Genomic DNA, 144,179 nt, shown 5'->3' with positions numbered 1-144,179 from the left:
ATATCCGCGACGTAGTTCAAGCTTCCAAATCTGACCTGGTGGCCAGGGGCGTAGCTATCGATCTGCTCCAGATGGCCAAGCAAGTTGGCCCGCAGTACGAAGCCGCCTAACATGAAAATCTGTCTGGGGAGGAAGGTTTCTCCTTGGACAACGTCACTATAGACGATTGAAGGGGCCATCGAACCTTTCATTGATGGCACAGTGGAACTCTCAATGAAAGCACCAATGTCGGTGTCAAAACCGGCGGATCTCGGGTAGGGGGTCTCGAACTGTGCGTCTAGGATCGATGGTAACAGGAGACAGGGGACACAATGTTTACCCAGCTTCGGGCCCTTTCTATGGAGGTAATACCCTACGTCCTGCTTGATTTATATTGATGAATATTGGTGTTACAAGAGTTGATCTACCACAATATCATAATGGCTAAACCCTAGAAATCTAGCATGTATGACTATTGTAATGAATGTCCCCTTTCCGGATTAACCCCTCCGGTTTATAGAGACACCGGGGGGATCTAGGGTTTACATAGAGTCGGTTACATAAGAAGGAATCTTCATAGTCGATCGCCAGCTTTGCCTTCCACGCCAAGGAGAGTCCAATCCGGACATGGATACAGTCTTCGGCCTTCATGCCTTCACAGCCCATCAGTCCGGCCCATGGATAACAGGCCGGACGCCCGAAGATCCCTTAGTCTAGGACTCCCTCACCCTCCATATACTTCGGAGTGACATTTCTATGGGATTTGTCCCTGTTCATGCTCAGGTACACAATGCCTAATAATACCAACTATTCCTTCTTTATAAAGATGTCGGTCATCCGAAAAGTAGTGTCTTAAATCATAGAAGATTTTTTTTCTTTTGTTGATATGTAAAACTAGGTGGTAAATATTTAGCAACAATGTAATTAGCATAGTAAGCATACCAAGGAGTGTTGTGAGCAACATTTATTGCAGCTAACTGTTCATCAGGAAAACTATCATCAATAGGCAGTGTGTCATTAGGCACATTTTCAAGCCTAGACAAGTTATCAGCTACGGGGTTCTCAGCTCCTTTCCTATCAGTGATATGTAAATCAAATTCTTGTAGCAAGAGAACCCATCGAATAAGTCTAGGTTTAGCATCTTTCTTTTCCATAGGATATTTAATAGGAGCATGATCAGTGTGAACAATCACTTTTGAATCAACAATGTAAGATCTAAACTTATCACAAGCAAACACCACTACTAAGAATTCTTTTTCGGTAGTTACATAATTTGGTTGAGCACTGTCTATAGTTTTACTAGCATAATGAATAACATTCAGTTTCTTATCAACTCTTTGTCCTAGAACACCACCAGTAGCATAATCACTAGCATCACACATAATTTCAAAAGGCAAGTTCCAATCAGGTGGTTGAACAATAGGTGCAGAAATTAAGGCTTTCTTCAGTGTTTCAAAGGCTTCTAAACAATCATCATCAAAAACAAAAGGAATGTCCTTTTGCAAAAGATTCGTAAGAGGCCTAGAAATTTTAGAAAAGTCTTTGATAAATCTCCTACAGAAACCAGCATGACCTAAGAAACTATGAATACCTTTAATATCTTTAGGACATGGCATTTTCTCAATTGCATCAACCTTAGCTTTGTCCACTTCAATACCTCTTTCCGAAATTTTATGACCCAAGACAATGCCTTCATTAACCATAAAGTGGCACTTCTCCTAATTCAAGACAAGATTTGTGTGTTCACATCTCTGCAAAACTTGGTCAAGATTGCTTAAACAATCATCAAAAGACTTCCCATAAATATAGAAATCATCCATGAAAACCTCAACAATCTTTTCATGAAAGTCATAGAATATAGCAGTCATACATGTTTCAAAGGTAGCAGGTGCATTGCATAAACCAAAAGGCATACGTCTATAAGCATAAGTTCCAACCGGACAAGTAAAAGTGGTCTTTTCTTGATCAGGTTGAGAAACAGGTATTCGTGAAAAACTAGAATATCCATCAAGGAAGCAAAAGTGTGTGTGCTTAGACAATCTTTCTAGCATTTGATCAATAAAAAGGCAGAGGGTAGTGATCTTTTCTAGTTGCTTGGTTTAATTTTCTAAAATCAATTACCATTCTATAACATGTAACAATTCTTTGTGGAATAAGTTCATTCTTATCATTAGGAACAACAGTAATACCTCCCTTTTTAGTGATACAATGAACAGGACTTACACATCTACTATCAGCTATATGATAGATTATACGTGCTTCCAGAAGTTTTAATATTTCCGTTCTTACCACTTCCTTCATTTTTGGATTCAACCGACGTTGGTGATCATCAACAAGTTTAGCATCAGGTTCCATATTAATTTTGTGCTGACATAGAGTGGGACTAATGCCCTTTAAATCATCAAGAGTATATCCAATAGCATCTCGGTGCTTCCTTAGAACTTTCAATATCTTTCTTCTTCATGTTCTAAAAGGTTAGCACTAATAATAATAGGATATATCTTTTCATCATGATAAGCATATTTCAAAGTGTCTGGAAATTGTTTTAATTTAAACACAGGATCACCTTTAGGTGGAGGAGGACCTCCTAGAGTTTCAATAGTCAAATTGTGTTTATGAAGAGGACGTTGTTCGAAGAAAATCTTATCTATTTCATTTCTTTCATGCATATGTAAATCATTTTCATGGTCTAGCAAATATTGTTCTAGTGGATCGGTAGGAGGCATAGCAATAGAAGAAAGACCAATTAATTCATCCTTACTAGACAATTCGTTTTCATGAAGTTTTGTATTAAACTTGGAAAAATTAAACTCATGAGACTCATCACCAAAACTAACACTGACAATATTTTTCTCACAATCTATTCTAGCATTAACGATATTCAAGAAAGGTCTGCCAAAGATAATGGGACAGAAGTCATCTTGTAGGGAACCAAGAACAAGAAAATCAGTAGGGTATTTTATTTACCCACACAAAACTTCAACATCTCTAACAATCCCAATTGGTGATATAGTGTCTCTATTAGCAAGTTTGATAGTAACATCTATGTCTTCTATCTCTGCGGGTGCTATGTCATTCATAATTTCTTGATATAAGGAATAAGGAATAGCACTCACGCTAGCACCTATGTCACATAAACCATGATAACAGAGATCTCCTATTTTAACTGAGACAACGGGCATGCCAACAACAGGTCGATGTTTATCCTTTTTATCAGGTTTGGCAATTCTAGCAGCTTCTTCACAGAAGTAAATAACATGCCCATCCACTTCTTCTTCCAACAGATCTTTAACCATAGCAATACTAGGTTGTACTTTAATTTTTTCATGAAGTTTAGGTGTTCTAATGTAACTTTTGTTGTCCATAATTGAAACTTTAGAATGTTCCTTTATCCTAACAGGGAAAGGTGGTTTCTCAATATAAGCAGTAGGAACAACTGGATCAATATTATAAATTATAGTTTCTTCTTTAACTGGTACTGGTTCTTTAATTTCTTCTTTAATATGTGGGTGATATTTAAACCACTTCTCTTTAGGGAGATCAACATGGGTATCAAATGATTCACAAATGGAGGCTACTATCTCAAAGTCAAGTCCATATTTAGTGCTAAACTTTTGAAAAGCATCGGTATTCATAAAAGATTCACTACTGCGGGGTGCTGCTAACGCGACACTATGATCAGAGACCCTTTCATGAAACTGTGTGCGATGCATTAATCACAAACGGGGATGTAAAAACCGTCAAAAAAGGTGCAAAACATTTGCAATGGACGATGCATCAAACACGATTCAGATTTTAGTTGCGTGTGCGATCCAGGGAATATGGTTCAGTCCAATGAACTATCTGCGATATACAGGCAGCCTGATGAAGGCATGTGCGATATAGACCATATGGTTCACTCGTATGAATTTTTTGTGACTAGGGAACACAAAAGAAACGGGCAGCCAGATGAAGGTGTGTGCGATATACAGCATACGGTTCACTCGGATGAACTGTTTGTGATTAGGCAACACCAAAGAAACAGTCAGCCAGATCAAGGTGTGTGTGATTGAGGGCATACACTTCAGAAGGATTAACTGTTTGCAATTAGGCAACAGAACATAAACGGGTAAGCCAGATCAAAGTGTCTATGATTGATGGCATACACTTCACATGGATGAACTGTTTGCGATTAGCCACAACAATCTGAAATAGTTAGATAGATCAACGTGTGTGCACTAGACGGGCACACCCATTCTAATTAAAAGAAGTGTGCACGATGGTAATAACGAGCGTGCAAGGTTGTTGGAACAAGACATGTGCTGACATTGCCTATTGCGGTGCACCCTATGGTGCAACTGCCACGTACGCGGCCGAGAAGGCGTACGTGCCCACGTTACGCCTTCCAGGAATAGTGCCGCACTTATAACCGTCAGTAAATTTTGAGCATGCATCCCGTCACATTCCAAATTGCAAACTCGTTCACACCAATCAAAACCTAAACGGTTTCCCACTTAGGAGCGTATTACTACTCGGTTATAAATACTACTACTCCAAGATGACTGCACATTCCTCCTCAACTCCTCATCCACAAAAGTCAAAAACAAACAAGTTATTCATCATCGTTCCCTTGCGTCCACCATGGCCAGCGTGAGTTCTAGGTTGAGAGATTGCCACCAGGGAGAGGCGAGCCTAGAAGCGGAAGCACGAGAGATGTCCCGCCGCACGGCCGTAGCAGCAGAGAGGTCCCACTGCACCACCGAAGCAGCACGGCGGACCCGCCGTGCCGTCGATACAGCAGACTGGTTAGGCCGTGCCATGGAAGCAGAAGAGATGTCCCCCTGCGCAGCAAACGCAGCAGAGATGTCGTCCCGCACCGCGGAGGCTTGTGAAAATGTCTCACGGGCAAGTGACGACTCTTACAGGCGCATGCGTGCCCTCATCCTTAGGCAGATGGATCAGATCTACAGGTGGGCGAGGTTGTAGGATGACCTGAAAGCCTTGTTTGAACAGTCTACCGACGTCATCTGGAAACTAAATGCAAGCAATGCGAAGCTCCGCGCCGAGCGTGACCTGCTGAGGGTGAAGATCGTCGGAAGTGCGGAACAGCAGGAGTAGACCACTGCCTTGTTGAAGAGGATCGGCGTCATCGTCGAGAAACTTATGGACAAGAATGCCATGCTGTGCATCGAGCGCAGAAAGGCCGATGGAGGAATCCGTGGATGCTCTCAACCAGCATCTTGAGGACAAGAAAGAGCTTGTCGCCGCCCATAGCGGAGACTAGTTCCCGCGGCCTGCAGCAACGCATCAAGTAAGTAGAGATCAGCGAGCCAGATCGTTGTCTTCCTTCTTCTCTTTGCCCTTGTGTATATTGGGCGTTGCCACATGTGATTTTTTAATTATGATTATAAATATGTAAGACAATTTTTATACAATGCCATCATCCTTATATTCATCATGATTGCTATAAGTCACAGTCGATGCTATATAGGTCCGTCGGATCTTACATCAAGATCCATGCAAAGCTTTATTTTTAGATTTTCATTTTTCTCTCTTAAATCTCAGTCCAGTGAGACATATAGCCACGCCGTAGAATAGGTCCTCGAGTGCCATTAATGGAGACATTGGGAGGGAGGTGCGCGGCGGGTAGCGGTCAAAGGGCTCTCCTCCCGATGAGCACGCACAAGGGTCTTATGGTACGCCTCCCATAATCAAATAGCTACCCCGCACGGCACCTCCTAGCCAAAAAAAAAGGTGATGCATGGCCGCACGTAATTGGTAAGTGGAACGCCCATGGTTTCAATAATACTCGTGTTTCCGATTTGTAATCTGACAGCTCTTGTTCCAAAATGACTTTGTTGATTGTTAATGTGTGCGCCTTCGCAAATCAGACGGAAAAATTACCACAGCATATTGGTGCCATGTCATGACACCATGCCAAGTTTCATGATTTTCAGGCGTGTTTTGGAATTCTAGGAATTAAAAAACCAAGTCTCAATCTTTCCGGCTGAGCCACGACGCCAAGATGCTTGAATTCCATTCCCATCTCATGCATGGGACCTAGAAATTCACCCAAGGACACACATGTGATTTTTCAAACAACTTTGGTTCACTGGAGCATGTGCTTGTAGTTCCAATTTGAATTATGCACATTAAATGCCCAGAAACTCAATTAATGTATAAAAAGGCCAAACGAACCCAGAATAATTCCAAAATTTAGCACGGTACTTCTATTTGCTCTAATCTGGCTATGTAAAAAGATTAAGGCGGCAGAAGGTAGTGTACGTATGTCGTTTCGCACACGGAGGTGGCACGTTCCCTCTTGGAACCATGAGCTTTCTTGAGGGAAGCTCCGGTTTGCAAGAAGCTTACACCAAAGCTTGCCCCAATTCGGCCAGATAAATTACCACAGCATGTTGGTGCCATGTCATGAGACCATGAAAAGTTTCATGATTTTCAGTCATGTTTTCGAAATACAAGAATTGAAAAACCAAGTTTCTCAAACTTTTCGGCCGAGCCACGACGCCCAGATGTTTGAATTTCACTCCCATCTCTTGCATGGGACATAGAAATTCACCCAAGGGCACACATGTGATTTTTCAAACAACATTGGTGCACTTGAGCATGTGCTTGAAGTTCAAATTAGAATTATGCACATTAAATGCCCAGAAACTCAATTAATGTATAAAAAAGGCCAAACGAACCCGGAATAATTCCAAAATTTAGCACAGTACTTCTATTTGGTCTAATCTGGCTGTGTAAAAAAATTAACGGGGAGAAGGCAGTGTACGTATGTCGTTTTACACACGGAGGTGACACATTCCCTCTCGGAACCATGAGCCTTCTTGAGGGAAGCTCCTATTTGCAAGAAGCTTACACCAAAGCTTATCCCAACTCGGCCAAAAAAATTACCGCAGCATGTTGGTGCCATGTCATGAAACCATGCCTAGTTTCATGATTTTCAGGCGTGTATTGGATTTACAGGAATTAAAAAACCAAGTTTTTCAAACTTTCTGGCCGAGCCACAATGCCCAGATGTTTGAATTTCACTCCAATCTCTTGCATGGGACCTAGAAATTCACCCAAGGACACACATGTGATTTTTCAAACAACTTTGGTGCATTGGAGCCTATGCTTGTAGTTCAAATTTGACTTGTGCACATTAAATGCCCAGAAACTCAATTAATGTATAAAAAGGCCAAACGAACCGAGAATAATTCAAAATTTAGCACGGTACTTCTATTTGGTCTAATCTGGATATGTAAAAAATTAAGGCGGGAGAAGGCAGTGTACGTATGTCATTTTGCACACGGAGGTGACAAGTTCCCTCTTGGAACCATGAGCCTTCTTGAAGGAAGCTCCGGTTTGCAAGAAGCTTACACCAAAGCTTGCCCCAATTCGGCCAGATAAATTACAGCAGCATGTTGGTGCCATGTCATGAGACCATGCCAAGTTTCATGATTTTCAGGCGTGTTTTGGAAATATAGGAATTAAGAAACCAAGTTTCTCAATCTTTCCGGCCGAGCCACGACGCCCAGATGTTTGAATTTCACTCCCATCTCTTGCATGGGACCTAGAAATTCACCCAAGGACACACATGTGATTTGTCAAACAACTTTGGTGCACTGGAGCATGTGCTTGTAGTTCAGATTAGAATTATGCACATTAAATGCCCAGAAACTCAATTGATGTATAAAAAAGGCCAAACGAACCCGGAATAATTCCAAAATTTAGCATAGTACATCTATTTGGTCTAATCTGGCTGTGTAAAACAATTAAGGCGGGAGAAGGCAGTGTACGCATGTCGTTTCACACACAGAGGTGACACATCCCCTCTCGGAACCACAAGCCTTCTTGAGGGAAGCTCCGATTTGCAAGAAGCTTACACCAAAGCTTGTCCCAGTTCGGCCAAAAAAAATACCGCAACATGTTGGTGCCATGTCATGAAACCATGCCAAGTTTCATGATTTTCAGGCGTGTTTTGGATTTACAGGAATTAAAAAACCAAGTTTCTCAATCTTTCCAGCCGAGCCAACATGCCCAGATGTTTGAATTTCACACCAATCTCTTGCATGGGACCTAGAAATTCAACCAAGGACACACATGTGATTTTTCAAACAACTTTGGTGCACTGGAGCCTGTGCTTGCAGTTCAAATTTGAATTATGCACATTAAATGCCCAGAAACTGAATTAATGTATAAAAAAGGCGAAACGCGTCCGGAATAATTCCTAAATTTAGCACGGTACTTCTATTTGGTCTAATCTGGCTGTGTAAAAAATTAAGGCGAGAGAAGGCAGTGTACGTATGTTGTTTCGCACACGGAGGTGACACGTTCCCTCTCGGAACTAGGAGACTTCTTGAGGGAAGCTCCGGTTTGCAAGAAGCTTACACCAAAGCTTGTCCCAATTCAGCCAAAAAATTTACCGCAACATGTTGGTGCCATGTCATGAGACCATGCCAAGTTCCATGAGTTTCCGGCGTGTTTTGGAATTACAGGAATTAAAAAACCAAGTTTCTCAATCTTTCCGGCCGAGCCACGATGCCCAGATGTTTGAATTTGATTCCCATCTCTTGCATGGGACCTAGAAATTCACCCAAGGACACACATGTGATTTGTCAAACAACTTTGGTGCACAGGAGCACGTGCGTGTAGTTCAAATTTGAATTATACACATTAAATGCGCAGAAACTAAGTTAATGTATAAAAAAGGCCAAACGAACACGGAATAATTCCAAAATTTAGCACGATACTTCTATTTGGTCTAATCTGCCTGTGAAAAAAATTAAGGCGGGAGAAGGCAGTGTACGTATGTCGTTTCGCACGTAGAGGTGACACGTTCCCTCTCGGAACCAGGAGCCTTCTTTAGGGAACCTTCGGTTTGCAATAAGCCTACACCAAAGCTTGTCCCAATTCGGCCAAAGAAATTACCGCTGCATGTTGGTGCCACATCATGACACCATGCCAAGTTTCATGATTTTCTGGCGTGTTTTGGATTTACAGGAATTAAAAAACCAAGTTTCTCAATCTTTCCGGCCGAGCCACAATGCGTAGATGTTTCAATTTCACTCCCATCTCTTGCATGGGACCTAGAAATTCACCCAAGGACACACATGTGATTTTTCAAACAACTTTGATGCACTAGAGCATGTGCTTGTGGTTCAAATTTGAATTATGAACATTAAATGCCCAGAAACTCAATTAATGTATCAAAAAGGCCAAATGAACATGGAATAATTCCAAAATTTAGCACGATACTTCTATTTGGTCTAATCTGCCAGTGTACAAAAATTAAGGAGGGAGAAGGCGGTGTACGTATGTCGTTTCGCACACGGAGGTGACACGTTCCCTCTCGGAACCAGGAGCCTTCTTGAGGGAAGCTCTGGTTCACAAGAAGCTTACACCAAAGCTTGTCCTAGTTCGGCCAAAAAATTTACTGAAGCATGTTGGTGCCATGTCATGACACAATGCCAAATTTCATGATTTTCAGCCGTGTTTTGGATTTACAGGAATTAAAAAATAAAGTTTCTCAATCATTCCGGCCGAGTCACGACACCCAGATGTTTGAATTTTATTCCCATTTCTTGCATGGGACCTATAAATACACCCAAATACACACATGTGAGTTTTTCAGCAAACTTTGGTGCATTGGAGCATGTGTTTGTATTTCAAATTTGAATTATGCATATTAAATGCCCAGAAACTCAATTAATGCATAAAAATGCCAAACGAACCCAGAATAATTCCAAATTTAAAAACGACACTCATGTACTAGTTGCATGTTCACTGTACGTAAATGTTCTAGCAATTCAAACACCATCCTTTCCCTCCGTAACACCATTTGACTTTCAAAACATGATGAAAAAATTAGGTATACCACAAACAATTTATTAGAAATAATCGTGTGGGATGCTGTTTTAGGGTGAAACCCTAGAGGGGATCTTTTCACACTTGGAGGGGGGAAAAGAGGAAGAACACTCAAGAACACAAGGCACAAATCACTCAAACAAACCCAATATCGCATCCACTAGGGTAGCCTACATGAGATCCACAAGATTACATGAACAATTCAAGGAAAATAGCACTAGGATAAGGTTCTTCCCACTAGGTGAGGACTTGCATCCAAGGGGATCTTCTCCAAGAGGCGGGCTTGATCTCCAAGAGGAGGTCTAGATCTCCTAGAGGAGGAAGATGAGCAAAGCCCTCTTTCGTGTTCTGAATACTTTTCTAACCCTCAAAACTGAGAGGAGCATGAAATATATAGTCCAGGGGCGAAAGGGTATGGGCCTCGGAGGTTACCCAGACTTTTTAGCCCAATTCGTAGCGAAACTGGGCCTACTAGACAATCCAGTGCTAAGGACCGGATAGTCCGGTGAGTACAGATGTATTTTTGGGTGCCACCGGACTGTCTGCTGTGGGGACCGGACTTTCCGATAGTGCAATTTCTGTGCGACCAGACTGTCCACTATGGGGACCGGACTGTTCGATAGTGCAATTTCTGCACGATCCATTTTCTTCATCTGGACACTTCTGGTCAGCTCTTGGGTCTTGGGGTCCTTCTCTTAGGCCTTGGGGGTACTCCATAACCTCTTCTCGGAGTTCGTCCCCGTACCTAATGAAACATAGCATATTTTGGTGAGGTAGCAACCAAGTTCCATTCATGTCCATATCTATCTCAAGTAGGAGTGAGTTCACCTTGGTTTCAATGGTGCGTGCTTGAGCTCTTGTCATTTGTCCACTTGGTGCTGGCGGTGGCGATGGAGTGTCCGCGTAGGTGGACGAGTGATGCTCCGCATCATCTCACCCCCCCTTGGGAGAGATCCATCCACGGATCGTGATCTTCATCACCATGGTACTTGGCCAAGTCTTTGACATTGAAGATGTCGCTTATGTTGTACTTTTCACGTGAAATGTCGATCTTGTAGGCATTGTCATTGTAGCGTGCGGGCACCTTGAATGGTCCATCGGCTCTCGGAAGTAGCTTGGACTTGTGCTCTGATATGTCTCCATCGTTTCTATAATTTTTGATTGTTCCATGCCAATATTCTACAACTTTCATATACTTTTGGCAACTTTTTATACTATTTTTGGGGACTAACATATTGATCCAGTGCGTAGTGCCAGTTCCTGTTGTTGCATGTTTTTTGTTTTGCAGAAAATCCATATCAAACGGAGTCCAAACAGGATAAAAATGGATGGAGATTATTTTTGGTATATATGTGAAATATGGGAAGAAAATCAACGTGAGACGGTGCCCGAGGGAGCCACGAGGCAGGGGGCACGCCCCACCCCCCTAGGTGCGCCCCTGACCCTTGTGGGCTCCTTGTAAGGCGGTTAATGATCTTCTTCAGCCACAAGAAAGCTAATTTTTAGGGGAAAAATCTCGGCGAAGGTTTCAATCCAATCGGATTTACGGATCTCCATATATATACGAAATGGTGAAAGGGCGGAATACCAGAACGCAGAAACAGAGAGAGACAGAGAGATAGTGTGACAACCTGATTTTGCTCTCTCTTATTTTCCTGATTTTCATTTGGATTTATTTTGAAAGTTGGGGTTTTTGAATCTTTTCATATGGACTTAGACACTTGGATACCCTTGGCTTTCACCCAAGTACATCATTCCCCTCTCTAATCATCATTCCCCTTCTGATCCATCTCAAAATAATCTTGGGAATATTTTTCTTAAATGAAAAACATTCATTTTTCTTCTCTAAAACCATAGCTAGTTCAATGAGCTACAAAGCAACCCTCATTTTTCTTGCCCACAAAAATCTGAGAAAATTCCCAAATATTCTTGACCCTAGGGCACTTCCTGAGAAAAAATATTTCATCACTTTTTGGAATATTTTTGCTACCGAAAATATTTTCTGTTCTGGACAAAAATGGTGGTTTCTACAACAACTACCATTTTTTTTGCTCCCTTGTGCCTCAATTTCCTTGTGCATCATCACCTTAGTAGATGATGGCTAGCCTCCAAAGCACAGGCCCCAACTCCCAGCCATTTGACCTCAGTAACATCTCAAAGTTACTGACCAGAAACTTACCTGGCATGTAAAATCTTCTCTACTGCATCTGGAGCCAAACCAAAGTGTGGTAACATTCAAAACTACCACGAACAACATGCCATACATGAAGTTTGGGCTTAGGTCAGCATGAGGTCAGAGTTCACGCGGTGACCGCGTTCGCCCAGACGTGCTGGCATGCGGCCGACGCGCTCTGCGACGTGCCCGAGCCTCTGTTGATCGCGTGCTCGCTTCCCCGCCTGCCTAAGCGAGCCAAACATCGCCACCATCCTCGTCAACGCCATTAACTCCCCCCTGGCGCTCGCCGACGCCGGAGCTCGACGTAGCGAGCTCCGGCACGGTCCGGCCAACCCAATAGTGCGGTGCGCACTATGCTCGTCGCCTTCTCCTCGGTCCTGTGATCGTCCCCGTTCGCCAACAGTCGCCGCATGAGCTGCGTCGCCTTCTCTCCCTCTCACTGACGCCGCTCGTCGCCGGGCGCCGTGGACTGGTGTCCACCGGCAGAGCCCGAACCCCCCTCTCCGCTCGCCTATAAATGGAGCCGCCCCCAGCCTCCTCGATCACCATCCACCACTCCCACACACCCCACAAGTGCATAGGAAACCGTAGCCCGGCCGGGTAGGGCGTGGGCCGCCGTCCTCGAGCTCGAGCTCGCCGGCAATCCCCTCTAGTCGCCGCAGTAGTGTAACGCCCTCGATGCGGCTATATCTCCCACGTGTCGAAGCATGACTTAGAGGCATAACCGCATTGAAAGCAATGTCGCAAGTGAGGTAATCTTCGCGAACAACCCGTGTAATACAATAGGGGAAAAGATACATAGTTGGCTTACAATCGCCACTTCACACAATACATCAATAAAGAATTACAACATCCAAATACAATCAAGGTCCGACTACGGAACCAAAATAAAAAGAAGAACCCCAAATGCGACAAGGTCCCTAGTCGACCCCAACTGGGCTCCACTACTGATCAACTAGAACGAAATGACACAAAGGACAAGATCTTCATCGAGCTCCTCCTGAACTTGGTTGCATCACTTGGAATGGCATCATCGGCACCTGCAAGCTGGTTTTGGAAGTATCTATGAGCCACAGGGACTCAGCAATCTCACACCCTCGCGATCAAGACTATTTAAGCTTATGGGTAAGGAAAAGGTATGAGGTGGAGCTGCAGGAAGCGACTAGCATATAAGGTGGCTAACATACGCAAATGAGAGCGAGAAGAGAAGGCAAAGCATGAATGATAAACTATGATCAAGAAGTGATCCTGTAACAACCTACGTCAAGCATAACTCCAACACCGTGTTCACTTCCCGGACTCCACCGGAAAGAGACCATCACGGTTACACATGCGGTTGATGTATTTTCATTAAGGTCAACTTCAGGTTTTCTACAACCGGACGTTAACAAATTCCCATCTGCCCATAACCGCGGGCACGGCTTTCGAAAGTTCAAAACCCTGCAGGGGTGTCCCAACTTAGCTCATCACAAGCTCTCACGGTCAACGAAGGAATAGACCTCCTCCCGAGGCATTCCGATCAGACTCGGTATCCCGGTTCTTTAAGACATCCTCGACAATGGTAAAACAAGTCCAGCAAGACCGCCCGATGCGCCCACATCCTGATAGGAGCTGCACATATCTCTTTCTCAGGGCAACACCGGATGAGCGCTCCGTACAACTAAAACCAGCCCACAAGTTTCCCCGAGGTGGCACTACAAAGGACTCTAGTTCGGACCAACACTTAGACAAGCACTGGTCCAGGGGGGTTAAAATAAGATGACCCTCGGGATGCGCGACTCCCAAGGGAAAAAGGCTAGGTGGCGAATGGTAAAACCAAGGTTGGGCCTTGCTGGAGGAGTTTTATTCAAAGCGAACTGTCAAGGGGTTCCCATTATAACCCAACCGCGTGAGGAACGCAAAATCCGGGAACATAACACCAATATGACGGAAACTAGGGCGGCAAGAGTGGAACAAAACACCAGGCATAGGGCCGAGCCTTCCACCCTTTACCAAGTATATAGATGCATTAATTAAATAAGAGATATTGTGATATCCCAACAAAATATATCCATGTTCCAACACGGAACAAGATCCAATCTTCACCTGCAACTAACAACGCTATAAGAGGGGCTGAGCAAAGCGGTAACATAGCCAAACAACGGTTTGCTAGGACAAGGTGGGTTAGAGGCTTGGCTCAACAATATGGGAGGCATGATAAGCAAGTGGTAGGTATCGCGGCATAGGCATAGCAAAAGAGCGAGCAACTAGCAAGCAAAGATAGAAGTGATTTCGAGGGTATGGTCATCTTGCCTGAGATCCCGCAAGGAAGAAGAACGAGTCCATGAAGAAGACAAACGGACGTAGACGAACGGGTCCTCACAAACACGACGTAACCGGAACCAACCCGAAGAAGCAAACACCGGAAAGAAGCACACAACATAGTAAACAAACCACACATGGACATGGCATGATGCACAACCAAGTATGATGTATGTCCGGTTTAATGATACATGGCATGGCATGGAAAAATGCACAAACAATCCTACAAATTAAGTGGAGCTCATTATGCAACGAAGTTGCATATTGAAGAAAACACCACATGACTTATTTAGTTCTCTCTCGTTTATGTACCCAACAAGATTAAATGTTTATTAACATGGCAAGAGGGTGAAGCACAATAAAACTACCTATCTAGGCAAGTTTAAATGAGGCCGGAACATCGAACAACAAATCCGGAAACTCCTCATGAGCATATTATAGATTTGGTACTGTTCTGCCCTAAACCATATTTTATAGTTGTTAAACATGCAAAGTGATGCCACCATGTTAAACTAGGCATTTTTCTACCCCATTTACATATAAAGTTTGTTTAAATCCGAGCTACGGTTATTTAGTTATGAATTAAAGCATTTTAACATGACATAGGAGCAAATTTAATCAAACAGCATTTTTAACATTTCAAACATAGATGAAAGTTGGATATTATGAATCTAGACAAAATTCTAAGCAAGTTTCATATATAACTTATTTAGATCCGATGCACAGTTCATGAGTTATTATATGCATGATCCACAAGTGTTTTCCTGCAAAAATGCTCTCCTCTGGAAAAATAGACGAATTGCAGATCTAAAAAAAAACAAATGCGGTCCGAATCAGACTGGGCCAACAGTGCACAGCGGGGTTCTCACCCAGTGGGCCTTTGCCCAAGGCGGTGGAAACAGCAGCCGGGCGACTGGGCCGGGAGCTGGGCCTTGGGGTCGCATCGGCCCACGCGGGGCCCACACGAGAGGCGCTCTTCCTCCTCGTGCCCGCACGAACCGAAAGGCAGAGATGGCGGCGACGGCGCACGGTGGTGAGGGCGCAGCAACGGCGGGGAGGTCGCGGGGACATGGAGATGGTCGGATCTAGTCGCGCCGGGTCCATTCCGGCCGGATCCAACGGCGGTTCGTCGTGGGCGTCGGCGTGTGAGCCCTGGTGGCGGCGCTGACCACGTGGAAGCGCAGAGAGGTCAGGGAGAGAAAAAGAGAAGAGAGAGAAAAGGAAGAGGAGAGGGACGGGGTCGACCTGGTGGAGCTCGTTGCTGCTCCGGCGAGGACGCCGACGGGGCCTGGTGTGGGAGCTCCCTCCCTTGGAGCTCGGGGACGAGGGAGCGGGAGGCGATGCGGGGGCTGTCCCGAGCCCCAGATGGGCTCAGGTGGGCCGCGGCAGGGCTCACAGGGCCGGCGGTGGTGGGGAGCGCTGGGGTGAGGTGGCGACGCCACATGACGGCCCAGGGGTGGCTGGAGACGGCCAGGGGCGACGTGGCACGCCCAGATTGGTCCGGGGCGCGGCGGCGAAGGCGCCAAGTGGCGGTGGGAGGCTGGATGTGCACGGAATTTGAGGAGGAGATGGGGATTGCGGCTGGCTAGAGGTAGGGGGTAGGTTTAGGCTAGGTTTGTCCAAAAATGTGCTAGGGAAGGTGTATATATATAGAGAAGGGGCTAGGGTTAGGGGGGTTTTGGAGCCCTCCGATCGTAATCAAACGGTTCCGGTCGGAGAGGGGTTTAGTGGGCTGGACTCGGGCTGTGTAGGAGGGTTGGACTTAGAGGAGAGAAAAGAACTGCAGGCCGACACGGGTTTCCGAAGACCGAAAATGTCCGACGAAAATACCGGCAACGGTGCCGCTATATATATAACGGTTGGGCTATCAAACGAGCTCCGAATGCGACGAAACTTGACAGGCGCTCTGTCTACACTATAATAAGACCGCACGCCAAGTTTCATCCCATTCTGAGAAATGTTTTCGGCCACTCACGAAACGAGGTAAAAGGGGGCGCCGGAGGACATAGGAGTGTCGAATTGAGAAACGGACAACGGGGAAAATGCTCGGATGCATGAGACAAACATGTATGCAAATGCGATGCACATGATGACATCATATGAGATGCATGACACGCAAGCATTGACAAGGTAACAATAGCGAATAACTGGAGGACATCTGGCACATCGGTCTCGGGGCGTTACAACACTCCACCACTACGAGAGGATCTCGTCCCGAGATCTAGAATGGCACCGAAGGGACAAACAGAAGAGAAAGAGAAGAGGTAAAACTAAGTTGCGTCTTTGACAAACGAGTGAAACCAAATAACCTTGAGAGGTTGAACAAATTCAAGAAAAGAATACAACGAAGGTGAACAAATTCGAAAACACTCCGTTATCAAGGAGGGACAAAGAACATTGCGAAAAACTTCGAGGTTGAAGGGCAAGATATAAATTGAAAGCACTCCTGTTAAGAAGTTATGCAAGACTTGATACGGTGAAAAGAACTTGAGCAGAGAACACGACACTCCGGTTAAATGGATAGGCATGAAAAAAAGCATGATCTTTGACAAAAAGAGATGATTGATTGAAAAGAGCAACAACACAATGCCTCCGGAATGAAAGAATAGAATATAGATAATTGAAATAAAAGAATGGAGAAGAAAATGCCAACTTCTGCCACAAAAGAACTTGAAAAGGTATCATTAGGAGTAGGGTCGAACGGAGTTGTTGGAAACACAACAACGAAAAGATAAGCTTGATATAGTCTTATGGAATACAGCTCAAAATATGAGGTGACAACCTGCCACTCATGGGAAAAGAATTGGATTGATAATAACAAGGAGACGAGAAAAATATTTCCACCGGGAGGGTAAAGAAGATCTTGGGTCCTTTATAAGCACCATGGATAGCAACAAACCTCAGGGAAGGCTTTAGGTGAAGTATAACCCCAAGATAACTCCAAAGAAGAGATTGATGGATTTAAAATGCCTCATCCTTGACCACATGTGAATCATGAGACATGAACTCAAATTATCAAGAATGACATAATACCACCTCGAATGATACGGTTGAAAGAATTGCACTCCAGATTGCAAGATGAAGAATGTTTGAGCTCATTAGAAACGAATCTCGATGAAAAACTTCAAGAAGGAATTAAATCCTTGATGAACCATCATGTAGAACCTCCATGAAGAACTCTGGTACAAAAGGATAGCGAAAAGAAAGAGAAGTTGGAAACACAAGGTGAAACCTTGTAACGATTTAGATGGATCTCCATGATGATATAATTGAGAGAACTTGGAACTCCGGGAAAGAAAGATGTGCACTGGAAACCAAGAATAAGTATTATGAACCACTTCGGAAAACAGGAATTAATCACTTGGATGGAACAAGAATAAGAATTATGTTATGCGTATCCTTCAACAATTTAATTGCTGACAAGCAACGGATTTGGCATACTACTTATCCTCGTAAAAAGATTAAGAGAGATATAGCGCAAACTTGAGAAGGTCTTCAAGGAACCACCGGTAGAATTTGAAAAGCACGAATGCATAGATATGATACATGAAGGGATATGATACACGAAGGAAGAAAACTCTTGAACGAACCACCGTAAGAATTGAAAAAGAATGAATAAAACATAAAGAAACACCGGGAAGAAATATAAAATGAACGAAGATGCTTGAGAGGATTTAGATACATGATAACAAAGAGATCACGAGCCGATTAAAGATCACTTGAACGAAGCACCGGTAAAATTTGGAGAATGATAGCTGAAAGCTGAGAATGAATAATCCCAAAATGATGGACTTCGGAGAATCAAACTGAAAAGACTCCTGAATTACTCCGGATGGGTGAAAATCTCACAAACGAAAACAATTATGAGAGGATGGCAGAGAATGGGGCAATATTTAAAAGAAACTCTTCTTCGGTCTCCAACTGCAGAGAATGACGATGAGGAACACCACCATGAATTGTTGAGACACTCCGAATGAAAATTATAAAGGTTGAACCAACGATGAAATAATTTGACAGATCTTGGAGAAAAACATTTGACTGATGTCAATTCATTCTTACGTCAAACTGTGAAATGAATTTGAGACTAACTCCGGGAGAATAAGAAGAGTCAGGTAAGATCCTGGGAAAAGACCTGTGGGTTAGGGCCCACTCAAAAGAAACACCGTTGAACGATTTAAAAGAGAGAATGCACCAGCTGAATTTAAATGGCTTGAATGAGATAACAACCTCGAAAGATCTTGAATGAATGCAGAGTGGAAACACGAATCTTTGAGATATCTTTAGCACTCCGGAACAAATGAGTAACAAAAAGTTAATGATTGAGAGGTGCATCGGCAAGAGAAGACATTTGAAATAAGGAAAAGAATATCATCAAACACCAAAAGCTTGATTTGAATCCACCGGAGAAGAGAATGAGTGAAGAGTGACGAACTTGAAGCTCCATTAGAATCTTCTTGAGAATCACCAGATAAGGATATTGATTGAAAAGAATGGAGAGACTTCACATCAGTAAAATGGATACTTGATTAAGAAATCTGAGTCGTTGAAGAAAAACAAGGGAGGGAGGGCGGGAAAACAAAGGCAACTTGGGAAGGATGAAACAAACACCGTTGAGAGAGCTGATACTTGATCTTGCAGATGTTGAAATGATCGGATCCGCTTAAGGAGAGACACACTGGTGAAAAGAAATTGAAATGACAAACTCGATGATCAAGAAGGATTAGTATTCACATAGGAATATGAGAACACCACTTGGAAAAGGTATGGAATCAACATTTGACTTCGAAGCAACTCGAATACCACAACTCAAAACAAAACAAGGATTGGCTTGCGGAATAAGCCAGAACAAACATATGATAGAGATTTTGTCCGAAGTTTTCGTGGTGGGGCCTACACGGGCTCGATCGTACAGCACCATCATGTACAAGGCAGTGCACATGACATACGAAGCGTCCCCGAGTCGGCATAGCCAAGGACTCTTTAAGACACAATGAGACCACTGTAAAACCGGCCGTGAATAGGCGGACCACTAGACGTCGAACCCCAATTTCAAATCATACATCTGTCGGAAAGATATCCTAACAGCTACTTGAATTCCCACTTATGAAACTCCCGAACCTTTCCGGTTATGCAATCAGGTGTTGGGGATACAGGGGAAGCATAATATCTCACCCAAATCTAGCAAATCCTACATCCAGCTGTATCCATCCTTCAACACATAACCGAGAAAACTTCGGAAATCATCTACCTCAACCTTCGAAAAGCATTTGTTATACAAGTTATGGCGATACTCTCGAACTCCTGCCCCAGTACTGGGTGGCGTCGAGGTTATCTCACCAACGAACTGCATAAAAGAGATTTTCGATGTCGGCGTACTAAACTCAGGTATTCCAGAATTGAAACGATAAAATTATGACGACAACACCTCGAAGCTCAACTCCCCGGGACACTTCCGCAAAACCCCTGATAGGAGGCACCAAGACAATGTTCTCGTCACAAAACCATCAGAACGATTCCAAGATACCCACATGATCCTAAAATTTTTTTAGTGAAATTTGAGAAGAGAAGAGTCAAAACTCTACGTCAGGATGCCTTACCAGAGCGATGAGGAGACTGGGAAGTAAAAAGAATTCCTAACTCTCCGATATATAATTCCTAAATGAATCAAAACATTTTTCTAGACACAACTCGGCCGCTAAAAACGATCGAGCAATGGGGCTCCTATGGTCGGGGAAGGCTCTGATTACCAACTTGTAACGCCCTCGATGCAGCTATATCTCCCACGTGTCGAAGCACGACTTAGAGGCATAACCGCATTGAAAGCAATGTCGCAAGTGAGCTAATCTTCGCAAACAACCCATGTAATACAATAGGGGAAAAGATACATAGTTGGCTTACAATCGCCACTTCACACAATACATGAATAAAGAATTACAACATCCAAATACAATCAAGGTCCGACTACGGAACCAAAATAAAAGAAGAACCCCAAATGCGACAAGGTCCGCGGTCGACCCCAACTGGGCTCCACTACTGATCAACTAGAACGAAACGACACAAAGGACAAGATCTTCATCGAGCTCCTCCTGAGCTTGGTTGCGTCACCTGGAATGGCATCATTGGCACCTGCAAGCTGGTTTTGGAAGTATCTGTGAGCCACGGGGACTCAGCAATCTCACACCCTCGCGATCAAGAATATTTAAGCTTATGGGTAAGGTAAAGGTATGAGGTGGAGCTGCAGCAAGCGACTAGCATATAAGGTGGCTAACATACGCAAATGACAGCGAGAACAGAAGGCAAAGCACGAACGATAAACTATGATCAAGAAGTGATCCTGTAACAACCTACGTCAAGCATAACTCCAACACCGTGTTCACTTCCCGGACTCCGCCGGAAAGAGACCATCATGGTTACACACGCGGTTGATGTATTTTAATTAAGGTCAACTTCAAGTTTTCTACAACCGGACGTTAACAAATTCCCATTTGCCCATAACCGCGGGCACGGCTTTCGAAAGTTTAAAACCCTATAGGGGTGTCCCAACTTAGCCCATCACAAGCTCTCACGGTCAACGAAGGAATAGACCTCCTCCCGAGACATTCCGATCAGACTTGGTATCCCGGTTCTTCAAGACATCCTCGACAATGGTAAAACAAGTCCAGCAAGACCGCCTGATGCGCCGACATCCTGATAGGAGCTGCACATATCTCGTTCTCAGGGCAACACCGGATGAGCGCTCCGTACAACTAAAACCAGCCCTCAAGTTTCCCCGAGGTGGCGCTGCAAAGGACTCTAGTTCGGACCAACACTTAGACAAGCACTGGTCCGGGGGGGTTAAAATAAGATGACCCTCGGGATGCGCGACTCCCAAGGGAAAAAGGCTAGGTGGCGAATGGTAAAACCAAGGTTGGGCCTTGCTGGAGGAGTTTTATTCAAAGCGAACTGTCAAGGGGTTCCCATTATAACCCAACCGCGTGAGGAACGCAAAATCCGGGAACATAACACCGATATGACGGAAACTAGGGCGGCAAGAGTGGAACAAAACACCAGGCATAGGGCCGAGCCTTCCACCCTTTACCAAGTATATCGATGCATTAATTAAATAAGAGATATTGTGATATCCCAACAAAATATATCCATGTTCCAACACGGAACAAGCTCCAATCTTCACCTGCAACTAACAACGCTATAAGAGGGGCTGAGCAAAGCGGTAACATAGCCAAACAACGGTTTGCTAGGACAAGGTGGGTTAGAGGCTTGGCTCAACAATATGGGAGGCATGATAAGCAAGTGGTAGGTATCGCGGCATAGGCACAGCAAAAGAGCGAGCAACTAGCAAGCAAAGATAGAAGTGATTTCGAGGGTATGGTCATCTTGCCCGAGATCCCACAAGGAAGAAGAACGAGTCCATGAAGAAGACAAACGGACGTAGACGAACGGGTACTCACAAACGCGACGTTACCGTAACCAACCCGAAGAAGCAAACACCGGAAAGAAGCACACAACATAGTAAACAAACCACACATGGACATGGCATGATGCACACAAATTTAATCAAACAGCATTTTTAACATTTCAAACATAGATGAAAGTTGGATATTATGAATCTAGACAAAATTCTAAGCAAGTTTCATATATAACTTATTTAGATCCGATGCACGGTTCATGAGTTATTATATGCATTATCCACAAGGGTTTTCCTACAAAAATGCTCTCCTCTGTAAAAAAATAGACAAATTGCAGATCTGAAAAAAAACAGAGGCGGGCCGAATCGGACTGGGCCAACAGTGCACAGCGGGGTTCTCACCCAGTGGGCCTTTGCCCAAGGCGGTGGAAACAGCAGGCCAGGCGACTGGGCCGGGAGCTGGGCCTTGGGGCGCATCGGCCCACGCGGGGCCCACACAAGAGGCGCTCTTCCTCCTCGTGCCCGCATGAACCGAAAGGCAGAGACGGCGGCGACGGCGCACGGCGGTGAGGGCGCAGCAACGGCGGGGAGGTCGCGGGGACATGGAGATGGCCGGATCTGGTCACGCCGGGTCCATTCCGGCCGGATCCAATGGCGGTTCGTCGTGGGCGTCGGCGAGGGAGCCCTGGTGGCGGCGCTGACCACGTGGAAGCGCGGAGAGGTCAGGGAGAGAAAAAGAGAAGAGAGAGAAAAGGGAGAGGAGAGGGACGGGGTCGACCTGGTGGAGCTCGTTGCTGCTCCAGCAGCAGCTCCGGCGAGGACGCCGACGGGGCCTGGTGTGGGAGCTCCCTCCCCTGGAGCTCGGGGACGAGGGAGCGGGAGGCGACGCGGGGGCTGTCCCGAGCCCAGATGGGCTCAGGTGGGCCGCGGCAGGGCTCACAGGGCCGGCGGCGGTGGGGAGCGCTGGGGTGAGGTGGCGACACCACATGGCGGCCCAGGGGTGGCAGGAGACGGCCAGGGGCGACATGGCACGCCCGGATTGGTCCGGGGCGCGGCGGCGGCGGTGCCAAGTGGCGGTGGGAGGCTGGATGTGCATGGAATTCGAGGAGGATGTGGGGATTGCGGTTGGCTAGAGGTAGGGGGTAGGTTTAGGCTAGGTTTGTCCAAAAATGGGCTAGGGAAGGTGTATATATATAGAGAAGGGGCTAGGGTTAGGGGGGTTTCGGAGCCCTCCGATCGTAATCAAACGGTTCCGGTCGGAGAGGGGTTTAGTGGGCTGGACTCGGGCTGTGTAGGAGGGTTGGACTTAGAGGAGAGAAAAGAACTGCAGGCCGACACGGGTTTCCGAAGACCGAAAACGTCCGACGAAAATACCGGCAACGGTGCCGCTATATATATAACGGTTGGGCTATCAAATGAGCTCCGAATGCGACGAAACTTGACAGGCGCTCTGTCTACACTATAATAAGACCGCACGCCAAGTTTCATCCCATTCCGAGAAAAAAATTCGGCCACTCACGAAACGAGGTAAAAGGGGGCGCCGGAGGACATAGGAGTGTCGAATTGAGAAACGGACAACGGGGAAAATGCTCGGATGCATGAGACAAACATGTATGCAAATGCGATGCACATGATGACATCATATGAGATGCATGACACGCAAGCATTGACAAGGTAAAATAGCGAATAACTGGAGGACATCTGGCACATCGGTCTCGGGGCATTACAAGTAGCTCCAGCCCCTCCCAGGCCTGGGCGATCCTTCCAGGGCCTCCGCCTCTCTTCGGTGAAGCCATCCCGTCCCCCGGGAGCCCCTGAAGTTGCCTCTGCTCGCCGTCTTCCTCATCTCCGGCGGCCACCGCCCTCTGCCTCCGCTTGTGAGGTCAATTCCGACGCCGTCCGACCGCCCTTGATACGCTACGGGTACGGGCAGGTGCGCCTACATCCCCTCTCTCGATCCCTCCCTCTCGTTTTGGCCAAGGAGCCCTCATCGCCCTCTGTTTCCTTCTCCCCTCCTTCTCACCTAACTAGCAGGGCCCGCTAGTCAGCCACTCTGTACGCACGTGAAGCGGTAAGAGTGGTGGTGCCTTGAGGCTTACGTCTTCGACGTCACCCCCTAGTCTGTTTATCTAAATTCAAATTCAATTCAATTCCAAAGAGCTTCAAACAACTATAACTCTTTAACCATAAGTCCAAATGAATTGATTCTTTTTGCATTATGTTCTTTGCAAAGAAATCTAGCATCTCACTAAAAATGAGATTTTTCTGAGCTGTCTAGAATTTCTGGTGATTTTCATAAGAGTTCTTGATATTTTCTTCTTGTGTTTAAAATTATTTTCAGAGCGTGAGGCTTGTCTTGAGGATCACCAGAAGGCTTGTGAACCTTATCTGCACTAAGGCAAGCCACAGCAACATTTTCATGGTGCCATTTCAATATTGATGATTTTCTTACTTGGATGAAATGATTAATCCATGCTTTTAAATAACTATTATGTTATTTATATTATGTTAAGTGTGTGTTAGTATTATGCTTGATTTACAGAACCTTGAAACTAGCTTAGTTGGTAAAGAAGCTAAGATCTAATTATGGTAATGATAAAATGATTTGTTATGCATATGAGTAATTGCTTAAAGTGATTTTCTTGCATAAATAAAATAGTGAAATTTGCTAGAAAATATCCTCTTAGGTGCTTGTTTAGCCATTTTACTTAAGTTTCAGAATGTTTGAACCTACCTTGGTTGGCAAAGAGAATAGGATTTGCTTGTGGTGAAAGTAAAATCTTTGCTATGCATATGAGAAATTAATCGAAGTTATTTTCTTGGTTGAGAAAATGATAATGCTTGCTGCAAAATATATTGTTAAAGTGACAGTTACCCTGACTAGGAAAGTAATATAAGTTGTTGATGCTTAGACTTAGTATGAATATGGTTGACATCAGTCATTTTCGTTAATATGTGATGCGTGTAGTATTGCATTTCATGGCATGCTATGACACCGGTCATCTTCATTTTAAGTTGAACCTGAATATAACTCAACTTGAATATATCATTGACTAGGTCATGGTGCCGCTGAATCGAGATTTTCCCAGTGCAACCACATTTTCCTTTGTGGGAAGGCCTTGATTCGTTCCGTTGACATGCCTCTGGTCGGTGCCTCCAACTAGGGAAGGTTATGGGCATGCTTACCCTGGCCCGGTAAGCAGGCATAACCATGTGTGCCCATTGTCGAGATTATGGTACTGGGTCCCCGAGTGGGCATTGTGTCTTTGGTAGACATGGGGCCACCCAGGACTAGCCCATTAGGGATTGGGTCGGAGTGGCCGGGAGAGTGTCATGGCAATGGAAGGGTTTTTTTGGAATGCCGTTGGTCCACCCGAATGGGAGTACGAAGCCATGGGTTCCATGGTGTGGGTACAGTGTGCTACCTCTGCAGAGTGTATAATCTATCGATAGCCGAGTCCACGGTCACGGACACCTCGTAGTAGGTCCCACCATGAGTCAACGTTTAATAAACCTGCACACTAAGTTATGAACTTTGCACTGATGATGATGGCGGAAAGGCCATCGAGATGTTCGAGACCCAATATGGGTCATGGTTGTGATCGTCGTAAGTATCACGAGTTACTCTGGTCAAGACCACGATGGTGGTTTGGTTGCGATCGCCGTAAGGATCCCGAGTTACTCTGGTTAAGACCATGATGGTAGTTTGTTTGTGATCCGAGAACGATCACGGTTGGTAAGTCTGTCCCGAGGGATGTCTATCCCAAGAGCACGAGCACAACATGTTGGAACATTATTGCATTATTAATTGGTTAAATATCATGATATTGTTTGTCATTATGATTATGCCTATTGTGAGCTTGCAAGTACATTCAATGTACTGACCTGGCGTGTCATGCCAGATTTTAGGAAAGTCGCGTTGGAAAGGAGCGCTGCTCGAGTCTAGATCATGTCCACATCGGTGTCCCTCTGCTATGGAGTTTTCGCTACGACGTTGTTCCGCTGCCGCGTAGTTGTATGATCGAGGCCCCTCTATGTCCACTAAATAATGTACATATTGTTCAGCCGCACCGTGCGTGCTGCTCGGCCTCGACATCTGTTGTAATATAAACTCTGATCCTCTAGCATAAATCAAGCGGTTGTTTTTCTGTACGAAGATGTGTGTGTTGCCAGAAGGCATGGTCTCTGGGCTGGCAATGCAGGGTAAACCGGTCGCTCTGAGCCGGGGTGCTACAATGCTTGGTATCAGAGCCGCGCTGACTGTAGGCCATGGTAGACTACAATGTGTTAACTGCATGTTAGATACGAGTTTAAGTTGAGTGCCGGTAGCTATTGTAGCTGGTTGTTGCATTGCATGCACTTGATTTGTATTTTTATGCTAACCTGCTAATGGTTGTGAGTGTAGATGGCTCCGGTGCCGTATCCGTGCCAGTTGCAGCTGATGCCATACACGTCACCGCACCTCCTTCACAACGTGTGGCGTCGGCTGTACCCCCTCGGAGATGATCCAGTCTATCGTGTGTACCAGGAGCGTCTAGCTGATTCCGTGTATGACTATCACACAGTGGTTACTCTGTGCACTAGTTCCGATTCCGGCTCTTACACTCGTACTTCTCAGAGCGGTTACGCCTCTACCGCTTCTCAGGCTGTCCAGTTTGCTGCATTCGAGGTCCTTGTCGAGCTTCGTTACAACGAGGTCCAAATGCAAAACCACCTAGGTTTCTTTTACTACCCTTCTCTGCACGACAATGGTCATGTCCATTTCTAGATCATTGACCCGGAGTCTGATAGTGTTGCTAGCCACCTTGCTCGTTATGTCACTGCTAGCTATCTTATGATCCACGATCTGGCTCGATAACTGACTCGTGCCTGTACTGCTTTAGCCGCTGCTTTGGTCACTACTAGATCTGCCACTACTCCATCTTCTCTGGGATTTACTCCTTATATTCCAGCTAGTTCTAGTGCCCCTGTTTCACCGGTTACTCCCCCGAGTAGCTCAGGCACCTCGACGGTGAACCCTTTCAGTACTCCTGCCGAGTGGGTTTCACTTCTCACTACTCCCGTAGCTCCGATGCTTCATCCTACCCCTGCTCCAAAGGGAGAGCCCTTGAGGCAGCATCGTCGTGTTACCTTTAACCCGGAGGTTTCCGTTAACCTCGTCAGCTCAGGGTCCGAGTCCGCATCAGGGAGGACACTGCAGCACCAGCAGAGCAGTAGTACCTCGGAGTATTCGCAGTCGTACGGATAATGTACGGAGGTAGCCATACGAGTCATGATGTTTCGTTGCATGTATGAGAGTAGTTGAACCTATCATGTTGTTTATCTTTCATGTATGAGTCTATGTATAATTATGTTGGGACTTTATTCGCCATATTTTCTTTGCTCTTTTGTTTTCTTCCCGGATTTGTCGCTGGCTTTTCCCCAAATTTATTCTTGGATGTTTCTTGTCTCAATTGCGTTGTCTTGGGAAAAATCCACAATAGGATGACGCAGGGAGGCAGCAGTAGCAACATTCATGAGGGAACTCATGTTCGTCGTTTCGCACGACAGGCAGGACATTCGCCCGAGCCGTACGTTCCGCCACCGCCTCCACCACCAAATCCGCCCTCCACCGAGCAAATTTTGCATTTGTTTGAGGAAAAAAGGAACAATGATCTGCTTGAAATGTTAAGACGTGTGCAAGCTATGGTTGGACAAAATGGAAATCAGAACGGTCATTACTCAAAGCTGTCAGATTTTCAAAGGACCAAGCCACCCAGTCTCAGTCAGATTGTTGACCCATTGGATGCAAACGATTGGTTGCGTACCATTGAGAAAAAGCTTGAGATTGATCGTACTGAAGAAAATGATAAAGTTCCATTTGCAACTCATTACCTTGAAGGCGCTGCTGCCATATGGTGGGAAAATGCAAAAGCCATGTGGCCTGCTCATGAAGAAATCACCTGGGAAAAATTTAAGGATCAGTTCCGGAAAATATCATATCCCTACTGGAGTTATGAACGTTAAGCAGCGTGAATTTCTCGCACTCATCCAAGGGAATCAGTCTGTGGGGGAATATTTGCAAATTTTCAATCATCTGGCCCATTGCTCCCTTTATGACGTGGCCACCAAAGAAAGAAAGATTGACAGATTTCTTGGAGGCTTAAATCCACAACTCCGGTGCACTCTCAGTATGTTTGATTTCCCAGATTTCCAAACTCTGGTAAACAAGGCTTTCATTGCTGAACGGGAGCACAAGCTTATAACATATAATAGGCCTGCCAACAACAACAACAACAAGCGTAAGTTTGAGCCAAACAAGGATGGGCAACCAGTGCAAAAGGCTCGTACCTGGCAGCAGACTCAGGTGGAAAACAAGCCAAATTGGCAACAAAATGTTAATAAGACCACCACTCAAGTTAGGAATAGCGTGACCAACCCCATGCATGAGGAGCGTCAGTGCAATAATTCTTGCTTCAGTTGTGGGCAGAACGGACAATATGCCAAACAGTGCCCCAAGAACAACAAGGCGAATGCCCCATTCAAGCCACAAGTCAACTTTATAGAGTCATGCCCGACCCAGCAAAACATTACTGGGCACGTGCATCATCTCTCAGCCGATGAAGCACAAGAGAACCCCGAAGTCGTCATTGGTATGTTTTTTGTAAATGACATACCCGCCGTAATTTTATTTGACTCTGGGGCTTCCCATTCTTTTATTTCTCTGAGTTTTGCTGCCCAAAACAAATTTCCTTGTACACTTTTGGGCAAAAATATGCTGGTACAAACCCCGGGATCTCTAATCAAGAGCAACCTGGTCTGCCGTGATCTGGAAATCAATATCAACGGAGTCTACTTTCCAACCTCTCTGATAATTAATGAGTCTGAAAAGTTGGATATTATATTGGGTATGAATTGGTTGACCCAATATCAAGTTTGCATAAACTGTGCAACACGAGAAGTCACTTTGGCCAGTCCAAATGGGCAGACTTCCAAATTCTATGCTCGCAAGAATATACCCAAACAATAATTGGTTTTCGCCGCTGTGGCTAAGTTGGAATTAATTCCTGTGGTCAGCGAGTACCCTGATGTATTTCCAAAAGAACTGCCAGGCATGCCACCAGATCGAGAGCTGGAATTTGCAATAGACCTTGTGCCCAGAACTGCACCGCTATACAAGAAGTATTACCAGATGCCCTCATCAGAATTAGTGGAGCTAAAGAAACAGCTTGATGAATTGCTCTAGAAAGGATATATTCGTCCCAGCTCTTCACCATGGGGATCACCCGCTATTTTCATGGACAAAAAGGATGGCAGCCTCCGCATGTGCGTGGATTACCGCCAGCTGAATGAGGTCACTATAAAATTAAAGATCCGCTGCCAAGGATTGATGATTTGTTTGATCAGCTCAGTGGAGCTAAGGTATTCTCTAAGATCGATTTACGGAGCGGATATCATCAGCTCAAAATTAAGAAGGAAGATATTCCTAAGACCGCATTAACTACTCGGTACGGTCTTTATGAATATACAGTGATGTCCTTTGGTCTCACCAATGCCCCTGCTTTCTTCATGCATATGATGAACAAAGTATTCATGGACTTCCTCGACAAATTTGTGGTAGTCTTCATCGATGACATCCTCATTTACTCCAAGGGTGAAGACGAGCACAAGGATCACCTCCGAGCAGTGCTCCAACGACTCCGCGACCATCAGCTTTACGCCAAATTCAGTAAATGTGAGTTTTGGCTCAAGCAAGTTGGGTTTCTCGGACATGTACTATCCGCCGAAGGTATATCCATGGACCCAAGCAAAGTAAAGGATGTGCTCGATTGGTTGCCGCCCACGACAGTGACACAGATCCGGAGTTTTCTCGGATTAGCTCGATATTACCGTCGTTTCATTGAAGGGTTTTCCAAGATTGCTAAACCCATGACAGAGCTGCTCAAAAAGGATAAGAATTTTGAATGCACGGAGGACTGTGAAAAAAGTTTCAATGAGCTGAAGATACGGCTGACAACCACACCTGTATTGACTCTCCTAGACATTTATCGCAGCTTTGATGTGTATTGTGACGCCTCCAGGAAAGGCCTTGGTTGCGTACTTATGGAAGACAACAAGGTAGTAGCATATGCATCGCGACAGCTACGACCCCACGACGGAAATTATCCTACTCATGATTTGGAATTGGCTATGGTGGTTCATGCGTTAAAAATTTGGAGACACTACATTATTGGAAAAAGGTGCCAAATTTTTACCGATCACAAAAGTTTTAAATACATATTTACTCAGCCAGATTTAAATCTCCGTCAACGAAGATGGCTAGAGTTGGTCAAGGATTATGATCTTCGAATAAATTATCACTCGAGTAAGGCCAACGTGGTTGCCGATGCACTCAGTCGAAAGCCTGTCAGCTTAAATGTCATATCGAAATCCTTGCCTCTCAAACTCCAAGAGGAGATCGCTCATCTCAACCTGGTCATAGTGGATGCTGGCCTCACTTATATTTTGGATGTTACCCCCACACTTGAGGAAGAGATCCGCAAGGCCCAGCCAGCTGACATCAAGCTGCAAAAACATGCCAAGAGCCCAATGGCAGGGCAGACCCCAAATTTCCCCAAGGACAAATTCGGTACCCTCTGATTCCGTGGACGGATTTGTGTACCCAATCATGGCAAAAATTGTATGGGCTCCAAGGGACGGCTACAGTAACTCCGGTCATCCTCGGGCAGCGTGTGATCCGGATTTGGATCTGGAGACTTTGGATCGGTTGACTTTTGACCTAATTTTCAATATTTTTGCATATATTCATCGCATCGTATCTCTGCAACTGTGGCTCCATTTTGGGCGTGTAGCATATCAAAATGTTTGTCTCGATGAGTACTTCATTTCATCTCATTGCATAATGTTCATTTGAGCTCATCTTGATGCCCTGAATGCTGTTGGAAGAGTGCTAGTTTCTGTTAGTTTCAGATTCTTATCAGCAATTGCTCATTTGTTATTTTTGCCATGATTGATGTGTGCCCCCTATGAATTTGAGCCCTACATGAGTTTTGAAGTATGCCATGCCATCTTTACATGGGTGTATGCCATGTATTTTCATGATCTTTGTGGTGACTAGCACAAGCATGCAAAGTAGCCCTCTCAATGTTGCTGATTTCAGGGACTTGAAATATTCTAAGTTTTTGCCCTGTTAATATTTTTATGCCATGTATCCTTGTTGCTACAGAGTGATCCATGCCTCTTTTGAGCATGATCACTAAGGATGTTTTGTAGATATGGTTGTGCTCTATCCATCCATGTCTTTGTTTGCATTTATGGAGCACCCTAGCTTGAGTCAATCGAGCTCTACTTTTGCTATAAAATGTTCCTGGCAGAATGTTTACGTGTTAAGCATTTTTTGTTGAGCTTGTTGTAGTTGATCCATACATGCTATGTTGTTGTTCTTGGCATGTTGAGCTTCTATGCCATGTCTACTTGCTGGGTGTATGCTTAGTTTGTCATGCAATGCCTTGTGGTGAGTGCATCGAGCTCGTAAACATGCCTACTCGATATCTGTTTTGCCATGTTCCAGTTTTCTGCTAAGTCTGAATCTGTTAACGATAATTGCTATGTTCACATGGTTGCCATTGTATTTTCTCATCCCTTTTGGCTCATGGTCAGTAAGGGACTTTTGTTGTATGCTTTGAGTAGCTTCATTCCATGCCTTGCTTTGCCATGATATGTTCCTGTAGCATGTTGTTACCTTGCTCTAAACATTGCTTCCTGATGTTAAATTCCTGACATGCTGTTTATTTCACAAAGTCTGAAACCTGTTATCTTTTGCACTTTTGCCATGCTTGTTTGAACCTGCTATTGAGTGAATTAGCCGTAGCTCGGTGTTCATCTTTTGTCAAGAATCTTGATTGGATCCCTGCCATGTATTTTGTTGCTATGTTAGAGTGTTGTAGCTTTTTGTTCTTGATGCATTTAGATGGCCTCGTGCTGTTAATCACAGACCGGTGCCATATTTGTTTTGCTTGTCATTTCCAAACCGTGCATCCGATTCCGGTGATCTTTATATCGATTTCAACCGAAATCAACTCATCTTTCCAGTGGCACTCTTGGTTTTCCATGTTGAGGCTAGGTTCAATCATTCCTTTCCGAAGCATGCATATGCATCGCATATCACATCCCGCATCTCATGCCATGTTTTGCATCATGTTGTTTGTGCATTGCACGTGGTTGATTGTTCTCCCTTTGCTTGTGCTTCTTGATTTGGGTAGAGCCAGGAGACGAGTACGTGATCGAGGAGCCCATTGAGTACGTTTACGAGGATCAAGCTAACGTCAACTCGGAGAACTTTGCAGGCATGACCGTACCCTCGAAATCTCTTCTATCTTTGCTTGCTAGATGCTCGCTCTATTGCTATGCCTATGCTACGATACCTACCACTTGCTTATCATGCCTCCCATATTGCCATGTTAAACCTCTAACCCACCTTGTCCTAGCAAACCATTGTTTGGCTATGTTACCGCTTTGCTCAGCCCCTCTTATAGCGTTGCTAGTTGCAGGTGAAGATTGGAGTTTGTTCCTTGTTGGAACATGTTTATTGTTGGGATATCATTACTATAGCTTGTCTATTTTAATGCACCTATATACTTGGTAAAGGGTGGAAGGATCGGCCTTATGCCTGGTGTTTTGTTCCACTCTTGCCGCCCTAGTTTCCGTCATACCGGTGTTATGTTCCTTGATTTTGCGTTCCTTACACGGTTGGGTTATAACGGGAACCCCTTGACAGTTCGCCTTGAATAAAACTCCTCCAGCAATGCCCAACATTGGTTTTACCATTTGCCACCTAGCCTCTTTTTTCCCTTGGGTTTCCGGAGCCCGAGGGTCATCTTTATTTAAACCCCCCTGGGCCAGTGCTCCTCTGAGTGTTGGTCCCAACCGAGTAGACTGCGGGGCCACCTCGGGGCAACTTGAGGGTTGGTTTTACTCGTAGGATGTCTCATCTGAGTGTGCCTTGAGAACGAGATATGTGCAGCTCCTATCGGGATTTGTCGGCACATTCGGGCGGCTTTGCTGGTTTAGTTTTACCATTGTGGAGATGTCTTGTAACCGGGATTCCGAGTCTGATCGAATTGTCTTGGGAGAAGGAATATCCTTCGTTGACCGTGAGAGCTTGTGATGGGCTAAGTTGGGACACCCCTGCAGGGATTTGATATTTCGAAAGTCGTGCCCGCGGTTATGGGAAGATGGGAATTTGTTAATGTCCGGTTGTAGAAAACCTAAAACTTAACTTAATTAAAATGAATCAACAGAGTGTGTGCCCGTGATGGTCTCTTTTCGACGGAGTCCGGGAAGAGAACACGGTCTCGTGTTATGCTTGAACGTAGGTTGTCCTAGGATCACTTCTTGATCATAGTTTCTCAACCGTGCCTTTGCCTTCTCTTATCACCCTCTTTTGCGCAAGTTAGCCACCATACATGCTAGTCGCTTGTTGCAGCTCCACCTCATATTTTTACCCTTCCTATAAGCTTAAATAGTCTTGACCGCGAGAGTGTGAGATTGCTGAGTCCCAGTGACTCACAGATTAGTTCAACAACCAGATGCAGGGACCGATGATACTGCTCCAGGATATTTGACTAAGCTCAAGTGGGAGTTCGATGAGGACTCAGGACGATACTACGTTTCCTTTCCAGACGATTAGTAGTGGTGCCCAGTTGGGGCGATCAGGGACTTTGTCGCATTTGGGGTTGTTCTTCATTTTGGTTCCGTAGTCAGACCTTGATTGTACCTGGATGAATGTAATGATATTTATGCTATTGCGTGACGTGGCGACTGTAAGCCAACTATGTACTCCTTTTTCCTTATTCATTACATGGGTTGTTGTGAAGATTACCTCACTTGCGACATTGCTTACAATGCGGTTACGGCTCTAAGTTGTGCTTCGACACGTGGGAGATATAGCCGCATCGTGGGCGTTACACAGGGCAGACCCCAAATTTCTCCAAGGACAAATTCGGTACCCTCCGATTCCATGGACGGATATGTGTACCCAATCAGCCGGACATAAAGAAGAAAATTCTGTCAGAAGCACACGAATCCTCATATTCCATTCACCCGGGAGGTACAAAAATGTATGAGGACCTTAGAAAAATATTCTGGTGGGATGGAATGAAGAAAGACATTGCCTATTTTTGTGGCCTGTTGCAACATATGCAACAAGGTGAAGGTAGAGCATTAGAAACCAGCAGGACTCGTCCAACCGCTGCCGGTTTCGCAATGTAAATGGGATGACGTTTGTATGGATTTCATTATGGGATTGCCTAAGACTCAGCGAGGCAATGATGCAATCGGGGTCATAGTGGACACCTTAACCAAGGTTGCTCACTTCATTCCGATCAGCACCAGATATCGAGCAGATCAACTTGCACAGCTGTATGTATCCAGAATCGTCAGTCTGCATTGGAGTACCCCGAACCATCACTTCCGACCGAGGTTCCCTGTTTACCTCCGCTTTTTGGTCCCGTCTCCATCAAGCCTTGGGGACATCGTTGAAATATAGTACTGCTTATCATCCTCAGACCGATGGACAGACAGAGCGGGTAAATCAAATGCTTGAAGATATGTTGCGAGCCTGTGCTTTAGCCCAAGGACCTAAATGGGAAGATTGCTTGCCATATGCCGAGTTTTCTTACAACAACAGCTTCTAGACCAGTCTAAAGATGTCACTGTATGAAGTTCTGTATGGCCGTAAGTGCCGCACTCCTTTAAATTGGTCTCAAACTGGAGATATCCGTATCTTCAGAACGGATCTCATGATGGAAGCTGAGAAACAAGTTAAGGAAATCAGGGACAGACTGCAATTGGCCAAATCTCGACAGAAAAGTTATTATGATGCAAAGCACCGACAGATCAAGTTTGAACCCGAAGAACATGTATACCTCTGAGTCAAGAGATTCCAGACCCGTGGAAAGTTGGCACCCAGGTTTATTGGTCCATTCCCGGTTATGTCCCGAGTGGGTACTGTTGCATATCAGTTGGAACTACCCGCTGAATTGGCAGACGTGCATAACGTGTTTCATGTTTCACAATTAAGACGCTGCATATCCCTGCCTGAGAAAAGGACTGCTATGGCTGAGGTACAATTGGCAAATGATTTGACCTATGAAGAAAGACCATTTAGAATTTTGGATCACATGGAATGGGTCACTCACAGTAAAGTAAGAAGATTTTACAAAGTTCAGTGGGAGCATCACACAGAGTCAGAATCAACTTGGGAGCGGGAAGAATTCCTAAGGGCTCATTATCCAGAGTGGTTTTCCCAAGCAACCGAATCTCGAGGACGAGATTCATTCTAAGTGGGGGAGGTTTGTGACAGCCTGATTTTTGCCCTCTCTTATTTGCCTGATTTTGATTTGGATTTATCTTGAAAGTTGGTTTTTTGAATCTTTTCATATGGACTTAGACACTTGGGTACCCTTGGCTTTCACCCAAGTGCATCATTCCCCTCTCTAATCATCATTCCCCTTCTGATCCATCTCAAAATAATCTTGGGAATATTTTTCTTAAATGAAAAATATTCATTTTTCTTCTCTAAAACCCTAGCTAGTTCAATGAGCTCCAAAGCAACCTTCATTTTTCTTGCCCACAAAATCTGAGAAAATTCCAAAATATTCTTTGAACCCTAGGGAACCTTCTTGAGAAAAAATATTTCGTCACTTTTTGGAATATTTTTTCTATAGAAAATATTTTCTATTCTGGACAGAAATGATGGTTTCTACAGCAACTACCATTTTACTTGCTCCCTTGTGCCTGAATTTTCTTGTGCATCATCACCTTAGTAGATGATGGCTAGCCTCCAAAGCACAGGCCCCAACTCCCAGCCATTTGACCTCAGTAACATCTCAAAGTTACTGACCAGAAACTTACCTGGCGTGTAAAATCTTCTCTACTGCATCTGGAGCCAAACCAAAGCGTGGTAACATTCAAAACTACCACGAACAACATGCTAGACATGAAGTTTGGGCTTAGGTCGGCATGAGGTCAGAGTTCACGCGGTGACCACGTTCGTCCAGGCGTGCTGGCATGCGGCCGACGCGCTCTGCGACGCGCCTGAGCCTCTGTTGATCGCGTGCTTGCTTCCCCGCCTGCCTAAGCGTGCCAAACTTCGCCACCATCCTCGTCTCAACGCCATTAATTCCCCCCTGGCGCTCGGGCACGGTCCGGCCAACCCAACAGTGTGGTGCGCACTGTGCTCTTTGCCTTCTCCTCGTTCCTGTGCTTGTCCTCGTTTGCCAACAGTCGCCGCGTGAGCTGCGTCGCCTTCTCCCCCTCTCACTAACACCGCTCGTCGCTGTGCGCCGTGGACAGGTGTCCACCGGCGGAGCCCGAACCCCCCTCTCCGGTCGCCTATAAATGGAGCTGCCCCCAGCCTCCTCGAGCACCATGCACCACTCCCACACACCCCACAAGCGCGTAGGAAACCGTAGCCCGGCCGGGCAGGCCACGGGTCGCCACCCTCGAGCTCGAGCTCGTCGGTGATCCCCTCTAGTCGCTGCAGTAGCTCCAGCCCCTCCCAGGCCAGGGCGATCCTTCCAGGGCCTCCGCCTCTCTCCGGTGAAGCCATCCCGTCCCCTGGACCCCCTGAAGTTGCCTCTGCTCACTGTCTTCGTCATCTCCGGCGACCACCGCCCTCTGCCTCCGCTTGCAAGCTCGATTCCGACGCCGTCCGACCGCACCTAGCTTCGCTACGGGTACGGGTAGGTGCGCCTACATCCCCTCTCTCGATCCCTCCCTCTTTTTTTGGCCAAGGAGCCCTCATCGCCGGCGAGAGCTCCGGCGAAGCCACGACCCCCCTCTATTTCCTTCTCCCCTCCTTCTCACCTGACTAGCGGGGCCGCTAGTCAGCCACTCTGTACGCACACGAAGCGGGACGAGTGGTGGCGCCCTGAGGCTTTACGCCTTCGACGTCACCCCCCCTAGTTTATTTATCTAAATTCAAATTCAATTCAATTCAATTCCAGAGAGCTTCAAACAACTATAACTCTTTAACCATAAGTCCAAATGAATTGATTCTTTTTGCATTATGTTTTTGCAAAGAAATCTAGTAGCTCACCAAAAATGAGATTTTTCTGAGCTGTCTAGAATTTCTGGTGATTTTCAGAAGATTTATTGATATTTTCTTCTTGTGTTTAAAATTATTTTCAGAGGGTGAGGCTTGTCTTGAGGATCACCAGAAGGCTTGTGAACCTCATCTGCACTAAGGCAAGCCACAAAAACATTTTCATGGTGCCATTTCAATATGGATGATTTTCTTACTTGAATGAAATGATTAATCCATGCATTTAAATAATTATTGTGTTATTTTATTCTGTTAAGTGTGTGTTAGTATTATGCTTGATTTACAGAACCTTGAAACTAGCTTAGTTGGTAAAGAAGCTAAGATCTAATTATGGTAATGATAAAATGATTTGTTATGCATATGAGTAATTGCTTAAAGTTATTTTCTTGCATAAATAAAATAGTTAAATTTGCTAGAAAATATCCTGTTAAGTGCTTGTTTAGCCATTTTACTTAAGTTACAGAATGTTTGAACCTACCTTGGTTGGCAAAGAGAATAGGATTTGCTTGTGGTGATAGTAAAATCTTTGCTATGCATATGAGAAATTAATTGAAGTTATTTTCTTGCATGAGAAAATGGTAATGCTTGCTGCAAAATATATTGTTAAAGTGAGAGTTACCCTGACCAGGAAAGTAATATAAGTTGTTGATGCTAAGGCTTAGTATGAATATGGTTGACATCAGTCATTTTTGTTAATTTGTGATGCACGTGTAGTATTGCATTTCATGACATGCTATGACACCAGTCATCTTCATTTTAAGTTGAACCTAAATATATCTCAACTTGAATATATCGTTGACTGGGTCATGGTGTCGATGAATCGAGATTTTCCTAGTGCAACCACATTTGCCTTTGTGAGAAGGCCTTGATTCGGTCCATTGACATGCCTCTGGTTGGTGCCTCCAACTAGGGAAGGTTATGGGCATGCTTACCCTGGCTCGGTAAGCAGGCATAACCTTGTGTGCCCGTTGTTGCGATTATGGTACCGGGTCCCCGAGTGGGATCGTTTTGGCCACGAAGGTGGTCGTTGTGTCTTTGGTAGACACGGGGCCACCCAGGACTAGCTCGTTGGGGATTGGGTCAGAGTGGCCGGAGGGTGTCATGGCAATGGAAGGGTTTTGTCGGAATGCCATTGGTCCACTCGAATGGGAGTGCGAGGCCATGGGTTCTGTGGTGTGGATACAGTGTGCTACCTCTGCAGAGTGTATAATCTATCGATAGCTGAGTCCACGGTCACGGACACCTTGTAGTAGGTCCCACCATGAGTCAACGTATAATAAACATGCACACTAAGTTATCAACTTCACACTAATGATGATGGCGGAAAGGCCATCGAGATGTTCGAGACCCAATATGGGTCGTGGTTGTGATCGCCGTAAGGATCACGAGTTACTCTGGTCAAGACCACTATGGTGGTTTGGTTGTGATCACCATAAGGAACACGAGTTACTCTGGTCAAGACCACGATGGTGGTTTGGTTGTGATTGCCGTAAGGATCACGAGTTACTCTGGTTAAGACCACGATGGTGGTTTATTTGTGATCCGAGAACGATCACGGTTGGTAAGTCGGTCCCGAGGGACGTCTATCCCAAGAGCATGAGTACAGCATGTTGGAACATTATTGCATTATTAATTGGTTAAATATCATGATATTGTTTGTCATTATGATTATGCCTGTTGTGAGCTTGCAAGTACATTCAATGTACTGACCTGGTGTGTCATGCTAGATTTTAGGAAAGTCACGTTGGAAAGGAGCGCCGGTCGAGTCTAGATCGTGTCCACATCGGTGCCCCTGTGCTATGGAGTTTTCGCTACGATGTTGTTTCGCTGCCGCGTAGTTGTATGATCGAGGCCCCTCTATGTCCTCTAAATAATGTACAGATTGTTCAGCCACACCGTACGTGCTGCTCGGCCTCGACATCTGTTGTAATGTAAACTCTGATCTTCTAGTATAAATAAAGTAGTTGTTTTTCTGTACCAAGATGTGTGTGTTGATAGGACTATGTATTGGAGGGCAAGAGTGACAGAAGCTTCAACCTAGCATAGAAATTGATGCATACGTGATTGAAGGGGGACCAATATATCTTCATGCTATGGTTGGGTTTTACCTTAATGAACGTTAGTAGTTGCGGATGCTTGCTAATAGTTCCAATCATAAGTGCATAGAATTCCAAGTCAGGGATGACATGCTAGCAGTGGCCTCTACAACATAAAACTTGCTATCGGCCTAGTAAAGTAGTCAATTACTTAGGGACAATTCCACCACTCCTACCACCACTTTTCCACACTCGCTATATTTACTTTATTTTGTCTTTATGTAAACAGCCCCTACTTTTTATTTACACATTCTTTATTATCTTGCAAACCTATCCAAAAACACCTACAATGTACTTGTAGTTTCATACTTGTTCTAGGTAAAACAAACGTTAAGTGTGCATAGAGTTGTATCGGTGGTCGTTAGAACTTGAGGGAATATTTGTTGTACCTTTAGTTCCTCGTTGGGTTCGACACTCTTACTTATCGAAAGAGGCTACAATTGATCCCCTATACTTATGGGTTATCAAGACCTTTTTCTGGCGCAGTTGCCGGGGAGTCATAGCATGGGGTGAATATTCTCGTGTGTGCATGTTTGCTTTATCACTAAGTAATTTTTATTTGCCGTTCTAAGTTGTTTTCTATCTTTAGTTATGGGTAGGAAACGCAAAATACAAAAAAATCAGTTGTACCTGCTACACCAATGGTTGAAGAACCACTCAAATCTATCACTCTCCTAAAGCTTATTACTTGGATCATCTTCGATCCCTATGTGCTCGTGCTGAAACCCCGACTAGCTTAGTTGAGGGCAAATCTTTAGATGAGCATGCTTGTTATGTGCGACACCGCGTATCTGAAAAAGGGAAACATTTACTAGATCAAATTCATCGTTTGCAATGCTATGCTTGGAATTTATGCGAAATATATAATATTACTTGTTGTTCTAAAGACCCTCAGAAACACCTTCCCTACCAATGTTTGTTTAGTGATAATGGAATCATATCTTCTTATGCTAAGGGTGTTTATAATTACTATGATGTTCAACAAATTGAAGAATTTGTTGCTTTTAAGGGTTCTTACGAAATTGCTTCTTTGATTGAAAAGTATGATGCTACTCTTTACAAATCTGAAAATTTTGCCATACTTGAATATTGTTATGAGAATTATGCTTCTAATGCCTATGTTAAACCATATATCGAGGTCTCCTCCTCTATCCAAGAAGAGACTAATATTTTGTAGGAGTCTCTCGAAGAAGAAATTGATGAAACTGTGAGCTCATTAGATGAAAAAGACGATGATGAGAGCAAAGAACAAAAGGAGGAAGAGCGGATTAGCTACCCGTGCCCACCTTCTAATGAGAGTAACTCTTCAACTCATACATTGTTTAATTTCCATTCGTGCTTACCGAAGTATGATTGCTATGATGATTGTTATGATCTTGTTGATTCTCTTCAAATATCCCTTTTTGATGATGCTTGCTATGCTTGTGGCCAAGATGCCAATATAAATTATGCTCATGGAGATGAACTTGTTATAGTTCCTTATGTTAAACATGAAATTGTTGCTATTGCACCCACGAATGATAGTCCTATTATCTTTTTGAATTCTCCCAACTACACTATATCGGAGAAGTTTACCCTTATTAAGGATTATATTGATGGGTTGCGTTTTACTATTACACATGATGATTTTGATAGATATAATATGCATGTGCTTGCTGCTCCTACTTGCAATTATTATGAGAGAGGAACTACATCTCCGCCTCTCTATGTTTCCAATATGGTAAAATTGCAAGAAACTGCTTATACTATGCATTGGCCTTGACTATGTGTGCATGAATTGTTCTTTTATGACATGCCGATGCAAAGGAAGAGAGTTAGACTTCGTTCTTTCACGATATATGTTACTTTGTGCTCACTACTGAATTAGAAATCATTGTTAATTAAAATTGGCTTTGATATACCTTGGGATCCGGGTGGATTCATGACTTGAGCACTATATGCCTAGCTTAATGGCTTTAAAGAAAGCGCTGCCAGGGAGACAACCCCGAAGTTTTAGAGAGTCATTTATTTCTGTTGTGTGATTTTATAAGGTTTAAAATAAAAATGATGTGCCAAGATTTGCCTTTACGATGTTTACTTTGCTTCTTGGTTTGTACGGTGCAGGACAGAAACTTTGGCTGTAGTGCGCGATTTTACATTTTTTACTGGTACGTCAAACGGTTATGAAACTTTTTGCAATGACTTTCTATACAAATTTTTTATTTTTCCTAATTTTTGTAGAATTATTGGAATACCAGAGGTATGGTTAATGTTCAGATTATTACAGACTGTTCTGTTTTAGACAGATTCTGTTTTTGATGCATAGTTTGCTTGTTTTGATGAAACTATCGAATTATATCAGTGGATTAAGCCATGAAAAAGTTATATTACAGTATCTACAATGCCAAAACAAAACATGAATTGGTTTGCAACAGTACTTAGAGTAGTAATTTGCTTTATTATACTAACGGATCTTACCGAGTTTTCTGTTGAAGTTTTGTGTGGATGAAGTGTTCGATGATCGAGAAGGTCTCGATATGAGAAGAAGGAAGACAGGAAAGAGCTCAAGCTTGGGGATTCCCTAGGCACCCCAAGTAAATATTCAATGAGACTCAAGCATCTAAGCTTGGGGATGCTCCGGAAGGCATCCCCTCTTTCTTCAACAAGTATCAATATGTTTTCGGATTCGTTTCATTCACGTGATATGTGAATATCTTGGAGCGTCTTTTGCATTTAGTTTTCATTTTTATTTTATGCACCATGCTGGTATGAGAAAGTCCTTGGTTTATTTATACAATGCTCTATTCACTTCACTTATATCTTTTGAGTATGACTCTATAGAATGCTTCATGTGCTTCACTTATATCATTTAAAGTTTGGATTGCCTGTTTCTCTTTACATAGAAAACCGCCATTTGTAGAATGCTCTTTTGCTTCACTTATATTTGTTAGAGCGTGGTCATATCTTTTGTAGAAAGAATTAATATCTTTTGTAGAAAGAATTAAACTCTCTTACTTCACTTATATCTATTTAGAGAGATGACAGGAACTGGTCATTCACATGGTTAGTAATAAAATCCTACATAAAACTTGTAGATCACTGAATATGATATGTTTCATTCCTTGCAATAGTTTTGCGATATAAACATGTTGATATTAGAGTCATGCTAGTGGGTAGTTGTGGATTAGTATAAATACTTGTGTTGAGGTTTGTGATTCCCGTAGCATGCACGTATGGTGAACCGTTATGTAACGAAGTTGGAGCATGATTTATTTATTGATTGTCTTCCTTATGAGTGGCAGTCAGGGATGAGCGATGGTCTTTTCCTACCAATCTATCCCCCTAGGGGCATGCCTAGTAGTACTTTGCTTTGAGGGCTAATAAACTTTTGCAATAAGTATATGAGTTCTTTATGACTAATGTGAGTCCATGGATTATACGCACTCTCACCCTTCCATCATTGCTAGCCTCTTCGGTACCGTGCATTACCCTTTCTCACCTCAAGAGTTGGTGCAAACTTCTCCGGTGCATCCAAACCCCGTGATATGATACGCTCTATCACACATAAACCTCCTTATATCTTCCTCAAAACAGCCACCATACCTACCTATCATGGCATTTCCATAGCCATTCCGAGATATATTGCCATGCAACTTCCATCATCATCATATACATGACTTGAGCTTCATTGTCATATTTCTTTGCATGATCGTAAGATATCTAGCATGATGTTTTAATGGTTTGTCCGTTTTTTTATGGCATTGCTAAGCTAGATCATTGCACATCCTGGTACACCGCCGGAGGCATTCATATAGAGTCATATCTTTGTTCTAGTATCGAGTTGTAAATCGAGTTGTAAGTAAATAAAAGCGTGATGATCATCATTATTAGAGCATTGTCCCATGTGAGGAAAGGATGATGGAAGCTATGATTCCCTCACAAGTTGGGATGAGTCTCCGGACTTTACTAAAAAATAAAAGAGGCCAAAGAAGCCCACAAAAAATAGAAGAGGCCAAAGAATCCCACCATAAAAGAGAAAAAAATAAAAAAATGAGAGAAAAGAGAGAAGGGACAATGTTACTATCCTTTTACCACACTTGTGCTTCAGAATAGCACCATGTTCTTCATATAGAGAGTCTCTTGAGTTATCACTTTCATATACTAGTGGGAATTTTCATTATAGAACTTGTCTTGTATATTCCGATGATGGGCTTCCTCAAATGCCTGAGGTCTTCATGAGCAAGCAAGTTGGATGCATACCCACTTAGTTTCCAGTTTGAGCTTTCATACACTTATAGCTCTTAGTTCATCTGTTGCATGGCAATCCCTACTACCCACATTGACATCAATTGATGGGCATCTCCATAGCCCGTTGATTAGCCGCGTCGATGTGATACTTTCTCCTTTTTGTATTCTCCACACAACCTCCACCATCATATTCTATTCCACCCATAGTGCTATATCCATGGCTCACGCTCATGTATTGCATGAAAGTTGAAAAGGTTTGAGAACATCAAAAGTATGAAACAATTGCTTGGCTTGTCATCAGGGTTGTGCATGATTTGAATATTTTGTGTGGTGACGATGGAGCATAGCCAGACTCTATGATTTTGTAGGGATAACTTTCTTTGGCCATGTTATTTTGAAAAGACATGATTGCTTTATTAGTAGGCTTGAAGTATTATTGTTTTTATGTCAAATGATAGGCTATTGCTTTGAATCACTCATATCTTAATATTCATGCCATGATTAGATATGTGATCAAGATTATGCTAGGTAGCATTTCGCATCAAAAATTATCTTGTTTATCATTTACCTACTCGAGGACGAGCATGAATTAAGCTTGGGGATGCTGATACGTCTCCGTCGTATCTATCATTTTTGATTGTTCCATGCCAATATTCTACAACTTTCATATACTTTTGGCAAATTTTTATACTATTTTTGTGGACTAACATATTGATCCAGTGCGCAGTGCCAGTTCCTATTTGTTGAATGTTTTTTGTTTCCCAGAAAATCCATATCAAATGGGATAAAAACAGTCGGATATTATTTTTGGAATATTTGTGAAATATGGGAAGAAAATCAACGCGAGACGGTGCCTGAGGGAGCCATGAGGCAGGGGGCGTGCCCCACCCCCCTAGGCGCGCCCCTGACCCTCGTGGGCCCCCCGTAAGGCGGTTAATGATCTTCTTCGGCCGCAAGAAAGCTAATTTTCAGAAGAAAAAAATATCGGCGAAGGTTTCAATCCAATCGGAGTTACAGATCTCCATATATATACTAAACGGTGAAAGGGCAAAATACCAGAATGTAGAAACAGAGAGAGACAGAGAGATAGATCCATTCTCGGAGGGGCTCTCGCCCCTCCCATGCCATGGAGGCCTAGGACTAGAGGGGAAACCCTTCTCCCATCTAGGGAGGAGGTCAAGGAAGAAGAAGAAGAAGGGGCCCCCTCTGCCCTTCTCTTCCGGTGGCGCCGGAACGCTGCCGTGGCCACCATCATCATCACCGCGATCTTCACCAATACCTCCGCCATCTTCACCAATATCTCCATCACCTTCCCCCCTCTATCTATAGAGGTCCACTCTCCCGCAACCCGTTGTACCCTCTACTTGAACATGGTGTTTTATGCTTCATATTATTATCCAATGATGCACTACTAGGAAAAGGCCTACTAGTGGCGCACCAGTTTTGCCTACTAATGGCGCAGTACTGGTGCGCCACTAGTACCACGCCACTAGTATTTTTTTTACTAATGGCGCACCATTGGTGCGCCATTAGTATGCCTAGAGGTGCGCCATTACTATCTGACTTAGTAATGGCGCACCACATGGAACTGCGCCATTAGTAATAATTTTTTTGAAAAAAAAAAATTTTTAATTTTTTTTTAATTTTTTTTATTTTTTTCTTAATCTCGGGTCACTATGGCTTAATCTCGGGTCAATATGCTTAATCTTAGGTCAAATCGCACTCCATGGTCAAACTTCTCGAAAGGTCACCCATCCTCACACTACTCCAGTGCAAGCATGCTTAACTTCAGAGTTCTATCCAACCCCAGCACCAACTCACCTGACAGGCACTTGTTAATATATCTAGCATATCAATGCTATTAAACCTTGTTGATATTTAGGACTTTGTTCATGTTCATGAGTGTGATGAAAATTTGAAAAAATATTTCAAACTTTTGTTCATATTACGTACCATATTTTGAAAAAAAATCCCGAAAAAAATCGAAACTAATTTTTTTCTGTTACTAGTGGCGCACCTAGCATACGGTGCGCCACTAGTAAGTTTGAAGTTTTTTGAATTTTTTTGCCTCCGGATCTTAAAAGCCCCGTAACTTTTTTTCTATTAGGTTTTTGAGGATTTTGAAAATGTTTAACGGGGTACCTATGCAAAAGTTATTTTATGTTAGATCAAAATGTTTGCTAATGGCGCACCGTGGGCGCACTATCCACTGGTGCGCCATTACTAGTTTTGAAAAAAGTAAAAAAAATCTTGTTACTAATGGCGCACCGTGGATGTTGTCGGCGTTCTGGGAACAGGGGTCCCCTGACTTGCCTGCCTGCGGCCTGCGGCGTGGCTCAGGTGGGGGCCCAGCGCGGCCCATCTTCATCAGCCCAAGCTCAAGACCCTCGCGAGGGGCCGAGCCTCGTGGGGCGGATGACAGGAAGCTTCCTCAAGAGCGGCCTCATCAGGGAGGCTCGTGAGGAGGCGGAGAGATCAATGCAAGGGTACCTCGCGAGGATCCCATGACACAAGCCATAACGATCAAGGCCAGGCGGGCGCCAAGCGGGCGCCAGCCTGCGCAGGGTCCTTGTTTCCCCTTTGGTGCAAAGGGGGCAGGCACAGGCCAAGGTATCAGGCAAAGGTTACCATTCCGGTGCAACGAGACCAAGACCAGCCGAACGACCAGACGGAGGTCACCGTGGAGCCCAAGACGATGTCAGCACCAGTCCTTTTGGCAGCCGAAGACCACTTTTGGTCAGGATAACTTCTACTGTATGTTCCCCTTCAAAATGGCCAATTGTTGGCGGCCTTCCCGCTCATTATTCGGGGAGAGGCCAGGGCATCTATAAATAGAGCTAGCCACCACAGAGTAGAGAGATGGCTAGAGATCTGGTAGAACCCTAGCAGAGAGAGAGAAAACCCAGTAGAGACTAAGTAGAACACACTGCATCTTCTCAAGAACACCCCTCGCGAGGCTGTTCTTCCCTTGTACTGTCCATCATCAGCCCCGGAGGCAATCCACCACACCACACACTGGAGTAGGGTATTACACCACAACGGTGGCCCGAACCAGTATAAACCTCGTGTCTCTTGTGTTGTTCATCATCTTCATCTTAGTTCGCACGAGAGGATCGGACGTAGATAGGTAGGGGAGAGATCTCCGCGCGCACCCCAGTGTTCGAACCTCAAGGGTCTGCCGGAACCCAAAATCCGACATTTGGCGCGCCAGGTAGGGGGAGCGCCGGAATCTTTCTTCCGCTGTTCGCGTGTGATCTTCCGTCCTGCCCATGGCTGACGCTCGTCGGGCTCGCGCCGAGCGCCGGGCTGCTCGCGCCACTCGCGTCGCCCAGACGGAACCCGTCGGCGGAACCCCTTGCCGTTCCCCATCGCCCGCCGCCAACGCGCCACCGGCCCGGTGGGGAACGAGCAGCAGGCCTTGTCCCAGCATCCTTAGGTGCGACAGGATGGCCGCACCGCCACCCCGTCGCTGACTCCCGCTGGCTCGTTGTCCCACGCCTGTCGCGCACCCATGGATGCGCATGCCTCACTACTCTTGGCGCGGGAGCTCCTGCACTATCGCCCTGTCGACGACCTTTACGAGGACTGGCTCGCCCGCATCACCGAGCTCGTTAGTGCCGCAGGGGGTTCCCCCTTACGGTCCCTCTCACTGCCTCGCCCTCCGTCCCTTGCAGGGGGCGAGGATCAGGAGGCGCCTCCGCCGCCTCCTCCCCAAGAAGGTGCCTTGGCTCCAAGGCGCGCAGCCCCAGGGCGGGACCCTCCACGTCCGGCGCCTGCGCAGCAAGAAGGGAGCTGCCAAGAGATCCCACGTCCACGGGAAGGTGCTCACGCGCTCCCAGCGCCAGCGCGTCAAGATCGCGCCCTAGCGCCTCCACGACGAGACCCCGCGCTGCTCCCAGTGGCGGCGCATGGTGACCCGCAAGAACAAGTCCAGCACCAGCAAAGGGCACCGGTGGCCACGGCGGGCTGCCTCACCTTCACCCCTGAGCTGCACGGCGTCACATGGCCAGGCAAGTTCAAGCCTGACCTCCCTCCCCGCTACGATGGCACAGCGGACCCCGTGGAGTTCCTGCAGCTCTACGAGTTGGGCATCGTAGCCGCCAACGGAGACGAAAAGGTCATGGCGAATTGGTTCCCCATGGCGCTCAAGGACGGCGCCCGCACCTGGCTCCTGAACCTGGCTCCCGGCATTTATCTCCTCTTAGAGCGAGATGCGCACCCGCTTCATCGCCAACTTCCAGGGCACTCGCGACCGGCCCCCGGCGGTGAGCGACCTGTGCCGCATCAAGCAACAGCCAGGAGAAACCCTGCAGAAGTACATCCAGCGCTTCAACTATGCTCGCCTCAAGATCCGCAAGGTGACTGAAGAAGATAACATCTCAGCCTTCTCCGATGGTGTGCGCGACGTCAAGATGAAGGAAGAGCTAGCAATCCATGAAGACTTGTGCACATCCCTGGAGCTGTTCAACTTGGCGACCAAGTGCGCCAGGGCTGAGGAAGGGCGTTTTTCCCTCCTCGAGCTCCCGGCAGTCGACCTGGAAGAAAAGAAGCTCAAGGCCAAAGACGTGAAGCGCAAGGGGGATGTGGTGCTAGCAGCAGAACCGGACACCAAGCGAGGCAGGGATCATCCTGAGTCATCTAAGGGCGGACGGTACTGCATGTACCACGACCTCCATACCCACAACACCAAGAATGTCAAGAGCTTAGAGCCGTGCGAGATGGGCGAATCGGCCGACGCCCAGAGCGCAATGACAGGGGTTATGGCCAAGGAGGAGGAAGAGGTGGCGGATGATGGGAAGACCGTGGCCTTCGCCAGGGATGGCGTGACCGCCCTCGCGAGGACCACTGGCAGGACCAGCCTCACGAGGAAGGCTGGAGGGACCAGCCTCGTGAGGGCCACCCGCACGGCAACGCAGGCCTCCCTCCTCTGCCGCCTCCACCAAGAAGGAACGAATACCAACACCAAGACGATGGGGCTGGGGGCTTCCAAGAGCCGCGTGCAATTGCTTGCATCTTGGGTGGCGCCCAGGCACCAGCCTCACAGCGCATCTTCAAGCAGTTTGCTCACGACGCGAATGTAGTCCTTCCCAAGCTTGAGGCCACGCGCCCTCTCAGGTGGTCTACGTGCGCGATCACGTTCAGTTCTGCAGACCAGCTCAAGTGTGCGGCAATGGCCGGAGTCCTCCCGATGCTTTGCTCCCCAGTCATCAGTAACGTGCAGGTCACCAGGACCCTCATCGATGGCGGGGCAGGACTCAACGTCCTGTCCGTCGAGACATTCGACAATCTCCAAGTGCCGTACGACCAGCTTCAGCCGACCAAGCCTTTCTCAGGAGTCACCGATGGTTCCACTATTCCAATTGGGCAGGTTCACCTTCCGGGCACCTTCGGGCAACGCAACAACTACTGCACCGAGCTCATCGATTTCGACGTCGCTCACATCCACCTACCGTACAACGCCATCCTCGGGTACCCAGCCCTAGCCAAGTTTATGGCAGTGACTCACCGTGGTTACAACGTCCTCAAGATGCCAGGAAGCGGTGGAGTCATCACCGTACCCTCTCTTGAGCGTGCGTTCCAAGCCGCGGCAATCGAAGACCCAGATCGCAGGAGCGGGAGGCCTCCCGAGGCGACCCTCAAGAAGAAGAAGACCTCACCTGGCCTGATCCACAAGGAGGCACGCACCTCCGGAGGTATTGCGTCAGGATTCGCGCCCGATCAGGGAGCGCCACCCTCTCATGCATAGGAAGGCGCGCCCGGTGCCCTCCTCAGGCAGGGCTCGGGGGCTCTCTCTTTGGGAGCCGCTGACCTTGCCAAGGTCACGGGGGAGGCGCTCGGGCACCACTTGGAGGGGTGCTTTCAAGCACACTTCCCTCAGGAAGGTACAAGTCAAAGGAGACCAAACCCTCGGGAGGTCATCGCAAGGAACACCCATGAGCTACAAGAGTCCAGAGTCATGCGCGGTAGCCGCCGCTTACCTACCGTGGCCCCACATCCAGGCGAGGATGGAGGACTGCACGTCTGTGTCGATGTACCAGGGCTCAACCGAGCTGCGTCCCAGGAGCGCCTATGGCCTTCGGCCGTAGAGCGCTGCGAGGGACCACCTCACAGCTACGTTCGCATGCCCTTCGGCCTGCCGAGCGCGGTCGCCGTACGTCAGCACCTGTTGAGGAGCATTCTGGAGGCTCAGGAGGTCAGGCATCACGCGGTCATGGCGGAGGTGGCGATGGTCCCCGAAGACCTGCACGTGCCACCGGAGCCTCCCGAGGCCCCTGGGCCTGGGGGCTCATGAGGGACGACGTCTTCACCGCACATCGCTCACTTCCTCAGCATCACTTCATCTTCAACAGCACCAGGTGACATCTTTCAGAGTTCTACTTTCAGCTGGGAGCGCCCACAAGGCTCCACCGTTCCCAGGCCGCGTGGGTCCGTTCCCGCGGCATGTATCCATTTTGGTTATGCTCTTTATTTACCTTGTTGGGGGCGCCCCTCGGGCTGCATCATCCCCACGCCTCTCGGGCCCGACCCGTCGGCGGTTGCTTTTACCTACGCTTGCTTGAAATTGGATTTCCTCCTATCTGCTTAATATACCTGACCTAATCACCTGCTCGATCGACGCCTATTTGAAGAGCCGCTCGCTCTGGCACGACGCGTGCGCATGGGTCCGTCCCTGTAGCGTTGATAAACCTGAGTGGTCGAGCTCTGGCCACGGCAGCCCCGCACGGCGCCACCTCACCAGGCCCTCAGTGCCCTGACCGCTCCCTCAAAGTGACTATAGGTTGGCCGGCGACCGTAACAACAGGTCTTGTTTCTCTTCATGATTCGTGTGTAGGACCTACTCCAGGAGCAACGCTGGGGACGTCACGAGCTGCCTCTCCCTATCTCCAGCACGTACCGCTTGCACGTTAAAAGGGGGTACCTGAGCATCGCGACTCATGGGCTCCTACTAGCTCTCCAGCCCTCACCCCCTGGCCTTGACCCACGGCATCACGACCTATCATACCAGCGGCGGCTGAGCTCGCTCGAGGGACGGGACCTGAGGACGTAGAGCGTTAAGGAAAGTGCGGGGGAGTGGGAAGAAGCTCGCAAAGGCCTAACCCAGCAGTACCTCGGCCACCGCCTCTCGGGCCGGGTGCCTCTCAGAGGAACTACGTCAGACGCACAAGATAAGTCGCGCCCCCTCAAGAGCTAGACCAACGCAGCGCTAAATCCCCGCCCAGTGCAACTCTGTCACGGTGACGCTACCTTCCTTTCTCGCCCAGCAAGGATTGCTTGAGCACTAAAGGGGACGTCCCGAGCATCGCGACTCGGGGGCTCTTACCGGACCTCGCGCCACTCACCTCCTGGCCTTGACCACGGCATCGCGACCTGGCATACCAGCGATGGCTAAAGCATGCCTGGGGACTGGGACCTGTCAGCATAGAGCACCAAGTCCTCGTGAGGATAGAAAGGGGGAGCTTAGCCAGAACAGAACCGACACCTCACGCCAATTCATATTAAGGATATAGTATTTACAAAAGGCACGGCAGATGCCTTACATACCCCCGCGGGGTGTTGCTTTAATTCCTCGCAGGGAACAAAAGGTGCTAACCCTAAGGGACGCTACTTGCTAGCACCTCCCCAAGCGACGCCATCATCAATAGTGGGCTGCCCAGTGACGGCGCCAATCCCATCCAGATCAGTGGCGTCGGCGGCCCGATGCAGCTGCCCCACTCCGAGCACGGCGCGAGCTCAGAGGCTCGTAGCTGTCATCGCTCATCTCCGGGGTCGCGAGGAGTTCGGGGGAGCCGCTGGAGCCCTCAGTCCCTCCACTGCTGCCCGGGGAGCTGCAGGAGGACCAACGGGCGGGGCTGGTCCTCGCCAGTTCGTCATCCCTGCCGCTTCCCTTAGGGGAGCATTCCAGCCGGCGTCCTTCTACATCAAAGACCTTGAAGAACATCAAGGAGGCGCCGTCGTATTCCAGATGGATCACCAAGGCACCGTCCGCGCGACAAACCCGGGCAATCTCACAAGACCTTGCCCGGAGCGACGACCGCGACCTCCGCTCCGGTTACAGGGGTGCCACAATCGGCGTGCTGCAGCCAGAGCTCCAGGGCCCCGCTCGGCGGCATCTCGAAGGCGAAGGAGGGAGGAAGGCGGATCCACGAAATTGGAGGCATGGCGGTGTGGAGCACAAGCTCGCGAGAGGAGCACTCCGCATGGAATCTAGGGGGGATGACGCGCACCACTGTGACACGCCGGTGTCGGCGGCGACGCTGTCGGCGTTGCTCGGCGCCCTCGCCCTGGGGCCTACGACGCCGGCGTACAAGGGCAGCGGAAACCCATGTGGCGGCCACTCGTACCACGGCCTCGACACCTCCTGCCAGGCGCCTTCATCCCGATGACAGAGGATGGACCGCTTGTTCGGCAGGAGGGGGTCAAGACCCTCTCTGGGGGCCTTTCCCTTCTCCTCAGCTGAAAACCGGCGGATCGGTGCCATTGGTGCAAGAGGAAGCAAGGATGAGGAAGAAGAAGAGGAGGAGTAATGGAAAGGGGTGAACTGGCGGAGCTCACGTAGCTCCGTACTTATAGCCAGGTTAGGCCAACCACCGGGCACCATGACCTCAGGTAATTATGACCCGTATCTCTGCATACAGGGACTTGTCACCTCGTGCGGTTGCCGAGGCATCATGGGAAGTGCAGATGCCCACGTCCCATCAATCTCCATGCGACGCCCAAGGCCGCAGGCTATTAGGGCCCGCGGTGCTTCGCGCTTGCCCCTTCGCTTTCCTGCTAGGCCAAGCCCGGGCGCGCCTTGGCCCCGGGGACTACTGTCGGTGTTCTAGGAACGGGGGTCCCCAGACTTGCCTGCCTGCGGCCTCCGGCGTGGCTCAGGTGCGGGCTCAGCGCGGCCCATCTTCATCAGCCCAAGCTCAAGACCCTCGCGAGGGGCCGAGCCTCGCGGGGTGAACGACAGGAAGCTTCCTCAAGAGCGGCCTCATTAGGCAGGCTCGCGAGGAGGCAGAGAGATCAATGCAAGGGTACCTCGCGAGGATCCCATGACACAAGCCATGACGATCAAGGCCAGGCGGGCGCCAGCCTACGCAGGGTCCTTGTTTCCCCTTTGGTGCAAAGGGGGCAAGCACAGGCCAAGGTATCAGGCAAAGGTTACCATTCCGGTGCAACGAGACCAAGACCAGCCGGACGACCAGACGGAGGTCACCGTGGAGCCCAAGACGGCGTCATCACCAGTGCTTTTGGCAGCCAAAGACCACCTTTGGTCAGGATAACTTGTACTATATGTTCCCTTCAAAATGGCCAATTGTTGGCGCCCTTCCCGCTCATTATTCGGGGAGAGGCCCAGGGCCTCTATAAATAGAGCTAGCCACCACAGAGTAGAGAGATGGCTAGAGATCTGGTAGAACCCTAGCAGAGAGAGAGAAAACCTAGTAGAGACTAAGTAGAACACACCACATCAGCTCAAGAACACCCCTCGCGAGGCTGTTCTTCCCTTGTACTGTCCATCATCAGCCCGAGAGGCAATCCACCACACCACACACTGGAGTAGGGTATTACACCACAACGGTGGCCCGAACCAGTATAAACCTCGTGTCTCTTGTGTTGTTCATCATTTTCATCTTAGTTCGCACGAGAGGATCGGACGTAGATCGGTAGGGGAGAGATCTCCGCGCGCACCCCAGTGTTCGAACCTCAAGGGTCTGCCGGAACCCAAAATCCGACAGATGTGGTGCGCCATTAATATTTGGACACTAATGGCGCACCAACACATGGTGCGCCATTAGTATATAGTAGTGGTGCACCACATGTCTGGTGCGCCATTAGTGTCAATTTCATCTATAGCCCTTTTCCTAGTAGTGCGACACCTTCCTCAACCCTACCGGAGTAGCTTCGCCTATATCATTCTCAACCCTACAGGGGCCGCTTTGCCAACTCACAAGTCCATGGCCTCTGATCCGCTTCCTCGCACCCTCATCCAACCTACCGGAGCAGCTTCTGACGCCCCATCCACGGCCGCAGATCCGCATCGTCGACACCACCCTTAACCCAACCACCGGAGCAACTTCTGATACCCCGTCTACGGCCGCAGATCTGCATCGTCGACACCATCCTTAACCCAACCACCAGAGCATCTTTACCTACGCCCTCGTCCACGGCCATAGATCCGCTTCGCCCACACCATAGTCCACCCTACCGGAGCCGCTCTGCAAACACCTACTCGACAGTTCTAGATCTCCTTACCGGACCCCGACAGCCAGCGCAGCGTCATCACCCTCGACGTTTCTAACATGATTCCCACAGTCTGGAGAGATGCCAATCACCCGCCACGGCCTAGGTACTTGTCACCTTTAAACCCATCCAACATTACCTGCCCGATGTACTTCAAATATACTAACCGGTCGCTGTTACCTGTTATGCAGCTGGCAAAAACTACAAGGACGATGTTTCTTCTGGACCTAACAGCTTGGCCAACCAAGATCCTGGACTGAGGCATTGCTATGATCTTGTAAGCGCATCTCTCTCTTGTATTGTTCTGTGCCTGCCAGCGTGCTTTGCTAGGATTTTCGACCAGTAATCCCTTTGTGCAGACAATGATTTCTACTACTGGCTGCTAAATTAGATATGTAGATGTCATACATGATACTACCTCATACCTCTGTTCCTAAATATAAGTCTTTCAAGAGATTCCACTATAGGCTACATACGGAGCAAAATGAGTGAATCTACACTCGAAAATGCATCTATATACATCTGTATGTGGTCCGTACTGGAATTTCTACAAAGACATATATTTAGGAACAGGGGCAATACATTACACAAAATCGTAGGTGGCATGTAGGAATTCCAGTGCACTACATTAGGCTCCCTTAGAGTGCCTGCTAGTCCAGCATACAGAGTCATGGCTAGTTTATGGTACGCACACAATCGTTAATTGGTGTTTAAATATGCGCAAGGGATATGCAATGTAGTATCATGTAGAGATGTCTGAAATTAGCCGTGTCAACTTGCATATAGGGTTACACAATGAAAAAGTACAAGATGTATGTGGCAATTTCATGGAACATCGCAAAAAAAGGAGAGGCAGCGGTGAGCCTATACAGTGTGCCATGGTACGTCACTCGTCCATTGCAATCATCATGACATGTTATTTGTATGCCAGTTCTATTAGCCAAGTTTCTTAGGCACAGTTATTACGAGTTATCCTAAGAAAATAAGCACCTGTGAATATAAGCTCCATGTAATAAGCCAACTAGTTATTTTCATTGCGTTTTCACCTTATCTTTGGTATGATCGGTGGAAAGTCTAGATTGCATTATATTTTTTCATTTTGCTGCCCATATGGAAATTAATTTGACTTGCAAACATCACAAATTGAACCCAGTGCAGTAATTAATATGATAGGAAAACAGACCATCACTATTTTCTCAAAATGCAAATACAAAGATACCATCTACTTGGCACAATCTACTTTGGTCAATAATTTCCATAGAGATCCCATTGCCTAATTTAAACGAAGAACGCATGACCCACATTTAAATGAAGAACAATTATTTATTGAAATTTGATGGTCCAAGTGGCTAGTTATTATAGTATAGCAACACCACTTGAAAGCATCATATAGCAGCAGCAGCTCATAGCAACTCATCATACAGTAGCAGCAGTCTGCAATTCATCATATACCAGCAGCAACTCATAGCAATTCATCATATAGCAGCAGCAGGAGCAGCTCATAGCAATTCATCATATAGCAGCAGCAGGAGCAGCTTGTAGCAACTCATCATATAGAAGCAACAGCTCATAGAAATTCATCATATAGCAGCAGCAGCAGCAGCTCATAGCAACTCATCATACAGCAACATCAGCTCATAGCAATTCATCATATACCAGCAGCAGGAGCAACTCATAGCAATGCATCATATAGCAGCAGTAGAAGCAGCTCATAGCAATTCACCGTATAGTGGAAAGGGGAGAGGTGATGCAAGCGGGCAGGGCAATGAATGCTTGCGTGTTTGTTTTTACTTGAGGGTCAGGTGTGACACAGGCGTCAGCAGTTGCATTTTGAGTGTAATATACGCAGACAACAGAGTCATTTCACTATTCCCCTTCCCTTCAATTTTTAGTGAGGTTCTACCCGAAACACCCCCTCCAAAGCGAAATTAGTTAAGCCCAAGCCCATAACTCAAAAATGACTTTTTTACATCTTTTATGGCTTATTTTGACAATATGCCCTGAAAAGGCGGAATCGAACTGGCCCTTAACCTGCAATTCAATTGTGCGTGCAATGATGAATCAATCCTGCCTGCTATCTGTACATTTAGGCATCATCATACATGGCATAACCTAATACATGTGCATTCCATTGTAGAATCTGGAATATGCAATGTTTATGTTAGTTCATACGTTGCACATGATGTTTAAATGCCCCTTAAATCTGGTCAGTCAAATGATGGTCTTTAAGCCTCCTTCTTTGCTTCTTTTCTTGATATGTAAGATTTCCTCACACATCTGTTCAGTTGCTTGTTTGCATCAGCCAGCCATACTAGGACTGTTTGCTTTGATTACTTGCTATTCTTGACATAACACTCTAACAGAGCTTGTCAACTATTTAAACACTAAGGGCTACTGTAGTGGGGCCTTGTCTAACTCATAGGTGACATAAAGGTTTGGTTGTACACTACAGTAGGCTCTCCAAGAGTACCTGGAGATCCAGTTCGAAGGTATGCCTAGTTTTTACATAGTGCAGACATAGTAAATGCTCATTTCATTGTGTGTAAGTGCAAGAGATGCGGCATGTTTCATTATGTGTTGTTGTTTTGTTATAATCTCATTCTTTTGTGTTCACAGACTGGAAAGTATGCATATTTATCTTCCAAGGAGGCGAGTAACTAGTTTGTGTCACCTTGCAGAGGGGGTGCAATGAAGATAAGATTGAGGATTTCCAAGTACAAGATGTTACGAAGGAGCCTTGCAAGAGAAGTAGGAGCTGCGCTAAGCCTCTTCAACTTGCTAAGGTAAGTCAGTGTATGCAACTCAACAGTTCAATTCCTTGTTTGTTTCAGGCAAAGTAATTTTTCTCTTTTCAATTGCTTTATTTGTCCTCAGTTAATGAGATGCCCAAATAATCATGCCTGATGTTCGGTACTTGTATCACTATTAGTTGACATAATTAAAGGCCTTACCATTTAATTACTCTGTCGAAGTGTGCCTGAAGCTTTGAAGTCTATTAACCAACTATTATTGCATGAGGCTCACAATCTAGTTTATACTACGCTAATGATTGCATAGTTTTGCCTGATGTAGTATGTTTGTATGAAACCCTCTGCTGTTCATTATGCTCCCTAAGACATTAATTGAGGCATAGAGTGGCCAACTGCTTGCTTACTTATACGCAACGTGATGTCTAAATTTGTAACTTGTCTGTGTTTTTGATTGGGCCCCAACATCATGCTCCTCTGGTGAGCTAAGAGGGATTTCTGTATGCAGGCTGCACAGACTATCTTTTTTTATAATTTTTAAAATATCACCTGCTTATGCTTCATGACGTGTAACCTTTTTTTTTGAAAGTGACGTGTAACATTATTGTTAGTCCTGTTTTGCCATGTAGTACAAAATAGTGTCTTGTTCGCTTCACTGTTGTAACTATATTTTTGCCCTAGTCATGTGTACTTAAAGAAACATTTCAGGATGAAGTGACATCAACACAAAGATCTACGAGCAGTGCGGCATGGCCATTACTGAATGATTATGGATTGGAATTGGAATGTGCTGATGTAACGACGGGCTAAATTTGGCCCACAAACAGAAAATGACAGTAACGGGCCGTAAGTAACCGAATGCTGCAAATGAGCCCAAGAATAAATGGGCCCTTAGAAGGCCGAAAGTTAACTTGGGCTGGAAACGGCCCAACGGAATAACGGGCCGTTAATGGGTATAAAGTGATACACTGTTCATTACGGGCCAGTTTCACCACGGGCCATTAATGGGTGTAAAGTAATACACTATTCATTACGGGCCAGTTTCAGCACGGGCCGCTAATGGGCCAAGAGTTACAAAGGGCCTCATATGGGCCGAAAGACTTCATGGGCTATACATGGGCCAGAAGTGAAAATGGGCTGGAATCATATTGGACGGCCCAGATGACGCTACTGGGCCTAATTCGGATAGGGCGTAACGGGCCTTGGGTTAGCGGGCTGTAAATGGGCTATATGCGAACAGGTCGTCAACAGGCTTTCCATGGGCCGGCCCGCCAGCTTTTCACCAAGTCAAATGGGCTGGCCTTGTCATAGGAATGGGCCACTGTTGGGCCGTGCCACATGTCGACGTATCATAGGCACCTTCTGTCCAATGAGTGGATGACATCTGTCCCAACGATGAGCCGACACGTGTTTCCTCTAGCCAATGATGATTTTACACGTGGAAAATCCCCATTGGTTGGGGCTGTTAACGGGTTATTGGATCCAAAACCCGACCCGATAGCTTAACGGCGTTCCGTTACGGTGGATGCCACGTGTCGGTCACCCTTGACGAAAGCACTTCCGTGACGCGCGATTTATTGTCATGGAAGTGGACACTTCCGTGATGATAATTTTGGTAATGTCATGGAACACTTCTACGACAGCACATGTATGACTATCTTGATTCTGTCATAAATTTGTCATGGATGTACATGCATGACAAAAAAAGTGACCTACTGTGACAAACACGTATCATCACGGAAGTGTATTTTTTGTAGTGTATAGTGGACTCATGTGGAATAACTTTGGGGTTTAAGGAGTTTGGATGCACAGGCAGTATTCCTGCTTAGTACAGGTGAAGGCTAGCAAAATTCGAATGTAACTTTTCAAGTAGATGATTTTTCATATAGAAAACTTTTTAATCCGAGTTCATATGCAAAAGTTATGCCCATTTTACAAATTCCAGAGAGATTTTGCAAATAAAGTCGAAATTCATATTTGTAAATTTTCCCAACAACTAGACCACATATCACATGGGAAACTTATTTTCTTATATTTTTTTGACATTTTCATCATTTTCTTTTTTTTAAACCGAAAAGGCGGTCCATAGGGGGGGGGTGCATGCGAGGGAATTTTTGGGCCAAGTTAGTAATGGCGCACCGTGGGAGTGGTGCGCCATTACTAGTTGAACTAGTAATGGCGCACTATCCCCTGGTGCGCCATTACTAGTTTTGAAAAAAAATTTGAAAAAAAAAATTGAAAAAAAAATTTGAAAAAAATTTACTAATGTCGCACCGTGGATGTGGTGTGCCATTACTAGTTTAACTAGTAATGGCGCACTATCCCCTGGTGCGCCATTACTAGTTTTGAAAAAAAATAAAAAAATTCTTGTTACTAATGGCGCACCGTGGATGTGGTGCGCCATTAGTATTTGGACACTATTGGCGCACCAACACATGGTGCGCCATTAGTATATAGTAGTGGCGCACCACATGTTTGGTGTGCCATTAGTGTAAATTTCATCTATAGCCCTTTTCCTAGTAGTGATGTGTTGCCATCCTATGATGTCTGAGTAGAGTTTCGGTGTCCTATCAGTGGTTGATGAATTGCTATGATTCATTTACTTTTCTTGTGGTTATGTTGCTGTCCTTTGGTGCCCATCATATGAGCGCGCGCGTGGATCACACCATAGGCTTAGTTGTATGTTGATAGGACTATGTATTGGAGGGCAAGAGTGACAGAAGCTTCAACCTAGCATAGAAATTGATGCATACGGGATTGAAGGGGGACCAATATATCTTAATGCCATGGTTGGGTTTTACCTTAATGATCGTTAGTAGTTGCGGATGCTTGCTAATAGTTCCAATCATAAGTGCATAGAATTCCAAGTCAGGGATGACATGCTAGAAGTGGCCTCTCCCACATAAAACTTGCTATCAGTCTAGTAAAGTAGAAAATTACTTAGGGACAATTCCACCACTCCTACCACCACTTTTCCACACTCGCTATATTTACTTTATTGTGTCTTTATCTAAACAGCCCCTACTTTTTATTTACGCATTCTTTCTTATCTTGCAAACCTATCCAAAAACACCTACAAAGTACTTCTAGTTTCATACTTGTTCTAGGTAAAGCAAACGTTAAGCGTGCGTAGAGTTGTATCGGTGGTCGATAGAACTTGAGGGAATATTTGTTCTACCTTTAGCTCCTCGTTGGGTTCGACATTCTTATCGAAAGAGGCTGCAATTGATCCCCTATACTTGTGGGTTATTATGCTCCTTGGGGAAGCGGTCCTTGTGGAGATGTAACCATACTAGATAACCCGGTTGGAACACCATCGGTGACTTGTTGATGTTGAGCTTGGAGGCGAGGCGGTGTACTTGATGCTTGATCGTGGCCCTTGTTTCTTCATGCATCTTCTTGAGGTAGGTGGCTCTTCCTCTCGCGTCCATGTTTGCTTGTTCTTGAAGCGATGGAGGAAGGATGTCTAACGGCGACAATGGGTTGAAGCCGTAGACAACCTCGAAGGGGGACTTGCCGGTGCTAAAGTGTCTTGCTCGGTTGTAGGTGTACTCGGCGATGGGTAAGCACTCCTCCCACTCCTTTATGTTCTTCTTTATCAACATGCGTAGGAGAGTGGCAAACGTCCAGTTGGTGACTTCCGTTTGCCCATCAGTTTAGGATGATATGCCATGGAGAAAAGTAGCTTGATTCCTTTCTTGGAGCATAGCGACTTCCAAAAGTAGCTTAAGAACTTGACGTCTCGGTCCGACACAATTGTCTTTGGCACGCCGTGCAACCTCTAGATTTCCCTACAAAAGAGTTTTGCAACATGTGAAGCATCGTCTATCTTATTGCATGGTATAAAATGAGCCATTTTAGAGAATTGGTCCACGACAACAAATATAGAGTCCTTGTCATTTTGAGTCCTAGGCAATCCAAGCACAAAATCCATGCTAATATGTTCCCAAGGTTGATGTGGAATAGGTAGTGGCATATGTAAACCATGGTATTGATATTGTGACTTAGCTTTGAAACATGTAGAGCACCGAGTGGTGAAGCGTGAGACATCATGGAACATCTTGGGCCAAAAATAGTTCTTGGAGAGCGTGGCAAATGTCTTCTCGCGTCCAAAGTGTCCCATGAGTCCACCTCCATGAGCCTCTTGCAAAAGTAACAAACGAAGAGAAGACTCGGGAATGCATAGTTTGTTAGCTCTCATAAGATAACCATCTTTGATATAGTACCATTCCAAAGAAGTATGCGTCACACACTTAGCATAAGGAGTAGCAAAAGTCACATCATGCTCATACAAATCTTTGATATGATCAAATCCAAAAACATTCAATTCAAGTTGAGTAATTAACATGCATTTGCGGGAAAGGGCATCCACCACAACATTCTCTTTGCCCTTAATGTACTTGATCACATATGTGAAAGATTCTATTAATTCACTCTATTTAGCATGCCGTTTAGTCAACTTGGTTTGGCCTTTAAGGTACTTAAGTGTTTCATGATCGGTATGTATGACAAACTCATGTGGTCTAAGATAATGCTCCCAAACATGCAACACACGCACTAAAGCATACGATTCTTTGTCATAGATGGGATAGTTGAGTTGAGCACTGGAGAGTTTTTCACTAAAATATACAATAGCTCACTTTTCTTGCATCAAAACTCCACCAATTCCATTACCACTAGCATCGCAATGAACCTCAAAAGTTTTGGCAAAGTAGGACAAAGCAAGAATCGGAGCATGAGTAAGCAAAGATTTGAGATCAACAAAAGTGGTAGATTGCAAAGGTCCCCAAACAAAAGGAGCATTTTTCTTACTCAAGGCACGCAACGGTGCGGCAATAGTGCTAAAGTCTTTCACAAAGCAACGATAGAAACCCGCAAGGCCAAGAAAACTACGCACTTGTTGCAAATTAGTGGGTGGTGGCCAAGTTTTAATTGCTTCAATTTTAGACTCATCAACATGGACACCGTTGGAAGAAACAACAAAATCCAAGAAAAAAAGCTTGTCAACATCAAACGTGCACTTTTTCATGTTGGCCTAAAGACGTTCCTTGCAAAGAGTTTGCAAAACGGCCTGAACATGATTTACATGATCTTTGATGGATTTGCTAAAAACAAGTATGTCATCGAAGTAGACCACAACAAACACTCCAATGTAAGGATGAAGCAAAAAATGCATAAGTCGCATGAAAGTACCGGGAGCCTCCAATAAACCCATAGGCAAATCCAAGCACTCATACAAGCCAAATTTAATTTTGAAAGCGATTTCCCATTCATCACCTTCTTGTATGCGGATTTGATAGTAACCGCTTTTGAGATCAATTTTTTAGAAAATAGTGGCACCGCTAAGCTCATCTAGCATATCATCAAGGCGAGGTATGGGATGCCTATATCTAACGGTGATAGCATTGATGGGTCTACAATCGGAGCACATGTGAAAACTACCATCTTGCTTGGGCACAAGTATAACCAGAACGACACAAGGGCTTAAGCTTTCACGTACATGGCCGTTGTCGATGAGTTATTGCACTTTCCATTGGATCTCCTTAGTTTCTTCGGGGTTGACATGGTAGGGAGCCTTGTTCGGAAGAGGTGCTCCGGGGATGACGTCGATCCTATGTTCAATGCCACGTAGAGGAGGGAGACCGGGAGGTAGCTCATCGGGAAAGACATCCTCGAATTCTTGCAACAAGTTAGAAAACACTAGAGGAAGTGGATTAGGAGTGTTAGTTTTTCCCACCTCATCTTTGCATAGGAGGACAAAGTGGATGACACTCGATGGGTTCTCACACACTTCTCTCATCTCTCTTTTTGTGGCTAGAAGGACTAAGTTTCTCTCTCTTGGCGAAGAGTCGCTCAATTTTGGCTTGTGGCGCACACTTTGTTTTTGGTGGTTCACTCTCTCACTAGTATCTCCATGATGGGTGGATGCTTGCTTGTTGGCGAGCACTTGACTTGGTGACATTGGTCGAAGCACATATTCCTTGCCCTTCGGCTTGATGCTATAGTGGTTGGTTCTTCCGTTGTGGATGACTCCATGGTCATATTGCCATGGTCGTCCCAAAAGAAAATGGCACACGGTCATAGGAACTACATCACACTCCAAGGTGTCCCCGTAGGCGCCGATCTTGAAAGAAACTTGCACCATATACTCCACTTGAATAGTGTCGGAGTCGCTTAGCCAATGCACCTTGTAGGGACGAGGGTGCTTCTTCTTTACCAATTGCAGCTCGGAACATAGCTCTTCACTTGCCATGTTGTGACAACTTCCTCCGTCGATGATGACCTTCACAGACCGCCCGTTGATGTCGTCCTTGGTGTGGAAGATGTGGGATCGTTGGTCTTCATATTGATGTTGTTGGAGGGTCAAGACCATGAAAACCATGAGAGAGGGACTTGAATCGTTGTCACAAAATACTTGATCATCTTCATCTTCATTCACGCGCCGGTGCATGGCTACGTGCTCAAGGGCTTCCATTTCTTCTTCACTCATCGAGTCATATGTGCCATCATCATTGAAGATCATTGTCCGCTTGTTGGTGCATTTGAAGGACTTGTGTCCTTGGCCACCACATGTGAAGCACTTGAAAGAACTTTTCTTGACGGGGTCGTTCGGTGGCGCCGAAGATGAGGGAGTCTTGGATTTGTAGGTGCTTGCCGGAGGACGAGTCAAGGAAGGCGTGGCTTGCTTGGAACATGACTTGTCGCCGGTACTTGGTGATGCTCTAGTTGTGGTAGGAGTTGCCAAAATCACGTGAGCTTGAGAGTAGGAGCCGTAAGTCTTGGACGAGTACTTGGCGTATTTGAAATCATCTTGCACTTGTCGCTCGGCCTTGGTTGCTTGATGAACTAGCTCAAGAAGGTTGGAGTATGGTTGGAAGTCGGCAATCCGCTAGATTGGGTGGTTGATGCCGCGCAAGAAGCATGCCTGAGGGAGTCCTGGATTAGGGGGTCTCCGGACCGCCGGACTATATCCTTTGGCCGGACTGTTGGACTATGAAGATACAAGACTGAAGACTTCGTCTCATGTCCGGATGGGACTTTACTTGGCATAGAAGGAAAGCTAGGCAATACGTATATGTATATCTCCTCCTTTGTAACCGACCTTGTGTAACCCTAGCCTCCTCCAGTGTCTATATAAACTGGAGGGTTTTAGTCCGTAGGACAACATACAATCATACCATAGGCTAGCTTCTAGGGTTTTGCCTCTTTGATCTCGTCGTAGATCAACTCGTGTAATACTCATATCATCAAGAACAATCAAGCAGGACGTAGGGTATTACCTCCATCAGGAGGGCCTGAACCTGGGTAAACATCGTGTCCCCTGCCTCCTGTTACCATCCGCCTTAGACGCATAGTTCGGGACCCCCTACCCGAGATCCGCCGGTTTTGACACCGACATTGGTGCTTTCATTGAGAGTTCCACTGTGCCGTCACCGTAAGGAAGGATGCCTCGTCTCGTTGTTATAAACAACATTACCGCCGGGGGAGCCCTGGCTGTCGGCCAAACTCTCCGGCTAGGAAGTTTCATCATGACCGCCGTTCGGCTGCTGTACAGACGATGACTTCTCGGGTCATCGAAAACAGCCTCCACGTCGGCTCGGAATTTGCCGAGCAGATGGATCCAATGGAGCTCTCATCCCTAAACGAGCTCTTGGATCGCATCGCCGCCTTGGGAGTCACTACTGACTATGATCGGATTGGGCTTAAACCCGATCAAAGGGAGATTAACTCTCCACCGGTCACCCATCATATTGCGGTGGTGGAGGAACAATGCAGCGATTCTTCCTCTATCTTGAGGACTAACTGTGTCTGGATTCGTGAGCTCTCCGAGCCGGATACCCGTTTATGGGAGGACAACACCCAAGCCCTGAATCTAGAGTCAGGCGGCGGGCCATACTTATCGGGCAACATCCCGAAACCCGAACTTCCAAGATTGGAAACTCCTCGGCCCCTGGGTCTCAGATCGGGTAAGGGTTCAGACTCAAAGCCACCCACCCACCCAAGCATAAACGATCTTTCCCACATTAGGCAAGCGCCCCAGGAAACAGTACATCATTATTGGGCCAGATTCCTCCTTGTGATGAACAAGGTTAAGAAATGTCGCGAGGAAGACGCGGTCTCATTTTTCTGCAATAATTGCACAGACAAGGGAATCCTTAACGCCATAAGTCGCCGTGACATATCATGCTTCGCTGACTTGGCGTCCATAGTACGAAAGTACTGTGCGATGGAAAGCGCCTGGAAAACCGAAACAAAATTTTGGGATAATCCGGCTCCAAATATACACCCAGTCCGAAGTGAAAGGGTGCACTATCGTAAGACACCCGAGTTAAGTACAAAGGATCAAAGACCCTCTACAGGGCGTGGAACCGTATTGGAGGGATGGCTCAACGGACCCTGCAAAATTCATAGTACAGCGGATACCATACCAACACACAGCCTTAGAGCATGTTGGGTACTCCGGCAGGTGGCCAAAAGTGGTGAGGATCTTCTCATCCCAGATGCCACAGAGCACCATCCCGGGGATAACAATATGGTATTAACAGTCTTTGAAACCTTCGCATCAAATAATAGGCGCAAGCGAACACTCCGCAGCCTTGCCGAAATCTGCCACGTGGAAGCAATAAATCCATGGAGTGACATAGCTATTACCTTCAATGCCAGTGACGAACCTAAATTCCGAACAGCCCAAGCACCAGCTGCACTGGTCCTCAGTCCAATTGTGGACGGCTTTCGACTCACCAAAGTACTCATGGACGGCGGCAGTGGATTAAACCTCATCTATGAGGAAACTCTTCAAAAAATGGAAATAGACTGGAATCGCACTGTGCAAAGCAGCACAACCTTCAGAGGAATCATCCCCAGTCGGGAAGCAAGCTATGCTCGAAAAATCACACTAGATGTGGTATTCGGCACGCCGGAGAACTATAGGTCCAAAGAAATTACATTCCAAGTGGCTCCGTTCAGTAGTGGATACCACGCCCTTTTAGGGCGGGTGGCGTTCATGATCTTCCAAGCTATACCCCATTATGGGTACATGAAGCTCAAAATGCCCGGGCCCAACGGAATCAGCACTCTTTCTAGTGATGCGGACACAGCACTCCGCGTCGAGAACAAAACAGCCAAATTGGCCCTCGAGGCATTATCCGAAGCCCTTGCGGCCGAGGAATTAACTGCGCTGCGCTCCAAAGTGGACAGGGACGACGTGATACAAGAGATCCAAGTCCACCTCTTTTAAACCAGCAGATGAAATAGTGAAATTCCAAGTCCACCCAATGGACCCTACAAAAACAGCCTCCATCGGGGCACAGTTAAACCCCGCTGTGGAGGCCGCACTACGAGAGTTCCTGCACGAGAATTGGGACATATTCGCCTGGCACCCCTCAGACATGCCAGGAATCCCATGCAGGCTGGCCGAACCCAGCCTTAATATTCAAAAGGGATTCAAGCCAGTCAAGCAGACTCTTCGGTGTTTCTCTGAACCTAAGAGACAAGCTATGGGAGAGGAACTAGCCAAGTTATTGGAGGCCGGATTCATTAGAGAAATAAAACACCCGGACTGGCTAGCAAACCTGGTGATGGTACCAAAGAAGGACAAATCCTGGCGCCTATGTGTCGACTTCTAGGACCTCAACAAGGCTTACCCAAAGGATCCCTTCCCCCTCCCCCGCATCGATCAAATTATCGATGCTACCGCAGGACACGGTTCATTGTGTTTCCTCGACGCATACTCCGGCTACCACCAAATCAAGATGGCGGAGTCCAACCAAGCCGCAACGGCATTTATCACACCATATGGCCCCTTCTATTTCAACACAATGTCTTTTGGGCTCAAAAACGCCGGCGCAACATATTAGCGCATGATTCAGACATGTCTGGAGAAACAGATCAGCAAAATAGTAGAGGCATACATAGATGATGTGGTCGTCAAAACCAAACACGTTGACTCTCTAATAGACGACTTGTGGCTCACATTCGACAACCTCCGAACATACGACATCAAGCTCAATCCAGAAAATGCGTTTTCGGTGTACCAGCCAGAAAGCCCCTGGGTTTCATTGTCTCCAGTAGAGGAATTGAAGCAAATCCGGCCAAAATCCGAGCTCTGTCACAGTTGGCTATACGAACGGACCTAAAACAAATCCAAAAATTAACCGGATGTGTGGCGGCTCGAAGCCGCTTTATCTTCTGCTTAGGAGAAAAGGCATTACCCCTTTATCGCCTCCTTCGGCGCACAGAACGGACGCTACCACAGCCGGATTGGAAGAAATAAAAGCCATACTGGCAACCAACCCAATCCTGGCCGCGCCAAACATCGGCGAACTAATGCTGTTGTACACGGAAACTCATCAGGTTGTAAGCACAGTGCCCGTCGTCGAACGAGAAATGGACAGACATAAATTCCCCCTTCAAAAGTTGGTATATTATGTATCCACTGTCCTCACTCCATGCAAATCACGGTACCCACATTATCAAAAGATAGCCTATGCGGCATTCATGGCATCCCGAAAGCTGCGACACTACTTTCAAGAGTGTTCAATTACAGTAGCCTCGGAAGTACCACTTAATGATATTATAAACAACCGCGACGCCACGGGCCGGATTGCCAAATGGGCCATTGAGCTCCTCCCGTTCGAAATAACATACAAACCCCGGCGAGCCATTAAATCGCAAGTATTGGCCGACTTTGTCGCCGAATGGACGGAAGCCGAACTCCCTAAAGAGTATGGCGCATACTCCAATTGGATCATGCACTTCAACGGCTCCAAAATGCTGGCTGGTCTGGGGGCTGGCGTCCCCAACCAGAGATACAGTTCAATACATACTACAGATATTGTATACAGACTCCAACAACGCAGCCGAATACGAAGCCCTATTACATGGTCTTCGGATGGCAGTCTCCATGAGCATTCAATGCCTAGAGGTGCGTGGGGATTCGAACCTCGCAATATCCCAAATAAATGGAGACTTCGATGCCAAGGATCCGAAGATGGCGGCCTATCGCAACGCCGTCCTAAAGATGTCAGCTCGGTTCGAGGGGCTCGAATTCCACCATGTGGCTCGGGAAAACAATCAGGCGGCGGATATCCTCCCCCGCATCGGCGCAAAACGCGATGCGGTCCCCCCAACATCTTTTTGGAGAGGTTGTTTAAGCTATCCGTGGTATGGGAAGGGGACAATGGTAACAAAAGTCCGTACCCGGCCAAAATGCCCGATACCGAACACTCTGATATAATCGGAGGCTCTGCCACCGAAATAACACCTTCAGCCCATGTAATAATGGCCATCATCACCCCATGGACAGAACCATTCCTGGCCTACCTAACTAGGCAGGAACTTCCCGAGGACCAAAATGAGGCACGCTGCATAGTGCGGCGATCTAAATCCTACAGGGTCCACGAGGGAGAGCTGTATAAAAAAAGCACTACCAGAGTCCTTCAAAGGTGCATCTCCGAAGAGGAAGGGCGGAAGCTTTTGGCAGAAATTCACGCCGGACTCGGCGGCCACCACTCCGTAGCCCGGGCCCTTGTAAGCAAGGCCTTCCGTACAGGTTTTTATTGGCCGACGGCCCGGGCAGATGCACAGGACTTGGTCCAACGATGCGTCGGTTGCCAGATTTTTGCAAACCAAAGCCACATACCACCCACTGCCCTCCAAACAATCCCCATTACCTGGCCTTTCGCGCTCTGGGGGCTTCACATGGTTGGACCCCCTAAAGGGGGAACCCATAAGAAAAAAATACTTACTGGTCATGGTGGATAAATTCACGAAATGGATAGAAGCCAAACCTGTTAAAACGGCTGAATCCGGACCGGTGATAGACTTCATAACCGGGGTTGTACACCATTATGGTGTCCCCCACAGCATCATCACTGACAATGGCACGAACTTCACGGCCGACGAGGTAAAACTTTGGTGCAGCAACATCGGCATTAAGCTCGATTATGCCTCTGTCTATCACCCACAAACTAACGGCCAAGTTGAGCGAGCAAATGGTCTTATCATGAGTGGCATCAAACCCAGATTAGTGCGGTCCTTAAAGGAGTCTAACACGCACTTGGTAGAGGAGCTCGACTCCGTACTCTGGGGGCTGCGGACCACGCCGAATCGTACTACCGGATACACACCTTTCTTTATGGTGTACGGCGCAGAGGCGGTTCTGCCCTGCGACATAATTCATGACTCACCTCGAGTGCGCATGTACGAAGAAAGAGAAGCCGAGCTCGATTGGCAGGACAGTCTGGACACCCTGGAGGAGGAGCGCGACGTGGCAAAAGCCCGTTCCGCATTCTATCAGCAACAGGCTCGCAGATACCAAAGCAGAGAAGTACGGGCCAAAACATATAACGTTGGCGAGCTAGTTCTATGCCTGCCGGAGAAGAAAAATACCAAGCTCAAGCCCAAATGGGAAGGTCCCTTCATTATTGACCAAGTTCGGACCAGTGGAGCGTACCGTCTGCGGGATGCATCGAATAATCGACTTGAGCCGAACCCATGGAACGCAGCTAGACTCCGAAGATTCTACGCCTAGTGCCAGACTCTATGTGCGTCTCCTTCCTCTATCCATTTTCTGCATATACATTATCTCTCTTTTTTCTCTTCCTTTCTTTTATTCTTTCTCAAGGCCTTCAAGGGCCAACCTGTGCCTTACTTGCACACTATTGACGCGCTAGCCGCGCTCATTATACCTGGGGGCTTCTTACACAGAAGCTTAATTATTCACCTGGGCTTAATGCCCAACACATGTGTTATTCTTCCGCATGTACCTTTTCTTTGCCATTATATGCATCGATATGACTTAAGTTTTGGCCAAGCTGGGTTGCCTGGCTCTTGTATTTATTCCCTACGTTCCCGTTAATTCGGCTAGGGCATAAGGGGAGCACCTCTGTGATTGTTACTGCCGGGTCAATCGGATGTGTACCTCAGACTGGGTGAAGTCGAAATCTAGCGTTCTTAAGGGAATATTCAATCGGTGAACAAAAGATGATTTTTATTTATTTTCCATATGTGCCCCCAGATGTTTTTTCCTGCGTCTCCTCTCGCAGTCCAGGCATGCACTTTAGGGCATGCGTACCCAGGGAAAGGAACCCTTAACGGAACTATTCTCCCTGGAAGATGTTTCTTACTACCCATGTAATATAACATAACTAGTTGGATACTTGTCTTTTCAAGCACTAATGACCCCTACGCCTAGTTTGGACGCATACCCCGGTTCTTATATAACTGAGCGGGTATTCGGATACACTCCGGACTATTGGGTCCCGAGGTTGAACAGAAAAGGTACGCCATGACAAATGATTTACAATCTGGCTAGAAGGCATTATACATGTCAATTTAATTATATAGTCATGTAGACTGACTAAATTCCTCTTCTATACCATCCAACAGGCTGTCTAGCCTACAATCCTGTTGGGAATACTTTGCGGCTAATTCTACTTGCCCATACACTAAGCTAACGGGGATCTCTTTCCCATCAGGCCCCACAGGTCCGACCACGACCATGTGGTTTGGGTCAGCCTTGGTATACTGCGTCTTTACCATGGCCCAGGCTTCCCTGGCACCTTGACGGCAAGCCGATATCTTCCATAATCGGAAGCGCCGCCGTGCTCCCTTGAGCTTCTCCACAAGCTCTACAATGCCTTCTGGCAGGGAGACTGATGGCCACAAGGCCTGGGCAATACCTTGCATCACCTGCCGAACTTATTTGTGTAGTTGTGAGAGCTCGGGTAGAAGATCACCCGCAGACATGGGCATCTCCTCCGCGGGACGACCCGTCAGCATACCTGCACACATAACTCTGTTAGCGGCTTCTCCGCCGCACCCTTTTAATGGTTCGTTCAAGCGCTTACTTAAAATGTCGCGTCGAAGCCGCTTATTCTCCTTCTCAGAGTCTGCAAGCTGGGCTCAAATATCTTTCAGTTCCACGCTCAGCTTGGTATTGGCGTCTTGGAGATTGTTTTTCTCCCGCCTTACCTTAGTCAGCACGCGTTCGCCAGCCTTTAGCTTTCGTACGACATGCTGGTCCTCCGGATTCTCTCCGAAGTCATCTGCAATATCTACTATTAGATTTGCAACCATGCCGCACACTCTATGGTACCTATCATTCTTTGAAACAAATGTTACCAACTTGGGACTTTTCAGGTTCCTTCAATGCGGCAATGGCGGCCCGAAGTTGGGTCTTGCATTCCTCCAGCTCCTGTGACAGTCGAGTATTCTTCTCTGTAAGAACCTGCATAATAAATGATCCTTAAATCAGTTGTGCCAACTGTTTCAAGTCTCAGGGGATACTGATACATATAATCGTCAGATTTGCTTAGTCGTACATCCCTTACATACTGGTCTGTGGCTCTGGCTAGGTATGCGTCTCCAGAATTGAAGGCATCAAATGCCTCTGGTGAGAAGCAAGCGTCACGGAGTACGTCCCGGCGACGCCTATGATTCATGGCGCTCTCCACTTCTGAATTTGTAGCGGTCAGTCTATCCGCATCCTCTGTAGGAGGAGTATCCGGTGTCCGCCCCATGTCAGCTTCCGCCTCTATGTCCAGCCCTGGAGCCCGACTGGTGGAAGCATGATCGGCAACCTCTCTGGACATATTCCGGCGAGCGTTTTTTCTATTAAAGAAACATGGACGTCATTACATTTTGAGAAGGACGACAACCACGGAGCAGGGTTTTTGTCATACCTCTGCGCCAGCGTCTCCGTCCTGACCGCCTTCCTTTTTGGCCTACCCGGCCTCGGTGCCTCTTGTTGGCGAGTTGCTGCAGGTTCGGCACGGCGTCCCGAATGCCTTCCCTGTAAAACACCATATGTATATGGTAGGTGAAGTGTCTAAAAGGGGATCCTAGTTTTTGGAGTTGGGATTTTGGTTTTTCTTACGTGCGACGCAGGGAGCAGTCCGGGATAGTCGGCCGTAATGGCCACCATGGCGTCATCACAGCTCAATTCATAGAACTGCCTATCTATCAGCTCCATGAATATGTCCGGATCTTCTTCGAGTCCAGGACCAAGGGCCCGGTCAGGGTCCTCTGGTTGTGGAGATGGGATGTTGACCTCCCTTACGACTTTTCGTAGTTCCTGCCGTAAAATGGCAAGGTGAGTACCTACAACAAAGAATGTGGGAAGGATGGGAGTAAGGAGATATAACTCACCCAGCTTGGAGGGTTGTACATGGAGAATCCATCCCAATGGCTTGATGCGGATGAACTCCTCTTCCTCTCCCTTGAATAACTCGGACAGATTTTTTGCTAAAGAAGCAACGGTGTCCGGTCCCTTACGCCCGCAACGGGTGGCATCATCTTCCCCGTTAAAACACCACAAGGGGTGCCCTCGATATTGAAGTGGTTGCACTCCCCGCATTATGCATATTGACATAACCTCGACTACTGTCAATCCTGATTGAGCCAGCGCTTTAATCCGGTTCATCAGGTAAAGGACTTCTCCGTTGTCTTCCTCCTGGGGGCTCCGTGGGCGCCAGCTTCGGTGTTTCTTCACAGGAGCATTGTTGAACTCAGGAAGACCCCGCCGAACAGGGTCCGGAAGGGGGACATCCTCCATATAAAACCATTCTGAAGGCCAGTCTTCGGACGTCTTCTTCGGAGTACCGGACGGGTATCCGGTTTTGGCGATGCGCCATATTTCGGCTCTGCCCACTTGATAAAGTGACCCCTTCTGTGTGCGGGGGACGAGGCAAAATAACCTTTTCCACAGCTCAAAATGAGCCTCGCAGCCCAGGAATAACTCGCAAAGGGCAACATAGCCGGTGATGTGTAATATGGAAGCAGGGGTGAAATTATGCAGTTGGAGGCCGTAAAACTCCAGGAGCCCGCGGAGGAACGGATGAATTGGAAATCCGAGTCCCCTTAATAAGTAAGGAACAAGGCATACCCGCTCCCCGTAGAGGGGCTGGGGAAGCTCTCCGCTTGCTCCCCGCCATTGTAGGTGGCGAGCCCGGCTCGGACGGGAACCATATACGCTGGAGGGACAAATCCCTGAGTCTGCAGTTCGACTAATCGACTGTGTGAGACAGAACACCTCTCCCAATCACCGGGCTTAGGGCTATGGGGGTGAGAGGAGGAGCTGCGGTGGTCGGCCATGTTGGGGTGGATTTTTCCCAAGTGCGCTCCGATGGATTCTCGTTGTGGGAGGATGGTGTGGATTGGATCTAAGAATCCCCATCCCTTTAATAGACAATTTATTTATCTGGCTAGGGGGGCGAATATAAAAACGCCCTGGCTCCTCGTATTCATTCGACGCATGGAAGATTGCCCTTATTGGGCGTGGAAGCCAAGAGGTCCAACACTTATGGGGCCGGACACTACTTAACAAACATTCAAAATTTGCAGAAGAACCCGCCTTGCAATGCCGAAGAAAATATTGTGTGTCGGACTTGACGTCATTGAAGCCTGGTTCGAGGGCTACTGAGGGAGTCCTGGATTAGGGGGTCTCCGGACCGCTAGACTATATCCTTTGGCCGGACTGTTGGACTATGAAGATACAAGATTGAAGACTTCGTCTCATGTCCGGATGGGACTTTACTTGGCGTAGAAGGCAAGCTAGGCAATACGGATATGTATATCTCCTCCTTTGTAACCGACCTTGTGTAAACCTAGCCTCCTCCGGTGTCTATATAAACCGGAGGGTTTTAGTCCGTAGGACAACATACAATCATACCATAGGCTAGCTTCTAGGGTTTAGCCTCTCTGATCTCGTGGTACATCAACTCTGGTAATACTCATATCATCAAGAACAATCAAGAAGGACGTAGGGTATTGCCTCCATCAAGAGGGCCCGAACCTGGGTAAACATCGTGTCCCTGCCTCCTGTTACCATCCGCCTTAGATGCACAGTTCGGGACCCCCTACCTGAGATCCGCCAGTTTTGACACCGACAGTGCCATTGTTTGCTCATCGTCTTCCTTGACATTGGCTCGTACCATGGCAATCTCCATTTCTTGGTAGTATTCTTCCACCGTCTTCGTGCCCTACTTGAGGAATTGCAACTTATTTAAGAGATCACGGGTGTAGTGTGTAGGCACGAATCAAGCTCTCATGACATCCTTCATTTCTGTCCAAGTTCTGATTGGTGGTTCGCCTCTTGTTTGTCGTCGCTCGATCACTTGTTCCCACCAAATGAGTACGTAGTCTTGAAACTCGAGGGAGGCCATGGCAATCTTCTTTTCCGTGTCATAGTTGTGAAGATGGAATATCTTGTCCACCTTCAAGGCCCATGAGAGATACTCTTCGGGATCATTGCTTCCTGAGAACTTGGGCATGGTGAACTTGAGCTTGTCGTAGCGTAGTTCTTCATCATAGTGGCGGTTTTGATGTTGCTCTTGACGAGGGGGAAGGTCCTCGAATGCTTGTTCCTCGTGATGTCGCTCTTGTCGTGGAGGAGGACAAGGCATGTGCGCTTGGTTTCTTCTTTCTTGGTGCTCTTCTTGTCAAGCGGCTTCTTCTTGTCATGCTTGGCGAAGTGCATCTTCTTGTTCATGGACTTGACAGTTGCACTATTTGGTGGCTCTAGTGGCCTTGTTGAGTGAGTGTTGAGCTTCGAGTGCTTGAGCTTCACGTTCGCGGGCTTGTGCTTGGCGTCGCTCTTGTGCTTGTCAAATTGCATCACCGTCTTGAGATGGTTGACGTTGCACTTGTGGAGGTATTTGCCCTTGCTCCATTTCTTCTTGTGCTTGTTGTCGCGCTCTTTCACGTGCTCGGACTCGGTCTTGTAAAGCATTGCTCGGTCTTGTAATGGATTTTCTTGATCTTGGCGATCTTGAGGAGCTTGACATTGATGGACGTGACCTCGAGGAGGACTTGTATCATAGGAGGAGTAGTCCAAAGATTGCCGACTTGAGCGGCGGCTTGAGTGGCGTTGTCTTGTTGATGAGGATGAGGAAGACGGGCGCCGCATGATCATGTTGCGGAGTTCCACCATTTGTTTAGTGAACTTTTCATCGATGTAGTTGCGATTCCTTGTTTCCGATTGACGAAGGTCGGAGGCGAGTTGCTCCAAGTGTTCACCGAATGCTTCGCTTTCTTGATGTAGAGCTCATTGCGCGATGAAGAAGTGATTCTTGGTGACGTAGCCGGGATCAACACCTTGCTCCTCGAAAAGCGGGTTCGACGACGAACTTGGCCTATCCATCATAACCAAGTGGGGTGAGTAGGAAAATGAGAGAACAATACCGAAGTTACCTTTTCCGAGGATTGAGGATGTAACAAGTGTCACTCAATGTAATGCCATAATAGTAGAATTGGAACCGGGTTTGTTGCTCACACCTACAAGTAAAAGGCTTATGGAGTAGCTTAGTTAGGATGGTGTCAAAATTTCAAGAAAATGTTAGTCAAGATATCGATAAGGTTGAGAAGGTTCACAAAAATGTAAGTAAAGCAAATATATCAAACCCAAGGATATCACTAGGAACACACACACGGAAGATAGATGGGATCCGCACAACCAAGGGGTGAGCTCAAAATGTGCAACTACGGAAAATGCTCTTGTTTTGCGAATGCTAGAGAGACGCTAGCTCGATTGCTCAAATAGGCAAGATACGCATGTGCACCAACCTATAAGAGAAACGTGCCGTCTTCAAACCCAACTAAGCTATGTATGTGGTGACCAAGATGATATGAGTATGCAAAATGGATCAATGCTATTGCTTACAAGCTCTTTGTTTCTCCTCTTTTGCTTAAAAGCTTTTATTTATTTTTCTATGCTTGATGCTCGAGCCAAGTATGATATGAGACAAGTGTTTAAGATACGCATGGGAGAGACTTATGCCACTAAGATGATAACAAGATCACTATGGTGCACAATAACGTGGCCCGGCAATTCTCAACTTGCTAGTCTCGATGGGTAAGCAACGCAAAATGGCTCGGGCTATCAATGCAAAAGCAAGGGTAAGAAGTAAGTGTCGTCGAGGTTACCGTCCTTTCTTACGGTTAGCAGTGAAGATGACTTCGAGGTGATGATGAAAGGCGGCGATGCCGATGTCACACACTCCTAAGTAGCCGGAACACCTTAGGAAACGGAAACCGCAACTCAAAATTGGTCAAATGTGAAAGGTGGGCGCTTTTATGATGAATTTGGATGGAGGCTAATGGTGGTGGTAATGATATATGTGGATGGGGGATGTCAAGAGCTACTCAACGAGCTAAAGAACGTCAAAATCGGACTCCGGATGTGGAAGATATGACCGAAACAAGAAATCAGCCGAAGCAGTTTTTGAACCAGCGGACAGTCCGGTCTTGGGTAGCGGACAGTCCGGTCTTCATCCGAAAACCTTCTGATTCGAGCGGAAAGTCTGGTATTGGGGAGCGGACAGTCTGGTCTGTGAGCGATTTGCTCCTGATGCGAGCGGACAGTCCAGTATGGGGGTCCGGACAGTCCGATGCGGGTTGGGAAGGCACGAAATTGATTTTTTTGGGTGGAAATGGATGATTTTGGGGTCAAAATTGAGGAGATTTCATGGATGGAAGGGTGGGGGTTGTTGGGTAGGGCTAGATCCACTTGCCAAATAAAAAATCCATGGACCAAAACAACCAAATCTCACAAGATCCAACAAATTGCAAGAAAATTTTTTTGGGCTATTTTTGTGGGGATTTTCGAATTTGGACGAAAAACAAAAAAATCAAGCTAGCAAATGGGGGGATGGGACTCCAAGATGTGAACCAGTCATGCTTATGATACCAAGATGTTGTAGGGTGAAACCCTAGAGGGGATCTTTCACACTTGGAGCGAGGAAAAGAGGAAGAACACTCAAGAACACAAGGCACAAATCACTCAAACGAACCCAAAATCACATCCACTAGGGTAGCATACATAAGATCCACTAGGATAAGGTTCTTCCCACTAGGTGAGGTCTTGCATCCAAGAGGATCTTCTCCAAGAGGAGGGCTTGATCTCCAAGAGGAGCTTCTCCAAGAGGAGGTTTAGATCTCCTAGAGGAGGAAGATGAGAAAAGCCCTTGTGTTCTGAGTACTTTGCTAACCCTAAACACTGAGAGGAGCATGAAATATATAGTCTAGGGGTGAAAGGGTATGGGCCTCGGAGGTTACACGGGCTTTTTAGCCCAATTCGTAGCGAAACTGGGCCTACTGGACAGTCTGGTGCTATGGACCGGATAGTCCGGTGCTAAGGACGGGACAGTCCGGTGAGTACAGATGTATTTTCGGGTGCCACTGGACTGTCCGCCGTGGGGACCGGATAGTCCGGTGAGTACATATGTATTTTCGGGTGCCACTGGACTGTCCACTATGGGGACCGGACTTTCTGGTAGTGCAATTTATGTGTGACCGGACTGTCCGCTGTGGGGACCGGACTGTCCGGTAGTGCAATTTCTGCATGCCCCGTTTTCCTCATCTGGACACTTCTGGTCAGCTCTTGGGTCTTGGGGTTCTTCCCTTAGGCCTTGGGGTACTCCATAACCTCTTGTCGGAGTTCGTCCTCGTACCTAATGAAACATACCATATTTTGGTGAGGTAGCAACCAAGTTCCAGTCATGTCCATATCTATCTCATGTAGGAGTGAGTTCACCTTGGTTTCAATGGTGCGTGCTCAAGCTCTTCTCATAGGTCCACTTGGTGCTTGCGGTGGTGATGGAGTGTTCATGTGGGTGTACGAGCGATGCTCCGCATCAGATGCGATATAAAATATTTTGGCGCACTATCTTGTCTGGCTTACGTAGGAAGCTTCGTTGTCTACACTCCACTGCCCCCGCTTGAACCACACTTGCGCGCCAGTTTCTCGCGGCACCTAACGAAATTTTTTTTCCACCGCGGAAATATCTATCTCCCTGCCCCCTCCCTCCTACCAAAAGCCACATTTCCACTATTCCTCCTTGCTTTCCAAGTTCAGACCTTCACTGTTGCTTACTGGCAGCTCAGCCTCCTCGCCGGCGACCCTTCATATTGCAGCGCCGCCTCCTCACCGGCTACCCTTCTTCTTGCAGTGCCGCCTCGTCGCCGGCGACCCTACTTCTTGCAGCGCCACCTCCTCGTCGGTGACCCTTCTTCTTGCTGCGTAGCCTCCTCACCGCCGACCCTTCTTCTTGTTGTGCGGCCTCATCGATATGGTCAGGTAATCCACACCCCACCCACACCATCCTCATCCTTTCCCGTCCCACATGCCTCGACTGCCCGAGTGACACCTTCCACCGAAATCACTACCCCCTCCTCCAATTAAGCGCCACCCACAACCATTTTACATGCAGTATAACATGGAGACGAGTAGCACGCGGCCGCACGCGTGAACGAGGTCGCTATGGCTACCATGCGTGTCGACCGCCAGATCTTGGAGGAGCACCTCGTCTTTGAGGCCATCGTCGACACCGCCGCACGGTTGTCTACTTTAAATCGTGATGTTTTCTCGAGGCCACCGCCGGTGCCTTCTAGTGATTTGTCCTTTGTAATGTTAATATGCAATCTGATGTCCAGTTAACAGTTTGATCCTCTGAAATGTAATGTTCAGTTAACACTTTGGTCCAACAATTGCTACATTTCGTAGTACTGTTCTCAACCATTCTTTGTTTTGTTAACTGTCTTATCTTCTAGTACATGTTTGTATTATGCAATGTCATGCTTGTTAACCATTTTGGTTCATTTGTTCTGTTGTCCATTTAACTGTTTGGTTCAGTCCTGCAATTGGATTTTCATTTGTTGTGGGTACAATTTTGTATTGTTATGCATGTGACACCAATCAAATTTGGCTGTACTTAATACATATTGTACTGATAGTATGGCAACTCTCAGTTAACCTGATCAAGATCTTCCTTATGTGTGTTGCAGGGAAACAACGGGAGACACTGCGGTTTACCATCGAGGTTTGTTCAAGCAGGGTCCTTTGGCTAATAGCACATTATTGTGCACTTGCTGGAATCATTCTAATATTTAGGTTTCTTACAATTTGGTCTTGCACATGTAGGTCCTGCAATCAGAGGCTTAGACCCACTGTTCGACCCATTTTGCGTATGGGGAAATGAGATGTCCATGAATATCAGTCAAGTCAAGAAACTCAGAAAGATTGTTAGGATGAAGAAACTTGTGACGAATAACAGCAAGATCTTTGTTTGCACAATGAAGAAGACATCAGTCAACTATAGGATGGTACCAACTCTTTTACCTTGTTTTTACCCCTTGCGCCATTGCAAAATTTACAACAGCGATTTATGCATAGCTTTGTTTTCAGTACTTTTAAAAGCAGTTCACCGATGATTACCTCTCAAACCACCTACATGGTCAAGAGGCGAGGAATGTATTCATTCAACACCCACGGTACAATATTGAAGTCTTGCTGAAGAGGACGAAGGTTGGGCGGGCAATTATCCATAGCCACTGGCCTAAAGTTGCAAGGACATTCAACATCACTAAAGGCTCAATATTTGCCTTTCACTTTTGCAGTTCCCAGATGAGATTCATCTGTCTATTTACCGTGTATGTTGCTACTTTCCAAAGGTTTTTGATGCTGCCTATGAAACTTGGTGCTGTTGTGTAATGGCGTAACTGAGTGCTGAAGCTATCTGATGTAATTCGATTATGAAATCCTGGTTACTTTTATACAGATATGAAATATCTAGCATGTTTGATAAGAAATATCAGTTTGATTAGTACATGGATTATCAATAATAGGCTAATTACCCTGCTTATTGGGGTTTTCTATTGCAAACGGTTACTCAGACAACACCATGGGCGATGAACTCAAACAACCCGCACGGTTTCTAGAAAGTAGGCATGTTCGATCAACTAACAATCACACATGGCTTCCGGTAGCAAACTGTTTGTGTTAGGCCACCTTGCAGAAACTTTTCCACACAATGATCTTTGTGGGATGTACATACCTATGGAAATGATTTTCTTGGATTCATCGTGTGGGATGTACATACCTACGGAAACGATTTCTAGGATTCACCGTCTGGGATGTACATACCTACGGAAATGATTTCTGGGATTCACCGTGTGGGATGTACATACCTACGGAAACTATTTCTGGGATTCACCATGTGGGATGTACATACATACGAAAATTATTGGGTTTCCATGCCTCGCACGATCGCACACGGCCCCAGCCTGGGTCCCAGGAGGGCCTATCTCCGACAATTTCTGGGTCGTGCGGGAAGGACACCCCCTATCGGCCACTGAGGGAGTCCTAGATTAGGGGGTCTCCGGACAGCCGGACTATATCCTTTGGCCGGACTGTTGCACTATGAAGATACAAGATTGAAAACTTCGTCACGTGCCCGGATGGGACTCTACAATCATACCATAGGCTAGCTTCTAGGGTTTAGCCTCTCCGATCTCGTGGTAGATCAACTCTTGTACTACTCATATTATCAAGAATAAATCAAGCAGGACGTAGGGTTTTACCTCCATCAAGAGGGCCCAAACCTGAGTGAAACATCGTGTCCCCTGCCTCCTGTTACCATCCGCCTTAGACGCACAGTTCGGGACCCCCTACCCGAGATCCGCCGGTTTTGACACCTACATTGGTGCTTTCATTGACAGTTCCTCTGTGTCGTCATCATTAGGCTTGATGGCTCCTTCAATCATCGATAGCGATGTAGTCCAGGGTGAGACTTTTCTCCACGGATAGATCTTTGTATTCAGCGGCTTCGGACTGTGGGCCAACTCGCTTGGCCATCTGGAGCAGATCGAGAGTTACGCCCCTGGCCACCAGGTCAGGTTTGGAAGCTTAAACTACACGGCCGATATCCGCGGAGACTTGATCTTCGATGGATTCGAGCCCCTGCCTTGTGTGCCACACGGTCACGATGAGCATGATTTAGCTCTACCATCGGACAGTGTTCAGGAGATCACGCCAGCAACCGCTCCGAGTGAGGGAGTCCTGGATTAGGGGGTATCCGGACAGCCGGATTATATCCTTTGGCCGAACTGTTGGACTATGAAGATACGAGATTGAATACTTCGTCTCGTGGTCGGATGGGACTCTACTTGGCATGGAAGGCAAGCTAGGCTATACGAATATGTATATCTCCTCCTTTGTAACCGACCTTGTGTAACCCTCGCCCCCTCCGGTGTCTATATAAACCGGAGGGTTTTTGTAACACCCCGGATGTAATTTACCTTATATGTACTCCAACTCTTGTCGTTTCCGGCACTAAGTTATTTTATTCCCTCGGGTTCGGGTTTTTGTCTCCGTGTGTTGTTCTCGTTGTCATGCATCTCATATCATGTCATCATGTGCTTTGCATTCGCATATGTGTTCGTCTCATGCATCCGAGCATTTTCCCCGTTGTCCGTTTTGCATTCCGGCGCTCTTATCTCCTCCGGTGGTCCTTTCTACCTCTTTTCATATGTGGGGGTTAAACATTTCCGGATTGGACCGAGACATGCCTTGCGGCCTTGGTTTACTACCGGTAGACCGCCTGTCAAGTTTCGTGTCATTTGGACTTCGTTTGATACTCCAACGGTTAACCGAGGGACCGAGAAGGCCTCGTGTGTGTTGCAGCCCAACACCCTTCCAATTTGGCCCAAAACCCACATAAGATCTCTCCATAGTCTCGGTCGTTCGATCACGACCGCGTGGCCGAAAACCGCACCTCATTTGAACTCTCCTAGCTCCCTCTATGCCTATATAAAGATCTCTCCCCCAAAAATCCTGGATCCATTCCTACCCTAACCTAGATCCCCATCTCTCCGCGCGCCGGACATCGCCGCCGCCCCAACCGGAGATCGACACGTGGCATGCGGGAGCCCCACATCGCCGCCGCCGCGCGCGGCCTGCCCAGCCCGCGGCCCAGATCGGCGCGCCGCCGCCCGTTCTCCTTCCTCCTCCCGTCCGGCGCCTGAGCCGCCCAGTGCCGCCACCTCTCCATCTTCGGTAGCTGCGCCGCCGCACGCTACTCGCCGGCCAGAGCCGAACATCGCCGGCGCCGCCCGCGACAACCTCGGCCTTCGCCCCGCCGCCTCGCCGCTCCACCGCGGCCACCTCGCCGTCCGGCGAGCTCCTCTCCTCCCCTCGGTTTTCTTCCTCCGGCGAGCTCCGCGCCAAGTCCGGCGACACTCCAACGAACCTCGACGACCGTGCAGCTACAGTGATCCGGATCTGGATCTGGATCCCGAAGGGTTGACTTTCCCCGAAACCCTAATTTATTTGCGTTTTTCATCAGGCCGTAACTTTGCACCCGTAACTCCGTTTTGGGCGTGTAGCATATCAAAATGTTCTTCTCAGAGAATACATCATTTCATCTCATTGCATCATTTTCATTTAAGCTCATCTCGATGCCCGAAATGCTATTGGAAGAGAGCTATTTGAGATAATTGTCAGATCTGCTGCATCAAATAGCTATTTGTCATTTTTGCCATGATTAATGTGTGCATGATATGCTCATGAGTTCTACATGAGTTTTGTTATATGCCATGCCATATTTACAGAGGTGCTTTCCATGTATTTTTGTGATGTGTGTGGTGACTAGCACAAGCTTGCAAAGTAGTGCATTTGTTAATGCTGATTTCAGGGACTTGGAATTTCTCTAAGTACTTGATCTGATTTTATCAATATGCCATATGCTCATGTTTTTTCCTAGTGATCCGTGCCTATTTTGAGGATGATCAGTAAGGATTATTTGTTAATATTGTAGTGATCTATCCATCTGTGTCCTTGTGTGTAATTATGGAGCAACCTAGCTTGAGTCAATCAAGCTCTACTTTTGCTATTTCGTGAATCCTGGCAGAATGTTGTCTCGTTAGCGGTTTTGCCGAGGATGTTGCTAGTGATCCATGCATGCTATATTGTTGTTCTTGCCATGTCTTGCTTCTATGATATGCATTCTTGGTGGGTGTATGCTTAGTTTTTCATGCCTTGCTCTGTAGTGAGTGCATCGAGCTCGTAAACATGCCTACTCGTTAACAGATTTGCATGCTCCAGTTTTTCACCAAGTCTGTAATCTGATTATGTTTTTGCCATGTTCGCATGCTTGCAATTGTATTTTCTGATTCCTTTTGGCTCAAGGTCACTAAGGGACTTTTGTTAAGTGCTTTGAGTATCTTCACTTCATGCCTTGCTTTGCCATGTTAAGTTCCTGTCGCATATAGTTTTCATGCTCCAAAGTGTGCTACCTGATGTTAAATTCTAGACTTGTGTTAATTTCACTAAGTCTAAAACCTGTTACCGTTTGCATTTTTTCCATGCTTGTTGGTACCTGTTAATGGATGAATTGGCCGTAGCTCATTGTTCATCTTTTGTCAAGCATCATGAGTGGATCCCTGCCATATATTTAGTTGCCATATTTGAGTGCCGTGGCATAATTATCTTAATGCATTTAGATGGCTACTTGCTGTTTATCCCAGACCATTGCCATATTTGTTTTGCTAGCCATTTCCAAACCGTGCATCCGATTCCGGTGATCTTTATATCGATTTCAACCGAAATCATATCACCTTTCCAGTGGCACTCTTGGATTTCCAAGTTGAGGCCAGGTTCAATCATTCCTTGTAAAATCTTGCATATGCATCACATATCGCATCCTGCATAGCATACCATGTTTGCATCATATTTGATTGAGCTTTGCACGTGGTTGATTGTGTTCCTTTTGCTTGTTTGTCTTGTTTGGGTAGAGCCGGTAGACGAGTTCGCTAACGAGGAGCCCGTTGAGTTTGCTTACGAGGATCAAGTCAATTCTGACAACTTTGCAGGCAAGATGATCATACCCTCGAAATCACTTATATCTTTGCTTGCTAGATTCTCGCTCTTTTGCTATGCCTATGCTATGATGCCTACCACTTTCTTATCATGCCTCCCAAATTGCCATGTCAAACCTCTAACCCACCATGTCCTAGCAAACCGTTGATTGGCTATGTTACCGCTTTGCTCAGCCCCTCTTATAGCATTGCTAGTTGCAGGTGAAGAATTGGAGATCGTTCCTTGTTGGAACATTGTTTATTTTTGAGATATCACCATATTATCTTGTTATCTTAATGCACCTATATACTTGGTAAAGGGTGGAAGGCTCGGCCTTTTGCCTAGTGTTTTATTCCACTCTTGCCGCCCTAGTTTCTGTCATATCGGTGTTATCTTGCCGGATTTTGCGTTCCTTACGCGGTTGGGTGATAATGGGAACCCCTTGACAGTTCGCCTTGAATAAAACTCCTCCAACAATGCCCAACCTTCGTTTTACCATTTACCACCTAGCCTCTTTTTCCCTTGGGTTTCCGGAGCCCGAGGGTCATCTTTATTTAAACCCCCCTGGGCCAGTGCTCCTCTGAGTGTTGGTCCAATCGAGCAGACTGCGGGGCCACCTCGGGGAAACTTGAGGGTTGGTTTTACTCGTAGGATGTCTCATCTGAGTGTGCCCTGAGAACGAGATATGTGCAGCTCCTATCGGGATTTGTCGGCACATTCGGGCGGTGTTGCTGGATTTATTTACCATTGTCAAAGTTGCCTTGTAGAACCGGGATGCCGAGTCTAATCGGAATGTCTCGGGAGAAGTTTATCCTTCGTTGACCATGAGAGCTTGTGATGGGCTAAGTTAGGACTCCCCTGCAGGGATTTGAACTTTCAAAAGCCGTGCCCACGGTTATGGGCAGATGGGAATTTGTTAATGTCCGATTGTAGATAACATGAACCTTAACTTAATTAAAATGAATCAACTGCGTGTGTTACCGTGATGGTCTCTTCTCGGCGGAGTTCGGGAAGTGAACACGGTGTTGGAGTAATGTTTGCCGTAGGTTGTTCTATAGTTCTTCGTTCGTGCTTTGCCTTCTCTTCTCGCTCTCTTTTGCGAACAGGTTAGCCACCAGATATGCTAGTCGCTTGCTGCAGCTCCACATAAGCTTAAATAGTCTTGATCGCGAGGGTGCGAGATTGTTGAGTCCCCGTGACTCACAGATTACTTCCAAACCAGATGCAGGGCCCGATGATTCCGTTCCAGATGATGCTCTTGAGCTCAAGTGGGAGTTCGATGAAGACTCACGCCGTTACTATGTGTCTTTCCCTGATGATCAGTAGTGGTGCCCAGTTGGGGCGATCGGGACCGTGTCGCATGTTGGGGTTGATCTTTTATTTTGGTACCATAGTCAGACCATGAGTGTATTGGATGATTGTAATGTTATTTATGTATTTGTGTGACGTGGCGAGTGTAAGCCAACTATGTATGTTTTTCCCCTATTATCTATTTACATGGGTTGTTGTGAAGATTACCTTACTTGCGACATTGCTTTCAATGCGGTTATCCCTCTAAGTCGTGCTTCGACACGTAGGAGATATAGCCGCATCGAGGGCATTACAAGTTGGTAATCAGAGCCTTCCCCGACCTTAGGAGCCCCGCTGCTTGATCGAATTAGCTGATGTTGTTGAGTCTAGAAAAAATGTTTTGAGTCATTTAGGAATTATATATCAGAGAGTTTAGGAATTCTTTTTACTCCCCAGTCCCTTCATCGCTCTGGTAAGGCATCCTGATGTAGAGTTTTGTCTCTTCTCTTCTCAAATTTCACTAAAAAAAATTTAGGATCACGCGGGTATCTTGGAATCGCTCCGATCGATTTGTGACAAGAACATTGTTCTTGGTGCCTCCTGTCATTTAGGGCTTGTGGCAGTGTCCCGGGGAGTTGAGCTCCAAGGTGTTGTCGTCACAATTTTATCGTTGTAGTTCTGGAATACCTGAGTTTAGTTTCGCTGACATCGAAAATCTCTTTTATGCAGTTGTTGGTGAGATAACCTCGACGCCACCCAGTACTGGGGCGGGAGTTCGGGAGTATTTCCATAACTTGTATAACGGATGCTTTTCGAAGGTTGAGGTAGACGATTTCCGAAGTTTTCTCGGTTATGTGTTGAATGATGGATACAGCTGGATGTAGGATTTGCTAGATTTGGGTGAGATATTATGCTTCCCCTGTATCCCCAACACCTGATTGCATAACCGGAAAGGTTCGGCAGTTTCATAGGTGGGAATTCTTGTAGCTCTAGTTCTTCTTCCACGGATATTTGGTTTGAGATTGGGTGATCCTTACCGAGTATTCGTTCTTGTTCCGTACCTTGTTGTTGTTTTTCTTAAACCTAAATTCTAAGTAGCTTCTCAATTTATGGATATGTGACCATTTCAATTGGAATGCATTCGTTCATTTTGTTCGGATGTGAAGACTATATGTTGCAATTTCAACCCGCTTGATTCAGCTTCAATATTTGTCTATCAATGTGCTAATGGATGTCAACCTCTTCAGGATGGCTCCTCCAACGCGCACGACTCCAAATCCTGATCCGCCACCACCACCTCCTCCTCCGGAGGCATGGCAAGCTGTGATGGCCGCTACCAATGCAAACACACAGCTGATCATGCAACTTCTTCAAGAGCGCAACCAAGGGAACCAGGGCAACAATCAGAATCACTTTGCTACACTCAACCAGTTCCTTGCTAACCAGCCAAAGACCTTCAGCAATTGCGTTGAGGCAACTGACGCTGATGATTGGCTCGTGGACTTGTGCAAGCATTTCGAGTGCAGTAACGTCAGGCCTGAGGACTTTGTCAAGTTCGCTTCCTTCCAACTCAAAGACCAAGTTGCAGAATGGTTTCTGCAGTACAAAGATTCCACAGGAGGCCGTGTGATTACCTGGGATGAATTCCGTCAAGACTTCAAAGCTCATCATATTCCTCAGAGCGTGGTTGAAAGCAAGCGTGAGGAATTCCGCAACCTGAAGCAAGGCTCTATGTCTGTCTATGAGTACAACAAGATGTTTCACAAGCTCACCCGCTTTGCTAAGCAGGACGTCCCTGATGAGAAGAGCATGATATACCAGTTCAGGGGCGGTCTCAGAGAAGAAATCCAGCTAGCTCTTGTTCTCTTTGAGCCCATGAGGTACGATGAGTTTTACAACATGGCATTGAAGCAAGAGTCTGCTCAACTGAAGTGTGATGCTTCTAAGAAGCGAGCCAGAGATGCTACTCCTTCTTCCTCAACTCAAGTGGCTAAGCAGCATAAGTATTGGCTTCCTCCTCCTCCGTTCCGTCAGCCTTATCAGCAGAAGAGCAAAGGGGGTAGTGGATCTTCCCACCCACCCAACCCTGGCTTTCAGAACAAGACTTCGTCTCAAGCTCCAAGATCGAGTGCTCCGTATCACTGTCCGGTTTCAGAAGTCACGTGCAACAAGTGCCAACAGAAGGGTCACTATGCCAACAAATGCTTCAATCAGAGGCGTCTCCCTCCTCCTCCTCCTGTGAGATCGGCAAGTACAGCTGTGGTCAAGCATAACCCCAAGCACGCCAAGGTCAACTTGATGAATGCAGCTCAGGCAGAGGACTCGTCAGATGTCATCATGGGTAACCTTCCTGTTAACGATGTTCCTGCAAAAGTACTTTTTGATACTGGTGCATCGCATTCTTTCTTGCCATGCCCTTTTGCATCGAAGCACAATGTTGATACTGAGGTTATGCCCAAAGCCATGCAAGTTGTTTCTCCCGGCAAGCTTTTGACTTCTAGTTTGGTTGCTCCCGATGTCTCTATCACGTTGGGCGACTACAAATTTCTGTCCTCTACGGTGGTTCTTGGTAACTCGGATATTGATCTTATTCAGAATGGATTGGCTTTCTAAGCACAAGGCGCATCTTGATTGTGCAGCCACGCAGATTCAATTGACTCATTCGTCTGAGGATGTAATTGTCTTTGCCGCTCGTGATGATACAATCCGTTTGTTTTGTCTCAATGAGAAGGGTGAACTGGATGCCATCTCTCAAATTCCAGTCGTTTGCGAATATCAAGACGTCTTTCCATAAGAGCTTCCAGGAATGCCTCCGCACCGGCCAGTTGAATTCGTCATCGATCTTGAGCCTGGCATGGAACCTGTTTGCAAACGTCCTTACAAGCTCAGACCTGAAGAGTTGAAGGAGCTGAAGAAGCAACTCGATATTCAAGAGCGAATGGGTCTCATCCGACCTAGTTCTTCTCTGTGGGGTTGTGGAGTTCTTTTTGTGAAGAAGAAGGATGGAACAGACTGACTTTGTGTTGACTACCGTCCATTGAACAAGAAGACTATCAAGAACAAGAACCCACTTACCAGCATCAATGAGCTGTTCGAACAACTCAAAGGTGCCCAAGTATTCTCCAGGCTTGATCTCCGTATGGGCTATCACCAGATTCGAATCCGTGAGCAAGATATTCCCAAGACGGCTTTCAGAACAAGCTATGGTTCATATGAATACACTATCATGTCTTTTGGCCTCGTCAACGCTCCTTCGACTTTCTCTCGCATGATGAACTTCATCTTCAACGCCTACACAAATGACTTTGTCTTGGTCTATCTCGATGACATTCTGGTCTTTTCTAAGAACAAGGAAGATCATGCCAAGCACTTGCGTTTGGTGCTCGATAAGCTCAGAGAACATCAGTTCTACGCCAAGTTCTCAAAGTGCGAGTTTTGGCTCGATGAGGTTCTCTATCTTGGGCATATCATCTCTGCCAAGGGCATAGCGGTGAATCCTGAGAAGGTGTCTGCAATTGTGAATTGGGAACCACCTCAGAACGTGAAGCAACTCCGCAGCTTCCTTGGTCTCGCAAGCTACTGTTGAAGGTTCGTTGAGAAATTTTCAAAGATCGCGAAGCCCCTTTCAAACCTTCTCCAGAAGCACGTCAAGTACGTCTGGTCTCCGTAATGTGACATCGCTTTCAACACTTTGAAAGAGAAATTGGTCACTGCTCCAGTTTTGACTCGTCCTGATGAATCCAAACCATTCGAGGTCTTCTGCGATGCCTCTCTTCAAGGTCTTGGTGCAGTGTTGATGCAAGAGAAGAAAGTTGTGGCTTATACCTCATGCCAGTTGAAGCCCAACGAGAAGAACTACCCCACTCATGACCTCGAGTTGGCGGCAGTTGTGCATGCTCTTTTGACTTGGAGACATCTCTTATTGGGAAGAAAAGTGGACATCTTCACTGACCACAAGAGTCTCAAGTACATTTTCACTCAGCCTAATCTCAACCTCACGCAGACTCGTTGGGTCGAAATGATTCAAGAGTATAATCCGAGTATCGAGTATACTCCAGGCAAGGCCAATGTGATTGCTGACGCATTGAGCAGGAAGGCTTACTGCAACAGTCTGATTCTCAAGCCATACCAACCCGAGCTTTGTGAAGCTTTCCGCAAACTCAATCTGCAAGTTGTTCCTCAAGGGTTCCTCGCCAACCTTCAAGTCTCTCCTACTTTGGAAGATCAGATTCGCGAGGCTCAACTTCTTGATGCTATGGTGAAGAAGGTGAAGATTGGGATTGCCAAGAGTCAACCCAAGTACAAGTGCTATCGCCTTGATGACAAGGATACTCTCTTCTTCGAGGATCATATTGTTGTGCCTAAAGGTGACCTTCGTAAAGTCATCATGAATGAGGCTCACAATTCACTCCTCTCCATCCACCCTGGGAGTACGAAGATGTATCAGGACCTCAAGCAGGCTTATTGGTGGACTCAAATGAAGCGCGAGATTGCTCAGTTCGTAAATGAATGTGATGTCTGCAGAAGAGTGAAGGAAGAACACCAAAGACCAGCTGGTCTCCTCCAACCTCTTGCCATTCCAGAATGGAAGTTTGACCACATTGAGATGGACTTCGTGACTGGGTTTCCAAAGTCCAAGCGTGGCAATGATGCTATATTCGTTGTCATCGACAAACTCACTAAAGTGGCTCACTTCCTGCCTATCAAAGAGTCTATCACTGCAGCTCAATTGGCGGAGCTTTATACCTCTCGGATTGTCTCTCTACACGGCATTCCATAGTTGATCTCTTCAGACTGTGGCAGCATCTTTACCTCCAAGTTTTGGGATTCTTTTCAGAAGGCCATGGGCACCAACATCTGCTTCAGCACAGCTTTCCATCCTCAAACTAGCGGTCAAGTCGAGCGTGTCAATCAGATTCTTGAAGATATGCTCAGGGCTTGCGTTATCTCCTTCGGTATGAAGTGGGAGGATTGTCTTCCATATGCCGAATTCTCCTACAACAACAGTTTTCAAGCAAGTTCGGGCAAGGCCCCATTCGAAATTCTCTATGGCAGGAGGTGACGTACTCCTCTTAACTGGTCAGAAACCGGTGAACGTCAACTTCCTGGAAATGACTTGACCACAGAGGCAGAGGAGATGTGCAAAGTCATTCGTGATAACCTCAAAGCAGCGCAATTGCGCCAGAAGAGCTACTATGATAGTAAGCATCGTGATTTGGCTTTCGAGGTCGGAGACCATGTTTACCTCCGCGTCTCTCCAATGAAAGGTACTCGTCGCTTCGGTATCAAGGGGAAGCTTGCCCCTAGATACGTGGGTCCTTTCAAGATCATCAGCAAGAGAGGCGATGCCGCCTATCAACTCGAGCTTCCTTCAAACTTTGCAAATGTGCATGACGTGTTCCATGTCTCTCAGCTCCGCAAGTGCTTCAAGACCCCTGACTGCACCGTCAACTTCAAAGACATTGATCTCCAAGAAGATCTCTCTTATCGTGAGCACCCCGTGGCTATTCTTGAAGAGACTGAATGCAAGACTCGTAATAAGTCAATCAAATTCCTCAAAGTCAAGTGGTCACACCATTACGACCGTGAAGCCACCTGGGAACGCGAGGATCACCTCCGTTCTGAGTACCCGACGTTTTTCCAGTCCTAGATCTCGGGACGAGATCCTTTCGTAGTGGTGGAGTGTTGTAACACCCCGGATGTAATTTACCTTATATGTACTCCAACTCTTGCCGTTTCCGGCACTAAGTTATTTTATTCCCTCGGGTTCGGGTAGTTGTCTCCGTGTGTTGTTGCCGTTGTCATGCATCTCATATCATGTCATCATGTGCTTTGCATTCGCATACGTGTTCGTCTCATGCATCCGAGCATTTTCCCCGTTGTCCGTTTTGCATTCCGGCGCTCCTATCTCCTCCGGTGGTCCTTTCTACCTCTTTTCGTGTGTGGGGGTTAAACATTTCCGGATTGGACCGAGACTTGCCTTGCGGCCTTGGTTTACTACCGGTAGACCGCCTGTCAAGTTTCGTGTCATTTGGACTTCGTTTGATACTCCAACGGTTAACCGAGGGACCGAGAAGGCCTCGTGTGTGTTGCAGCCCAACACCCTTCCAATTTGGCCCAAAACCCACCTAAGATCTCTCCATCGTCTCGGTCGTTCGATCACGATCGCGTGGCCGAAAACCGCACCTCATTTGGACTCTCCTAGCTCCCTCTATGCCTATATAAAGATCTCTCCCCCAAAAATCCCGGATCCATTCCTACCCTAACCTAGATCCCCATCTCTCTACACGCCGGACAACATCTGGACGCGCCGGACATCGCCGCTGCCCCAATCGGAGACCGACACGTGGCGCGCGGGAGCCCCACATCGCCGCCGCCACGCGCGGCCCGCCCGGCCCGCGTAGGGCCCCCCCGGCCCAGATCGGCGCGCCGCCGCCCGTTCTCCTTCCTCCTCCCGTCCGGCGCCCGAGCCGCCCAGCGCCGCCACCTCGCCATCTCCGGTAGCCACGCCGCCGCGCGCTCCTCGCCGGCCGGAGCCGAACATCGCTGGCGCCGCCCGCGTCCACCTCGGCCTCCGCCCCACCGCCTCGTCGCTCCACCGCGGCCACCTCGCCGTCCGGCGAGCTCCTCTCCTCCCCTTGGTTTTCTTCCTCCAGCGAGCTCCGCGTCAAGTCCAGCGACACTCCGGCGAACCTCGGCGACCGTGCATCTACAGTGATCCGGATCTGGATCTGGATCCCGAGGGGTTGACTTTCCCCAAAACCCTAATTTATTTGCGTTTTTCATCGTGTCGTAACTTTGCACCCGTAACTCCGTTTTGCGCGTGTAGCATATCAAAATGTTCGTCTTAGAGAGTACATCATTTCATCTCATTGCATTATTTTCATTTGAGCTCATCTTGATGCCCTAAATGCTATTGGAAGAGAGCTATTTGAGATAATTGTCAGATCTGCTGCATCAAATAGCTATTTGTCATTTATGCCATGATTAATGTGTGCATGATATGCTCCTGAGTTCCACATGAGTTTTGTTATATGCCATGCCATATTTACAGAGGTGCTTTCCATGTATTTTTGTGATGTGTGTGGTGACTAGCACAAGCTTGCAAAGTAGTGTATTCGTTAATGTTGATTTCAGGGACTTAGAATTTCTCTAAGTCCTTGATCTGATTTTGCCATATGTTCATGTTTTTTCCTAGTGATCCGTGCCTCTTTTGAGGATGATCAGTAAGGATGATTTGTTAATATTGTAGTTCTCTATCTATCCATGTCCTTGTTTGCAATTATGCAGCACCCTAGCTTGAGTCAATCGAGCTCTACTTTTGCTATTTCGTGAATCCTCGCAGAATGTTGTCTCAATACCGATTTTGCCGAGGATGTTGCTAGTGATCCGTGCATGCTATGTTGTCGTTCTTGCCATGTCTAGCTTCTATGATATGTATTCTTGGTGGGTGTATGCTTAGTTTGTCATGCCTTGCTATGTAGTGAGTGCATCGAGCTCATAAACATTCCTACTCGTTAACAGATTTGCATGCTCCAGTTTTTCACCAAGTCTGTAATCTGATTATGTTTTTGCCATGTTCTCATGCTTGCAATTGTATGTTCTGATCCCTTTTGGCTCAAGGTCACTAAGGGACTTTTGTTAAATGCTTTGAGTAGCTTCATGTCATGCCTTGCTTTGCCATGTTAAGTTCCTGTAGCATATAGTTTTCATGCTCCAAAGTGTGCTACCTGATGTTAAATTCCAGACTTGTGTTAATTTCACTAAGTCTGAAACCTGTTATCATTTGCATTTTTGCCATGCTTATTTGAACCTGTTAATGGATGAATTGGCCATAGCTCAGTGTTCATCTTTTGTCAAGCATCATGAGTGGATCCCTGCCATATATTTTGTTGCCATGTTTGAGTGCTGTAGCATAATTATATTGATGCATTTAGATGGCTACTTGCTGTTTATCACAGACCATTGCCATATTTGTTTTGCTTGCCATTTCCAAACCGTGCATCCGATTACGGTGATCTTTATATCAATTTCAACCGAAATCGTCTCACCTTTCCAGTGGCCTCTTGGATTTCCAAGTTGAGGCCAGGTTCAATCATTGCTTGTCAAATCTTGCATATGCATCACATATCGCATCCCGCATAGCATACCATGTTTGCATCATATTTGTTTGAGCTTTGCACGTGGTTGATTGTGTTCCTTTTGATTGTTTGTCTTGTTTGGGTATGAAAGTGCGTTATATCGACTAGAGGGGGGGTGAATAGGCGATTTTTATGAAAGTCTTCAAAACGTGAGAGTTATGAAGACAAAGAGTGAAGATTATGCCTATTACTATGCAGTGGAAGTTAGATTACACTAGGCCAGCCATGGTCATGTATTCAATAGAGTGAAAGCGCAATGACAAACAACTTCAGTGTAACAAGGATCAGGTAGGAAGAAGTTGTGAAGCCAAACAGATCATACATTCATGTTGTGAAGACAAAAGATAAAGCAAGCATGCAATGGCTTCACAATGAATAACTGTAAGTAAAAGGAAGTGAAGATGAAACCAGTGACACGTTGAAGACAATGATTTGTTGGACCAGTTCCAGTTGCTGTGACAACTGTACGTCTGGTTGGAGCGGGTAGGTATTTAAACCAAAGGACACACAGTCCCGGACACCCAGTCAAGGACACTTAGTCCAAGACACCCAGTCCTCACCGTTTTCTCCTTGAGCTAAGGTCACACAGACCTCGCACAATCACTCAGGTAAGTCTTCAAGGTAGACTCCCAAACCTTCACAGACTTCGTTCACTGGCAATCCACAATTTCTCTTGGATGCTCAGAACGCGACGGCTAACCGTCTGGAGGATGCACAGTCCTCAAGTGTAATAAGTCTTTAAATCACACAGACGCGAAGACTTAAGTGATGCCCAATTTACTCTGGCTCTGGGTGGTTAGGGCTTTTCTCCTCACTAGGAATTTTTCTCTCAAAGGCTTCGAGGTGGGTTGCTCTCAAACGACAAAAGCCGTGCACTGAAATCTGAGCAGCCAACCATTTATGGTTGTGGGGGGTGGACTATTTATAGCCACTTGGCAACCCGACCTGATCTGTCCGAAATGACCCTGGGTCACTAAGGAACTGACACGTGTACCAATGGTCGAATTTTGAACTCACACGGCAACTTTACTTGGGCTACAAGTAAAGCTGACTTGTCTGACTCTGGACAAGATTTTCTCTCAAAGTCTTCGCTCGAAGACATAGGATTTGAATTAGGCATCACTTCAGTCATTCTGACTGGTTCTCTTGGACCCCACTTAACAGTACGGTGATTCCTATGACACAACATAAATGAAATAAAACTACGAAGGTTCTAAGTCTTCGAGTTCCATAAGCTTCATAGGGAGTCTTCTCATGTCATTGTCTTCAATATGAATATCTTCATAAACCACCATTGTCTTCAATGTCTTCGTACATTTTTAGGGGTCATCTCTGGTAATAAAACCGAATCAATGAGGGACTTCTACCTGTGTTTTCCTGCAATTCTCACAAACACGTTAGTCCCTCAACTAGGTTTGTCGTCAATACTCCAAAACCAACTAGGGGTGGCACTAGATGCACTTACAATCTCCCCCTTTTTGGTGATTGATGACAAACTAGTTGAAGTTTTCAACGGGGAACATAATTTGTGAAATAGTAAAGGAATTTGTCTTCATAAGTTGCAAGGGGTCCCCCTGAAGATGTGCATATAAGTAATTTGCCTTTTGAATGCAAATGCACATGGCAGGTTGTACTTGTGGAGATCCACTTCAACTTATGATGACAATCCACTATGCATGTGAAAGTATATGAAGATAATGACATGCATAATGGAAAATGGACGTCTGCAGTAAGAGATGAGTGCGGAATTTATCGTCGCACATGCGGAATTTATCTTCGCATAACGGAGTGACAAGCAGGTAGCAGACGGCCATCAAGGCTAAGTGTTACAACTTAAAGAAGCAAATGTAGCAAAAACGGGAGTTGTAAGCACGAAGCAAAATGTAGCAAAATATAGAGGCACCCGCCCAAAGTGACCCGCTTGAAGACTATAAACATCATGATTCTCCCCCTTTTGTCAGTGATGACCAAAAAGGTTTGAAGACATAGAGTTTTCTACGCGTTCCCAGGCGCAGCAGGGTCGGTGGAGTTGTTTGGTGGCGGTGCAGATGAGCTTGGTGCAGATTCGACATGTGTTGAAGCAGGTGGAGATGATGTCGCGTCGTCGTCTTCTTCAATAATCCGGGCAGACACGGTGGCAGCAGAAGAAGAGAATTCTGACTCTTCAAGTGATGGTGTGCTTCGCATCACAGCTCTTCTTGGAGGCGTGGAGTCAAATTGGAATCTCTCTCTGAAGCCATCCTCTTGCAGTTCAGCTTCATTGCTCATCATGGTGAGGCCTTTCCAAGTGCGGCGACAGGTCTCGTGTGCGACAAACGCATTCTTGGTTGCCAGATTTCTGATGCGATTGACGTCTTGCATGATGCTTCTCATCTGCCGTTTGAGCCAGTCGTGATGCCTGTCTTGCTTTTGGTGAAGAGCCACAAGAAGCTCTCGGTCATTGAGTGCTCGAGCGCGCTTCTTGGGTCTCTTGGCAGCTGTGCTGTCAGTGGCTTCAGTTGATGCAAGGGCACGTGTGGTGCCAGCCATTGGATACACTCGGGAGAGAGCTTCAACACCTTCAATATTTTGAGTGAAGCTCTGGTGTTCTGCATTTTGAAGACTTAATGGTTGCTTGCCAGGCTCTGGATATATTGCTTCAGCAGATGTGTCCACATCTAGCAAAAATATCCTATGGTTGCGGGCTGAGGGTTGATAGGAGATTGTAGAGTGAAGCTTGATCAGCCTCATAACCCAAGGAGCATAGAACTTTAATCCAAACAGTTCTGAGGGAGATGCTGCAAAGTGACGGATGAAGAGATCCTATGCGTTGAAGCATTTGCCATGAAGAATGCAGAAGATGAGAGTCTTCATTGCACCATCAATTGTTGCATATCGAGAGTGTCCCTTTACAGGCCATAGAGTCCGCCTTATGATGTGATATATTGTTCTGGGCAGGTACTCTAAGTCTTCAACGAAGAACCTGGTTGGATAGGGTGCATTAGGAGGCAGTGGCTTCATTATGGAGAGCATCTGACTCATATCTGGCTCAGGACGCTGAAATATGCTCTCAATTGCTTCAGCATGGAGTTGGCACCCTTCTTCAAAGAATTCGCCAGGAGTGGGAAGGCCGGTAAGCTCAATTAGGTCGAAAGCATTGGCTTCATGATGGATATTGCCCGTCATCCACTCCAGAATCCATGTCTTCGGATCTCTGTTATAGCCTTTGATATGCAAAGTGGCATAGAACTGGAGCAGAAGCTCTTCGTTCTAGTGCTCTTCATCAGTGATAAATGGCAGCAAACCCACTTGCTTGAAGCAATCCAGTGCTTCTTCCAGACCAGGCAGACCAGCAACAGGTTCAACCTCAAGGCACTTGTGAGGAAAGATGCGGCCTTGGTTGTATAGGATGCATGAATAATAGCTGCGCTGTTGATGGCTCCAGAACCTATCTGATACAATCTGTTCCCTTGAATAAGGGTTCTTGGAGCGGTCGAAAAACGTGTTATCTGCCCTGAAGCCGTTGATGTTGAAGGAACCAGGAGCTGATGCAGGACCTGGGAACCTTGGCAGTCGTGGGATCGGCTTCTGGACCTGGGGTCTATACGCAATATGATAGTTGAATTGTGGTCCGGCAGCAGACTCAGGCACAGAATGTTCAGGAGCAGTAGCTTCATTGTCTTCTGAAGCTATTGTTGGGTTGGGCTCCACATTTGCTTCGGCGTTGTTTGTGGCAGCCTCAACATTTGCAGACTCAGGCATGTTCTCCTGGAGAACTGCTTCTTGTTGGTGTGGGGGAGTTGGAGCTTGTGGTATCTCTGCATGCTCTTCGGCTGATGCAGCCGGAATGTCGTCAGCAGCCTGAGCCCTTGGCCCTTTGCGAAGCCTACGGAATGTAGGCGCCGGTGGAGTTGTAGTGGGTTGGGGCTCATCTTCCTCCTGTGGGCGATCTGCCCACGATGCATCTTGTGTGATTGGCGTCAATGGACGACCAATACTGATCAGTTCGCTTGTCTCAAGCTGAGGAAGGGCTGCATCACCTTGCACTTTGTCTTGGAGACCAATGTCTTCAGCAGTGTTGGGTTCGTCTGCTGGAATGTCTTCAGCGTTGGGTTCATGCACAGTCAACTGACGATCTGCGTCAGGATAGCGGACGGAGAGGGGTTCAACTGTCAAGGGCTCTGTGGGCGCAGCCCGAGATTTCTTGGTCTTGCGCTTCTTGATGATGGGTTCAGAAGGAGAGGCTTCAAAATGTTTTCTCTTCTTAGCTTCAGCCTCTGCAGTCCGTGTCTTCTTGTGCTGTGAGGCGGTTGATCAACTCTTTGGCTTCGAGCCAGTCGTTGCAGCGGGGAAGACAATCGGAGCAGTTTCTGACCTTGGCGCTTCAGGTTCAGGCACAGCAGCCTTCTTTTTCTTCTTCGCGGCCATCCTGGGGTCAATGCCGGGACGCCCAAGTGCCTTGCGTTTCTCTGTCTCATTGTAGGCCTGCATGCAGCGATCAGCCAAAGTCTTCATGCGTTCTCGCGAGCCTTGAGCTTCGGCACGCGTCTTCAGGAAGTTCTCTTTCAGCTCGTGCAACATGATCTTGAAGTTTCTCACTTCTTGCACACTGAGCTTGGCCACGTGCTTCTTGAACTGATCCTTTTCATAATCAATTTTCTGCTTCAGTTCTACAATGCGCTGGGCTATTGCAAGTTCTGAAGCAATTGCGCCTTGAAAAGCAACGCTGAGGCCTATGGGCAGCTGCAGATCATTGAAGCTGATGTCCGGTGAGGCAAACCATTCATCGATGAAGTTGTGGATGATGGCGACATCAAACAGAGGCAGATTGTTGAAGATTTCAGCCTCCTCCTTGCTCTTGATGAGCTGCTCAAGAGCATCATCTCCAAGATCTTCATCGCTTGAGAGATCAATGGCTTCACAGCGCAGAATGTCAGCAGCTGTGAGCTCTTTGCCTGTGTGTGGCTGAGGCTTCTTGGCTTCTTGGGGCTTGGACACTCATGATAATCCTTCTGACTGCACACTGGCTTCAGGAGGTGCAGTTGCTAAAGGCTTCACTCTTGCGATCTTGGGAGAAGCGGCTGGCTTTGAAGCTTTTGGCTTCTTCTGCTTTGGCTTCGGCGCAGCAGGGGCGTCATCTGACTCAGTATCTGCTGGAGGGTCATTCACAGCAGTCCCTTGGACTACGATGCGAGTGATGAGGCCTGCAAGATTGGCATACGGCCCGATGATATTGGGATCGGCGTCGCGTGTGCCATCTGCCCTTGGTGAGGAGGGACCAGGGTTGAAGTCAAGCCCAAATTTCTTCTTATTTATCTTCGCTGATTGTTGTGCAAACTGAAGGTTGCGCTTGAAGAGATTATCATCGCGGCACCAGAGAAGTGATGACGGATGTGCTTCAGCTGGCTGTGGTCCTCTCACCATGCATGGATAGAAGCCTTGAGCAATGGCTTCGACTCTGGACCTGGGGACGAGATTTTTGTATAGTACGTCTCCCCACGGTCTCTTGATGGCGCACTTCTCCGCATATTCCTGAGTGACGAAGCGGTAGTGGAACCATTGCTCTGCCCAATATCTTCGAATCCATTGGATTCGTGTCTTGCGCTGACCATAGCTTTCTTCAGGATCAGTTTTGTACATCTCTGCCAATTCATCAGGCAGATCTTTGGACGTTTCACCACGTCGCTGTCTGCCTCCCTTCCTTGCTGCTGTTTCTGAAGCCATGAATAACTTGGAAGGCTTCAAGATGTTCAAAGGCTTCAAAGGCTTCCTTTTGCAAGAACTGGCTTCAGGAGAGTTGATGTGATGCTGCAAGTACTCTGCAAATGAATGCAGACTATGAGAACCAAAGGATTCTCCCACGGACATGTACCTGTGACAGTATTAAGGTGCGAGGGAAGGGGAAGAGGTCATATGCATTCTCAGAAGATTTTGAAGATAAATCGGTTTTGAAGACATAGACCTCATTGTGCGAAGACATTCACTCACAGATAAGAAGTTAGTTCCAGATTTGTACGAACCCACAGATCAGTACAAGTGAGGAATCTAACTACCTTATGAGGCACAAGTGAATATACTAGGCATGACATGAGATGTAGCGAGATAACTAACTGATGTGAAGAGAAACTCCTTATGGCAGAAAGTGACTGGACTATGGGATCAAAAGAGGCTGTAAAAAGAGGTTTTATTTACCACACTTGGAACTGCTAGACGAAGTGAGAGTTGAGGTCGAGCAGTTCGATCCTCCGTGCCCTAACTTGGCGACGGAAGACACCTACGGCGACGGCGGAGAGAGCGATGTCCGCTCTCGGCGTGAAAACGGCGTCGGAGAGGTTGCGGCAGTGAAGCGCTTCGTCGCCGGCGTCGTCGAGTGCTAGCGGTGGCGCTAGGGTTCGTGCGAGGGTGGAAGAAGGAGATAATGACCGCAGTGAATCGTGTATTTATAGGGATAGAGGCGGCACTGCGCTATTACGCAGGTACCCCTGGCGGTTCGCATTTGAGGCACGCGTGGCCAGTTAGAGGAAGATTGGGATTTGTTCCACGTCCCACGCACGCCTAAATTGTCGGGCGGTCGTTCCTGCTTCTCCGGATCTTATGTGGAGGAATGAGCATTAAAAACGGACTTTTATGGTTGTCACTATGTCTTCAGCTGACAAGGACACAGTGAAGACATTTGACAGTTTCAACAGAATGCATATGACTTGGAGAGATAGAGTTTGAGATAGAAAGCATAGAGAGGTTAGGGTCCGATCACATTCACTTAGTTCAAAAGATTCAACCAAGAAGACATAGCTATAAGTGAATGCTGTAGAGGACAGAACATCAGTACATATATATCCATATAATCAACGCAGTGAAGATAATCATGAAGACATACTGAGAATGAAGCCAAACCAAATGTGAAGACATTGAGAGGTAACGCCATGAGAGAAACACTTCAAAATGGAACGTTTGGTGGTGGCGTTACCCACCGTATAGGAAGTATTAGACCCAGACACGGCGCACAATTATCATGGCGCTCCGAAGTCAAATTCCACATAAATGTATTCACACTTAGAATGTATGTCTTCATTGTTTGAAGATATACGCTACTTCGTGTGTTGCACATCTAAGTCATCAATATGCTTAAGTGTTAGGATGTGTGCCTGATCACAGGACATTTGAGGATTCCAAGATATTTAGCTCACACCGTAACTTGCAAAATCTCTTCTCATCCAAGGGCTTTGTGAAGATATCTGCCAATTGCTCTTCAGTGTTGACGTGTATGATATCAATGTCTTCCTTCACAACATGATCTCTGAGAAAGTGATGACGAATTTCAATGTGCTTTGTCTTCGAGTGCTGAACTGGGTTGTTGGCAATCTTGATGGCGCTTTCGTTGTCGCAGTAAAGTGGGACTTGCTTCAGATGAATGCCATAATCCTTGAGTGTTTGCTTCATCCATAGAAGCTGAGCGCAGCAAGATCCAGCAGCGATGTATTCAGATTCAGCAGTGGAGAGTGATACACAGTTCTGCTTCTTTGAAGACCAACATACAAGTGATCGTCCCAGAAAGTGACATGTGCCTGATGTAGACTTGCGATCAACCTTGTCACCAGCATAATCAGCATCCGAATATCCAACCAAATCAAACTCTGAGCCCTTTGGATACCATAATCCTAGAGTTGGGGTGTGAGCCAAATATCGAAGAATTCGCTTCACAGCTAAGTGATGCGACTCCTTTGGTGTCGCTTGAAGTCGAGCACACATGCAAACACTAAGCATGATATCTGGCCTAGATGCACATAAATAAAGCAAAGACACAATCATGGAGTGGTATACCTTTTGATCGAACTCTTTACCATTGTCATCGGGACCCAGATGATGCTTGGCTGGCATTGGTGTTGTGAAGCCTTTGCAGTCTTGCATACCGAACTTCTTCAGGCACTCTTTAAGATATTTCTCTTGAGATATGAAGATGCCGTTGCGTTGTTGCCGTATTTGAAGACCGAGGAAGAACTTCAGCTCCCCCATCATGGACATCTGATACTGCTCTTGCATCATATATCCAAACTCTTCACTATACTTCTGATTGGTGCGGCCGAAGATAATGTCATCCACATATATTTGGCACACAAACAATTCACCATCATATGTCTTCCTGAAAAGAGTGGGATCCAGGGAACCAGGTATGAAGCCTTTGCTTTTCAGAAAGTACTTGATTGTATCATACCAAGCCCTAGGGGCTTGTTTGAGGCCATACAGTGCCTTGTTGAGCTTGTATACCATATCAAGATGTTTTGGATTTTCAAAGCCAGGTGGTTGTGCAACATACACTTCTTCTTCAATCTTGCCATTGAGAAAGGCACTTTTCACATCCATCTGATAGAGAAGTATGTTATGATGATTTGCATAGGCCAGCAGTATGCGTATGGCTTCAAGCCTAGCCACAGGAGCAAATGTTTCATCGAAGTCAATGCCCTCCACTTGAGTATATCCTTGAGCAACGAGACGAGCTTTGTTTATGACAACTTGACCATGCTCAGCTTGCTTGTTGCGGTATATCCATTTGGTGCCTATTATGTTGTGCTTCCGTGGATCAGGACGCTTAACCAGTTCCCATACATCATTCAGCTCAAACTGTTGAAGCTCTTCTTGCATAGCTTGAATCCATTCAGGTTCCATGAAGGCTTCTTCAACTTTCTTGGGTTCTGATATTGAGACGAATGCGAAATGCCCACAGAAGTTTGTTAGCTGAGTTGCCCTTGAACGAGTGAGTGGACTAGGTGCATTGATGCTGTCAAGTATTTTGTCAATTTGTACTTCATTTGCAACACGAGGGTGTGTGGGGCGAAGAGTTTGCTCTTGCTGATCTATGTGGTCATTTGAAGGTATATCTTCAAGCTGAGCATTGTCTTCATGTGGATCAGGTGCTGAGATGATAAGTTCTTCTTCAGGATGAGCTTCAGAAGGTACAATTTCTCCAGTTCCCATAAGCTTGATTGATTCATTTGCTAGAACTTCATCTAGCACATTTGGCAATTGCTCTCTTTGTGATCCATTGGTTTCATCAAATTGCACATCCACTGTTTCAACCACTTTGTAGTGGAAGAGATTGAAGACTCTATAGGAGTGCGAATCCTTTCCATATCCAAGCATGAAGCCTTCATGTGCTTTTGGTGCAAACTTTGAGGTGTGGTGTGGGTCCTTGATCCAGCATTTTGCGCCAAATACTCTGAAGTAACTGACATTTGGCTTCTTGCCAGTTAGGAGCTCATAAGATGTCTTGTTCAGAAGCTTGTGAAGATAAACACGATTGATTGTATGGCATGCAGTATCAATGGCTTCAGTCCAGAATTTTCTTGGAGTCTTGTATTCATCTAGCATTGTTCTTGCCATCTCAATGAGTGTTCTGTTCTTGTGTTCGATGACGCCATTCTGCTGTGGCGTGTATGGAGCTGAGAATTCATGTATGATCCCCAAGGTGTCCAGATATGTATCAAGGCCAGTGTTCTTGAATTCAGTGCCATTGTCACTTCTGATGTGCATTATCTTGGCGCCAAAATTGTTCATAGCTCGATTTGCGAAGCGTCTGAAGACATCCTGCACTTCAGTCTTGTAAAGGATTATGTGCACCCAAGTATATCTAGAATAATCATCAACAATTATGAAGCCATAGAGGCAAGCAGAAGTAGTAAAAGTTGAGTAGTGAGTGGGACCGAAAAGATCCATGTGAAGCAGTTCGAAGGGTTGAGTAGTGGTCATGATTGTCTTCGAAGGATGTTTTGCCCTTGTCATCTTCCCTGCTTCACAGGCACCGCATAAGTGATCTTTCTTGAACTTGAAGCCCTCGATGCCTATGACGTGCTTTTTCTTCGCAAGAGTGTGGAGGTTCCTCATGCCAGCATGCCCAAGCCTTCGATGCCAAAGCCAGCATTCTGAAGCTTTTGCAAGAAGACATACTGCAAGTTGTGGTCCTGCTAAGAAATCTACCACATACAAATCACCTTTCCTATACCCTTCAAACACTAGAGATTTGTCAGATTCCATTAGCACCAGGCAGCGATATTTGCCAAACATTACAATCATATTCAAATCGCAAAGCATTGAGACAGACATTAAGTTGAAGCCAAGGGATTCAACAAGCATGACTTTATCCATGTGTTGATCCCTTGAGATTGCAACTCTACCTAGACCCAATACCTTACTTTTACCAGTGTCAGCAAATGTAATGTGGCTCTTGTCGGATGGACGTAAAGTTGAGTCCATGAGAAGGCTTCTTTTGCCAGTCATGTGATTTGTACACCCACTGTCAATAATCCATTCTGAAGACTTTGAAGTCACTGGTGTCGTACCCTACAGTGCAGTTAGGGGGATAGGCTTCACGAAGGGTATTGTGAAGCATAAACATTTGACGAACCAGTGGATTATGAAAACTTAGATCCAGATTAGGACTAATAGGGAGAGTAGCATGCGATTCAGGAACGAAGTACATAATGATGCCATTTGGGTAGTTTATCTTGCACCCCACACGATTTTTATGGTCCCCAGCAATATCATCAGAAGATTTTGTTTTTGTGCTGGAGACCTTTCCCTGCAAAAGAGAGTTAAGCTTTCTTAACCACCCACTTCTTCAAGGGTGGCTTAGAAGCTATAAGTCTAAGTGCAGCATCTGAGAATTTTGGCTTTGAAGCCTTAGCAAACAGTCTAGCAGGGGGACAATAATACTCATAGGCATAGGCAGAATAATTTTTGGTCATATGAACATGACGGTTCGATGAACCGCTCTCATATTCATATGCCTAAGTATGGTTTCCCTGCAAAACATTTGCGTTAGTGTGACTCAGGTGAGTCCTCTGTCTGTATGAAGCCTTTGGACCGAGGTTTGTCTTCTTCAAGTGAGGTGTCATGAACACATTCACAGGAAGATTTTCCAGACATGTTTTCGGAACCCAGATCTTCTTCATAGGCGGTCCATTCCTGCAGTTAGTACCAATGTACCTGGCAAACACTTCACCATTCTGATTCTTAAATAGTTTATAGTTTGCATCAAAGGATTCATCAATGATAATAGGGTTAGCACAAGTGAAGACAGATAAATTGGATGGATCTGCTGAAAGTTCCTTTGCAGCAACCCATGTGGTTTTGGGGTACTTGTCAGGTTTCCAGTAAGAGCCATATGCATTAATTTTCCTCACGAACCCAACACCCTCTTTCCTAGGGTTTCGGTTCAGAATCTGCTTCTTAAGGACATCACATAGTGTCTGATGCCCTTTCAGACTTTTGTACATTCCTGTTTCAAGCAATGTCTTCAACCTAGCATTCTCATCAGCAATAGCAGTGGTATCCTCAGAAGAGGGGTTAGTTACCACGTTAACAGTTGAAGATATTGCAACAGTAGTAGCAGTGGAACATTCAGCAACAGAATTAGCATTATCACGCTCAATGCATTTAAGACATGGTGGTTCAAATCCTTCCTGAGCGGGACTGATCTGTTCGGAGCAAAGTGACTCATTTTCCTTTTGAAGATCTTCATGATCCGCTCTCAACTTCTCAAGATCTTGCTTCTTCTGAAGATAATCATAGGAGAGCTTTTCATGAGTAGTTAAGAGAGTCTCAAGACGATCTTCAAGTTCCTGATACTTAACGTGAAGATTTTTTATGTCTTCAATTAAGGATTCAGAACGAGTCATTTCGGCACCCAACAGATCATCGCTTCTGTCTAACAGTTTTTGAATATGTTCCATGGCTTTCTGTTGTTCAGTTGCAATTTTAGCAAGTGTTCTGTAGCTAGGTTTTGAATCACATTCAGAGTCATCGTCACTAGATGTTTCATAGTGAGTAGTACGTGTGTTTACCTTGGCACCGCGTGCCATGAAGCAGTAGGTAGGAGTGGAGTCGTTCTTGTCATTTGCGTCGGTGTCCGTGTTGCAGTCATTGTCTTCAGTGTTGAAGATGGACTTGGCGACGTATGCTTTAGCCAGACTCGCAATGCCAGAATCAGACTCCTCCTCAGACTCCACCTCTGCCTCCTCAGATGCGGACTCCTCCTCTGAATCCATCTCCTTGCCAACAAACGCACGTGCCTTGCCAGATGAGCTCTTCTTGTGTGATGAAGACTTTGATGAAGACTTGGAAGAAGACTTTGAATATTTCTTCTTTTTCTTGTCGTCAGAATCATATTCTTTGCTCTTCTTCTTCCTTCTGTTCTCATTGTCCCACTGTGGACACTCAGAAATGAACTGTCCAGTTTTCTTGCACTTGTGACATGTTTTCTTCTTGTAGTCATGAGCAGAAACTTCATCATTCCTTGAGCTTGATCGTGAAGATTTTCTGAAGCCTTTCTTCTTGGTGAATTTTTGGAACTTCTTCACTAGCATTGCAAGTTCTCTTCCAATGTCTTCAGGATCATCAGAACTGCAGTCAGATTCTTCTTCAGATGAGGAGACAGCTTTTGCCTTCAAAGCACGAGTTCGCCCATAGTTTGGACCGTAGATATCTCTTTTCTCAGAAAGCTGAAACTCATGTGTGTTGAGCCTCTCAAGTATGTCAGACGGATCGAGTGTCTTGAAATCAGGACGTTCTTGAATCATCAGGGCCAGAATGTCAAACGAACTATCAAGTGATCTTAGCAGCGTCTTGACGATTTCATGTTTGGTGATCTCAGTAGCGACGAGGGCTTGAAGCTCATTTGTGATGTCAGTGAGCCGATCAAAGGTGTGCTGAACATTCTCATTTTCATTTCGCTTGAAGCGGTTGAAGAGATTGCGAAGGACACTGATTCTTTGATCTCTCTGGGTTGATATGCCTTCATTAACTTTGGAGAGCCAGTCCCAGACCAGTTTGGATGTCTTCAAGGCACTCACACGGCCATACTGTCCTTTGGTCAGATGACCACAGATGATATTCTTGGAAGTAGAGTCTTGTTGAACGAACTTCTTGACATCAGCAGCAGTGACACCTTCTCCAGCCTTGGGAACGCCGTTTTCGACGACATACCATAGGTCGACGTCAATGGCTTCAAGATGCATGCGCATCTTATTCTTCCAGTAGGGATATTCAGTTCCATCGAAGACGGGGCAGGCAGCGGAGACTTTGATTATCCCTGCAGTCGACATAACTAAAACTCCAGGTGGTTAAACCGAATCACACAGAACAAGGGAGCACCTCGCTCTGATACCAATTGAAAGTGCGTTATATCGACTAGAGGGGGGGTGAATAGGCGATTTTTATGAAAGTCTTCAAAACGTGAGAGTTATGAAGACAAACAGTGAAGATTATGCCTATTACTATGCAGCAGAAGTTAGATTACACTAGGCCAGCCATGGTCATGTATTCAATAGAGTGAAAGCGCAATGACAAACAGCTTCAGTGTAATAAGGATCAGGTAGGAAGAAGTTGTGAAGCCAAACAGATCATACATTCATGTTGTGAAGACAAAAGATAAAGCAAGCATGCAATGGCTTCACAATGAATAACTGTAAGTAAAAGGAAGTGAAGATGAAACCAGTGACACGTTGAAGACAATGATTTGTTGGACCAGTTCCAGTTGCTGTGACAACTGTACGTCTGGTTGGAGCGGCTAGGTATTTAAACCAAAGGACACACAGTCCCGGACACCCAGTCAAGGACACTTAGTCCAAGACACCCAGTCCTCACCGTTTTCTCCTTGAGCTAAGGTCACACAGACCTCGCACAATCACTCAGGTAAGTCTTCAAGTTAGACTCCCAAACCTTCACAGACTTCGTTCACTGGCAATCCACAATTTCTCTTCGATGCTCAGAACGCGACGCCTAACCGTCTGGAGGATACACAGTCCTCAAGTGTAATAAGTCTTCAAATCACACAGACGCGAAGACTTAAGTGATGCCCAATTTACTCTGGCTCTGGGTGGTTAGGGATTTTCTCCTCACTAGGAATTTTTCTCTCAAAGGCTTCGAGGTGGGTTGCTCTCAAACGACAAAAGCCGTGCACTGAAATCTGAGCAGCCAACCATTTATGGTTGTGGGGGGTGGACTATTTATAGCCACTTGGCAACCCGACCTAATCTGTCCGAAATGACCCTGGGTCACTAAGGAACTGACACGTGTACCAACGGTCGAATTTTGAACTCACACGGCAACTTTACTTGGGCTACAAGTAAAGCTGACTTGTCTGACTCTGGACAAGATTTTCTCTCAAAGTCTTCGCTCGAAGACATAGGATTTGAATTAGGCATCACTTCAGTCATTCTGACTGGTTCTCTTGGACCCCACTTAACAGTACGGTGATTCCTATGACACAACATAAATGAAATAAAACTACGAAGGTTCTAAGTCTTCGAGTTCCATAAGCTTCATAGGGAGTCTTCTCATGTCATTGTCTTCAATATGAATATCTTCATAAACCACCATTGTCTTCAATGTCTTCGGACATTTTTAGGGGTCATCTCTGGTAATAAAACCGAATCAATGAGGGACTTCTACCTGTGTTTTCCTGCAATTCTCACAAACACGTTAGTCCCTCAACTAGGTTTGTCGTCAATACTCCAAAACCAACTAGGGGTGGCACTAGATGCACTTACAGGGTAGAGCCGGGAGACGAGTTCGCTAACGAGGAGCCCGTTGAGTTTGCTTATGGGGATCAAGTCAACTCTGACAACTTTGCAGGCAAGATGATCATACCCTCGAAATCACTTCTGTCTTTGCTTGCTAGATGCTCGCTCTTTTGCTATGCCTATGCTACGATGCCTACCACTTGCTTATCATGCCTCCCAAATTGCCATGTCAAACCTCTAACCCACCATGTCCTAACAAACCATTGATTGGCTATGTTACCGCTTTGCTCAGTCCCTCTTATAGCGTTGCTAGTTGCAGGTGATGATTTGGAGATCGTTCCTTGTTGGAACATTGTTTATTGTTGGGATATCACCATATTATCTTGTTATCTTAATGCACCTATATACTTGGTAAAGGGTGGAAGGCTCGGCCTTTTTCCTAGTGTTTTGTTCCACTCTTGCCGCCCTAGTTTCCGTCATATCGGTGTTATGTTCCTGGATTTTGCGTTCCTTACGCGGTTGGGTGATAATGGGAACCCCTTGACAGTTCGCTTTGAATAAAACTCCTCCAGCAATGCCCAACCTTGCTTTTACCATTTGCCACCTAGCCTCTTTTTCCCTTGGGTTTCCGGAGCCCGAGGGTCATCTTTATTTAAACCCCCCTGGGCCAGTGCTCCTCTGAGTGTTGGTCCGACCGAGCAGACTACGGGGCCACCTCGGGGCAACTTGAGGGTTGGTTTTACTCGTAGTATGTCTCATCTGAGTGTGCCCTGGGAACGAGATATGTGCAGCTCCTATCGGGATTTGTCGGCACATTCGGGCGGTGTTGCTGGATTTGTTTTACCATTGTCGAAGTTGTCTTGTAGAACCGGGATGCCGTGTCTGATCGGAATGTCTCGGGAGAAGGTTTATCCTTCGTTGACTGTGAGAGCTTGTGATGGGCTAAGTTGGGACTCCCCTGCAGGGATTTGAACTTTCGAAAGCCGTGCGCGCGGTTATGGGCAGATGGGAATTTGTTAATGTCCGATTGTAGATAACATGAACCTTAACTTAATTAAAATGAATCAACTGCGTGTGTTACCGTGATGGTATCTTCTCGGCGGAGTCCGGGAAGTGAACACGGTGTTGGAGTAATGTTTGCTGTAGGTTGTTATATAGTTCTTCGTTCGTGCTTTGCCTTCTCTTCTCGCTCTCTTTTGCGAACAGGTTAGCCACCAGATATGCTAGTCGCTTGCTGCAGCTCCACATATTACCTTGCCTTACCTATAAGCTTAAATAGTCTTGATCGCGAGGGTGCGAGATTGCTGAGTCCCCATGACTCACAGATTACTTCCAAACCAGATGCAGGGCCCGATGATTCTGTTCTAGATGATGCGCTTGAGCTCAAGTGGGAGTTCGACGAAGACTCGCACCCTTACTATGTGTCTTTCCCTGATGATCAGTACTGGTGCCCAGTTGGGGTGATCGGGACCGTGTCGCATGTTGGGGTTGATCTTTTATTTTGGTACCGTAGTCGGACCATGAGTGTATTGGATGATTGTAATGTTATTTATGCATTTGTGTGACGTGGCGAGTGTAAGCCAACTATGTACCTTTTTCCCCTATTATCTATTTACATGGGTTGGTGTGAAGATTACCTTACTTGCGACATTGCTTTCAATGCGGTTATGCCTCTAAGTCGTGCTTCGACATGTAGGAGATATAGCCGCATTGAGGACGTTACAGTTTTAGTCCGTAGGACAACATACAATCATACCATAGGCTAGCTTCTAGGTTTTAGCCTCTCCGATCTCGTGGTAGATCAACTCTTGTAATACTCATATCATCAAGAATAAATCAAGCAGGACGTAGGGTTTTACCTCCATCAAGAGGGCCCGAACCTGGGTAAAACATCGTGTCCCCTGCTTCCTGTTACCATCCGCCTTAGACGCACAGTTCGGGACCCCCTACCCGAGATCTGCCGGTTTTGACACCAACATTGGTGCTTTCATTGAGAGTTCCTCTGTTACGTCGCCGTAAGGAAGGATGCCTCATCTCGTTGTTAAAAGCAACATTACCGCCGGGGGAGCTCTGGCTGTCGGCCAAACTCTCCGGCTAGGCAGTTTCATCATGACTGCCTGTTCGGCCACTGCACCAACGATGACTTCTCGGGTCATTAAAAACAGCCTCCACGTCGGCTCGGAAGTTTCCGAGCAGATGGATCCAATGGAGCTCTCTTCCCTAAACGAACTCTTGGATCGCATCGCCGCCTTGGGAGTTGCTACGGACTATGATCGGATTGGGCTTAGAACCGATCAAAGGGAGATTAGCTCTCCATCGGTCACCCATCACGTTGCGGTGGTGGAGGAACAATGGGGCAACTCTTCCTCTATTTTGAGGACTAACTATGTCCGGATTCCTGAGCTCTCCGAGCCGGATACCCGCTTATGGGAGGACATCACCCAAGCCCTGAATCTAGAATCAGGCAGCAGGCCAGACTTATCGGGTAACACTCCGGAACCCGAACTTCCAAGATTGGAAACTCCTCGGCCCCTGGGACTCAGATCGGGTAGGGGTTCGGACTCAAAGCCACCCACCCACCCAGACATAAATGATCTTTCCCACATCAGGCAAGAGCCCCATGAAACAGTACATTATTATTGGGCCAGATTCCTCCTTGTGATGAACAAGGTTAAGGACTGTCGCCAGGAAGATGCAGTCTCACTTTTCTGCAATAATTGCACGGACAAGGGAATCCTTAATGCCTTAAGTCGCCGTGACATATCATGCTTCGCTGACTTGGCGTCCATAGTACGAAAGTACTATGCGATGGAAAACGCCTGGAAAACCGAAACAAAATTTTGGGATAATCTGACTCCTAATACACACCCAGTCCGAAGTAAAAGGGTGAACTATCATAAGACACCCGAGCTAGTTGCAAAGATACAAAAACCCTCTACAGGGCATGGAACCGTACTGGAGGGATGGCTTAACGGACCCTGCAAAATTCATAGTACAGCGGATACAATACCAATGCACAGCCTTAGAGCATGTTGGATACTCCGGCAGGGTGCCAAAAGTGGTGAGGATCTTCTTATCCCAAATGCCACAGAGCACCATCCCGTGGATAACAATACGGTGTTAACAGTCTTTGAGACCTTTGCGTCAAATAATAGGCGCAAGCGAACACTCCTCAGCATAGCCGAAATCTGCCATGTAGCAGCAATAAATCCATGGAGTGACACAACTATTACCTTCAATGCCAGTGATGAACCTAAATTCCAAATAGCCCGAGCACCAGCCGCACTGGTCCTCAGTCCAATTGTGGACGGCTTTCGACTCACCAAAGTACTCATGGACGGCGGCAGCGGATTAAACCTCATCTATGAGGAAACTCTTCAAAAAATGGAAATAGACTGGAACCACATTGAGCAAAGTAGCACAACCTTCAGGGGAATCATAACCAGTTGGGAGGCACGATGCGCGGGGAAAATCACACTAGATGTGGTATTCGGTACGCCAGAGAATTATAGGTCTGAAGAAATTACATTTCAAGTGGCCCCATTCAGCAGTGGATACCACGCCCTTTTAGGACGTGAGGCGTTCACGATCTTCCAAGGCGTACCCATTATGGGTACATGAAGCTCAAAATGCCCGGGCCCAATGGAATCATCACCCTCGCCAGTGATCCGGACAGAGCACTCCACGCCGAAAACAAAACAGCCGCACTGGCCCTCGAGGCATTATCTGAAGCCCTCTCGGCCGAGGAATTAACCACGCTACACTCCACAGTAGACAGGGACGACGTGATACTCGATAAGAGATCCAAGTCCACCTCTTTTAAACCAGCGGATGAAATAGTCAAATTCCAAGTCCACCCAACGGACCCTACAAAAAACAGCCTCCATCGGGGCACAGTTAAACCCCGCTGTGGACGCCAGACTATGAGAGTTCCTGCATGAGAATTGGGACATATTCGCCTGGCACCCCTCAGACATGCCAGGAATCCCACGCAGGCTGGCCTAGCATAGCCTCAATATCCTAAAGGGATTCAAGCCGGTCAAGCAAGCTCTTCGGTGTTTCTCCAAACCTAAGAGATAGGCCATGGGAGAGGAACTAGCCAAGTTATTGGAGGCCGGATTCATCAGAGAAATAAAACACCCGGACTCGCTAGCAAACCTGGTGATGGTACCAAAGAAGGATAAATCCTGGCACCTTTGTGTTGATTTCAAGGACCTCAATAAAGCTTGCCCAAAGGATCCCTTCCCCCTCCCCCACATCGAACAAATTATTGATGCTACCGCAGGACACGAGTCATTGTGTTTCCTTGATGCATACTCCGGTTACCACCAAATCAAGATGGCGGAGTCCGACCAAGCCGCAACGGCATTCATCACCCCATACGGTCCCTTCTGTTTCAACACAATGCCTTTTGGGCTAAAAAACGCCGACGCAACATATCAGCGCATGATTCAGACATGTCTGGAGAAACAAATCGGAAAAACAGTAGAGGCATACGTAGACGATGTGGTCGTCAAAACCAAACACGTCTACTCTTTGATAGACGACTTGAGGCTCACATTCGACAACCTTCGAACATACGACATCAAGCTCAATCTGGAAAAATGCGTTTTCGGCGTACCAGCCGGAAAGCTCCTGGGTTTCATTGTCTCTAGTAGAGGTATTGAAGCTAATCCGGCCAAAATCCGAGCTTTGTCACAGTTGGCTACCCCAACAGACCTCAAACAAATCCAGAAGTTAACTGGATGTGTGGCGGCTCTAAGCCGCTTTATCTCCCGCTTAGGAGAAAAGGCTTTACCCCTTTATCGCCTCCTCGGCGCACCGAACACTTTGAGTGGACGGACGCTGCCATAGCCGGATTGGAAGAAATCAAGGCCATTTTGGCAACCAACCCAATCTTGGCCGCGCCAAACATCAGTGAACCAATGTTTTTGTACATTGCGGCAACTCATCAAGTTGTAAGCGCAGTGCTTGTCATCGAACGAGAAGCTGACGGACATAAATTCCCTCTTCAAAAGCCGGTATACTATGTATCCATTGTCATCACTCCATGCAAATCACGGTACCCACATTATCAAAAGATAGCCTATGCAGTATTCATGGCATCCCGGAAGCTGTGACACTACTTTCAAGAGTGTTCGATTACAGTAGCCTCGGAAGTGCCACTTAATGATATTATAAACAACCGCGACGCTACAGGCCGGATTGCTAAATGGGCCATTGAGCTCCTCCCATTCGACATAATATACAAACCTCGACGAGCCATTAAGTCGCAAGTATTGGCCGACTTTGTCGCCGAATGGACAGAGGACAAACTGCCTACAGAGTACGGCGCATACTCCAATTGGATCATGCACTTCGGCGGTTCTAAAATGCCGGCTGGTTTAGGGGCTGGCGTCATCCTGACGTCCCCAACCGGAGATACCGTTCAGTACATACTGCAAATATTGTATACAGACTCCAACAACGCAGCCGAATACGAAGCTCTGTTGCATGGTCTTCGGATGGCAGTCTCCATGGGCATTCAACGCCTGGAGGTGCATGGGGATTCAAACCTCGCAATATCCCAAATAAATGGAGACTTTGATGCCAAGGATCCGAAAATGGCGGCCTACCGAAACGCTGTCCTAAAAATGTCAGCTCGGTTCGAGGGGAAAACAATCAAGCGGCGGATATCATCGCCCGCATCGGCACACAATGCGATGCGGTCCCCCCACCATATTTCTGGAAAGGCTGTTCAAGCCATCCGTAGTATGGGAAGGGGACACCGGTAACAATAGTCCGGACCCGGCCAAAATGCCCGATACCGAACACTCTGACACAATTGGAGGCTCCGCCACCGAAATAACACCTTCGGCCCACGTAATAATGGCCGTCATAGCCCCGTTGACAGAACCATTCCTGGCCTACCTAACTAGGCAGGAACTTCCGGAGGACCAAAATGAGGCACGCTGCATAGTGCGGCGATCTAAGGCCTACAGGGTCCACGAGGGAGAATTGTATAAAAAAGCACTACCGGAGTCCTTCAAAGGTGCATCTCCGAAGAGGAAGGGCGGAACCTTTTGGCAGAAATCCACGCCGGACTCGTCGGTCACCACGCCGCAGCCCGGGCCCTTGTAAGCAAGGCCTTCCGTACAGGATTCTATTGTCCAACGGCCCGGGCAGATGCACAGGAATTGGTCCAACGTTGCGCCGGTTGCCAGCTCTTTGCAAATCAAAGCCACATGCCACCCACTGCCCTGCAAACAATCCCCATTACGTGGCCCTTCACGGTCTGGGGGCTTGACATGGTTGGACCCCTTAAAGGGGGAACCCACAAGAAAAAATACTTACTGTTCATGGTGGATAAATTCACCAAATGGATAGAGGCGAAACCTGTTAAAATAGCCGAATCCGGACCAGTGATAGACTTCATATCTGGTGTCGTACACCGTTATGGCGTCCCCCACAGCATCATCACTAACAACGGCAGAAACTTCACAGCCGATGAGGTAAAACTTTGGTGCAGCAAAATGGGCATCAAGCTCGATTATGCTTCAGTCTATCACCCACAAACCAACGGCCAAGTCGAGTGAGCAAACGGTCTTATAATGAGCGGCATTAAACCCAGATTAGTGCGTTCCTTAACGGAGTCTAACACGCACTGGGTAGAGGAACTCGACTCCGTACTCTGGGGCCTGCGGACCACGCCGAATCGTAGTACCGGATATACACCCTTCCTTATGGTGTACGGTGCAGAGGCAGTCTTGCCCTGTGACATAATTCATGACTCACCTCGAGTGCGCATGTACGAAGAAAGAGAAGTCGAGCTTGATCGGCAGGACAGCCTGGACACCCTAGAGGAGGAGCACGACGTAGCCAATGCCCGTTTCACATTTTATCAGCAACAGGCTCGCAGATACCAAAGCAGAGAAGTACGGGCCAAAACTTGTAACGTTGGCGAACTAGTTGTACGCCTGCCGGATAAGAAAAAGAACAAGCTCGAGCCCAAATGGGAAGGTCCCTTCATTATTGACCAAGTTCTGACCGGTGGAGCGTACCGACTGCGAGATGCATCGACTAGTCGACTCGAGCCGAACCCATGGAACGCGGCCAGGCTCCAAAGATTCTACGCCTAGCGCCGGACTCTATGTTCGACCCCTCCCTTTGTCCATTTTTTGCATATACATTATCTGTCTTGTTTTTCTTTCTTCCTTTCTATTATTCTTTCTCTAGGCCTTCAAGGGCTAACTTGTGCCTCGCTTGCACATTATAGATGTGCTAGCCACGCTCATCATACCTGGGGGCTTCTTTCACAGAAGCTTAATTATTTATCTGGGCCTCAGGCCCCGCACATGTGTCATGCTTCCGCATGTACCTTTTTCGCCATTATATGCATCGATATGACTTAAGTTTTGGCCAAGATGGGTTGCCTGGCTCTTGTATTTATGCCCTACGTTCCCGTTAATTCGGCTAGGGCATAAGGGGAGCACCTCTGCGATTGTTACTGCCGGGTGAGCCGGATGTGTACCTCAGACTGGGTGAAGCCGAAAGCTAGTGTTCTTAAGGGAATATTCGGTTGGTGAACAAAAGATGATTTTTATTCATTGTCATTATCTGCCCCCAGATATTTTTCCTGCGTTTCCTATCGTAGTCGGGACATGCACTTTAGGGCATGCTTACCCAGGGAAAGGAACCCTTAACGGAACTATTCTCCCTGGAAGATGTTTCTTACTACCCATGTAATATAACATAACTAGTTGGGCACTTGTCTGTTCAAGCACTAATGACCCCTACGCCTTGTCTCCACGCATACCCCGGTTCTTATATAACTGAGCAGGTATTCGGATACACTCCGGACTATCGGGTCCCGAGGTTGAAGAGAAAAGGTCCGCCAAGACAAATGATCTACAATCCGGCTAGAAGGCATTATACATGTCACTTTAATTACATAGTCATGCATACTGACTAAATTCCTCTTCTATACCATCCAACAGGCGGTCTAGCTTACAATCCTGTTGGGAATACTTTGCAGCTAATTCTACTTGCCCATAAACTAAGCTAACGGGGATCTCTTTTCCGTCGGGCCCCACAGGTCCGACCTCGGCCATGTGATTTGGGTCTGCCTTGGTATATCGCGTCTTCACCATGGCCTAGGCATCTCTGGCACCCTGTCGGCAGGCCGATATCTTCCATAATTGGAAGTGCCGCCTTGCTCCCTTGAGCTTCTCTATAAGCTCTGCAATGCCCTCTGGCAGGGAGACAGATGGCCACAAGGCCTGGGCAACACCTTGCATCACCTGCTAAACTTGTTTGTGCACATGTGAGAGCTCAGATAGAAGATCACCCGCAGACCCGGGCATTTCCTCCGCGGGACGACCCGTCAGCATACCTACAGACAAAACGTTGTTAGTCGGCTTCTTCGCCGAACTCCTTTAAAAGGATTCGTTCAAGCACTTACTGAAAATGCCACGCCGAAGCCGCTTATTCTCCTTCTTTGAGTCTGCAAGCTCAGCTCGAACGTCTTTTAGTTCCACGCTCAGCTTGATATTGGCATCTTGGAGATTGTTTTTCTCCCTCCTATCCTCAGTCAGCACGCGTTTGCCAGCCTCTAGTTGTCGCATAACATGCTGGTCCTCCGGATTTTCTCCGGATTTGCCACGCCGCACACTATATGGTAACCATCATTCTTTAAAGTAAATGTTACCAGTGGGTGACTTTTTCGGTTCCTGCAATGCGGCAACAGCAGCCCGCAGTTGGGTCTTGCGTTCCTCTAGCTCCTGTGACAGCCTAGTATTCTTCTTTGTAAGAACCTGCACAATAAAGATGATCCTTAAATCAGTTCTGCTAACTGTTTCAAGTCTCAGGGGCTACTGATACATATAAATCATCAGATTTACTTACCCGTACTTCCATTACATACTGATCCGTGGCTCTGGCTAGACCATCTTGAGCAGCTCGGAGGTACGCCTCTCTAGAATTGAAGGCATCAAATGCCTCTGGTGAGAAACAAGCGTCATGGAGTACGGCCCGGCGGCGCCTATGATTCATGGCGCTTTCCACTTCTGAGTTTGTAGCGGATAATCTATCCGCATCCTCTGTAGGGGGGTTATCCAGCGCCCGCCCCATATCGGCTTCCGCCTCTATGTCCGGTCCTGGCGCCCGGCTGGTGGAAGCGTGATTAGTAACATCACCGGACATATTCCGGCGAGCGTTTTTTCTGTTAAAGAAACACGGGCGTCATTATATTTCGAGAAAGACGACAACCACGGAGCGGGGTTTTTGTCATACCTTTGCGCCGGCGTCTCCGTCCTGACCGCCTTCCTTTTTGGCCTACCCGGCCTCGGTGCCTCTTGTTGGCGAGTTGCTGCGGGTTCGGCAGGGCGTCTCGAATGCCTTCCCTGTAAAAATGCCATGTGTATATGGTGGGTGAAGTGTCTAAAAGAGGGTCCTAGTTTTTGGAGTTGGGATTTTTGGTTTTTCTTACATGCGATGCAGGAAGCAGTCCGGGATAGTCGGCCGTAATGGCCACCATGCCATCATCGCAGCTTAACTGATAGAACTGCCGGTCTATCATCTCCACGAATATAACTGGATCTTCTTCAAGTCCAGAGTCGAGGGCCCGGTTAGGGTCCTCTGGTTGTGGAGAAGGGCTGCTGACCTCCTTTATGGCTTTTCGCAGTTCCTGTCGCAAAGTGGCAAGGTGAATACTTACGACAAAGAATGCGGGACAGATGGGAGTAGGGAGATATAACTTACCCAGCTTGGAGGATTGTACATGGAGAATCCATCCCGTGGCTTGATGCGGGTGAACTCCTCTTCCTCACCCTTGAACAATTCAGACAGAATTTTCGCTAAAGCGGCAGCATTGTCCGGATCCTTACGCCCGCAGCGGGTGGCATCATCTGCCCCATTAAAAGACCACAAGGGGTGCCCACGATATTGAAGTGGTTGCACTCCCCGCATTATGCAAATCGACATAACTTCGATTACTGTCAATCCTGATCAAGCCAGTGCTTTAATCTGGTTCATCAGATAGAGGACTTCTCCATTGTCTTCCACCTGGGGGCTCCGTGGGCGCCAACTTCGGCGTTTCTTCAGAGGAGCATTGTTGAACTCAGGAAGACCCGCTGTCGGGGATATACCCCGCGGTATGACCCGGCGGGAGTTGTAAACCGGCTGGGACTTGGTAAACCGGTGGATGGTAAACCGGCAGAGAGTTAAGACAGAGAGTCAAGACGGATGACTAAGACAGACGGTAAACCGGCTGGTGTTAAACCGGGGGACAATGTTAAACCGGCAGACAATGTTAAACCGGCAGACGTTAAGAAGCCCAGGAAGGGAAGTTAGAATAGTTAAGTCTTAAGTCCGAGTTGGACTCTACATGTAACCCGTCCCTTAAACATATATAAGGAGGGGTAGGGCTCCCTAAAGAGGGACAAGCTACAAGCAAGAAGAAACAATCTTAGGGCTAGACACAAAGAGGAGAGCCGGTTTATGACGCCTCCCTTGTGATGATAATGAGACCTAGCCTCAAACAGCATGTAGGGTTGTTATCGGATGATGTTTCCTGGGGCTCGAAGCTGTCTAAATCCCTGTCTTGTGTTGCGTCTCTCGATTCCGCTCAACCCCTCTCAAGCTACCACATAGATGCGTTGGCCTCAAGACTAAGTCCTCACCCTAGGACATCTGCCATGACAATTCCACGACAGTTGACGCCCACCGTAGGGCTTGCGCATGGTGGTGTTGAGTTCTTGGAGGGATCTCTCCGAGGGATCGAGAAGTTCGTAATTTTTCGAATGAAGAAACACTCGAGGAGGATCCGCGTCAGCTTTTTGTTCATTGATCTAGCTTTACGCTCTGTGAATTTAAGTTCAAAAAAAGTTAAGGCAGGGTCGATGCGCTACTACAAGTCGCCGAGATTAACAGAGTCACAAGTCGCTGCAATTAATAGGAAAGCCCATCGGGCACTACCTTGGTCAGCTAAAAGCTATGTGTGAGATCTGTTTGTACAAGGATTGTCCTGAGGTGGATCCCTAAAGGGCTTGCCAAAAAGTTACAAGTCGCCGGTTTTTGTATGAAGAAGAGCCGGTTTGAGAAGTTGGCAATTTTTTGTATGAAGAAGAGCCGGTTTGAAAGATCTCCATCAACTTCAAATTCGTCAGTCCAGATTTATAATCGACGAAGTTTTTTGATATGTGATGCTCGAGAAGGGCCAAGACTACGAACGGAGACAGTTATGATTGGAAAATTAACGACCACAATACGGATTCGCCGACGCCGAGCTGTAGTTTGTTAGTCTGAGTTCATGGTTTGGAAGATTAAAAGATCAAAAAAAGTATGGTTGTGCCGATTGCACTGTCGCCGCTGCAAGTTTAGGACGTATCCGCAATCTATCAATGCAATGATCAAGTCGCCGAAACCATGGTTTCCTGTTGCAGCATGTTTTGACTAGCACGCCGAATCCCAAAGTGTTTGGTCGCTACTGCTAGTGCTACTTCTGAGTCATATCCATCAACCGTACTGATTACTAATAATACTACAAAAGACCAACAGGGTCTATACGATTCACGGAAAACAAAATCTAGTCACTCATGCTAGTGATTGTAGAAACTGCAGCAGGTGGCCCAAGGTATACATCGTTCGGAGTTGGACCGATTTAAAAACAACTTGCAGCCAAATCTTGGTTCGAGACCTACGAGACTCTCAGCAGTATCTTAAACCGATGGAGCCCCTCGCACGTCCTGAGCCACCATGGCTCCCCTTGCCGCGGCCTCTGCTTGAACCGCCGCCGTCTATGGTCATTACCTCTGCGGCTGTCGCTGTCTCGTCGCGTCACACTGATTGAATTAAAGCCAACATGATCACACAGGATACCACAAGGTTGGACAATTTTGGGCAGACCAGCCGGGTTAATTTTTCTGGTCGGCTTTGAGGCTTGCAGTGTGAGGTCTGAGTTCAACAGAAGTCAAACCGCCATTCATCCAAAACGTCCTGATTTCTAAATCAGCAAAATCAGTATGGCTGGAGTCCTTGTTTTGTTAAAAGTGCAGGTTCGCCGAGTCAGATGAGAGTACTGATGCTTGCTCACCTTCACCGCGCCTCGCGCCGTGGTCAAGTTGCCTTTGCCGAGTGGCCCTGCCTCCGAGTCAGGCCTGCTGACCCCGCACTGCCTCAATCAGCCGCGACTGCATCCACGGCCTCGCTTCTACTAAGCCTTGCCGTACGCCGAGCCACCTCTATCGTGGCCGGCGTCCTCTCCCTCAAACCGGCTGTCGCATTGAACCGGCTGTGACTGGGCTGCTCTAACCTGCCGCCGGCGCGGATGAACCCTGTTGACTCGCCCTTTCCGCCGCGTAAAGAGCCGCCGCCTGTTTCCTGTTGTCTTACATCGAGCTGCCGCGCTTCGTTTCCGCAGAAATCCGACGCTCCTCGTCGGCCTGGTCCGCCGAGCAGGTCACCTCCGTCACCGTGGCTCCGCGCCTGCCACTTCAAGCCACCGCCGAACCGGTGTCGGGCCGTCCCGGACTTGCCTCGGTTGCCCCGGACTTCTGCGGCCTCCACCTCCGTCGCCTCACCACGGCAGGTCACTGCCGTCACACCCGCGGTTGCATCCGAACCGCGGCAGTGCTCGTCTATCACACGTCACCGGCCGACTTCGTCGACGCAGCCGCAGGCCCCGCCTTGTTGACCCCGCGCCTCAAGCCGACTCCGCTTTGACTCGCCGGGTGCGTGTGTCTGCTGGCACCACTTCGCCTCACCTCGCGGGGCTCCTTATCTCCGAGCAGGGCCGGTTTGTACGCACTGTGCCTTGCGCCGCCGACAAGCCGCCTCCGTCGTCGAGCGTCGAGTTGATCCTGTCGTCTCTGCTATCACGCATTGAGCTGCCCCAACATTAGCGGCGGCGAGCCACCGCTCAGTGGTCCGCCCGGCGTCTTCAAGCCACCATCGTCAAGTCGCCACCTGCCGCTGTCGGCGAGCAGTCCACATATGCGCCGTAAACCGGTCATCTGACCCACCGTGGCCACGAGGTATTACGCCGGTTCGTCTCCACCGTTGCCCCGCTTACGGGTCATCTGCTAAATCGCCGCTCCGCTTCCGACGCGGATGAGTTGCTGCCCGCGCTTCAGGGCTCCTCGCCTTCGGGCACTTCGCCGCCGAGAGCCGCCGTGGTCCCGGCCCGGTTTGTGAACCGCCTTGAGCCACCGCTGAGCCCGTCTCTGCCTCCGTTGACCCGCCATAGCGGAGCTAAGCTGGCCCAGCCTCATGATTAAACCGCCGGGCTAAGTTGCCCATCTCGGCCACTGCTATACTTCGAGTCTCCAAGATGCCCCGCTGGTGCGGATAATCGCCGTGAGCCGCCCCGCCTTGGTCTCATGTCGTCGTTTTACTCCTGCGGCCACAAATCGCTGCCCGTTTCGTTGGTGCAAAGCAAAAGGGGTGCTTAAAACCGGAAAGCAAAATCAGTCAGTACTGCTACGACCCACATGAAGATCAAATAATAAAGAAGATCGGCAGCATAATCACAAATGTGCTTTGGATAAATATATGAATCAAAGGGAATTCAGTAACAGTACTGAAAAATTATCTACGGACAGATAATCCGTCGTGAAAAAAAAATCAGGTGATATCCGTCTATTTTATTAGCACAATATTGTTTTTGTCAAAGAAACAATCACTTCGATCTGTATCTTTTTTGTGTGCAGGGCAATTATTTATTTCCAAATGACGATATATCGTGGAAATTTGTCCTTGCTGTGCCACTCAATAGAAGCACCCAAGTTGCTGCCCTTGCAGACCAATCCATACCCGCATATCAGGATCACACCCATTCATACAAAGCTGCTCAATGGACGTGCGCAAGATGCCACCCCTCCGGCCCAAACTACTCTGACTCACCCGAGATTGATCTCAGCTTCGCTGAAGTAATTATTAAGTTCCATGACGGATAAATTCTGGCTTAACATATCAGGTGAAATCTATCCAATATTTTTTTTATATTATATATTGCTTTCTTTAAAAGAGCAATTACTCCGGCTTGCAAAGATATTTCATGCAGGACCTTAAACCGCCATATTGGTGTAAATTTAAAGGCCGACAAATTCCGGTTTAAAAAGAAGGATTCCGGTTTAATATCCGGTTTAAGGGAAAGTTATCTCCCACAAAGCTTTGAAGCTTTCGATAGCCGGTTCAAAATACTAGTTCAAGAAGAATTTATCTCTTGCAAAAAGTTAAAGGTTGCCGAAAAGGACCTGCTGCCCTGATGCGCGGTTCAAACATGGGTATCCTGCCTTATGGGCTCATCTTCATATGATCATTTGGGGGCTTCCTGTTCAAACATAGGTGTGTTCACCAAAGAGAATATAGCGTTACTACCCTCTTGATGTAGATATAAAGCCAATATTATTATAAGGGGCCAAAGAGAGTTTGTTGCAGAGCACAACTCAAACATAGGCACCCGGCGAGCATAGCTCAAAAATATAGCAGACAAGGGCTTCAGCTGACAAAGCGGAGTCCTGTCCATTAATCCGGCTATCACGCCACAACAAAGCTTGGGAGCTTCACACCCAAGGGGCCAAAGAGAGTCTTGTTTCTACGCACAGCTCAAACATAGGCACCCATAGAGCACAGCTCACAAAATTACTTGGGGGCTCTTTTTTGCAAAGCAACAAAGAGTTTGAAAGGACCCTTGTAATATGCTATCAAGCCCGGCTTGGAAGCCTGGTGTATTCACTTAAAACCCCGGATTAACCTGTCTTCATCAAGTAAGCCACTCCTTTCCAGGTAATCCTGGCATGACCCGCCGAACGTTTGACAAGTCAATCTTATACAGACCCTGAACTTGTCAAAGTTAAAACGATGATTGGTTAGTTGGAGGCCCATCTTGAAAGGCTTTGCAAAAATGGTTTAACTCAGCGGCCTGGCGGCCCATGAAAAGCCTCAAATTTGGGCCTGGCGGCCCTTGAAAAGCCTTGACTACAAGTTTCATTTTCTTTTATTTGTCAAAGTCTTTTCTCCTTTGATAAGGTTTTATGATAAACCGGTGTCTATTGACCCGGCCTGACTATAAGTCATCAATACAATTCGGTGTTTGTTAACCCGGCCTGGCTTTGACTATAAGTCGCCAGGATGATCATCCGGTGTTTATTATAACCCGACATGGCTTCATTATAAACCAGCAAAGCATGGTGAGAGTTATCAGTACTCCAGATTTGGGTTATCACCCTTACTACAAGAAAGTTGGTAAACCAACGACGTGATTCACCCTTACTGGTATGATATATTTCATATTTGATTATTTTTAAGTGCGGCCTTGGTTATAAACCCGGGTTATATGTTGGGCATTATGACCCGTTCGGCGGTAAACCGCCAGGACACTTTAAACTTGTTTTATGCAGAAACAAGTTGAATAAAGCATGATTATAAATCACCAGCGTTTATTAACCCGGCCTGACTTTCAACTACAAGTCGCCAGTATGATGATAAATTATCCAGTGTTTATTAACCCGGACTGGCTTGGGATTATAAGTTGCCAGTATATATTTGTATTGCGCCATTGGAATCATGCGCTCATAAATCATTGGATTATATTATTCAAATCTTCAAATAGCCAACATGGCTGGATTTTTATTATGGTTATCAATAACCAGTATTATGATTAAGGTTTTCAAAGTCGCTTTAGCGCAATGGGTATAATTTATTCTACAATGGAAGGAATAGTCCCGAGTTGTTGCAGGCTTACAACCCGGCACTTGGGGGCTACATTATTCAAGTTGGGGTTACATTAAATACATAAGTCTCATGTCACTGCAAGCATGCACCATGACACTTGGGGCCTAATGCAAAGACATTTTTACTGGCCTTATTGAAGACCCGACTCATCACATCATAATGAGCCGGCCCTTGGGGGCTACCAATTGTTCCTGTCAACAATTCAAGGTACACAAGTTTTATTCCATTATATTAAAGGATCCACTTCTCAGTTGATAAAGCACAAGGCTTTTAACCTTGTGGACGTGGGTTCAAGCCCCATGATGGGGGTTACATCATATCATATTATTTTCAATGAAGTATACATAAAATCCTAGCTCAGTATTATCTTACTAAGCCGGCCCTTGGGGGCTACACTGGTTGAAGTTTTTATGAGCATAAGGCAATTTCAAGTCCCAGGTTGCTGCAAGCATGACAACCCGACACTTGGGGGATACATATGTGGAATACTCAGTTCTGACTTGTGATTGAGATGAACAACCTGGATTTCTTCAAGCTTGTGACTTTCATATGGAAGCAAGTCTTAAGCTGTTGCAATGCTACCTTCTTAAGACTTGGGGGCTACAAGTGATATGCATATATGAGGTATAGTTTCAAGCTTGATGTTAACTACAATTATGACCCAGTGCCATCAATATTTGTAAACCGACAAATGATAAACCGGGAAGTTCAAGTCTTAAACCGGCAAGGTTCTACATTCTTAAACCGGCTGAAGATCAAATGAGTATTTCAAAGACCAATATTTTTGTTAAGCATTGGGAGCTGAGTCAAAGAAGTTATTCTTCACAATATTTCTTTATGACAAACCGATGTCAACAAATTGATTATAAAGCTGGTCTATTGACTCGGATTTTATAGAAGAAGGAAGTCACAAGGGCTTAAGGATAATCAAGATCAGTTTAACATGGATAAATCCAAATTAAACTGGGGGCTAATGTCGGGGATATACCCCGCGGTATGACCCAACGGGAGTTGTAAACCGGCTAGGACTTGGTAAACCGGTGGATGGTAAACCAACGGAGAGTTAAGACAGAGTCAAGACAGATGACTAAGACAGACGGTAAACCGGCTGGTGTTAAACCGGCAGACAATGTTAAACTGGCAGACAATGTTAAACCGGCAGACGTTAAGAAGCCCAGGAAGGGAAGTTAGAATAGTTAAGTCTTAAGTCCGAGTTGGACTCTAGATGTAACCCGCCCCTTCAACATATATAAGGAGGGGTAGGGCTCCCCAAAGAGGGACAAGCTACAAGCAAGAAGAAACAATCTTAGGGCTAGAAACAAAGAGGAGAGCCGGTTTACGGCGCCTCCCTCGTGATGATAATGAGACCTAGCCTCAAACAGCATGTAGGGTTGTTATCGGATGATGTTTCCTGTGGCCCGAAGCTGTCTAAATCCCTGTCTTGTGTTGCGTCTCTCGATTCCGCTCAACCCCTCTCAAGCTACCACATAGATGCGTTGGCCTCACGACTAAGTCCTCACCCTAGGACATCTGTCGTGACAATTCCAACTTCGGCGTTTCTTCAGAGGAGCATTGTTGAACTCAGGAAGACCCCGCCGAACAGGGTCCGGAAGGGGAACGTCCTCCATATAAAACCATTCTGAAGGCCAGTCTTTGGACGACTTCTTCTGAGTACCGGACAGGTATCCGGTGTCGGCGATGCGCCATATTTCGGCTCCGCCCACTTGATAAAGTAACCCCCTCTGTGTGCGAGGGACGAGGCAAAATAACCTTTTCCACAGCTCGAAGTGAGCCTCGCAGCCCAGGAACAACTCGCAGAGACCAACATAGCCGGCGATATGTAGGATGGAGGCAGGGGTGAAATTGTGTAATTGGACGCCGTAGAACTCCAGGAGCCCGCAGAGGAACGGATGAATTGGAAATCCGAGTCCCCTTAAAAAATAGGGAACAAGGCAGACCCGTTCCCCCATAGAGGGACAGGGAAAGCTCTCCGCTTGCTTCCCGCCATTGTAGGTGGCAAACCCGGCTCGAACGGGCACCATATACGCCGGAGGGAGAAATCCCTTAGTCTGCAGTTCGACTAATCGACTGTGCGGGACTGAACACCTCTCCCAATAACCGGGCTTAGGGCTACAGGGGCGGGAGGACGAGCTGCGGAGGTTGTCCATGCTGGAATGTATCTTTCCGAAACGTTCTCTAATGGATTCTCGCTAGGGGAGTATGGTATGGATTGGATCTGAGGATCCCCATCCCTTTAATAGACAATTTATTTATCTGGCTAGGGGGTTGAATGTAAAAATGCCCTGGCGCCTCGTATTCATTCGACGCATGGGAGATAGCCCTTATTGGGCACAGAAGCCAAGAGGTCCAAACAATTATTGGACCGGACACTGCTTTACAAACATTCGGAAGATGGAGAAGAACCCGCCTTGCAATACCGAAGACAACACTATGCGCCAGACTCATCGTCATTGAAGCCTGGTTCGGGGGCTACTGAGGGAGTCCTGGATTAGGGGGTATCCGGACAGCCGGATTATATCCTTTGGCCGGACTGTTGGACTATGAAGATACGAGATTGAAGACTTCATCTCGTGTCCGGATGGGACTCTACTTGGCGTGGAAGGCAAGCTAGGCAATACAGATATGTATATCTCCTCCTTTGTAACCAACCTTGTGTAACCCTTGCCCCCTCCGGTGTCTATATAAACCGGAGGGTTTTAGTCCGTAGGACAACATACAATCATACCATAGGCTAGCTTCTAGGGTTTAGCCTCTACGATCTCGTGGTAGATCAACTCTTGTAATACTCATATCATCAAGAATAAATCAAGCAGGACATAGAGTTTTACCTCCATCAAGAGGGCCCGAACCTGGGTAAAACATCGTGTCCCCTGCCTCCTGTTACCATCCACCTAAGACGCACAGTTCGGGACCCCCTACCCGAGATCCACCGGTTTTGACACCGACACCGACACCGACCCTCAATTCGGAACCAGTTGCGCCATCCATGGACGGGTGGATAGACCCCGCCATGGAGGCCGTATCCTCAGCGGAGATCAAGCCGAATATCGACCTTACCCTTCACGAGAGCCGGGATGCCAAACTGCCGGATTCCTCCCCGGCCACGGACTCCGAACCGCCTGCGCCCGTGCCTATCGAATCCGATTGGGCGCCGATCATGGAGTTTACCTCTGCGGATATTCTTCAGCACTCGCCCTTTGGCGACATACTGAACTCATTAAGGTCTCTCTCCTTGTCAGGAGAGTCCTGGCCAAACTATGTCCAGCGGGATTGGGATGCGGATGACGAAGAAATTCGCCGCCCACCCACCACCCACTTAGTAGCCACTGTTGACGACTTAACTGACATGCTCAACTTCGACTCCGAAGACATCGACCGTATGGACGACAATGCAGAGAGGAACCACTGCCTACAGGGCACTGGACAGCCACCTCATCATATGATATATACATGGTGGACACACCCAAAGAAGGCAATGGCGACGAGACAGCAGAGGATGACCCCTCCAAGAAGCAACCCAAGCGCCGACGTCAGCGGCGCCGCTCTAAGTCTCGCCAAAGAAAAAGCGGTGACACCGGCACAGGAGATAATAGCACTCCGGACAATGCCGAAGACGACGACAATCCCCTCCAACGAGATTTAGAGCAGGAGGATGGAGAAGCTAGCCCTCCCGAGAGAGCGGCAGATGCAGAGGCGGAGGATGATAATTACATGCCTCCCTCCGAAGACGAGGCAAGCCTCGACGATGACGAATTCATCATGCCTAAGGATCCCATCGAACAAGAGCGCTTCAAGCGCCGGCTTATAGCCACAACAAATAGCCTTAAGAAAAAGCAACAACAGCTTCAAGCTGATCAAGATTTGCTAGCTGACAGATGGACTGAAGTCCTTGCGGCCGAGGAATATAAACTCGAACGCCCCTCCAAGAGTTACCCAAAGCGCAGGTTGCTACCCCGACTGGAGGAGGAAGCGCCAAAACCTACATCCCCAGCGTATGACGCGGCTGATCGGCCACCTCGTGGCCGCGACAAAGAGGCATTCCAGCCAAAAGTTCAGCCCGCACCCCGACGCCACTCAAATAAAAATGTCAAGACATGGGGAAATACGCAAGATCGATCTACGGATCGCGAGGGCGCGCCACTATGCGAGACGATAACCGTCACGCCGGATACAGTAAAAGTAAGTCCGGCCGGGCCGAACACAGCAGACAAGACTCATTTGATCTGCGTCGCGATATAGCCCAGTACAAAGGCGCCGCACACCCCCTATGCTTCACAGACGAAGTAATGGATCATCAAATCCCAGAGGGTTTCAAACCCGTAAATATAGAATCATACGACGGCACAACAGATCCTGCGGTATGGATCGAGGACTTCCTCCTGCACATCCACATGGCCCGCGGTGACGATCTACACGCCATCAAATACCTCCCACTTAAACTCAAAGGACCAGCTCGGCATTGGCTTAGCCTGCCAGCAGAATCCATTGGCTGTTGGGAAGATCTGGAAGCCGCATTCCTTGACAACTTCCAGGGCACTTATGTGCGACCACCAGATGTCGATGACTTGAGCCACATGATTCAGCAGCCAGAGGAATCGGCCAGGCAATTCTGGACACGGTTCCTAACAATGAAAAATCAAATCGTCGACTGTTCGGATGCAGAGGCCCTAGCAGCTTTTAAGCACAACATCCGCGACGAGTGGCTCGCCCGGCACCTTGGCTAGGAAAAGCCGAAATCTATGGCAGCCCTCACGACACTTATGACCCGCTTTTGCACGGGAGAAGACAGCTGGCTGGCTCGCAGCAATAATATATCAAAGAACCATGGTACTTCGGATAGTGAGGTTGGCAATGGCAGGTCATGTCGCAACAAACACAAGCGCCGCATTAACAGCGACAATACCGAGGATACGGCAGTCAATGCCGGATTCAGAGGCTCTAAACCCGGTCAGCGGAAAAATCCATTCAAAAGAAGCACTCCGGGCCCGTCCAGTTTGGACCGTATACTCGATCGCTCGTGTCAAATACATGGCACCCTCGACAAGCCAGCCAACCACACCAACAGGGATTGTTGGGTGTTCAAGCAGGCCGGCAAGTTAAATGCCGAAAACAAAGATAAGGGGTCACACAGCGATGACGAGGAGGAGCCCCGGCCGCCGAACACCGGAGGACAGAAGAGGTTCCCCCCACAAGTGTGGACGGTGAACATGATATATGCAACCCACATCCCCAAGAGGGAGCGAAAGCGTGCGTTAAGGGACGTATATGCGTTGGAGCCACTCGCCCCAAAGTTCAACCCATGGTCCTCCTGTCCGATCACATTCGATCGCCGGGACCACCCCACTAGTATCCGTCATGGTGGATTTGCCGCACTGGTTCTAGACCCAATCATCGACGGATTTCACCTCACTCGAGTCCTTATGTACGGTGGTAGCAGCCTGAACCTGCTTTATCAGGACACATTGCGCAAAATGGGTATAGACCCCTCAAGGATCAAACCCACAAAAACGACCTTCAAAGGCATCATACCAGGTGTAGAGGCCCATTGCACAGGCTCAGTCACACTGGAAGTGGTCTTCGGATCCCCGGACAACTTCTGAAGCGAGGAGTTAATCTTCGATATAGTCCCGTTCTGCAGCAGCTATCATGCACTGCTCGGGCGAACCGCATTCGCAAGATTCAACGCAGTACCGCACTATGCATATCTCAAGCTCAAGATGCCAGGACCTCGGGGGGTCATCACAGTCAATGGAAACACAGAGCGCTCTCTCTACACGGAGGAGCACACTGCGGCCCTCGCAGCAGAAGCGCAAAGCAGCCCCTTAAGGCAATCCACCAGTTTGGCGATTCAAGACCCAGACACCTTCAAGCGCGCCCGGAGTAATCGGCAACAAGACCACCTGGCACGTTCTGAGCTCGCATAGCAATGCGGCCCCCACCCCAGTACCAGCCAAACGGCAAAATCCGTGCCCCACGTACATAATTATGCATTGAAAATTCCATGGGCACAGGTGGGGAGGGGGCACGACTACCGCACGCCCCAAGACGCGGCTCAACCGCACTAGGGGCTTCCTGCCTTATTATTTTTTCTCTCTTTCAGGACTTTACTCTCTGGAAACCCCGTCCGACAGTATGTTTGCCGGACACACGATACAACAACCAATGAGGCAGAAAGCTACGTCGCATCATGGAATTCCCAGGTGGTCTCTGACAACGAGTGAAATACTTGATTTAAATACCATTCCTCAGCTTGCCCTTGGAGGGGACATGTCAAATAGTCCTACTTTTTGCTTATCGCACTACTTGTATCATTCTGCTTTAACGCACCTTTTTGAATAAACAATGCATAGCACTAGACTATTATCGCATTCTCTATTCCTCTTATATATATATATATATATGTGTTCATTCATGACATTCAGCACCCGTACACTCTGGTACGGCCAATACGCCAGGGGCTTAAGCGTACCCCATGATACGGCGTGAGAAGTCCGAACACTTTGATAGTGCGGTACCCCGAACTTATAGCATTATATGCATCAGCTCCGAATCATGTCTTGGGTCAATAGTTGGGTTTGCCCGGCTCCCATGTTTTGGTACCTTACGTTCCGCTATATCGGCTAAGGTAGCACTGGGAGAACTACTACGATTGTGCCCCGGTTCAGCTGGGCTAAGCACCTCAGTAGAGAAAGCTAAAACTGACTGTCATGATAAGGCGAGAGACTGGTCGCTGTTCGAGAGGTTTCGAGTCCCTAAAGACTTATGCCGCTTAGAGCGAGGAGTCGGCTTTGTCCGGCTTATGGCGTGTATAGTGCCCCAAATTCGGCCTTCCGAATACTAGGGGCTTCGCCAAACTTTAAAATTATAGAATTCTATGGCTAAGTGAGAGTGATAAAGCATTATAGTCCGATTGCCCTGTTCGTTGTGCTGAGCACCTCCCTCGAAGGACCCAAAAATGGGAACAAGAGTGCTCAGTTTTATCCCGAACACCCCAGCACTCGTGGCATGGGGGCAGAAGCCAACGACTAGCCATCTCTCAGATTTGATAAACAGCCGAACAGAAGGTAATATTTTAAATTCAAACAAGCGTTGCATAGCGCATATGAACAAGTTTTCATAATACAGGATCACACGAGCAAGTTCATTCAAATATTACATCTTTCGCACACTCGTCCGCTACAAGACGGGCACCCTTCAGGACACCCTCATAATACATCTCGGGGTGGCGATGCTCCTTGCCCTGCGGAGGCCCCTCCTTCACCAGCTTCTCGGCGTCCATCTTGGCCCAGTGCACCTTTGCACGGGCAAAAGCCCGGCTTGCACCTTCGATGCAGACGGACTGCTTGATGACTTCCAGCCGTGGGAAGGCATCCACAAGCCGCCTCACCAGGCCGAAGTAGCTGTTGGGAAGGGAGTCGTCTAGCCACATCCGGACTATAAAGCCCTTCATGGCATGTTCGGCCGCCTTGTGCAGCTCGACCAGTTGCTTCCGCTGGTCGCTCACAGGCATCGGGTGTTCGGTCCCAGTATACTGAGACCAGAACAACTTCTCCGTCGAGCTTCCCTCCTCGGCCTGGTAATATTCCACGGCATCCGACACGCTGCGGGGCAAATCTGTGAATGCTCCTGGAGAGCTCTGGACTCGGGTAAGTAACAAGTAATTTACTTGCAGATGCTTGCTTTGCATATTGAATGCCTTACCCGCCGCTCTTCCTCATCGCTTCAATCTCCTGGAGGGCTTTTTGGGCTTCGGCCTTGGCATTCTTTGCGCTCTCGCGGGCCGTGGCAAGCTCAGACTCTCGCGTCTTTGAGTCAAGCTCCAAAGCCTCGTGCTTCGTCATGAGAGCCTGGAGCTCTTGCTGCACCCCGCCCACCCGTGCCTCTTGCTTTTCCCGCTCGGTGCTCTCCTGGGCCGCTTTGTTTTCGGCCTCGAACATCGCTTGCTTCAGGGTCGCCACTTCGATCGTGGCCCCTGGCAAATTAATGACGATCCTGTCATTTCGCAATCGCATCTTTTTTGTATATATATATAGACAAGGTATTACTTACCTTTGTTCTCCTCGAGCTGCCTCTTGGCAAGGCCGAGCTCTTTCTCGGACCCCTCGAGGTCCTGCTTCAGTGCGGCGACCTCCGCAGTCAGTGCAGCAGAGGTCAGCAGCGAAGCCTGCATACGCATATCGACATACTTATATTAGACTCCTGCAGATATTATTTGATCCTCTATTCGGCTTTTCTTTCTGAACACCAAACAGAGAATCAGGGGCTACTGTCTATACGGTAATATTTTTCCTATATTTTAAATACTTACCTCAAAGCCTGTTAGAAGGCTGGCACAGGCTTCAGTCAGTCCGCTCTTGGCGGACTGAACCTTTTTGATCACCACACTCATAATAGTGCGGTGCTCTTCGTCGATGGAAGCACCACGAAGCCCTCCCAGCAGGTTGTCTGGTGCCCCTGGATGGACAGAGGTCACCGGCACAGGCATCTTACCCCTTTTGGAAGGGGGCCGCCTACCCGAGCCTGGAACCACTGGAGGTTCTGGTGCGGTGTTCGGCTGAGAGCCAAACTTGGGGCCCCTGGGAGCCTTGCTCCCTTTGCTCCTGGAGTCCGGAAGGTCGCCTTGAGGCGCCTTCAGGACTGTCTCCCCCCGGCTTGGTGCCCCTTGAGACAATACCTCGACATTGTCCGTAGGGCAAGGGGAGGAGGCGGTCGGAAGTGGATCGCTATCCATATCCGACGAGTCCAAGGAACCGTCCAATGAGGATACGTCGATACGGGCTTAGGGCGGTCTGCATAATCATATTCGGCGTCAGGAGAAGCAGTGCGACAAAGGTATGCTATGAGTTACTCTGGTATCCGAATACTTACGACTTCACCAAGGGCTTGGCCCTGAGCAGCCACTCGTCTTCGCCTTCGGCGGCGGTGGTGGAGCAGTCCGGAAGAAGAGTCCTTCCCTTCTTGGACCCTTCGGCCTCCCCGGTTGGGGCGGCCTTCGTTTTCTTGTCAACCCCGGCTGGAGGGGGGGCATCTTCATCTTCCTCCTCGTTTTCATGGGAGGAGTGCATCGCGGAGTTATCGGACGATGAGTCCGATACCACCTGGCGCCGGGAACTCTTTCGGGTTCCCTTGGACTTCTTCTTGGTCTTCTCCGGCACCTCATAAGGAGCCGGAGTCAGCATCTCCATCAGGAGAGCATCCTCAGTGTCTTCGGGCAGAGGGGCCGGACAGTTAATCTGCTCCGACGTCTCCACCCAGTCCTGTCAAAGGCATGGGAGCTCAGACCCCGCACATGGTTAAGCTATGGGAAATAAATATCCTACCGGATGTACAGAACTTACCGAATTTGCAGGGCGCTTCACGCTTAACCCGCGGTCCTTGGTAATAGAAGGAGGGACCTCGGCACCCTTGAATATCACCCTCCAGACGTCCTTGTGCGTCGTGTCAAAGATCTCATGTAGAGTCTGGTGCTGGGCCGGGTCGAACTCCCATAAGTTGAAATCCCGTTGTTGATATAGGAGGATCCAGCGGAAGAGCACGACCTGGACTATATTGACAAGCTTAAGTTTTTTGCTTATCATATTCCGGATACACTTCTGGAGTCCATCCAGCTCCACCGATGAACCTCAGGACAGGTCCTTCTCCTTCCAGGAAGTGAGCCGCATGGGGAATCCAGATCGAAACTCGGGGGCCGCCACCCAGTTGGTGTCGCGCGGCTCGGTGATGTAGAACCACCACAATTGCCACCCCTTTATGGTCTCCACAAAGGAGCCCTCGAGCCATATAACGTTGGGCATTTTGCCCACCATGGCTCCGCCGCATTTCGTTTGTTGGCCACCCACCACCTTCGGCTTGATATTGAAGGTCTTCAGCCATAGGCCGAAGTGGGGCCGGATGCGGAGGAAAGCCTCGCACACGATGATGAACGCCGAGATGTTGAGGATGAAATTCGGGGCCAGATCATGAAAGTCCAGCCCATAATAGAACATGAGGCCGCGGACGAATGGATGGAGGGGAAACCCCAGTCCGCGAACGAAGTGGGGGAGAAAAACCACCCTTTCGTGAGGTTTCGGGGTAGGGACGACCTGCCCCGCGGCTGGCAGCCTGTGCGCGATATCCGCGGCTAAGTATCCGACTCCACATAACTTTTCAATGTGCCCCTCCGTGACGGAGGAAGCCATCCACTTGCCTCCCGCTCCGTACATGTTTGGAGGGAGTTGAGGAGGAGGATGCGGACTTGGGCGCTGGAGCTCGAGTGCGCGAGAATGGATGAGCAAGGAGGAAGAAGGCGTGGGTAGAAAAAGGTGAGATGTTATCACTTTATAAGGGCGAACTGAACTATGCACCTCCACTAGCCTGGTAAAACTCGCTTATCCCCCAAGCGTCGTAATTGATGGCGCGGTTGGGTTACCCGCGTCCATATTGATGAGAATCCCATAATAAGGAGAACACGATCTCTGCTTTGACAAGACGTTTCAAGAAATCGCCTCGCGTTATGTGCGGGGGCTGGTTGAAGAAAAACGGTTCGAATAATTACCGGGCCATGGTGTGATGTCATGCTGCCAAAACGTGTTAGCAGATTAGATTTGTGGTAATATTATTCTCTCTATGGTGGTATGTGGAACTTATTTTGCAGGGTCGGACACTATCCTTGTATTCAAATTCTTCCGTGGTGTATTCGGAGAAGGAACCCGCCTTGCAATGCCGAAGACAACATTGCACGCCGGACTCATCGTCATTGAAGCCTGGTTCAGGGGCTACTGAGGGAGTCCTGGATTAGGGGGTCTCCAGACAGCCGGACTATATCCTTTGGCCGGACTGTTGGACTATGAAGATACAAGATTGAAGACTTCGTCCCATGCCCGGATGGGACTCTACTTGGCGTGGAAGGCAAGCTAGGCAATATGGATATGTATATCTCCTCCTTTGTAACCGACCTTGTGTAACCCTAGCCCCCTCCGGTGTCTATATAAACCGGAGGGTTTTAGTCCGTAGGACAACATACAATCATACCATAGGCTATATTCTAGGGTTTAGCCTCTCCGATCTCGTGGCAGATCAACTCTTGTACTACTCATATTATCAAGAATAAATCAAGCTGGACGTAGGGTTTTACCTCCATCAAGAGGGCCCGAACCTGGGTAAAACATCATGTCCCCTGCCTCCTGTTACCATCCACCTTAGACGCACAGTTCGGGACCCCTACCCGAGATCTGCCGATTTTGACACCGATAGCCACACTCACTTGGCGGTGGTTCCAAATGCCATCGCGGAAAGGGGTTTTAAACCGTTTGTTTAGGACGTCGATGTACCAGTGATTTAACACAATCATACTTAAGTTTAATACCTAACTCTTTACCTTCGTTGAGTTCCCAATCTTTAGAGTTGCATTTAATTATTTCCAGAAGATCCCACCAGAATTCAATAGTCTTCTTCATAAAAGAACCAGCACAAGAAGTATCAAGCATGGTTTGATCATTACGAGAAAGTCGAGCATAATTTTTTCGGATAATAATTTCTCTTGAGAGCTCATGATTGGGGCATGAATGTAACATTGACTTCAGGCTCCCTCAAGCTAGAGCGATACTTTCTCCTTCACAAGGCCAAAAATTATATATATAATTCCGATCATGATGAACTAGATGCATAGGATAAAAGTTTTGATTGAACTCCAAGTTCAATCGATTCCAATTCCAGGATCCAATATCATCGCATAGCCTATACCATGACAATGCTTTACCCATCAAAGATAAAGGGAAAAACTTTTTCATAACTTCATCTCCGGGTAAACCCGGAAGCTTGAACAATTTACAAAATTTTTCTACATATATCAAGTGCATATGAGGATGTTTGGTTCCGTCTCCTACATAAGGATTAGCTAGCAGTTGTTCTATCATACCTGAAGCAATTTCATATTCAATATTTTCAGTAGGTGCAGTAGGTTGAGGGGTAGCTAATTGTGGTTCCGGTTGAGGTGAAGATACCCCGAACAAACCCCTCAAATGATTGTTTTCCATAGTAACAAGTGACAATAAATTTCAGCACACTATATAAATGTTTCCTTACCAAATTCCACTTACCAAAGGCGCTTCACTCCCCGGCAACGGCGCTAGGAAAAAGCCTTGATGACCCAAAAGTATAGGGGATCAATTGTAGCTCTTTTCAATAAGTAAGATTGTCGAACCCAACAAGGAGCAGAAGGAAATGACAAATGGTTTTCAGCAAGGTAATGTCTGCAAGTGCTGAAGTTGTAAGTAGCAGAGTAGTTTGATAGCAATATAATTTGTAATGAGCAAGTAACGATAATAGTAGCAAAGGTGCAGCAAGGTAGCCCAACCCTTTTGAGGCAAAGGAAAGGAAAAAATGGTTTCTTATGATAAGAAAAGCGTTCTTGAGGGTACACGGGAATTTCATCTAGTCACTTTCACCATGTTGGTTCGATTTGTGTTCCCTACTTTGATAATTTGATATGTGTAGTGATCCAACCTGAAACGGTCAAATCTCTGTGCATAAGTGTCATCCCTGGATCGATAATGCTGACACACACAATACATGAAGGATTTATAACAGAATTGCAATCACACACTTATTACATCGAATATCTCAAAAGAGAGTACTTATTACAATAATATGGCTGAAGGCCATCTAATGAAGATAACAACGGAAGGCTTCGAAGGTAAAGCGAGTCCATCAACTCCAACGGCATAGCTGAGTGCAAAACAACGACCTAGCGCACCTTACTCTTCATCTGAAAAGTCTGCAACATAATATGTTGCAGCCCGAAACGGGTCAGCACATGGAATATGCTGGCAAAATAACACTGTAGAGCAATGAACATGTCGCAGCTATAACTATATGCATATTTGGCTGGTGGAGGCTCTATGGTTATTTTTGCAGAAAGCTAATTTTTCCCTACAAGAGAGGAACAAATTTTATTTACTACAAAGTTTGTTGAAAACATTGAGAAGGTGATGAGGACATGACTACCTTGGATACAACCAAAAATATTGCATACATGCATATTTGTCAGGTGATTTCTAGTGCATACTATTCAATAATCTATTTACGTTATCCAGAATAAAAATACATCACCCACTTTTGTGTTTTGTCTAATTGTAGCTGTATGGGACATTTTTACAATCAACATATGAAGATAAGGGAAAAGGAGAAGTTTAGGTTCTGTTCAAAAAGTCCTCTCATGTCACTTTTGGGTCAAGAGAAGATAGAGTCCAAGTCTCTCACATTCTGGATTCAGATTCAGACTGCACCGACATACCTGACTCAAAACGCCAACAACTTTTTCATACGGACTCCGAATTGGGTGTTTCTTTCTTTGTTCGAAAGTAGATTTCGTGATATTTCAAACCCAATTGGATTCACCTTCAAATTCGTTCAGGGCATTGAGATATCGATGAAACAATCTGACGCTGGAGCAGAATCCGAGTCAAACAACAAGTCCAAAGGTGTTGCATCACCTCCACTTGGGCCCATGAGCTTTGTATGACCTAGGGTTAGTTCTAGGCTGCCTTGGGACGTCCTCCACCTCCTTGGCCGCCACCCTTGCTCCTATATAAGTAGATCCATCTAGTAGCTTTTTCCTTGGGATTTATTTAGTTAAAAGTTAGCCATTGCAACTTCGTGTACTTCGTTTGTGTCCAACGACCAGACCAAGACCGCTTTCAGATCCCCACCTTTATCAATACTTCATCTATATTCGCAATATTCAGATTGCATTATCATATTCTTGCTTGTTTTTCAATTGCGTGCAGGAATAGACCTTCGTTGTCAGGCTGATCATGCTTCCAGCATCGTCAGTAACCTCGGGAGATTGGTTTAGCGATTGCTAAGGTGAAACGTCGTGCACGTTTGTGGTCGGATCGTCAAAGTCATCTCCGCCAAATCGATAGTTATCATCTCATCGAAAGATTGGGACCCTTGCCTCTATCAAGTGGTATCAGTTTTGAGGTTGCTCGGTGAGAATTTCCAGTTTTTCCTAGATTAGATTTATTTTCTTACCTATTGTCCAAGAAAAAGTCACAAAAAAGTTAGATCTATTCATCCTTTGTCCAAGACAGTCTGAGCCTTTGCAATTTTCTTTTCATTGCTTGCATAGTTGAATTATCGGTTGCATCATCGTGTCGAGTTGCTGGCTTAGTGTCTAGTTCGTTTAGAGTTTCGAGTTCTGTTCACATTAGTCATGCCGCCGCTGCATCATTATCCCTTCCGCTGTTCACACCCATCCATCAATTTCCACGACGTGCTACCCATCGTTCATTGTCACAATCATAGTTGAGGGCGTTCACATCTTCCCTAGATCCAGTCTACATCTTATATAGTTTGTCTTGGAAAGAGGGAGAGAAAAAAAAGATAAAAATAAATAGAAAAAAGTGTGAGGAAATAAAGAGAGAAGAAAAAAACAAAATTCGGATCTATCTAGACTCAATCTCATAGTTGAATTTGGATTGAAATCTATTTTGTGCATTGTTCAGTAAAACAGGCATAAGTTCCTCATACGAAGTCCGTTTTGACTCCGTGAGTACTCAAATGAAAGCTAGCGATGAGACGCATCTAAATAGTTGCAGAAGCTTGTTCAATATTTTGCACCTCAAAATCGGATTCTAAATAGGTCTTTTTTCCCTCCAAAGTTCACGAACATAGTTTATTCCAGTTTTTCAAGCCAGTTTTAGATTTTTTTGACTCCTCATATCAACTCGGAATTGAGTGATTCCTTTTGTGTTTTAAAGCTTGAGTAAATAACATTATTGAAAAAAATTATCAAAAAATTGGCACAAAATTTTCCAGAGGAAAGTTGGAGACAAAGTTGTTGATATATCCTGCTTGGCTGTTGTTTCACATCATTATCTTTACCGCCGTTGTGATCTTCACTTATATCTTGCTGTCCAGAGCTACTTAGCATCCTTCATTGATGCTAGTTGTGCTACGACATAACCTCATTAGTTTTCTAGGCTCGTGTCTCTAGTCTGGTCTAGCTTAGGACCAGCACAGTACCGTCATTGAGCATTTATTCAACATTGCATCTCTGAATTGATTATTGCTAATCTTTTGCTACCATATATAGCCAACCCAGCTCCACATATTTCTATACCGTGTATACATACGTTCCCTGGCAATCGCTTTACACAATCTTCGGAGTTATTTGACACCGCTGGTTGCCTGTCACCACCTACCGCATGGTAAGAACTTGTAAGATATGAATATTTGCTTTACTGTGAGCACTTTACAACCACATCGTAGTAGTTCATAGGAACATTATTCTTGAATTTTGTTTCTTGTTTCTACTAATCATGACCGGTTCCGGAGATAGAAGTTCTTGGACGACGAACACATCTTCACCATCACGAGAGTTGGGATAACACACACAAGCACATGGTCAGGTTATCTCTTTACCGTCATTTGAGGGTAGATTTAATCCTTCTATTTATCTAGCTTGGGAGCTTGAAGTAGAACAAGTGTTTGGTCACCATGACTTTTCTGAACTTGAGCGAATGCGAGCTGCCACTAGAGCACTTACTGGTTTTGCTTATGTTTGGTGGAGTGTGTATTGTAAGAAAAACATTGATAACCAACCCACGACTTGGGAAGATTTGAAATATGTAATGAGATAACAATTTTTCCTCGTGAATTTCTTTGCAAATTTGAACAATTTAAACAAGGCAACAACACTGTTTATGCTTCCTACCAAGAGTTCAAATCTTATATGCATCATTGTGACATAGAAGAATCTGAGGATGATACAATAAATAGATTTTTTTGGTGGTTTGAACCATGATATTCAGGCACGATTTCAGTATATTCCTCGTTGCATTACTGGTATGTATGTTCGTGCTTGTACCTTTGAGAGACAGATACAGGAGGATGCATTGGGTGACTACAACAACTACTATTCCAGTTCGTGCTCACCACCGCCGATTGGTTTCTCCACGTTGCAGCAACTAGAGCAGCCCCACCTCAGATTATGAGCGTGACATCATCTCAAGAGTATGGTACTTTGTCAATGTCCATACCTACATCAGCTCTGTCTTTATGACAAGGTAACAGTAAAAGTATTAATGATATAACTTCACATGAGAATGATGCATGCCTTGTTAACATGAATGAATCATATGTTGAGTTACCTCTTGATTTGAGCACACCACCTATTTTAGAGAATCTTGTTACTATCATGAATGCGTCATGTGCTCAAACAACTGAAATACCAACAATTTTGAGTGCACCCATTGAATTAACTGTTGATGGAAAAGAACCAATGTTTAATCATTTTGATATGACCTCTAAGCTTGGCGATGATTCTGTATCAAATGAATAATTGCATGTTTGCTTATTTAAGCATGTTGTAGCATGTAAATTTGATGCAAGTAAGGTTTATTCACCAATGTTGGGATGGTTTAATGATGAACATTGTCAATCCTTTGATATGAATAAGAGCTTCACTTATATGTGCAAACTGAGTTGCAATATTTTCATGTCTTCTACTTCTTGTGATAATATTTCGGCTTCAGATTTTATGAGCTATGAAAGTTACTCATGTATACATGTGTCATTTGTGCAAAAACTAAGGAAAGTAAAAATGGATGACATATACATATACAACACGTACACCTTGTCTCTTTTGTTAGCCACATTTCAGATTAAGCAACGCCGAGGACGGCTTTGTTTTCAAGAAGGGGAGGATGATGAGGACATGACTACCTTGGATACGACCAAAAATATTGCATACATGCATATTTGTCAGGTGATTTCTAGTGCAAACTATTCAATAATCTATTTATGTTATCCAGAACAAAAATACTTCACACACTTTTGTGTTTTGTCTAATTGCAGGTGTATGGGACATTTGTACAATCCACATATGAAGATAAGGGAAAAGGAGAAGTTTAGGTTCTATTCAAAAAGTCCTCTCACGTCACTTTTCGGCCAAGAGAAGATAGATTCCAAGTCTCTCACGTTTTGGATTCCAATTCGGACTGCACAGACATACCTGACTCAAAATGCCAACAACCTTTTCATACGGACTCTGAATTGGGTGCTCTTTCCAAACCAATTGGATTCACCTTCAAATTCGTCCGGATCATTGAGATATCGACGAAACAATCTGACGCTGCAGCAGAATCCAAGCCAAACAACAAGTCCAAAGGTGTTGCATCACCTCCACTTGGGCCCATGAGCCTTGTACGGCCTAGGGTTAGTTTTAGGCTGCCTTGGGACGTCCTTCCACCTCCTTGGCCGCCACCCCTTGCTCCTATATAAGTAGATCCATCTAGTAGCTTTTTCCTTGGGATTTGTTTAGTTAAAAGTTAGCCATTGCAACTTCGTGTACCTCGTTTGTGTCCAACGACTAGACCAAGACCGCTTTCGGATCCCCACCTTTATCAATACTTCATCTATATTCGCAATATTCAGATTGCGTTATCATATTCTTGCTTGTTCTTTGATTGCGTGCAGGAATAGACCTTCGTGGTTAGGCTGATCGTGCTTTCAGCATCTTCAGTAACCTCGGGATATTGGTTTAGCGATTGCTAAGGCGCAACGTCATGCACGTTTGTAGTCGGATAGTCAAAGTCGTCTCCACCAAATCAATAGTTATCATCTCATCGAAAGATTAGGACCCTCGCCTCTCTGAGAAGGTTCCTCCAACTCAATCCCAAATTAATAATCATCAACTCAACAAATTAATTAATAGAGTGATGACATCAAATCAATAATTCAAATACCAGATACTCAAGATGTCCATAACCGAGGACACGGCTAACCATGATTAGTTTATACACTCTGCAAAGGTTTGCGCACTTTTCCCCACAAGACTCGATCTCCTCCATTGAATTTCTCGCACTACATGGTCTTTGAGAAACAGATGACCGAGACACAGTCTTTGAGAAGCATTAACTCTTTACTCTGGGTAGATAGTACCACCTACATCCCCTACATCTGCTAGCCTACCACTGAAAGAGGTCACACAACTTAGTCAACTATGCCAGAGCCCATAATGGCTTGTGGCTACACACGTAAGTTTCCAACATGAATAATCTTATGATCCCTTTGAGCCTGGGTGGCAAACCGTAGGATGATCAGACGGGTACTCCCAGGATAACACTAGATTGCTCCAGGTGCCCAGACAACCACTGGGTGATCCAAGGTGCCTCAACAAATCCACCCAGATGTGTATTAAAGTATCCACCTTAAGTTTAACCATTAATTAAAACTCTCACATCTGTCATGGATCACTCAAACCAAACCACGTCTACGACCATAGCATAGCAATGTAAGCATAACGTATAAGTAACTCCCAGGGTTTGAAAATAAAGGCAATAGGTACTACCTCGTCACTAATTCCCAAATACCCACATGTTATCACATCCTACTCATGCAATGTTTGATGGTGGAAACTAATGCATAAAAACTGGTTATGAAAAATATGATCAAAGTGTGAACTTGCCTTGCTGACGATCCGCAAACCCTAGAGACTCATAGTAGCATGCTTCGCACTCCGGAAATTCTATTGTAAACAAACAATAGCATACATAAGCACTCAAGCATAGATGCAAGGGTAAAAGATAAGAATGTCCAAACTTAAAGTTCAACTGAAGTGCTTTGATTTGCAGAAAGAATCGATCAAATCGGAGCTATGAAACTCAAACTACGATCAAAAGAGGCTCAAATTCAAATTTGCTTGCAACCAAATTTTAATTTGTCAAAACCATGTTCTAGTTGATTAACTTGAAAGAGGGGTTCGAGATGAAGATTTTGGCATTGGTTTCCCTGGATTTGGACGAGCGGTTAAAAAGTAATGAGGGTTTGAAAATCAGGGCTAATCTGTGATAAAAATAATTGCGGATAGGTCCTTGGCCGAAAATAAAATAAAAGAAAAAAACTAACGAACGAACACGTTCACAAACAGATGCGTTCGGGCGAACGTTCGCAAATTAGCGAAACCGAAGAAAACCGGGAAAACCCTAAGCCTAAAAATAAAAGCGATCTAAAAACAAAACCGAAAAAAACGGAGGTGGTTTTTACTGGTTCATGAGAAAAACCGGCCGTGGCGCGGCGACGAGATCCGGCGGTGGCGCGGGAAACGGCAAGGCGTCGGGGTGGCGTTGCGGGCGGCGGCGGAGTTGCGGCGGTGGGCAGTGCGGCAGGCGGAGCAGCGGCGTGCGGATGCGTGCAGCGTGAGCGGCAGCGGCGCCGGCGGCTGTGGTGCGGGCTGCGGCGGTTGGGCGATGTGTGGAGAGGCAGCGGGGTATATAAAGGCCTCAAGGGGGCTCGTGCTTGCGCAAGGGGGCGCAGAAGTCGAGGCCGACCCGTACTCCGGCGGGAGTCCGACGCTCGAACGGCGGCGGGAGGCGCTGGCGCGGCGGCTTGGCCGGCTGGGCTTCGGCCCAGTCGGTCCGAAACTTTTTAAAGAAAATTCCACCGAAGAAAAATCCTAATAAAATATAAAAAATAATTCTAAAAAATGCCAAAACAATTTTCACTGTCTAAATAAAATATTTAGAACAGAGTGAATTTTTTTCTCGCCTAATAATGTAATTTTGAAAAATGCATATTTTTCTAATTCAAATAAAATAACAATAAAATTCCAAATAAAATATTTATTTAATTTTAATATTTTCCTCCAATATTCGCCTCTGATTTTGGAGAAGTCATTTTATCTCCTCTCATTTATTTTTAATATTGGAAATATTTCCGAGAGAAAAATTATTAAAATGAAAATAATCATCTTTACAAATTTGAGAAAATTCAAATATGAAAATAATGAAATTTCCAACTCTCTCCTTGGGTCCTTGAGTTGCTTAAGATCTCTAAGATCACAACCAAAATGCAATTAAAAATATGATATGCATATGATGACCTATGTATAACATCCAAATTGAAAATTGGGATGTTACAATATGTGGGTGGACTGGTGCTTAGGTGTTGTTCTTATTTGAACAAACCTCCTACTTATGATTAACCCTCCCTCAAGCATGCGCAGCTACGAGAAAAGTATTAAGAATAAATTCTAACCAGAGCATTAAACTTTTGGATCCAATCGGTCCCTTACGGAATAGCGCATAAACTGGGGTTTAAGCTTCTGTCACTCTCACAACCCATCATCTAATTGCTACTCCACAATTCATTCACTTAGGCCCAAATATGGTGACGTGTCATGCAGTCGATGTTTACATGACACCACTAAGGGAATCACAACATATATACTATCAAAATATCGAACACATATCAAGTTCACATGATTACTTGCAACACGATTTCTCCCGTGACCTCAAGAACAAAAGTAAGTACTCACAAATCATAATCATTCTCAAGATCAGAGGGGTATTAAATAGCATACTGGATCTGAACATATAATCTTCCACCAAATAAACCATATAGTACAACTACAAGATGTAATCAACACTACTAGTCACCCACAAGCACCAATCTATAGTTTCGGTAATAAGATTGAACACAAGAGATGAACTAGGGTTTGAGATGAGATGGTTCTCTTGAAGATGTTGATGGAGATTGACCTCCCCATGATGGGAGAGTTGTTGGTGATGATGATGACGATGATATCCCCCTCCAGAGGGAAGTCCCCCCCAGCGGAATCGCTCCGCCGGAGGGCAAAAGTTCCACCTTGAGACGGCGATGCTCCATCTCGAAAGTCCTCTCCTTATTTTTCCTAGGTCAAAATGACTTATATACCAGAAGATGGGCACCAGAGTTGAGCCTAGGTGAGCACAACCCACCAGGGCGCGCCTGGGCTCCCTAGCGCGCCCAGGTGGGTTGTGCCCACCTGGTGGGCCCCCTCTGGTACTTATTGGCTCCAATATTCCTCATATATTCCATAAAAATTCTCCGTGAAGTTTCAGCTTGTTTGGAGTTGTGCAAAATAGGTAGCCTGACGTAGCTTTTCCAGGTCCAGATTTCCAACTGTCGGAATTCTCCCTCTTTTGTGTATACCTTGCATATTATGAGAGAAAAGGCATTAGAATTACTCCAAAAGGCATTATTATGGATTAAAACATCATAAATAACAGTAAGAAAACATGTTGCAAAATGGACGTATCAAATCTCTTCAACTGATTTAAGAGGAATGAAAGTGAGAATGTCCAACTCACATCGACCGCCTCACTGATATCACGAATGAGCTTCGCACACTTGGCGCCACTGAGATCACCAAGCACAAAGACGTGAAGAAGCTATTGAGATAACTTGATAGCTCATTTGACACCCTATCACTGATGATCGAAGAACATCCCGACTTCAAAGATCTCGATCCTTCTGACATACTTGAGAGGCTCAAACATGAGTTCGAGCTATTTGAGAAGAGAGATATCTATGGTCCCAACTATGGCCGATCTCGTGCCTTGAAGGCAAAGGTTGTATCCTCATATAAAGAATCTGACTGCAGTTCAGATGATCCTGAAGACATAAGCAAAGAGCTAGCAATGCTTGTGAGAAAGTTCCAAAAGTTCTCCAAGAAGAATCACTTCATAAAATCTTCAAGATCCATCTCTAAAAATGATAGGCTTCCACTCGTGACTACAAGAAGAAAACATGCCATAAATGCAAGAAGCCAGGCCACCACATATCTAAATGTCCTCAGTGGGACAAGGAAGCAAAAAAAGAAGAAGAGCAAGGAATATGACTCTGACGACATGAAGAAAAATTAATCCTAAAAGTCTTCTTCAAAGTCTTCATCTTACAAGAAGAGCTCATCTGGCAAGGATCGTGCGTTCATTGGCAAGGAAATGGATTCTAAGGAGGAGTCCATTTATGAGGAGGCAGAGGCGGAGTCTGAGGAG

Source organism: Triticum urartu, chromosome 1A (assembly GCF_056163025.1).
Source record: "Triticum urartu cultivar PI428250 chromosome 1A, HENAU_Tu73, whole genome shotgun sequence".
Lineage (NCBI taxonomy): Eukaryota > Viridiplantae > Streptophyta > Magnoliopsida > Poales > Poaceae > Triticum > Triticum urartu.
The sequence above is the reverse complement of the archived record's forward strand: the minus strand, read 5'-3'. Positions refer to the sequence as shown.